The following is a 122886-nucleotide window of genomic DNA, read 5'->3' as shown; positions in this document are numbered from 1 at the left end:
GCCATCCCACCTTATTTTTTACACTAAGCAACTGAACCCACGTAAACTCTGATACCAACTAAAATGAATAGTACACAGTATCAAACATGATAAAAATCATGAAATATAAGAAATTGATAAAATACTGTAGTCACAGCCCCTATGAACATGTAATGGTAAAGGGAAGGAAAAAATGGCCTATGAAACAGTAAGTCTGTAGGGACACTCTTTGATAGCACACTGACACCTGTAAATTATAGAACAGTTGGAATCATTCTGTTTGGAACATTTGCCTAATTCAGAGATTATTTATCCAAGTCACATCCTGAGGCAAATTTTTTTCCTATTAAACAACCAGACTAAATGAGCACAAATTGTTTTGTGTCAACCATTACAGGTCTGAGTAAGAAATGCAGGATAATCTTTGGGAAATACTCTGACTTACTTAGGTCCATATATCCCTTCACTTTTTCTATGCTTTTGGTAGCTCCTGACTCATTCTTCCCTTCATTATGACTTCCAGCATGAGTGTGGGCCTGCTCTGAGTCATCAAAACATTCTCCTTTATCTCACATAAGTCATTCTGGTATAATTTAACCACGCATTGTTTCTTCCCGGTGAGACTTAATTCTGATTTGGTTCCTGGAATATGCCAAAGCTCATTAGTCTTAGAAGCCAAGGCAACACTAACATGATTCAGATCAACTCAGTGGGGTGACCAGTAGTTCCTATTCCCATCTGCCAGCACAGATTTATTTGCTGACTGCTTCTAGGCTTTGAGAAAACTGGTTCAGGTGGAGTTCAAGAAAAGCCAAGATTGAGACAGAGACTAAAGCAAAGTACAAAGACAACTGAAATTGAAGATGTTATAACACAGTGTTAAAATTGATCACTCATTAAGTTTCTACAGAGTAGCAGACTAACATCAGCAATATGAAAATGAGGGTCAAGGTGCATATGTGTTTCCTTTCAATTATGGTTGTAAAGAATATACAGTTGATGTACTTTATACTTTGTGTGTCTGTATGGGTGCAAACAGTTGAAATCTCTACTTAGTATAGAGTTGGTCTTCTGTATATAAAGTCAACTAAGTATAGAGTTGGTCTTCTGTATATAAAGTCAACTAAAAAATCTTAATGAAGAATGGAATTGGTGAGGGAGTAGGAGGTGGGAAGGGAGTAAGGGTAGGAGGGCGGGAATGGGGGGAAGAACCACTGTATTCCTAAAAGCTGTACATATGAAATTTGTATTCATTAAATAAAAACCTCTGAAAATGTAAAAAAAAAAAACTCATGAAAACGCTCTAAACCAATTTAAAAAAAGAGTATTGAGTTGAAAGGTTCGTTTGAGTTTTTCTCTTCTCTAGCCACAATAAGTAATCAACTGGAGGAAAAGGGCCCATGAACATCTCTCAACAATCAAAAGCACCAAGAATTTGTTTGTAAATCATCACTAATGCCTCTTGTTGCTTGGCCTCCATTGTGTACATCTTATCTTGGTTCATTAAAACTTCACTAATATGGGATATTTATCTTTTGAAGGCATTTAGAAGTCTCCTCTGGATGGCCCAGGTCCTTGGGCCCTGCACCCGCATGGGAGACCAGGAGAAGCACCTGGCTCCTGGCTTCAGATCAGCGCGGTGTGCCGGCCGCAGCGGCCATTGTGGGGTGAACCAACGGCAAAAGGAAGACCTTTCTCTCTTTCTCTCTCTCTCACTGTCCACTCTGCCTGTTAAAAAAAAAAAACACAACAACAAAAAAGAAGTCTCCTCTGATCTCTCTCTGCCTTCACATCTATGCCACTCTAAACACCTGCATTACTGCCCATGTTTTATCTGTAAAAACTCTCATCAGACTGTAAATAGTCCAGGATGCTTTCTTAGACAAGAAAAATGAGAACTGGATGCTCTGTTACTTCAGTTCTGCTTGTTGATTAAACTCACTCCTGTCCTCCACATCCTGCTGAATAACTAATTTATAGCCCAAACTATTTAAAATATGTTTTCTTTTTTTAAAAAAAGAAATCACACACCAAAAGTAAAATGTAAAACTGATCTCAGGAAACAATGTATTTGTCATCTTCTCTAATATACTGTATTGTGTGTATGTGAAATATATAAATATGTATATTTATAGGCAGAATATGCTGTCAGAATACCATGGTGGTAAAGAAATAGTATAGGAAGAATGCTAATGCTATTATTTATTTTTAAATGTATAATAATTTTTTCATAAATACAACTTTAGGAATATAGTGATTCTTCCCACCATATATGCCCTCCCACCCACACTCCCAATCCTTTTTCTCCTCCTTCTCCTATTCCTATTTTTTTTGCTAAGATCTACTTTCTTTTTTGTAAATATTTTCTGTGAATTTTTATTTATTTATTTATTTTTTTTTTAAAGACTTATCCTTTCATTTGAAAGTCATAGTTACACAGAGAAAGAAGGAGAGGCAGAGAGAGAAAGAGGTCTTCCATCCGCTGGCTCACTCCCCAGTTAGCCTCAATGGCCGTAGCTGCGCCAATCCGAAGCCAGGAGCCAGGAGTTTCTCTAGGTCTTTTTTAAAAAAAACCTTTTATTTAATAAATATAAATTTCAAAAGTACAACTTTTTGGATTATAGCGGTTTTTCCCCCCATAACCACCCTCCCACCCGCAAACCATCCCATCTCCTACTCCCTCTCCCATTCCATTCTGCATTAAGATTAATTTTTAATTATATTTATATACAGAAAATCAACTTAGTGTATACTAAGTAAAGATTTCAACAGATTGCACCCACACAGACACACAAAGTATAAAGTACTGTTTGAATACTAGTTTTACCATTAATTCACATAGTATAACACATTAAGGACAGAGATCCTACTTGAGGAGCAAGTGCACAGTGACTCCTGTTGGTCTTTCACACGGATGCAGGGGCCCAAGGACTTGGGCTGTCCTCCACTGCCTTCCCAGGCCACAGCAGAGAGCTGGATCAGAAGTGGAGCGGCCGAGATTCAAACCAGCGCCCATATGGGATGCCGACACCGCAGGTAGCGACTTTACCCGTCATGCCACAGCGCCGGCCCCACTAAGATTACTTTTAATTAACTTTATACACATAGTATTAACACTATACTAAGTAAAGAGTTCCACAAATTGTATTTAAAAAATGTTCCTCAACCATCAAGACAAGGACTGTTCAAAGTCATTGCATCTCAAAGTGCCAATTTCACTTCTATAGATTACCTTTTAGGTGCTCTATTAGTTACCACAGGTCAGGGAGAACATATAGTATTTGTCCTTTGGGGACTAGCTTATTTCATTAAGTATAATGTTTTCCAGTTGTATCCATTTTGTTGCAAACAACAAAGCAATTTTTTGAATTCTGTTTCTGGCATTTCTTCAAACTCTTTATCTTCACATTCTAATATTGAAGTGTTGTGTTCTGTTGGGGATGTCATGCTGTCTTCCTTATTCTTGTTTCTTGAATTGTTGCATTTATTGTTAGACATTTGTGGAGATATTTGTTGATTTTTTTCCCCTATGATGCCTTTTACCTTTGGACTACACCTCTGGGGCTTAATGGAGTGTCTGCTCTTTCAGGGAATACCCAGAGGCCTGTGCTGGGTGTGGTCAGGGAGCTCTGTTCAGTGCTCCAGGGTGAGAAGAGTGTTCAAAGTGACACGGGTCCTGCAGCATGACCTTCACTAGGGAATCAGGAAGACCTGAGCATGTGGAGCTGCCCACAGTGACTGCCCAAAGTCCCGGCCACACTGTGCACCCTCACACAGAGCCACAGTGTTTTCACAGTCCCCGCCCACAAGGCTCCCACAGTCATGAGCACCCAGCCCCCTGTGAATTCTCCCAGCCAGATTCAGATGTCTTCTCTAGGCTGGTTGCTGGGTGTACGGACATGAGCTGGTGCAGCTATTAACATGTCCAAAATGGCACCTGCTCTCTCTTGGCTAGTTACAGGACTCCAGTGTCAGGTGGTTGGGGAGAGAGAAACGTTCCCCCTTGTTTTCCCTCTAGGTTGGCAAATACACTGTCCCCCACAAGGCTCCAAGCTGGGCCCATGCCAGGCTCTTCCCAAGGTTTGTCACCAGTATCTTGGGCTGCTGCAATCTGGACTCACTGCACATGGAGTTTCCTCTGCCATTTTCTCTAACCCTTCCCTGAATTGCATTCTATCCACTATTTTTAAGCTATCCTCCCCTAGACTAGAGCAGTAAGCTCCCTCCCTATGCCGCCATCTTGAAAAACTTCTTAAGCCTTAATGTTGTATTTAGCACATATTAATTGCTCACTAAACAGTGGTTGTATAAATGAAAGAATGAATCAATGAAGCCGGCGCCGCGGCTCACTAGGCTAATCCTCCGCCTTGCGGCGCTGGCACACCGGGTTCGAGTCCCGGTCGGGGTGCCAGATTCTGTGCCGGTTGCCCCTCTTCCAGGCCAGCTCTCTGCTGTGGCCAGGGAGTGAAGTGGAGGATGGCCCAGGTGCTTGGGCCCTGCACCCCATGGGAGACCAGGAGAAGCACCTGGCTCCTGCCATTGGATCAGCGTGGCGCGCTGGCCGCAGCGCGCCGGCCACGGCGGCCATTGGAGGGTGAACCAACGGCAAAAAGAAGACCTTTCTCTCTGTCTCTCTCTCTCACTGTCCACTCTGCCTGTCAAAAAAAAAAAAAAAAAAAAAAAAAAAAAAAAAAAAAAAAAGAATGAATCAATGAACTTTACCACTTTACATGTTAGGCACCAGAAAGTAGGGTCACATACTGTACAGTCATGGCAGGAGATGATGCACACATTGGTTGTGTAAAGAACACCAAAAAATTCTGAAGAGTGCTTCTAATTAGAAAGAACTGAAAGATGATCTGCAGTTTTTATCTTGGCAGAGTTTTCAACGGTCAACACATCTAACATAAGTTTTTGTCAGAACCTCATCCAAGATAGCAGCTCTAAGTAGTGTATATGTTAATTCCTGATCTTAATTCCTCATCTATTCAGAGGAATACAGAAATACTTACTTAGTTTTGGCATGTCTTATGCCCCATGACTCTGTTAAAGCAATCTCGCAATTTATACGTAAAGTCATAACAACTTCATAACTTTTCACCCAATAATCAATTTGTAGGCATTCACTTGAAGGAAATTATCAGATTCATGTAAATGTCTACATATAAAGATGCCTATGGAGTCATAATTTATAATGTTAAAACACTAAAAAGAGTTTAAGTGTCAAATGACAAGGAAATTCAAAATTAGGTATATTCTGGGGCCAGCATTATTTCCTTCCCAATTTGTGTCCATTTGATATCTTTTTTTTTTTTTGCCTTATGGCTCTGGCTAAAACTTCCAAGACAATATTGAATAGTAACAGTGAGAGTGGGCATCCTTGTCTGGTTCCAGATCTTAATGTGAAAGCTTCTAACTTTTCCCACTAAATAAGATGCTGGCTGTGGGTTTGTCACAGAATGCCTTGATTGTCTTGAGGAATATTCCTTCTATACCCAATTTGTTTAGGCCTTCATCATGAAGGGATATTGTATTTTATCAAATGCTTTCTCTGCATTCATTGAGATAATTATATGGTTTTTGTTCTTCAGTTTTTAATGAGATGTATGACATTGATTGATTTGTGAATGTCGAAGCATCCCTGAATACCAGAGATAAATCTCACTTGGTGTAGGTGGATGATCTTTCTGATGTGTTGTTAGATTTGATTGGGCAGTCATTTGTTGAGGATTTTTGTGTCTATGTTAATCATAGAAATTGATCTGTAGTTCACTTTCTCTGTTGCATGTTTTTCAGGTTTAGGAATTAAGGTGATGTTGGCTTCACAGGAGGAGTTTGGGAGGATTCTCTCCCTTTCAGTTGTTTTGGCTAGCTTGATAAGGATTGCAATTGGTTCTTTAAATGTCTGCTCTTTCACTGTGCTGGGTGTGGCCAGGAAACTCTGGTCAGTGTTCCAGTGTTGGGAGAGTATTGAGGGTGACATCCAAGTTGGGAATGGTATATCTATTTTTTTTTTTTTATCAGAAGGGAGGGTTTTATCAGCTCTGTTGGAATAGTCACACCCTCACACCCTCTGTTCCAAGGTAATCAATGCTCAGATGTTAGCCCACATCGGGTTTAATACTCATCCCTGCTGCTGTAAGAACCACACAAAAGATCTGTGCAGTCCTCAGTATGAGCACAGATCCCCTTGCAATGACCCAATCAGGGAGCTCTGATTGCGTGGAGCCCTCACATTGATTGCCCAGAGATCCAGATATACTCTGCACCCTCTTGTGCAGTCACAGTGTTCCCATCATCTCAGCTCAAAAGGCTACCATATTCATGGGGCACCAAAGATCTGCTCCACCCTGCTAGTCTGTCCGGTCCACAGAGAGGCAGAGATGCCAGCTGTCTGTGAGTGTTCTGCCTAGGCATTTTTTTTTCAAGTGAAAATGCCTCTTTATTAACAGCGGCTGCAGGTGGGGCCACAAAGTGCAGAGCGACCCCCCCTGGGGAGGGGCCGTGACAGTGAGCACAGAGCCGACCACGGAGCCCGGGCGGGGACACAGGACGGGGGTCCTGCGGGAGATAAATAATTGGGGAGTCCTGGGCAGATGAGGGGACCGAGGGCGAGCGCCGGGGACGGGCGACCTGGCCGCGAAGGCCTCCTGACCGATTCCTGAACGGAATCCGCTTCCCCAGCATCTCGGCTCTACCTGTGTGCAGCTTGCTCGGGTCAGCTCACGTGCCGGCCACACGCGCGTCCAGGAGACGCCCAGCGCGGGGCTGGACACAGGGTGCAGGCAGCTGGACTCGGGCAGGGAGGAGGGTACACTGTTTGTCTCAAGAACGTGCATTGTTCTAGACCCGGGACCTGCATGTGTGACTTCGCTACTGTCCACCCTGGGGCGTCCGGGGGAGCCGGGGTGAGGGGTGGCCCTCGGTTCCCCACGCCTAGAGGGCCGCCCCGGCCGCGGGCAGGCGTGGGGCGCAGCACCTATGAGCCAAGAGCACCGAGGGAGGGTGGGCCGGCGTGAACCGGGTCCAAGCACCATCTTCAGACTTCACTATTGCTGAGGGAGGGGCCTGTGTGGGCGGCCCGAGGCTGTGCGGGGTCCCGGCCAGCCCGCCCACCACCACTCCCCCACAGAAACAGGCCCCGCCCCAGTGGTCCCTGCGCGGAGCGCGACAGGCCGGACAGTGGCCCTGGGCCGATGCCACAGTTGTGCACTTGAATAAATAAAGAATTTCCCCTTGCTCTGCTGTACATCTGTACACTTTCTCTTTAAATTCACTGTGCATTATACAATCTAAAAATAGATGCCGTCGCTTCCATGAACGTAGAAATCTCATGGCGCCGCGGCTCAATAGGCTAATCCTCTACCTTGCGGCGACGGCACACCGGGTTCTAGTCCCGGCGGGGCACCGGATTCTGTCCCGGTTGCCCCTCTTCCAGGCCAGCTTTCTGCTGTGGCCCGGAGGTGCAGTGGAGGATGGCCCAAGTGCTTGGGCACTGCACCCCATGGGAGACCAGGAGAAGCACCTGGCTCCTGCCGTCGGATCAGCGCGGTGCGCCAGCCGTGGCAGCTATTGGAGGGTGAACCAACGGCAAAAAGGAAGACCTTTCTCTCTGTCTCTCTTTCTCACTGTCCACTCTGCCTGTCAAAAATAATAAAAATTTAAAAAAAATTAAAAAAAAAATCTCATCCCAGCTATAAAATACTGCCACCGGCCACCAGGGGGCGCGGCCAGAGGACCCAGGACAGTAATGCACTTGTCGCACAGGCAGGCGCCCTGCAGGCCACAGGCCAAGCCCCGGGGGAGGGGAGCCCCTGAGAGGGGGGACTTTGGTACGGGGGTGGGGGCGCTGCGGCGGCGGTCAGCACGGAGAGGTGGGGCGGCCGGCGGGCGCGTCGGCACACGTCCTGTTCCCCACAGGACTCGGTGCCTAGGCGTTTTGAGTCCTAGAGCTTGTGATGTGTTGGGATCCTGGGGGTACTTCACAGTTCCAAGTGTATGCCTAGCCCCTTATCAATCCTCTCAGCCTGACTCAGGCACCTCCTCTCTTCTGGTAGCTGGGTGCACAGACCCAAGCTGTTACATATGTCTAAAATGGCACCTGTCCTCTCAACTGGTTGCTGGGTGCCAGGATAGGGAGAGAGAAATGTGCCCCTTTTATTCCTCTAGATTAGCAGGTACTCTGTCCCCTATAGGGCTCCAGGCTGGACTCATGCCAGGTTCTCCCCTCAGCTATACTGCCAGTGGCACAGGCTGCTGCAGTATAGTCTCATGTTATCTTCCAAAGCACTCACATTCTTGGCTGCTGGGGTCTTGTGTTGTGTCCGTGTTTGTGCTGTGCATTCGCACCCTCCACACAGATCCACAGTGTCCCTTTTCTTTCTGTGGAATTTCCACTGCAGTTTTCTCCCTAATTGTTCCCTGGGATTTCACTCTTTCTACTTTTTTTAAAAAAAACTATCTTGCCCTAGCCTAGAGCAGTAAAATCCCTCGTATTCTGCCATCTTGAAGTCACTGTGTGACTTCTAAGTTTATAAGTTAAGCTATCATCAGTCTCCCTCTTTCTCTCTCCACTCTCCTTTAGAACTCAGTCACCATGCTATGAGAAAGCTGAAACTATTCCATGCAGAGAGACCTAGGCAAGAATGCCCCAGTAAATGGTTTACATTAATTCGAGAATTTTAAAATTATTATAAAAATACTTGCTTCCATTAGAAATTATAATGCTATGGGGGCCGGCACTGTGGCATAACAGGTTAAGCTTGCAGTGCCAGTATCCCATATGGGCACCAGTTCAAGTCCTGGCTGTTCCACTTACAATCCACCTCCCTGGTAATGCACCTGGGAAAGCAGTGGAAGATGGCCCAAGTCTTGGGCCTCTGCACCCACGTGGGAGACCCAGATGATGTCCTCCCTCCTGGCTTCAACCTGGCCCCGATCTAGGTGTTGTGGGCATTTGGGGAGTGAACCAGCAGATGAAGAATTCTTTCTGCCTCTGCCTCTTCCTCTTTGTAACTCTTTCAAATAGATAAACCTTTTAAAAATATAATGTAAATAAATATGACAAAAGTAAAAGTTTTCACCATCTGCTATAATTTTAGTAAATTGTTATTTTTGTGTGTATAGTGCATATTTCAGAAGAAAATTACTATTTTCTATTTTTCATTGTGTTTGAAAGGCAGAAAGAAAGCTTTCAGTGGTTCATTCCCCAAATGCCCACAACACCTAGATCTGGGCCAGGTTGAAGCCAGGAGCCTGAAACTTCATTTGGATCTCCCACATAGGTGGCAGGGACTCAAGTACTTGAGACATCATCTACTGCCTCCCAGGATGTGCATTAACAGAATATTGGATCTGAAGCAGAGTAGCCAATACTCCAATCAGGTACTCCAGTATGGAATACAGGTGTCCCAAGCCACTGCACCAAATATCTGCCCAAAGAAAAATTATGAATTACACTGTATATTGTATGCCACATATTTTCATATATTCCTATATACATTCTTTGAAATTAAATCATGGTTATGTAATGGTACAATTTATGAATATACCATAATTTTTAAAAAAGATTTCTTTATTCATTTGAAAGGCAAAATTATAGACAGAGGGAGAGTCAGAGAGATAAAGAGATATCTTCCATCCTCTGGCTTACTCCCCAAATGTATGCAAGGGGATCCAAAAGACTACATACACTAAGAGATTATTGGAAATCATGAAAGAGTTTGATAAAGTGGCAGGATATAAAATTAACCCTGAAAGAGTGATCTGTACCCCCATGTTTATTGCAGCTCAATTCACAATAGCTAAAATATGGAATCAACCCAGATGTCCATCAACTGAAGACTGGATAGAGAAATTATGATATACATACACTTTAGAGTACTACACAGTGGTAAAAAAAAATGAAATCCTGTCATTTGAAATAAAATGGATGCAACTGGAAACCATTATACTTTGTGAAATAAGCCAGTCCCCAAAGGGCACATACCATATGTTCTCCTTGATCTGTGCTAACCAATAGAGTACCAAAAAGGTAGTCTATAGAAATGAAATTGACACTTTGAGATGTGATGATTTTGAAAAGCTCTTGTCTTAACTGTTGAGGAACATTGTTTTGTTTTTCTTCATACTATTTGTTGAACTCTTTAATTAGTGTAGGGTTAATCTTATGAGTATAAAGTTAACTGAAAATAGTTCCTTGTAAAAAATAAAAATGGAAATGGGAGTGGGAGTGCGGCCAGGAGGGAGAATGGAGTTGGAAGAATCACTGTGTTCCTAAACTTGTATATATGAAATGCATGAAGTTTGTATGCCTTAAATAAAAGGTTTGTAGGTTAAAAAATTCTCTCAGTCACACTTTTCATGCATCTGACCTTAATATAGGTCATATTAAACTAAAAATTGATTTAGTTCTGGTTGCAGTGTGTAAACACACTGAGTTTAGCTTATTGTTGAACTGCTTTTCCAAATATTCTTTTAGGCCAATATCAATTTAATTTGATTTATTATAGAATGAGAAAGGAAAAACAATCATTACTGCTATCTCAACTATAAAACTGAGGGTAGGTTTCATAGATTCCGAACAAGACTTATCATTTTAATATCCCTTTGGGTAATATCACCCTTGGGAGATAAATGCTGCTTTTAGGTAGCCAACCAATACTTTGTTGAAGAGATGTGAGGTAAAGGTCCAATGTTGTGGCTGAGCAGGTTAAGCTGCCGCCTGCAACCCTGTCATCCTATGAGTGCAGGTTCAAGTCCCAGATGCTCCATTTCTCATCCAGCTCCCTGTTAACGCACTTGGGAAAGCAGTCAAATACAGCCCAAGCACCTGGCCCCTGCCACCCACGTGGGACACCCAGATGGAGTTATAGGCTCCTGGATTCAATTTGGCCTAGACCTGGCTATTGTGGCCCTTTGGGGAGAGAACCAGCACATGAGATTTCTCTCTCTCCCTTCCTCTCTCTAACTCTGTCTTTTAAATAAATAAATAAATAAATATTAAAAAAGAAAAGATGTGAAATAAGATCAGTTCTAAAATAATGCATTGGCCTTTCCTGTCTGTGGCTGTGTTTCAGTAGGAGGAATCTGTGAAGCCACCATTCTATATGGAAATTTGACCAGTTTCATAAACTCCATTGATTCATCATTTCAAAGGCCCAATGATTCCAAATATACCAATATTTTAAGAATCACTTCCAGGAAATTCAATGTCAGAAGTAGATGAATCTTTACAGATTGTTTCAGGAATCTTAGAACAAGTGTCCATAATTATCAGGCTAAATCAATGAATGAAGTAGCTGGTCATATGTAAAACACTTACCTGTACAAGCATGTACAAGTATGCACATGTTCATGTGCTTGCACACAGAGTTTTTCTGCCATAAAAATCATGATAGCTACTTATATTAAAGAATACAAGAATATATGTAGCTATCATGGTATGTATTTATGTATGAGTATTTGTTCCTTAATTTTCAAAGACACAGGTATTTAAGAAATATTTTGCATTTAACTACACCATAGGAAAAACAATCTAAATATTAGGGAGACAAGAAAGAACAGTGGTGACGATGATAAAATAGAAAATAAATGCCCCATTTAAAAGGAACAGACTATTACTCAGCTCTGATTGTTGACATGTGGGAGTTCTCAAAAGAAGCCAGGAATCTGGATTTCTATACAGTCTCTCTCTCTTTTTTTTTTTTGACAGGCAGAGTTAGACAGTGTGAGAGAGAGAGACAGAGAGAAAGGTCTTCCTTCCAGTGGTTCACCCCGCAAATGGCCGCTACGGCTAGTGTGCTGTGGCCGGTGCGCTGCGCGCCGATCCGAAGTCAGGAACCAGGTGCTTCCTCCTGGTCTCCCATGTGGGTGCAGGGCCCAAGCACTTGGGCCATCTTCCACTGTACTCCTGGGCCACAGCAGAGAGCTGGACTGGAAGAGGAGCAACCAGGACAGAATCTGGCGCCACAACTGGGACTAGAACATGGGGTGCTGGCGCTGCAGGCAGAGGATTAGTCTAGTGAGCCGCGGCGCCAGTCCACAGTCTCTTAATTTTAAGTGATGGCAACTACTGCATAATTAGTGGAAAATTCTGTAGGTTAAAAAGTCATGTCTGGAAGATTTCCAAGACGGCTGAATAAGGAAAAGATGTACTGCTTTAGGTCAGGGGAGAATAGCAGAAAAAAAGTCAAGGAAGTGTATTCCCAGGGGAGAGTTGGAGAAAAATCTGCATTGGAAGTTCTGCAGAAGGAAGAGGGACACCATGGATCAACACTGAAGTTGCGGATGCATAGCAACGAGTATGGACACAACACACAATCCCTGTAGCCAAGAGCTGGAGTATATGCCAGTTTTAGAAAGTGAAGTGAGAGCAGACTGCAGCAATCTAAGCCCCTGGTGATATTGCCAGAGGGAGAGCTTTGAAAACCACACTGTCCTTGAGTCCAGCCTGGAGCCCTAACAGAGGGCAGGGTACCTGCCTAACCCAGTGGGAAAAAAAGCACATTTCTTTCTCCCCATCTCTCCACAAGGGCACCCGGCAACCAGCAGGGAAAAGGCAACATTTTCACAACAGTTGCGGTCACAGTGGCTCTTGTGTGTGTATATGTGATCTGGGGATTTTACCAGAAGGGAAAATTCACGTTCTCCACTGACTTTGAGTCTAGCTGGGAGGGATGACAGGGAGTTAGGCACATACGTAGAACTGAGAGGTGCCCCCAGTCTCTCAACATATCATAGGCTCTGGGGCTCAAACTGCCAAGGCAGAGTATCCATCCACAGGCAAATGTTTCTGGGAATGTCTCTGCTCTCTTCGTGGTCAGGACAGGCTAGTGGGGCAGAGCAAATCCTCTGCACTCTGTGACTGTGGGAGCCTTGCATGCTGAAACTGTAGAAACTCTGAATGCATGACAGGGTGCAGGGTGTATCTGGGTCTCTGGGCAATCCTTGTGTCTGGGGCCAGAGGCTCAGAGTTCCCTGATTGTCTAGGGTGGTTCATTGCACTGGAATCCATGTCCACATTGACTGCATAGATCCTTTGAGTAGTTTTTATGGTGGTGCTGGTGAGTGTTGTACCTACTGTGGGCTAACCCTGGGCTTTGATAGCCTTGGAAGATAGGAAGTGAGGGTGTGATTACGTCAACAGAGGTGATCATACCCTCTTCCCTGCTGACAATAGAAGAGATCTACCACATTTGACTTGGGTGTCACCCTGGAAACTCACTCAAATCTGGAGTACTGACTAACAACCTAGCCACATTCAGCAAAGACCTCTGGCTATTCACTTAAAGAGCAGACACTCCACTAAGCCACAGATGCATAGTTCAAAGACAAAATCCATCAGAGGAGAAATCCAACAAGTATTTCTATAAATGCCTAAAAATAAATGCAGAAATTAAAGAAACAAGAATATAGAAGGTAACATAACTCCCCAAAAGGAACATAACAACAGTTCAATATTAGAATGTGAAGATGAACAGACTGATGAAATTCCTGAGAAGGAATACAATACAAAAGATTGATAATAGGATTTCTCAGAAGAAATGAGAAGCAAATTCATGAGTTAAAAAAAATCCATAAATGACATGGCTAAAAATATTTCCCATGAAATTCAGATTATAGAGAAATCAAACTGAAATACTAGAAGTGAATAGTTCAAGATGTCAAATAAAAATACAGTGGAATGACTTGAGAACACACTTGGTAATGCAGAAGAAATAATATCTGAACTAGAAGACAAATCTTTCAAAATAGAACAAAAAAGGAAGAAATTAGAAAAATTAAAAATAATATTTGAGATTTATGGGATACTATCAATCAAAAAACATATGAGTTTTAAGAGTTCTTGAAGGTGTGGAAAGAGAATGGATTATAAAGCCTATACAGTGAAGTAATTACAGAAAACTTTAATTTGGAGAAAGAAAGTAATGTCTAAGTACACAAAGCACATAGAATTCCTAATAGACATTACCAGACAAGATCCTTACCATGATACATTGTAGTCAAACTTTCAACAGTAAAACATAAAGAAAGGATTCTAAAATGTGCTTGAGAGAAATGCTGGATTATACCTTCAGAGGCTCTCCAATTAGACTCACAGCTGACTTCTCATCAGAAACTCAACAGGCTACGAGACAATGGAGAGACATAGTCCAAATCTTAAGAGGAAAAAACTGTCAAGCCAGAATACTGTATCCTGCAAAGCTCTCATTTATGAGTGAAGGTGAAAAAAATATCTTCCATAACAAACAAAAATTGAAAGAATTTGTCACCACTCATCCAGCCTTACAAAAGATACTTAAGAATGTGTATGTGCTACACACAGAAACACAGAAAAATAGTTATCACTATGAAAAAGTGTCAAGGTAGAAAATCTCCCAATAAAAGTACAAAAGAAATCCAAAGCAAACAACAGGCATATTTGTGGGAAAATGGCAAGCCAAGTCATTACTTATCAATAATAACCTTGAATATAAATGGCCCAAATTCTCCAATTAAAAGTCCCGGTCAGGGTGCCGGATTCTGTCCTGGTTGCCCCCCTTCCAGGCCAGTTCTCTGCTGTGGCCAGGGAGTGCAGTGGAGGATGGCCCAAGTGCTTGGGCCCTGCACCGCATGGGAGACCAGGAGAAGCACCTGGCTCCTGCCTTCGGATCAGCGTGGTGTGCCGGCCGCAGCGCGCTGGCCGCGGCGGCCATTGGAGGGTGAACCAATGGCAAAAAGGAAGACCTTTCTCTCTCTCTCTCTCACTGTCCACTCTGCTTGTCAAAAAAAAAAAAAAAGATATAGGCTGGCTGAATAGATTAAAAAATAAAACCCATCTATTTGTTGCCTACAAGAAATACAGAAACACATCACCAACAAAGATACACACAGACTGAAGGTGAAAGAATGGAAAAAGATAATCTGTGCTAATGGGAAGGACAAATAAGCAGATGTAGCCATCCTAATATCAGACAAAATAGACTTTAACACATGAAAAAAAAAACCTGTTAAAAGAACCAAAGAAGGGCACTATGTATTGATTAAGGAATCAATTCAACAGGAAGATGTTACTATAATAAATGAATATGCACCTAATGCTAGGGTGCCTAGCTATTTGAAAACAAATATTAATGGATCTAAGGGGAGACAGAGACTTCAATACAATAGTAATGGGGGACTCCAACACACCGTTTCATCAATGGACAGATCAACTGGACAGAAAATCAACAAAAACCAACCAAGCTAATTGACACTATGGACCAAATGGACCCTATATCTACAGAACCTTTCATTTCACAGATGAAGAATACACATTCTTTTCATCAGTGCATTGAGGTTTCTCTATGATAGACCACATAGTAGGCCATAAAGTAAATCTCAGCAAATCCAAAAAATTGAAATCATACCATGTATCTTCTCTGACCACAATGGAATGAAGCTGGAAATTAACAACTTAAGAATCTCTAGAAATTATGGAAATATATGGACTGAGCAACATGCTCCTGAATTAACAGTGTGTCATAGAAGAAACGAAAAGGGAAATACAAAAATTCTGGAAACGAATGAAAATGAAAATGCAACATATCAAATCTTATGGGATACAGCAAAAGCAGTGTGAAGAAGGCAGTTTATAGCAATTGGTATCTACATCAACAATATGGAAAGGCATCAAATAAAGGAACTATCAATGCATCTCAAGGACCTAGAAAAACAACAACAAACCAAACCCAAAATTAGTAGGAGGAAAGAAATAATTAAAATTAGAGAAGTGGTGAACAAAATTGAAACAAAAATACAAAAGATCAGTGAAAAAGAGCTGGCTTTTTGAAAAAATAAATAAAATCAGAGATGAAAAAGGAGACATAAAAATGGATACCACAGAAATAAAAAGAATCATCAGGAATTACTACAAATAGCTTATGCCAACAAATTGGAAAATCTAGAAGAAATGGACAGATTCCTGGACACAATACAATCTATCAAAATTGAATCATGAAGATAGATAAAACCTAAATAGACTAATGGAGACTGAATCAGTAAAAAGACTCTCCCAAGAAAAAAAGCCCAGGACTAGATGGTGTCACTGCTGAATTCTACCAGACTTTTAAAGAACTAATTCCAGTCCTTGAAAGGGAGAGAATCCTCCCAAACTCCTTCTATAAGGCCAACATAACCTCTAGTCCATGACCAGAAAAAGATAAAACACAGAGAATTACAGACCAATATCCCTGATGAACACAGAGTACAAAAAATGTAACGTATAGGCGTGAAATTCACATTTTGAGATTTGACAATTTTTTACAGCCTTTTTCTCTACTGTTTATGAACAGTGTTTTTTTCTTCCTACTGTTTGTTGAACTCTACTTAGTGTAGGGTTAATCTTATGAGTCTAAAGTAAACTGAAAGTAATCTTTGTAAAAATTAACAGACTGAATGAGAGAGGAAGGAGCAGGAAGGGTGGGAGTGTAGGTTGGGAAATTTCACTGTGTTCCTAAATCTGTATATACAAATTACATAAAATTTGTTTACTTTAAATAAAAAATTCATGTCTGAGGGTTGAATATGGCTTAGCTTATAACTTTGATCTAGTCTAACTCCTTTCCTTGGGTATCATGAACAAAATCAACCTGAGTGTTCTGACTTTTGCTAGTGGTCACTTGGGTGACCAGGCATTACAAATACCTTGGTAATTTTTTAAAGATTTACTTATTTATTTATTTGAAAGTCAGAGTTACACACACACACACACACACACACAGAGAGAGAGAGAGAGAGAGATCTTCCATCTGATGGTTCACTCTCCAATTGGCCACAATGGCCGGAGCTGCGCCAATCTGAAGCCAGGAGTCAAGAGCTTCTTCTGGGTCTCCCACGCGGGTGCAGGGGCCCAAGGACTTGGACCATCTTTTACTGCTTTCCCAAGCCATTGACAGAGAGCTGGATTGGAAGTGGAGCAGTCGGGTCTCGAACTGGCACCCATATGGGATGCTGGTGCTTCAGGTCAGGGCATTAACCCACTGTGCCACAGCACCAGCCCTACCCTGGTAATTTTAACTGAAGAATTCTGGTATTGCCCAGTGAATTTTCTACATTTATGGAAGTATCCCATACAACATTATGTACTATTTAATGCAGATTTACAGTCCTATGACTTCTGCCCTCAAAGTAAAATGTAATGTAAAAGCATTTCCCACACAGCACATCCTACTTCAAAGAAGTCATCAATAAAAAGTAGAATTTTTGCCCCATCCATATAGTAAAGCTTCAAAAAATAATTTTAAAGCAAAACATTGTGAAACTTCTATGTATGGGGCCAATATTCTGGCACAGATGCTTGCTATGCCAGCATCCCAATTAGAGTGCCAGTTTGAACCCCAGCTGCTCCACTTCCAATCAAACTCCCTGCTAATGTGCCTGGGAAGGCAGCAAAAAATGATCCAGTTGTTTGAGCCCCTGCTACCTATGTGTGAGACTTGGATAGAATTATTGGCTCCTGGCTTTGGTTTGGCCCAGGCTTGGATGGTGTGGCCACCCGGGAGTGAACCAGTGGGTGGAAGGTCTCTCTGTGCATGTCTCACCCTCTCTCTGTCACACTGCCTTTCAAATAAACAAATAAAAATTTTAAAAAAGCTTCTATGTAGGTTTATCTGTGTCATCTCTGCTTTAACAGTTTGAAACTTAGAAGTCCTTTTGAAATATTCTTTACAATTAACAAAGATACCAGAAACACTAAACAGTTTTTCTTATTATATTGTATTTTTCTAGTTTTGATGAATTCACCGACTTAGGTATATTTTGAAAAAAAAAATCTATTATTCTATGTTAATCAGCTTGATTAGTAATTCAAATAGATGTTAACATTTGGATTTCTTACAGAATATGCAGGTTAGGAGAGCCAAAATTTGTCAAGTGGCTTCACATTTCTACATTCCTTGTACTTAAACATTTATGCTTGGTAAGGTGGAACTGTACTTGTACTATACTTTCAATTTTATAGTTTACATGCAGGGTGAATGCAGAGTTGCTTAGAAACCACCTTGTTATTTTAGAGAAAGAGAAAGAGTCAATGGTGGGTTTTTAGCTCTCTCTTTAAAGATGTATGTATTCAGTCTCAGTGAAGAGTTTAGGAGGAAACTCTATACAAATTAGAGGGACACAGTGGACCTACATGGAGGGCGTGGACATGCACAACTCAGGACCCCAGCATCTGAGTGCTTCTGCACCAGCATTGGAGAGTGAGATAAGACCAGACTGCAGCAGCCCAAGCCACTGGCAAAAAAGCTGCAGGGAAAGCCTAGAAAGAATCCAGCTCGGAGCCCCATAGGGAGTAGTGTACCTGCCAAACTAGAGGAGAAAAAACAAGAGGGGCACATTTCTCTCTCCCCGATCACCCTGCAATGGCGTCCTGTAATAGGCTGATGGCAAGCACCATTTTGGACATACACAATGGTTGTGCCCAGCAATGAGCTTGCCATCAGCCTGTTACAGCAAGGAAACAGCAGATTTAATTGGCACTATAGACCAAATGGATCTAACAGATATCTACAGAACTTTTCATCCTATAGTTGCGGAATTCACATTCATCTCACCAGTGCATGAAACTTTCTTTAGGATTGACCCCATACTAGGCCACAAAACAAGTCTCAGCAAATTAAAAAAAAAATCAAAACCATACCATGCATCTTCTCGGACCACTATGCATTGAAGCTGGAAATCAGCAACTCAGGAATCTCTAGAACATATGCAAACACATGGAGACTGAACAACATGCTTCTGAATGACAAGTGGGTCATAGAAGAAATCAGGTGGGTCATAAAAGAAATCAAAAGATAAATAAAAAAAATTCTGGAAACAAATGAAGACAATAAAACATATCAAAACTTATGGGATACAGCAAAAGCAGTGTTAAGAGCTAAGTTTATAGCAATAGGTGCCTACATCAAGAAATCAAAAAGGCACCAAATAAATGAGCTATCAATGCATCTCAAGGATCTAGAAAAACAACAGCAAACCAAATGCAAAACTAGTAGGATAATGGAAGTATTAGAATTAGAGAAGAAATCAACAAAATTGAAACAAAAAAATACAAAAGATCAGCAAAACAGCTGGTTTTTTGAAAAAATAAAATAAAATAGACACAGCATTGGCCCAACCAACAAAAAAAGAAGACCCAAATCAGTAAAATAATATGAAAAAGGAAATGTAACAACAGACACCACAGAAATAAAATAGCTATATGCTAACAAACTGGGAAACCTAGAAGAAATGGATACTACCTACCTAAATTGAGCCATGAAGACATAGAAAAGCTAAACAGACCAATGACCAAAATGGAGATTGAATCAGTAATAAAATCCCTCCCAAGAAAGAAAAGCCCAATACCAGATGGCTTCACTGCTGAATTTTATCAGATATTTAAAAAAGAACTAACACCAATTCTTCTCAAGTTATTCAAAACAATTGAAAGGATGTACTTTTCTTTGAAGGGAGAAGAGAACTTCCACTTTGCTTATGGATTTGTCTAAATACTAACAGAGATTATGGATTCAAAAGGCTTCCACAGCCTTGGCAGCTCATGTCAAGAGCCTTGGGTGATCATTGTTGTCATACATGAGTGTTAATTGTTAAATTTACAACAGCAGTCACTGTGCAATCAGTTCTCATGCAGGACCTCTGTCCTCAATGTATTATGAGAATTGACCGTAAACTTGTTCTCAGTTTGTGTGTGTGTGCAAATTGTTGAAATATTTACTTAGTATAGAGTTGGTCTTCTGTGCTTAAAATTAATTGAAAATGAACCTTAATAGAATGGGACTGAGAATGTGAGAGCAGTTGGGGTGGGAGAGTAGGTATGGTGGGAACAATCACTATATTCCTAAAATTGTACTATGAAATTTGTACTCCTTGAATAAAAGGTTTCCTTGGGGAAAAAATTAAAAAAAAAAAAGAATATGTATGTAATTATTTGAAATACAGAGAGAGAGAGAGAATCTTCCATCTGCTGGCTCACTCCCTAAATGGCCACAATGGTGGGGGCTGGACCAAGCCAAAGCCTGGAGCCAAGAGCTTCTTCTGGGTCTTCTATGCGGGTGCAGGGGCCCAAGGACTCAGGCCATCCTCTGCTGCTTTCCCAGGTGCATTAACAGGGAGCTGGATTGGAAGTGGAGCAGTCTGGATGTGAACTGGTGCCCAAATCGGATGCCAGCAACACAGGTAGCAGCTTAACCTGCTGTGCCATAATGCTGGCCCCTAGAAACCACTTTCTACTTAGCCAAATGTTCAACACTGGACATAAGAAAGGCTGCCATAGACAAATCAGCATGAATTACTTATAGAATCAGACACACACTAGCAATTAATTGTGGGAAGGGACAATACGGAAGATACAGTGTTAAAAGGAACCCTTTGAGAGTGCACTTAGTTGACCTAGTGGTTAAGATATGTCTTCTATCTTGGTACCTGGCTTCCATACTTGACTTCAGTTCCAGACTCCAGCTTCCTGCTAACGCGGACCCCAGGATGCAGTGTGATGGATTGTGTAATTGGGCCCCTACCATCTGTGTTGGAGACCTGCTTTAAGTTTCTAGCTCCCAGCTTCAGCACAGCCCATTCCAGCCATTATGGGCATTTGAGAAGTAAATCAGTGTATGGAAGGAGTCAGTATCTCTCTCTCGCTCTTTCTCTCCATGTCTCTCAAATAAATAAATGAATAATTTTTTAAAGGAAGCATCAAGTAACTATCTTATGATGATGCAACTATAGGGAAGGGAGAAGGAATATGCACCAAAAAAAAAAAAAAAAAGAAAACAAATCGCACACATTTCAACTCATTACATAGATTTTTACTTTATTTTAATTTTGCATCCTGAGATAATAAAATTTTATCTGACAAGTGAACAACGACAGAAGCAGCAGTGAAAGTTTCAGAGAGGCAGGTATCCTTCATTTTGGCACAGCTGTATATAGGTTGAGTTCTTCCAGGGGAGTCATTCCTGGACTCAAGGGAGAAAAATGAATTCATTCCACAGGCTATGTAACAATACAAGATGCATGAAAGTTCTTGGTTCGGATGGACATGTCCACTATTATTCTTTTCTGGTAAAGCTGTCCCAACAGGAATCCTCTCCCAAAAAGTAGAAATCCTAGGCTTTTCAACCAGGTGTTCTGGGCAAATGTCTGCTTCTAGCTATCCGGATGTCCTGTTCTTGCAGCTGAGACTCATATTTGTAGTGGTTAGTCCAAGGATGGCAAACTACCTTGTAGATTACATATTTTCAAACATTTGGAACTTGTTCCAAAGTCCAGGCATTAAAATAATTTTACACTATTTGCTTACTGAAAAAACAGAAAATTAAGAAAATTAAGCTGAGATAAAGGTGAATAAAATAGGCAGGAACCAAAGGAACATCTGAGAAATTATTGCCTTGATTCATCATGTTGAGTTTATACACAGAACTACTTTGAGAGACTCAGAAATTGATATTCAGTCCAATGCTAGAACATAACACTTTCCACATTTGCAATCCTATATGTGTGTGTTTGTATGAGTTACATTACATAACTAAATAAGTTAGCTCAGTTATATTATCCTGAAACAGAAAAAAAAATGAAGGCAAATTCTAACCTGAAGTGGTATAGCCCAATCTAGTCAGAACACACACACACACAATCTAATATCTAATTACAAGTATTTAGGGACTTAAGTAAGTCATCTGTGGAGAGGGTCAAATAACCTTATAAAAGTGGCTCCCAACATTTTCACCATAAAGATCTCTTCATTATCTCTTTCCCTTGATTTTAAGTATTTACTGAACTATATGTAATAATAGGCTTTTTCTTATTAATCAAAAGCATACTGATATTCACAGCTTCTGATCAATGTTGAGAAGCAGCATTAATAATTGAAAGAATGTAAACAAATACATGGAAATCCAAAGCCTTAGCTGGCTTATGCAGCAGAAATATTATGGGTTTCTAGCATTTTTTGAAATATTGAAAAAGGATAGACTCCATTGTAATCTTCATCTGCCCCACATTGGGAACCACTGGTTTACATCTACCTGCTTTTCCTCCCTAAATCAAGTATTAACATAGTATAATTACCCATAATTAACAAATATGGGATTAATAAAAAATTTACCACTGAAAAAATAGATCGTCTGCAACACTCATTCTGTAGAGTCTGAGAAAGAAAACATCACAACACGTATTTAAAGAAAATATACTTAGAAATTACACAATTATGATATCCAGTATATCTTTCAATCAACTTCAAAGCACATTAATATGTGAAGAAAATCCTCAATTCCCCTGTGAGGTAGGTCCAGATTTTGTCCCCACTTCAACAATGAGGACATGAGGTACAGAGGAATTAAGCAGCAGAGCTAAGAATTAAACTAGAAGTGACTTGGGTTTAAATTCACTTTCCTTTCCACTTAATTTTATCAATTTGTTCCAAAAGATCTTCTGAGGGTATGGAACTTGATAAGACACTAAAACAGATATTGGATAGGATATGAAGCTTTTCACATAAATGTTAAAGTGGGTCCTCCCATATCACCATTGTTGTCACAGCTATAATTCTTGCTTGGATTCACCCCGATAATCAGATTCCACATAGGCAAAGCACACAGACCTCAGTCCTCAGTTATTAGCAAAACTACATTCAATCTTATCATTATGGAGGGACAAAGGTCTAGCAGGCATCAGGTTCTTTCAGTCTATATGAGATTAACACCAACTGGCAGCCAGTTGGCATATCGAACTTCTACTGTGTGCAAGGCACTGAGAGAGTTTCCAACAAGGGGAGTAGATCTGAGAATACTCATTCTGAGGTTCTATGGAGTAAAAATTGCTAAGGATTCCTAGAATCACAGAATGTTAGCTGATTTCTAATTTTCTGTCCATCTCTAGGTTCAATCCTGTAATTTTACAGATGAAAAAACTTACATGCAATATAAGTGACTTGTCTGGGGCTAACATATTACACCATTTCCTTATGGAAAATGAATTTGAAAAAGTCCACAGAAAATGGAGCAGATTCTCAGGTTGCCATCATCAAAATAAAGACTGGCTTAGAATCAGGTATGAGAAATTTGGGGTAAGATAAAGTCAGATATATATCTTTCAATTATTTTTAGTCAACATATGGCATGAACAGGTGTTAATAAGAACTATTTCATTTCTATGGAAAATCTCCCAAAAGTTCATGACAATTTGACAAACAATTTGATAACTGTTGCAAAATAGATGGTTTTTAAGAAGCAGACTCTTATATACATAAGAGGACCTAATTTCAATGAATTTGAGAACTTATAATCAAATTAGCAAAAAATATTTTCATTATGTGAAACTGCTCCAATTAATTGGCTGAATACAATTTCCATACCATCCTAGGCCAATATAGAAAATTATACTGAAATAGTGTGTGTGGACTTTATGTTCAAGTTGTAAGATTTTATTTTTTAAGGGCAGCTAATTTGTAAACAAAATAAAAATGCAATGGTTTCTTAAATCTCTCATACATTTGTAAAAAAAAACCCTATTTGTTCAAAGGCTTACAAATGTTATTAAACTTTACTCAAATTGCTTAAAAATGAGAATAAATTTCACTAAAATGACAGAGTGATAAATAGTAATACAGTTTGATTATTTGCTCAGACACTAGTGTTTATAGGTCATGACAATATGAATAGCATGTGCATTAAATACCTAAAGTGGGTTTTGGTACAGCTTCCATCAAAAATTACTGTCCTTCTAGAACCATGTTAAATTACAAGCTTACCAACACTAGAATTACACTATTTTTATGTGACTGATAGTCCTTTTCTGTAGCATCTTGTCACTAATATATCACCTTATTGGGGAAAAATAAGGAGACAGGTGTTTGGATAAAAAATAAAAGAAGGACAATAGACTAGTGAAATATTTTTATACCTAGTAAAAAAGATTATTTTTAATATAATGATCTTCATTCTTCTTCCTTCAGCATCCTGTGTTATCTTTGTTCAAAAAAGACAAGGCACTTCTCCATCTACTTCTAAAGTTTAACTACAGCAGTCTTTTTCCTAAATTAACATAGGGGGTAGGAGGGAACAAAGAGTAGAGGACATGTTTGGGATGGAGTTAATAAATCTCTAAATGACACTTGTCAATATTTGTTATTAATAATTCACATGCCACTGGCTTTTTGGCAAGATTTAAAATGACCAATTGGATAAATTTATTAAGCCAGAATCTTGGACCAAATAAGAAGCATTGGAACATTAATTTTAAAGAATAGCTTTAACTTGTAACTTCAAAGCCTTATGAGATTTATAAATTTTGGCAAATACATGCAATCTTTCTCTAAAAACTACCAGGTTAGATTTCTTGAAGGAACGTTATGGTAACAAAGAAATTCAAAATTAGTTCAATCTAAAAACACCTTTTGAAAAAATATTTTACTAAACCAATGGAAAAATACAAGTGTGTTCTATCCTGAGTATAAAATAAAGGTCTGATGGGAGATGAAATAATTACTATAGTGTGCTCTGTTGTTTCAGTATTCACTGCTGCCAATTTCATTAAAAAGATTTTCCCCCACCCAACACTCTAAAATATTCAACTGTTAATCAATTCCCTGCAAAATTAAATAGTTTGAAAAAGTAGAGCAGAAGAGAGAGAGAGAGAGAGAGAGAGAGAGAAAGAAAATTGGGTGTTTTCTGGGTGGGTCAAAGAAGATAAGTCAACAAGCATAATGAATAACACAATTGTAAATTTAAGAGTAGGTTAAAATTAAGTTTATACAAGCTGGCATGTTGTTTATGATAAATACTACTGTAACTTGAATTATAGTCTGTCACTGCCAGATACACTCTACTCTTGTCTCAGTATTTGTTTCATGGAAACAATTCACCACTTTCTGCTGTTCCTTGAGCAAAATCAAGTGTGATTTATACATGGCAGAAAAAGTTAATATGACTATCATAAGACAAAATTCTAAAGTTACAGAAAAAGATAAGATTTTTAAGGGCTGACACTTAAAAGCTATCAGTAATAATTAGAAATTCTGTTATGCTGAAAATTAATTTTAGTATTAAAAGTCACAGTTTAAAGCATAAAGTTGATGACATTAGCTAGAACATATACCAAAGATACAATTTTTCCCTGACCTTAGCTGTAAAACAAGACATTTGGTATGATTTTCAGAGGTTTCCACCTTGTCTATAAAAATATACCTTCTCTTTTGGGACAGGCAGACATATGACATTTGCAGGCATACACAATATATTAAAAGTAGAGACTAGGGGTCCCTGGGTGGCATGGCGGTAATGAAGCTCTACAGAGGAAAGTGGAAAAGTGTTTGTGCAAATAATTATCATCACATACCAAAGAGTGTATCTTTTGTTACTGGTCAAGGATTGTGGATTTCAAATTAGGCATGTGTTTTAAAAGTGGCATAAAAGGCTTGCCCTTGTATGCACGAATAATGATTGTTTTCTTCACTGGGATGAATGCTTGCCGAAAAATTTACTGAAGGCATTAAGAGTAAGATGACAAATAGAGTATTATTCAGTCTTAGACACTTATTTTTAGCACTGTGCATTGTAAATAATGCCTACACACAGGCATACATTTGCAGTTGCATTAGTGTAATATGAAGCTTTTGTTATACTAAATTTCAAATTCTAATAGAATTAAGAGTGTGGTGCTCTCACTCATTTTAATGGTGAGGAGAAATAGAGAAATATGCACACAACAATGAAATGGCTACATGTTTGGTGAATTTATAAACTAAAATGCTTTTGTATTTGTATAACAGTTGTCTTTTCCGCTAGTAATATCCAAATGTTTAAAAAAGATCCTCAAAAACAGATTGAGAATATTTGATCAGTTATGAATCAGCCACTAGATATTCTTTATCTATAGCTTTTCAACAAGTTCATTCTCTTTCTCAAAGCAGAATATTGGAACTTAAGAACGGGACTACAAGTGGCTTTTATGGAGTTCTAGATACCTCCCAAGACATCTGAAATCTCAAAATACTCCTTTAAAGGTCATAGTTGTGTGTATTTGCAAAGGAGGGAAATACACATAAAGGGAAACAAATGATGAATAAGTGAGGTTGTGAAATGTGCCAGGTGTTAAGTAAATTCTGTTGGAGATTGAGGGGGAAGGCAAAATGGGAATCATTGAATTAAATGGAAAACATAAAGTTCTTGGTTTCATTTTTAATCCATTTGTTACAAAGGGCAACCCTGCCCTACACCTGAAATTTTTAACATACTTATTATGGCTTTGCCATAAAACGGCATGTTAACGGTCTCTACATTCAAAAGGATGCTTGCAAACTTCATTCCTATTAAAATCTATGCAGAATTGTTGGCAATACAGTAAGAGTAATATTACATTCTGTAAACCATGGCATATCACATTTTACATTATGCAAAGAGACAATATTTACAAGTCTTCAGGAGTTTAAATATATTTTATCCACTAACATAATTTAGCAAAGTGCAGGACGAAACCAGTGCTATTAATTGCATGTCCTTTAAAAGCGTATCCTTTAAAAGCAGAGTAAAACCATTTCTAAAAGCTACCAAAAGCTATTTAAGTGTGTCCAGTAAGGGATTACAGAGCATTAAGTAGCCTAGAAAAATGATGCATATTTAGAAACAGTGAGTATGAAAATTATAAGGCAGCATGCTGAGAACAAGTTTTTGTTTTTTTAAAACACCAGCACTGATGTTTTATCTTTAGTGGCAAATATATATATATATACAAATATATATATATGTATATGTTGATGTGTGTATTTAAAAATTGAGAGTGCAAAACACAAGCCTCATTTAACAACAAAAAAGATGTGCAAATTTCTTTCTTCAAACCAACAAAAATTAAAAAAGCAAGGAGAATATTCTACCATTATAAAGAATAAGTTGAACACAGCAAAGGAGACCATCTTCATTCCAAAATCATCTACAAGGCACTAAGGGTAGGAAATGACAGGAAACACAGAAGTGACCGAATAAAACTTCTCAGTCAGGTCGGAAAATGGGATATTTTGGTAAGAATTCTATTAGTATTACCTGTAAAATAAAACAAACAAGAACATATTGACAAAATATTTTTCATTTAATGTAACATAATACCAAGAAACTTTATAATAATTTTTCACAGGACTATAGTTTTTGATCAGGCATTAAATAAAGTAAGTAAAAAACATGAAACAGATAAAGAACATATCCCAAGTTATGATTAGACTGGCAACTTAAAAACTAAGGTGGCAAAAAAACCTACTTGCTATAGCTAAGAGTTTTTATTTATCTGATTTATAATAACTATTTGTTTTGATTCAGAGGAGCAAACCCTATTACATTATCATGTCGTTCTCCTACCTGCCTTTTTAAAAGCTAAATAGAAGGGATTAAAACTATGTTATACAGATAAGAATAAATAGTTTTATATATTTTTTCCATTAAAGCAGTTGACATTGAAGATTACCCTCTTACAATTTGTTTGTGAAAAATAATAAAGTGCCCAAATATGATAATAAAAATCTAATATATTTGTGTATGTTTAAGTATAACCGATTTTAGACTTGTGGTCATCTGTACGTTTTCCTCCAAATTATTCAAAGTATAGAGAGATGCCATAATAATCCTTATTTATGAGATGCAAATGGAATGTTTGTATTAAATATACACTATTTCAGTTAAGTTTGGATAAGTTAATAATCTCTTGAATGTTGGTGTTGAATTGATAACATTGGTTATATGCAAATTTACAAGTTGGTTTTATGACTAGAACTGCAGTGTTTTCGGGGCGGGGGGACAATAGCTTTCCTCATGAAAAGTTAAATGTCAGCTAAGGAAAAAAAAACCAAGAATATGAACCTAGAATTCAGAAATCATTTTGTATTTATGCAAGTTTTGACAAGATGACATTTAGAAATATTTTGTTTGACAGTGGCTATCCCTACCATAATATGCTATGGTTTGTGCCTATGTTAAAATAAAATTAAGAGGGTGACAAGGTGGCCCAATAGCTTAAGCTGCTGCTTGAAACACTAACATCCTATATGGAAGTATCAGTTTGAGGTACAGCTACTTCACATATGATCCAGCTTCTCGCTAATGCACCTAGGAATGCAAGTACTTGGGTTCTTGCCACCCACATGGGAGACCTGGATGGAGTTCCAGACTCCTAGTTCTGGCCTGCCCAGCCCTGATTGTTGTGGCTATTCAGGGAGTGAACCAGCAGATACACGATCTCTCTGCCTGTCTTTCCCTCTCTCTGTGTCACTTGCCTTTCAAATAAATAAATATATAAAATAAAATAAAGATTAATGTTGTACAACGTTGCCATCTGAACACACTAGCTGAGAACTTTCAAAGATCTAAATTGTTAGCTTTCAAATTACTTTGGGTTTACACATCTAAAGAAGATGGAAGGTAATCTCTACATTCCAACTAACAAAAGTTCAGGCTGAGCAGAAAAAAGAAGGCAGAAAGAAGAGCTGATAAATAATAAACCCAGTGAAATGTTACATTTAGGATGAAATCCAAAAAATGTAATTAAGAACTTCATACTTACATACTCCATCATATTGCTAGTTTCACATTTCCTTTTAGTCAACTTCCAGTGCAAAGCAAGCTAGAAAGTACAGTTTTTTTTAAAGAATGTTTATATCAATTTAAACTAATTACAATCTATACATTTGAAATCACTCAAAATCATTCGTTAATAAGTATAAGACACAAAACACAGCACTTAAACACCTTGTAAAGAATATATACTAAAAACAAAGTATTAGTTCTGTAATCCATTCCTTTGTGGCCCCAAAATTACCATTTTATACTTATTCTTTTTTCAATTTTATAATGTGAATATAAGAATGAGGCATTTATTTGCTTAAATTTCTTACCTTGTGATATAATCTGTTATTTTCCCATTCTAATAACTTCTGAATGGATCTTCTGGTCTAAGAAAAAGGACCAAGACATTTGTTACAAGATGAAATGAAGAGCCCTAAACTACATGTATCTGTATTTTTCTGCCTACTTATACGACCTAATTATTATCTCCTCTTGTTTTTCTAATAGAAAATCAGGAAAAAATAATGTAAGTGAAACTGCCAGAAGAGTAACATTTTGGGGATTATTATACAGTTATAATAAGATCTCAATCTATACATCTACTTATTAGATTCTTGTATATGATTTTCAAAATGAAATATACATTAGAAATATTTTGCACAAATTGTTCTGCATGGAAAGGCCATTCACTCGACTACTGTGAAAACCTCAACAACATCGTTACCTTGAAATCATAGTCCATTTTTGTATATAATCTAGATTTTCACACAGCTTTCACAGAGTCCCTTTTTTCTTAAATAAGCATCTAATATGTCAAGCTAGTCTGATAGAAAGTTTTCCTATCAGAGCTCCTGGCATAAAACCTCCAGTCAAGGTCTGTAGACTGAATAAAACAAATCAGCATAAATCAGAACTTCCACTGAAAAGAACATGTTAAAAAAAAAAAGCCAGTAAGGAAACTTGTATTTATAGGAAAAATAAAAATATGAGAAGCTGCAATGTAGTAAGTGGAGGCTGAGGTTTTCCATTAGTAATGCATATATTTTATGGGGAGTAAGAAAAGTTTGCAAAGCTTTTGTAAAAATAAAAATAAAAAGCCATTAAAGGCATTTCTCATTCTTACTGAAGGAAGAGCTTTATGAAATTTCTGATTTTAAAAACTGTTGGCAGGCATTCTTAACTTTGGAAACTATTCTCTAAAATTAAATGTTAACAAGCCAGACTATATCTGAAATGATTTTTAAAGTACCAACATAAGAAACTATTCTACTTGCTCAACTATGTAAGTTAACAATCAATGGCAACTGAATCAAGTGGCTGATTTATCACTGACCAGATCAGTGACAACACCAGCTACAGTATTTCTCTGGGTCATTATATTTGATAGAATATCTCTAGATAAAAATCAGATAATAATAAGCAAAAATACTGAATTAGTAATTAAAGTCTTTCCACAAAGGAAAACCTGGTACAATGGGCTTTAATTATGAGTTCTACCAAATATTTTAAGAAATAATATCAATGTTTCACAAATTCTTCCTAAAGACGGAGGGAACACTTCACAACTCATTTTGTGAGGACATTGTAACTCTGATATCAGACAAAGATGTTAAAAGAAAAGAAACCTCCAGGCCGGTGCCGTGGCTCACTAGGCTAATCCTCCGCCTTGCGGTGCCGGCACACCGGGTTCTAGTCCCGGTCGGGGCACCGGATTCTGTCCCGGTTGCCCCTCTTCCAGGCCAGCTCTCTGCTGTGGCCAGGGAGTGCAGTGGAGGATGGCCCAAGTACTTGGGCCCTGCACACCATGGGAGACCAGGATAAGTACCTGGCTCCTGCCATCAGATCAGCGCGGTGCGCAGGCCGCAGCGCGCCAGCCGCGGTGGCCATTGGAGGGTGAACCAACGGCAAAAGGAAGACCTTTCTCTCTGTCTCTCTCTCTCTCACTGTCCACTCTGCCTGTCAAAAAACAAACAAACAAACAAACAAACAAACAAACAAAAAACCTCCATATCAATCTGCCTCAGTAGTATATACACAAAATTTTCAACAATACTAGCAAACTGAATCATTATAAAGTGTTATCCATCCCAGGTACCAAAAATAAACTAATTTAAAACATTAACAGAATAAAGGACCAAAACCGCATGTTATCTTAATAGATTTAGAAAGAGCATTGGACAAAATTCAATACCAATTCAAGATCAAAACTAAAAAAACTAGGAGCAGATGGGAACTTCCTCAACTTGATAAAAGATTTCTTTTTTTTTTTTTTTTGACAGGCAGAGTGGACAGTGAGAGAGAGACAGAGAAAGGTCTTCCTTTGCCGTTGGTTCACCCTCCAATGGCCGCCGCAGCCGGCGCGCTGTGGCCGGTGCACCGTGCTGATCCGAAGGCCAGGTGCTTATCCTGGTCTCCCATGGTGTGCAGGGCCCAAGCACTTGGGCCATCCTCCACTGCACTCCTGGGCCACAGCAGAGAGCTGGCCTGGAAGAGGGGCAACCAGGACAGAATCCGGCGCCCCGACTGGGACTAGAACCCGGTGTGCTGGCACCGCAAGGTGGAGGATTAGCCTAGTGAGCCGCGGCGCCGGCCTTGATAAAAGATTTCTATGGAAAACGCTACAACTATTGTCATACTTGATGGAGACAGAGTAAATGTCTTCCTCTTAAGATTGGGAATAAGACAGAAATGTTTCTTCTCACCACATTTTTTTCCTCAACAGTGTACTGGAAGTTGCAGCTAGGGCACTTGCACAAGAATAATACATCCAGACTAGAAAGCAAAAGTGAAACTGTCTTCATTCACAGACAACATAATCTTACATCTGGAAAACCCTAAGGAAACTCTTAAAACACTAATAGAACTAATAAGTGAGTTCAGCAAGTTTGCAAGATAAGATTGTGATATGTAGAATTCTGGCTCCCATGATCTTCACTTCCTGGAATTACATTGTTAATCTGTTATGTTACACTGCAAAAGGGACACTGCAAACACAATTAAAGTTATTGATTAAATAGTCTTAAAATAGGGAGAATATAAGGGCTTTCTAGGGTAGGGTTAATTTAATCACATGAGCCCTCTTGCTGGTGGAAGGATAGAGAGATTTGAGGCATAAGAGGGACTCAATCCACTACTGTTTGCTTTATGATGGAAAGGGACACATAGAAAATTTAAGAAGAAATTGTTTTGCCAAAATGTGAATGAGATTGGAAGCAAATTCTTCTTTAGGCTCTCCAGAAAGGAATGCCATCCTGACAGCAGCTTCATTTTGGCCTTGAAAGATCCTAATAAGGGAACTATTTGGGCTATACTGTATATAGCCTGTCGAGTGAAATAATATATGAGTATTATTCTGAGTCACTGACTTTGTAGAAATTTGTTACAGCAGAATAGAAAAGTATGATGATTAAATTTAAATGAAAGAAAAAGTAAATAAACAGAAAATACCCCGTATTCATTAATCAGAAGATTTCATATTTAAGATGGTAATGGACATGGTAACATTCCCTAGAAGAAGTCATATGTTAGGCTATAATAACAATTCTTATCAAATTTAAGAAGACTGATATCAGAGCAAATATCTTTTCCAACAAAAATGGTATGAAATGAGAAATCAGTAACAGGATAAATTGGGAAAAATTCATAAATATGTGTAAAGCAAACAGTATGGTCCTGACAACCAATGGGTCAAAGAAGATAAAATATCTTGAAATAAATGAAAATGGAAAGACAAATGCACCAAAACTTACAGGATGCAGCAAAAGCAGTTCCAAAAGGAATGTTTATAGCAATAGATGTCTACATCAATAAAAGGAAAACATTTCAAATAGATAACTTGATGTTACAACTCAAAGAACTAGAGGAAAACTAAACCTAAATTTTGTAGACGAAAGGAAATAACAAAGATCACAGGAGAAATAAATTAGAGACTAGAAAAACAACAAAGGATTAACATCACTGAGAGTTGGTTTTTGGAAAATAAACATAAAATCAAGAAACCCTTACCAAGACTAAGAATAAAGAAGGATGACTCAAATAAATCATAGATGAAAGAAAACAGCATTACAACAGATATCACGGAGATATAAAGGATAATGGGACTACTATGAACACTTACACTCAAACAGACTAGTAATGAGCAAGGAGAATGAATCAGTAACAAAAAAGCCCCAATTAAAAAAAAAAACCCACAAGATGGTGGAATAGGGAGGGAGTATATTGCTCTAGTTTAGAGAAGATAGCTCAAAAAAAGTGGAGAGAGTGCAATCTCAGGGAAGAGTTAGGAAGAAAACTGCAGAGGAAACTCCATGCAAATTAGAGGGATACAGTGAACCTACGTGGAGGGTGTGGACATGGACAACTCAGGACACCAGCAGCCGAGAGCCTCAGCACCAGCTTTGGAGAGTGAAGTGAAACCAGAATGCAGCAGCCCAAGCCACTGGTGATAAAGCTGCAGGAAGAGCCAGGCGTAGTCCAGTTTGGAGCCCTATGGTGAACAGTGTACTTGCCGACCTAGAGGAAAAAAAGTAGGCCAAGTTTCTCACTCCCCAACCACCTAGCACCCACGTTCTGTAACTATTTGAGGTTGGGGGGGCGCCATTTTGGACACACGTAACAATTGAGACAGCTTTTGTCTCCCTGCCCAGCAACTAGTCAAGAGGAGATGCCTGAGTCTGGCTGGGAGAACTGACAGGGTGCTGGGTGCTTATGACTGTGGGAGCCTTGTGTCCTGGGAATGTGAAAACACTATGGCTGTGTGGGAGGACACAGCGTGTGGTTGGGTTTTTGGCATGAGAGAAATGCCAGATTACTTTCAGAGGATTTTCAATTAGACTTATCAGAACCCTGCAGGTTAGGAGAGAATGACAAGATATATTCCAAGTCTTAAGAGAAAAATATCTTTTAACCCAGAATACTGTACTCTGCAAAGCTCTCATTTATGAATGAAGGTGAAATAAAGACCTTCCATAACAAACAGAAATTGAAGGAATTTGTCACCACTTGTCCAACCTTACATAAGATGCTTAAGGATGTGCTGCACACAGAAACACGATCATCACTACAAAAGAGTGTGAAGGCAGAAAATCCCCCAGTAGAAGTACAAAAAAAAAAAAAAATTAAAAGTAAACAACAGGAACATTTATGGGAAAATAGCAGGGCCAAGTCGTAACATCAATAGTCGCCTTGAATGTAAAGGCCTCAACTCTCCAGTTAAAAGATACAACCTGGCTGAATGGATTAAAAAACAAAATCCATCTATTTGCTGCCTACAAGAAACACATCTCACCAACAAACGTACACACAGACTGAAAGTGCAATGATGGAAAAAGATATTCCATGCCAACAGAAACCAAAAAAGAGCAGGTGTTGTCATCCTAATATCAGATAAAATAGACTTTAGCACAAAAACTGTTAAAAGAGACAAAGAAGGGCACTATGCAATGATTAAGGGATCAATTCAACAGGAAGATATGACTATTATAAACGTATATACACCTAATTACAGGGCACTTGGCTACTGAGAAGAAAGGTTAATGGATCTAAAGGGAGACAGGGACTCCAATACAATAATAATGGGGGACTTCAATACCCTATTTTCAGCAATGGACAGAACGACCAGACAGAAAGTCAACAAGGAAACAACAGAGTTAACTGACACTGTAGACCAAATGGACCTAACAGGCATCTACAGAACTTTCATCCTACAGTTGCAGAATATACGTTCTTCTCACCAGTGCATGGAACTTTCTCTAGGATAGACCATAGGCTAGACCATAAAAAAATATGAAATCCTGTCATCTGCAACAAAATGGATTAAACTGGAAAACATCAAATTTAGTGAAATAAGCCATTTCCAAAAAAAGACAAATATCATATGTTCTTCCTGATTTGTGGTAACTCATAGAACATCTAAAAGGTAATCTATAGAAGTGAAATTGATACTTCGAGATGAGATGATTTTGAACAGCCTTTGTCTTGACTGTTGGGTTAATCTTATGTGTATAAGATGAAAACAGATGTTAGTAAAAAATAAGATTGGGAATAGGAGAGGGAGGAGGAAGAAGGGTGCAAGCGCGGGTGGGAGTGTGGGTATGGTGGGAAGAATTACTGTGTTCCTAAAGTTGTATTTATGAAATGCATGAAATTTGTATACATTACAGAGTTTCTGGGGACAAAACAAAACACAACACAACACTCAGGACCTGATGTCTACACAACTGAATTTTACCAAACATTAAAGCAGAACTAATATTAATAATTTTTAAACTCTCCCAGGAAACCTGAAGATAAGGGAACACTTCCAAACTCATTTCACAAGGTCGGCATCACCCTGATACTAAAGTCAGACAGGTACACTACAAGAAAAGAAAAGTATAGGCTAATATCCCTGATGAATATAGATGTATAGGGTTTCTTCAACAATATACTAAAATTCAGCAGCATGTTAAAAGTAGAATTTCCTATGTTCAAGTGGAGAATTTCCCTGGGTTGCAAAGATGGTTCAATATACACAAATAAATGTAAGAAATTCAATTAACAGAATAAAGGGCAAAAACCATATGATCATTACTACAAATGCAGAAAATGCATTTGACGAAAGTCAACACTTTTCCATGATTAAAAAAAAAAAAAACTCTGAACATACTAGGTAAGGAAGGAATGTTGTGGTGCAGTGAGTTAAGCTGCTGCCTACAATGCGGTATCCCACATGAGCACGAGTTCTAGTCCCAGCTGCTCCGCTTCCCTGTTAATGTGTTTGGGAAGGCAGCAGCAGATGGCCAAACTATTTGGGCCCCTGCTACCACGTGGAGACCTGTATGGAGTTCTGGGCTCCTGGCTTTGGTCTGGCCAGGTCCACCAAATTGAAGCCATTTAGGGAGTGAACCAATGGACAGAAGATCTTTCTCTCTCTCCCTCTTTCTGCATTTCTGCCTTTCAAGAAAGAATGTTCCTCAACAAAACTAAGGCCATAGGAAAGCTTTTCTTCTAGGATCAGGAGCAAGACAAGGATGCCCCTTTCACTTCTATTCAACATAGACCTGGAAGTACTAGAAAAGTGGTTAGGCAACAAGAGGAAATAAAGGGCAACATAATTGAAAAAGAAAGGATGAAATTGTGTGTTGATAACATGATTCTACATGAAGAAAACCGTGAAGACTACACCAAAAAAAATCTGTTAGAATGGATAAGTGAATTCAGGTGAATTACAGGCTACAAAATCAACATATGAACATCAGTTTATTTATCACTTACATCTTTTCTAGAAATATTATTTTATTTTTTTAAAGATTTATTTATTTATTTAAAGTCAGAGTTACACAGAGAGAGAAAGAGAGAGAGAGACAGACAGACAGACACACAGAGAGAGAGAGGTCTTCCATCCAATGGTTCACTCCCCAATTGGCCACAATGGCTGGAACTGCACAGATCCAAAGCCAGAAGCCAGGAGCTTCTTCTGGGTCTCCCAAGTGGGTGCAGGGGCTCAAGGTCTTAGGCCATCTTCTATTGCTTTCCCAGGCCATAGCAGAGAGCTGGATTGGAAGTGGAGCAGCCAGGACTTGAATTGGTGCCTATATGGGATGCTAGCACTGAAGGCAGTGGCTTTACCCACTACACCATAGCACTGGCCTCAAGAAATATTATTTTATTATTTTTATTTGACTGGAGAGAGAGAGAGAGAGAGAGAGAGAGAGACTGATAAAATCAGAGAGCTCCCATCTACTGGTTCACTCCCTAAATGCCCACAATGACTGGATATGGGCCCAGAGCCAGCAGCCAGGAATATAATTTAGGTCTCCCGTATAAGTGGCAGGAACCTAATTACCTGAGCCACCACTGCTGCCTCCCATGGTGTGCATTGGTGGGAAACTGGAGTCAGGATCAGGAACTTGAAATTGAATCCAGGCACTCCAATGTAGGATTTGGGGGTCTTCACTGCTAGGTTAAATGCTAACTCCCAGTTGCATCTCTATAACTCCTTTAAAAATAAAGCACTTAAGAATAAATTTAACGAAGGAAGTGAAAGACTGAAAACTTAAAGGAAATTGAAGATACAAACAGACAGATGTTCCTTGTACTTAGATTGCGAAAATTACTATTGTTGAACTTCCATGCTAACCAAAGTGATCTAGAGATTCAATGCAATCCCTATAAAAATTCCAGTGAAAATTTTCAAAGAAACAGTAAAAGGAATCCCAAAACTCATTTTGAACTACAAAAGATCCCAAACAGTCAAAGCAATCTGGAAGCAAAAGAACAAAGCTGAAAGCCTCAAAGTACCTGATTTCAAAATATATTTTAAAGTCATAATAATCAAAACAGCATGGTAGCAGCATAAAAAGAAATATATTGAACAATGGAATAGGATAGAGGGCCCATAAATAAACCTATGTATTTACACTCATTGATTTTTAGGAAAGTTACCAAGAATACACAATAGGGAAAGGAAAATTTCTTTAATAAATAGTGTTGGGAAAGCTGGATACTCACATTTAAAAGAAAGAAACTGAGCCCTTATCTCAATCATAAAATCACTCAAATGGATTAAGGACAAATACATAAGACCTGAAAGTGTAAAAGTACTAGAAGATAATGGGAGAAAAACCAACTGAAAATGGATTAAGGATTAATATGTAAGACCTGAAAGTATAGAGGTATGAGAAGATGGGGCTGGCACTGTGGTGTAGCGGGTGAAGCCACTGCCTGCAGTGCCAGCATCCCATATGGGCACCAGTTCGAGCCCCAGCTGCTCCACTTCTGATCCTGCCCTCTCCTGTGGTCTGAGAAAGCAGCAGAAGATGGCCCAAATCCTTAGGCCCCTGCACCCGTGTGGGAGACCTGGAAGAAGCTCCAGGTTCTTGGCTCCAACTGTTGTGGCCAATTGGGAAGTGAACCAGTCAGCAGATGGAAGATCTCTCTGTCTCTGCCTCTCCTTCTCTCCGTGTGTAATTCTGACTTTCAAATAAGATAAATAAATCTTAAAAAAAAAAAAAGAAGTATGAGAAGATAATGGGGAAAGTTCCTTGACATTGTTCTTGGCAGTGAGATCTTGGCAAAAATACAGCCAACAATAAGAAAAAATAGATGAATGCTATTACATCAAGTGAAAAACCTTTTGCACAGCAAATGAAATAATTAACAGAGTGAAAAGACAATCCACAGATTATGAGAAAATATTTGCAAACTATACAGCTTATAAGGTGTTAATATTCAAACTATGTTAAGTATCTCATACAACTGAATAGCAAGGGGCTGGCACTGTGGCGCAGAGGGTTGAAGCCCTGACCTGAGGCGCCGGCATTCCATGTGGGCGCCGGTTCGAGTCCCAGCTGCTCCACTTCCGATCCAGCTCTCTGCTATGGCCTGGGAGGGCAGTGGAGGATGGCCTGAGTCCTTGGGCCCCTGCACCCTCATGGGGGACCCGGAGGAAGCTCCTGGCTCCTGGCTTTGGATCAGTGCAGTTCTGGCCGTTGTGGTCAGTTGGGGAGTGAACCATCGGATGGAAGACCTCTCTCTCTGCCTCTCCTCTCTCTGTGTGGCTCTGACTTTCAAATAAATAAATAAATCCTTAAAAAAACTGAATAGCAAGAAAAGAAATAACCTTATTAAAAATGGGCAAATGAGTTAAATAGACATTTCTGAAAAGAAGACATGCAAATGGATACCAGGTATATGAAACTGTATTCAACATAATCATCAGAAAAATGTGTATTAAAACAACAATGGTTATTATCTCATACTCGTTGGAATGATTATTATCATAAGGATGAAAAATAACATGGATTGAGAAGGATATGGAGAAAAAAAGCCTACACTTTTGGTGGGAATAAAAATTAGTACAGCCATTATGGAAAACAGTATGGAAGTTACTCAGAAAACTAAAATTAGAATTATATGATCCAATAATCTCACTTCTGGGTCTATACCCAAAGAAATTGAAGTCAGTACATCAAAGAGATATCACAGTTGGCTTTATTTCTTGTTTTGCAAAAACTGACAAACTGATCTTAAATATTCATATATAAATGCAAGGGATCAAACATAGGCAAATCAATCTTGAAAAAAAATCATATTTTCTCTTGATATCGAAACTAATCACAAAGCTACTGTAATTAAGTCCTTGTGGCACTGGCATAAAAACAGAAGTATATCTCAATGGAATAGAAATGAGAACCAAGAGAAAAATCTTATTTATGTTCAACTGATCTTTGACAAAGATGTTGAGAAAATAAATGGAAGGCCAATCACATTTCTAACAAATGATGCTGGGACAAATGAATATCCACAAGAAAAATGATGAACTTGGACTACTACACTATGGACAAAAATTAACTCAAAGTGGCTTAAAGAATCAATCCTAAGAAGTTAAACTTTAAGCCACCTAGAAGCAAAACCAAGAGCAAATCTTTGCGATATATTAGGTAACATTTTCTTAGATATGATATAAAAACCATAAGCAAGAGAGTTTAAACAGTGATAAATGGGACTTAATCAAAATGAAAAGTTTTGTGTATCAAAGACACCCTAAGAAAGTGAGGGCACCTCCAAAACAGTTGTGTGGAAATCTCTTCCCTGGAGAGACAACTATTAAGCTGATCAATATTAGCAAAGACAATCATTCAAACTGTCCAGAGATTGACCAAAGAGCTTATAACAAATTGAGAAGCATTTATTCAACACAAATCTGTGGAAAATATGTAAGAACAAAGCCCTTGGTATCAGACCTAGGCAACACACCGAGATCACCACTACTAAGTCTTTGGAAGAAGTCTTTCAGTGAGTTCGGAAGCTGAGTGGCAGTTACCATATCTCTCAACTCCCTGAAGTATAACCGCTATTCTAAGTAGTTTGGACAGATGTTTACAACAGGTTGATGCCATTTTCTATAGTTTCATGCTGCAGAAGGCCTATATCAAGTGGGTGGTGGCAGTTGGGCAATACCCATTTCCCCACCCAAAACTTCAACAATGGAGGCAAGGCAATTGGTGAAAACTGCAGCACCCTTTTCTGGCACATATTTATTCTATGGAAAAGCTGCTACAGTTGTTGGCTTTACTGCTGAGTGGCTGTCCCCATCTACTCCAGCTTCTTAAGGCATATCTATTTTGGGCAGATTTGACAGATTATGGATCTTGGCATATCCTAAAGAATTGTATTGGGTAGCAGCTGCAGCCACAAGGTGGCACTAGTTCCCACCCTTCCTCCAACAGCTGCTCCATAGGGAGGATAAGGTAGGGTTAACTGGTGAAAAGAATATTTCCCATCCATGCCAACACTTGCTCTACAGCACAGAAGTTCTTCACAGAAGAGTGAAGCATAATGCAAAGCAAAACCTGTCTAAAGGACCAACTTGAATTGGATCAGACTGTGAAACAATTTATATCATAGGCACTGTCAGATACAATAGAACAACAAGATAGCAGATAGTGGAGTCTTCTTGTTGTGCCAATAGAGGCAAAGAAGCCACAAGCTTAACCTGGAGGTCCGGGAAAGTACAGTAAATGTTACAGGGCCAGTGTTGTGATGCAGCAAGTTAAGCCACAGCCTGCAACACCGGTATCCCATATGTGCGCTGATTTGAGCCCCAGCTACTATACTTCCCACCAGCTCCCTGCTAATGTGTCTGGGAAAGCAGAAGATGGTTCAAGTACTTAGGCCCCTGACATTCATGTGGAAGACCCAGATGGAGTTTCAGGCTCCTGGCTTTGGCCTGATCCAGCCCTGGCCATTGTGACCATTGAGGAGTGAACCAGCAGATGGAAGATCTCTCTCTCACTCTGTGTCTCTTCTTCTTGCTCTGTAACTCTGTCTTTCAAATAAACAAATAAATTAAAAATATTAAATGTTAGCCCAGCTAAAACCACAGTCAACCCTATTGACCAGGAAGAAAGACTACATGCATACCCAAGCCTGTGCTTTAAGCGTACCATCCAATGTTGCAGCTTGCAGAGGAAATGAACTTCATTGAACTAGGCCAACCAAGTCATTAAACAAATACACAAGCCAACAACAACTCCTGGATGGAGAGGCAGAGGACTCTACATTCAGAGTTGCTTCAAAGTATCATCTAAGACATCTAATTTTCAACAAAAACTATGAGACAGTAAAAATAAACAGGACAGTGGGCATTTAGTGCAGCAGTTAGGATACTTCTTCTAAATCAGAGAAGAAATCAACAGGATTGAATCAAAAAAAAAAATCACAAAAAATCAGCCAAATGAGGAGCTGGTTTTTTGAAAAAATAAACAAAATGCACACCCCATTGGCCCAACTAACTAAAAAAAGAAGAGAAAAGACCCAAATCAATAAAATCAGAGATGAAAAAGGAAACGTAACAACAGACACCACAGAAATAAAAAGAATCATCAGAAATTACTACAAGGACTTGTATGCCAGCAAACAGGGAAACCTATCAGAAATGGATAGATTCCTGGACACATGCAACCTACCTAAATTGAACCAGGAAGACATCGAAAACCTAAACAGACCCATAACTGAGACAGAAATGGAAACAGTAATAAAGGCCCTCCCAACAAAGAAAAGCCCAGGACCAGATGGATTCACTGCTGAATTCTACCAGACATTTAAAGAAGAACTGGCTCCAATTCTTCTCAAACTATTCAGAACAATCGAAAAAGAGGGAGTCCTCCCAAATTCTTTCTATGAAGCCAGCATCACCTTAATTCCTAAGCCGGAAAAAGATGCAGCATTGAAAGAGAATTACAGACCAATATCCCTGATGAACATAGATGTAAAAATCCTCAATAAAATTCTCGCCAATAGAATGCAACAACACATCAGAAAGATCATCCACCCAGACCAAGTGGGATTTATCCCTGGTATGCAGGGATGGTTCAACATTTGCAAATCAATCAATGTGATTCACCACATTAACAGACTGCAGAAGAAAAACCATATGATTATCTCAATAGACGCCGAGAAAGCATGTGATAAAATACAACACCCGTTCATGATGAAAACTCTAAGCAAACTGGGTTTGGAAGGAACATTCCTCAATACAATCAAAGCAATCTATGAAAAACCCACAGCCAACATCCTATTGAATGGGGAAAAGTTGGAAGCATTTCCACTGAGATCTGGCACCAGACAGGGATGCCCACTCTCACCACTGCTATTCAATATAGTCCTGGAAGTTCTAGCCAGAGCTATTAGGCAAGAAAAAGAAATTAAAGGGATACAAATTGGGAAGGAAGAACTCAAACTATCCCTCTTTGCAGATGATATGATTCTTTATTTAGGGGACCCAAAGAACTCTACTAAGAGACTATTGGAACTCATAGAAGATTTTGACAAAGTAGCAGGGTATAAAATCAATGCACAAAAATCAACAGCCTTTGTATACACAGGCAATGCCATGGCTGAGGAAGAACTTCTAAGATCAATCCCATTCACAATAGCTACAAAAACAATCAAATACCTTGGAATAAACTTAACCAAGGACGTTCAAGATCTCTATGATGAAAATTACAAAACCTTAAAGAAGGAAATAGAAGAGGATACCAAGAAATGGAAAAATCTTCCATGCTCATGGATTGGAAGAATCAATATCATCAAAATGTCCATTCTCCCAAAAGCAATTTATAGATTCAATGCAATACCAATCAAGATACTGAAGACCTTCTTCTCAGATCTGGAAAAAATGGTGCTGAAATTTATATGGAGACACAGGAGACCTTGAATAGCTAAAGCAATCTTGTACAACAAAAACAAAGCTGGAGGCATCACAATACCAGATTTCAGGACATACTACAGGGCAGTTGTAATCAAAACAGTGTGGTACTGGTACAGAAACAGATGGACAGACCAATGGAACAGAATTGAAACACCATAAATCAATCCAAACATCTACAGCCAACTCATATTTGATCAAGGATCCAAAACCAATCCCTGGAGTAAGGACAGTCTATTCAATAAATGTTGCTGGGAAAATTGGATTTCCACGTGCAGAATCATGAAGCAAGACCCCTACCTTACACCTTACACAAAAATCCACTCAACATGGATTAAAGACTTAAATCTACGACCTGACACCATCAAATTATTAGATAGCATTGGAAAAACCCTGCAAGATATAGGTACCGGCAATGACTTCTTGGAAAACACCCCAGAAGCACAGGCAGTCAAAGCCAAAATTAACATTTGGGATTGCATCAAATTGAGAAGTTTCTGTACTGCAAAAGAAACAGTGAGGAAAGTGAAGAGGCAACCGACAGAATGGGAAAATATATTTGCAAACTATGCAACAGATAAAGGGTTGATAACCAGAATCTACAAAGAAATCAAGAAACTCCACAAGATCAAACCAAACAACCCACTTAAGAGATGGGCCAAGGACCTCAATAGACATTTTTCAAAAGAGGACATCCAAATGGCCAACAGACACATGAAAAAATGTTCAAGATCACTAGCAATCAGGGAAATGCAAATCAAAACCACAATGAGGTTCCACCTCACCCCAGTTAGAATGGCTCACATTCAGAAATCTACCAACAATAGATCCTGGAGAGGATGTGGGGAAAAAGGGACACTAACCCACTGTTGGTGGGAATGCAAATTGGTTAAGCCACTATGGAAGTCAATCTGGAGATTCCTCAGAAACCTGAAGATAACCCTACCATTCAACCCAGCCATCCCACTCCTTGGAATTTACCCAAAGGAAATGAAATTGGCAAACAAAAAAGCAGTCTGCACCTTAATGTTTATTGCAGCTCAATTCACAATAGCTAAGACCTGGAACCAACCCAAATGCCCATCAACAGTAGACTGGATAAAGAAATTATGGGACATGTACTCTATAGAATACTATACAGCAGTCAAAAACAACGAAACCCAGTCATTTGCAACAAGATGGAGGAATTTGGAAAACATCATGCTGAGTGAATTAAGCCAGTCCCAAAGGGACAAATATCATATGTTCTCCCTGATTGGCGACAACTAACTGAGCACCAAAGGGGAAACTTGTTGAAGTGAAATGGACACTGTGAGAAACAGTGACTTGATCAGCTCTTGTCCTGACGGTTGATGTACAATGTAATACTTTATCCATTTTAGTATTTTGTTTTTGTTCTAGTACCATTGGTTGAACTCTGTAGTTAACACACAATTGTTCTTAGGTGTTTAAATTTTAACTGAAAAGTGATCCCTGTTAGGAATCTGGAAAACATTATGTTGAGTGAAATAAGCCAATCCCAAAGGGACAAATACCACTTGTTCTCCTTGATAGGTGACAACTAACTGAGCACCAAAAAGGAAACCTGTTAAAGTGAAATGAACACTATGAGAAACGGTGACTTGATCAGCCCTCACCCTGACTGTTGATGAGCAGCTTAATATGTTATCCCTCTTAGTATTTTTTTTGTTTGTTCTACTTAATACTTTTGGTTGAATACTGTAATCAATACACAATTCCTCTTAAGTGCTGAAACTTAACTGAAAAGTGATCGCTGTTAAATATAAGAGTGGGAATAAGAGAGGGAAGAGATGTGCAATTTGGGACATGCTCAAGCTGACTTGCCTCAAACGGTGGAGTTAGAAACATACCAGGGGATTCGAATTCAATCCCATCGAGGTGGCATGTACCAATGCCATCTCACTAGTCGCAGTGATCAATTTCTGTTCACAATTGATCGTAATGATAGGACTAAGAACCAAAGGGATCACATAAACAAGAATAGTGTCTGCAAATACTAGCTGATAGAATCAAAAAGGGAGAGAATGATCCAACATGGGAAGTGAGATACACAGCAGACCCATAGAATGGCAAATGTCCTAACAGCACTCTGGCCTCATAATCAGCCCTTAAGGCATGCGGATCCGGCTGAAATGCCCATGAGAGTATTTCAGGCATGGAAAGCCAAGACACTCTGGGGGAAAAAAAAAACCTAAATGAAAGATCCCCACGAGTGAGATCCCAGTGGAAAGAATGGGTCATCAAAGAAGGAGGTACCTTTCTCTGAAGGGAGGAGAAAACTTCCACTTTGACCATGGCCTTGTCTAAATATGATCAGAGTCAGTGAACTCAGGGGGCTTCCATAGCCTTGGAAGCTCATGACAAGAGCCTAGGGTGATTACTGATGCCATAAACAAGAGTGTCAATTTGTTAAGTCAACAATAGGAGTCACTGTGCACTTACTCCTCATGTAGGATCTCTGTCCTTAGTGTGCTGTACATTGAGATTTAATGCTATAACTAGTACTCAACCAGTATTTTTCACTTTATGTTTCTGTGTGGGAGCAAACTGTTGAAATCTTTACTTAATGTATGCTAAACTGATCTTCTGTATATAAAGAGAATCGAAAATGAATCTTGATGTGAATGGAAGGGGAGAGGGAGTGGGAAAGGGGAGGGTTGCGGGTGGGAGGGACGTTATGGGGGGGAAGCCATTGTAATCCATAAGCTGTACTTTGGAAATTTATATTCATTAAATAAAAGTTTTTTAAAAAAGGATACTTCTTCTGATACCTGCATCCTATATCAGAGTGCCAGAGTTCTAGCCTCAATTTCACTTCCAATTCCAGTTTCCTGTTAATGCATATAATGGATGCTGCAGGTGATGGCTGAAGTACTTGGGTCCTTACCACTCTAATGGGAGAGCTCGGATGAGTGCCTGGCTCCTGGCTTTGACCTGGTCCAGCCCTGGCTGTTGTGGGAACTGGGCAAGTCAATCAGTTAGTGGATGGATGATTTCTGACTCTGTCTTTCACATAAATTGTAAAAATTAAAAAAAAGAACAGTAAATTGTGACCCATACACAACTTCAGTTGAAGAGGCCCAGATCTGGCATTTGGCAGACATAAAAACAGCTATCAGGCTTAAAACATAAAATCATGTTTAGGGACTTGGAGGAAAGGTCTGAAAAATGTCACACTAGGAAGCTCCAAGCTCTAGTTTTTCCAGACACTTAAAAAAATGAATGTCAACCAGAAGCTATCTGAACCAATTTTGGAGTAACTCTGGAAAACAGGCAAAGGTTTATAGTAATCAAGTAAATGTCAAATGAAGGAAAACAAACACCTTTTAAAATGGAAGAAAAAGTTTTGTGGCACTTTTACTGGACCCTGTCCTTGACCCACTGCCACCTAGCCTATGTAGCAGCAGTCTTGTTGTGGATGAACATCACAGTTTCTACTTCTCTCTCCTGAACCAGAGAGAGAAGAAAAATCCTTATTTACAATATTTACAATCTGTTTGAAGCTGCCCAAAGGACAGATCTCTGTTTTACATAATTTGCATTTAAGTGGGTGAAGGAGCGGACATGGTTCACAGAATCTGCAGGGATACTGCAAACCCACAGGAGCCTGGGACCAGAGATTTTGAGTGAACACATACAACAGACTAAAGCCCCCAAGGGTGAAACTTTCTGGGTATTAAGGCATAGAAACATAGTCACATTTTTGGGTAACTGAAAATACCAAAAGCAGGTCCAGGTAAGATACATGCTCAGAAAAGACCTGAGAAGGCTTTAAACTTTCACCTTGGAATGATCCTTATGCAAAGATCAAACTCAGGCAATCTGTAAAGGACTGTCTCTGAGCAGATCCGGTCTGCAAAGACTGGAAGATGTGGTCGTTTTTCTCAAATGCCCAATTTTCAAAAACAACAGCAAAAACAAAATAACAAGGCATACAAAGAAACAGAAAGCATGGTCCACTCATAGGAACAAAGAAATTGACAGAAAAGGTTTATAAGGAAGCCAAGACACTAAGATTATAAGGCAAAGAATTTAAAACAACTGTCTTAAATATACTCAAAGAATTAAATAATGGATAACATGAACAAAGGAAATCAAGAATATTATATGTAAATGAAATAAGAGCATTAGCAAAGGAATAGAAAACATAAAAAGGAACCAAACAAAATTCTGGACCTGAAAAATATGAGAGGTGAAATAAAAATTCACTGGAGAGGTTTAACAGCACATCTGAGAAGGCAAAAGATTCAGTAAAGTTGAAGATAGGATAACTGAAATTACTGAGTCTGAGAAGAAAGAGAAAAGAACGAAGAACACTGAGCAGAGCCTAAGGGACTGGGGTACACAATTAAGCAGATTAATATATGTATTATGGGTTTCCAAGAATGAACAAATAGCAAGAAAGGAACAAAGATATTATTTGAGGAACTAATGGCTGAAAACATTTCCAATTTAAGGAGTGATATAAATCTACAAATCCAAGAAGTTCAATCCTTTATAAATAGGATTAACCCAAAGAAATCAACACCAAGGGGTTTCTGTTGTAGTATAGTTGCCACTTGTGATGTGAGCATACTATGCTGGAGCACCAGTTTGAGTCCTGGTTATTCTACTTGTCACACAGCTCTCTGCTAACGTGCCTGGGAAAGCAGTGGAAGGTGGCCCAACTACTGAGGCCCCTGTTACTCACATGGGAGACCAGTTCATGGCTCCTGGCTTCAGCCTGGCCCAGCTCTGGCCATTGTGCCATTTGGGGAATCAACCAGCACATAAAAGATATTTTTTTTTCTCTCCATGTCTCTCCCTCTGTTTCTGTCACTTTGCCTTTCAAATAAATATTTTCAAAAAAAGAGACCAACACCAAAACATACTGTAATCAAACTATCAAAAGACAAAGACAAAAAAGATCTTAAAAACAAGAGAGAAACAACTCCTCATCTGCAAGTTATGCTCAATAAGATGGTCAGCTAATTTCTCCTAAGAAATCTAGTAGGCAGGAAGGCAGTGAGATACTTCGTTCAAAGGAATGAAAACTGGTAACACAGAATTATGTGTTGCAAAACTGTTCTTCAAAAATTGGAAAAAATATTAAGACATTCTCAGATAATCAAAAGCAGAGACCTGCTTTCCCATTAGACTTGCCCTCAATGAAAGTGCTAATGAAAACTTCATAGGAATTCAAAGTCAGAAGAAAATAAAAACATCTCTGGTAAATACATGGACATATATAAAATCATCATAATGTTGCTGTGTAACTACATTTAACATTTCTCCACATAAAATAATTATAAATTTATGTTAGTAGGTATATAATATTTAAAGATGTTGTTTTGTTCTATCAATAGCAAAGTATCAGAGGGATAGATACGTGTGGAAACAGAGATTATGTATTTGAATCTAAACTGGATTCTTATAATTCTGGATGTCATATGTAATCTCCATAGTAACTACAGGGAAAATACCTGTAAAATAAACATAAAAGGAAATTAGAAGGTAATCAAAACATTTCACTACTTCACTATACAAAAAAAAATCAACTAGGGGGTTAGCATTGTGGCACAGCAGATTAAGCCACTGCCTGCAATGCCAGCATCCTAGATACCACCAATTCAAGTCCCAGCTGCTCCACTTCCTATCCAGCTCCCTGCTAATGGCCTGGGAAAGCAGTGAAAGATAGCCCAAGTGCTTGGGCACCTGCATCCATGTGGGAGACCTGGAAGACGTTCCTGGCTTCTGGCTTCTGGCTTCGACCTGGCCCAGCTCTGGCCATTGAGACCACTTGGAGATTGAACCAATGGATGGAAGATCTCTCTCACTCTCTCTCCCTCCCTTTCTCCCTCCCTCTCCTTCTCCCTCTCCACCTTTCCAATAAATAAATAAATCTTTTTAAAAAATCAACTAAACACAGAAGATAGTAAAGAAAGAAAACTACATGTATAAGGCATACAGAAAAAAAATTAACAAGTAGTAAAATCATGTCACTACTTATAATTAATTTAAATGTACATGGTTTAGACTCTTTAATCAAATGTGAGCAGTGAGAGAATGGATAAAAAATATGATCTAACTGTATTCTGTCTACAAGAGACTAACTTTAGATCTACAGGCACAAATACAATGAAGTGAAAGGATGGAGAAAGATATTCCATACTAATAAGTAAGCAAAGGGACCCGAGGTGGCTGCTCTAATATCAGACAAAACAGGTTTTAAGTAAAAAAACCGTTATGTGAGAAAAAGAACTGCACAATATATTAAAAAAATGATACATATTCCAAAACAAGAATATGAGTATAACAATTACAAAAATATATGCACCAAACATTAGAGTTTCAAATATATAAAGCAAATATTAACAAAATTGAAAGGAGAAATCAGACAATTTTACAATAATAATCACACACTTCCATATTCGACTTTCAATAATGGAATCAACACCAAGAGAGAAGCAAACAGAAGACTTTAACAATACCATGAGCCAATAGGACCTAGGAGATATACAGAATGTTCCATGCAACAACAGCAGAATACATATTCTTTTCAAGAGCACATGAAACATTCTCCAGAACCAACCAAAAGTTAGTTATTAAAAAGGTCAACAAAACTGACAAATCTTTAGTTTGACTAACAGAAAAGCCTCAAATTAATAAATTCAGAAATGATTTTGGGGACTCTAGAATGAGTTTTATGGGAAATAAAAAGGATTATGAGAAAATATGGCAAAAAATTGGATGAAAACAAATTGGTAGCCTAGATGAAATGGACAAAGTCTTTTTTTGGACAGTCTTAAAAACACAAGACTTGGGGCTGGTGTTGTGGCATAGTGGTTAACTGCAGCATCAGCATCCCAAATGGGCGCCAGTTCCAGTCCTGGCTGCTCCGCTTCTGATCCAGCTCCCTGATGATGTGCCTGGGAAAGCAGAGGTGGACATCCCAAGTGCTAAGGCTTCTGCACCCATGTTCCTCAGCCTGGCTCAGTCCTGGTCGTTGAGACTTTGAGGAGTTAACCAGCAGATGGAAGACCTCCCTCAGTTTCTCCCTCTCTCTCTGTAATTCTGCCTTTCAAATAAACAAAATAAATCTTTTCAAAAGTTTATTAAAAAAAACCATAAAACGTATAGAGGCCAAATCAGGAATATACAGAAAATCTGAATAGAATAAACAAAACTTTTATATTTTTTATAAAGATTTATTTTATTTATGTGAAAGGCAAAGTTACAGAGAGAAAGTGAGACAGAGACAGAGAGATATCTCTTCTGGTTCACTCCCCAAATGGCCATAATGTTCAGGGCTGGGCCAGAATAAAGCCTAGAGCCTGGAACTCCATCTGGGTTTCCCACGTGAGTGGCAGGGACTCAAGTACTTGGGCCATCTTCCACTGCATTAGCAGGCAGATTAGCAGGGAAGTGGATTAGAAGTGGAGCAGCTGGGACTCCAACCAGTGCTCATATAAGATGCCAGTATCGCAGACAGTAGCTTAACCCCCTGCACCACAAGGCTGGCCCCAACCAATAACTATTAAGGATACAACATCAGAAATCAAAACCTTCCTATCAAAGGAAAGACCTGGACTTGGACAACACTGGTGACTTCTTCCAAACTACTCCAAGCAGTGACAAGGAAAAATACTTCTTAACTCATTCTATGAGGCCAGCATTACTCATATACCAAAGCCATTCAAAACACTACAAAGAAAACTACAGTCTGTTATCTTCTGTGAATACTGATATAAAAATTCTCAACAAAATACTAGCAAATGGAATTAGTAGCATACTAATGGATTACAAACCATGACCAAGTAGGATGTATGCCTGAAATGTGATGATGGTTCAACATATAAAAGACAATCAATGGAACACACCAAATTAACAGATGATGCAGAACAAAAAAAAGTAAAAGAGTGACATCAGTAAGACTGCAGAATAGGAGGTCCAAGCTCTCATCCACTATTAAGTCCTCAGTTTTGGCAATCACCCATGGATGAGAAAATCCCTGTGGGATCCACAAACTCCAGCTAAAGTTCAACCACCCCAATGGAACAAATTTGAGAGAGGATTGACTCATTGAAGTGAGTAAAAAGAGCAGTTTCAATACACTCATGTCATCCCTCTGCTAACATGTCACAGCTCAATGCCAAATGAGCCCTGCTTCAGTCTGCAATTTCTCCCATGGAAGAAAAGTGAGAATAAAAAGAGCAACTGGCTTCTGCAGCTTTGCAGGACACTGCCCAGGAAGCCCACTTCTAACTCACCCCTACTCAACCACTGAGAAGATTGGCACAGGAGCAGGGAGGAAACTGGCATGTAGTTGAAAATAGTGGCCACAGATCCTGTTAACCTACTCACAGACTACACCAAGAGGCCTACCCAAGAAATAAATAGGATGACTTGCCTGAGGACCAGTTTCCCTAAGCAGCCAACATAGGCCCAAGTGTACATGTGCCTTTCGCAAACTTTTGGATGTTGCTCCACATATTCATGACATTGTCTGACTGAGCTCTAAGAGGCAGCACATGGATCTCAACAGCACATGTGTATCTTAGCAGCCATTATGATTTTATTGATTTGGAAGAAACTTATATGCGTCAGGGCACTGCTGTACAGAAAAAAACAGGAGGCTCTCATGCCTGGCTTCATGGGATAGACAAAAAGGAACATAATTCTGAGACTGCCCCCTAGAAGAGAACAAGAAGAGTGGAGTAGCAACATCCATAGAAAGGGTATGAGAGGGACTGGCGCTGTGGTGTAGTGGGTAAAGCTGCCGCCAGCTGTGCTAGCATCCCATATGGGCACAGGTTCGACTCCCAGCTGCTTCACTTCTCATCCAGCTCTCTGCTATGGCCTGGGAAAGCAGCAGAAGATGGCCCACGTCTTTGGGCCCCTGCACCCTTGTGGGAGACCCGGAAGAAGCTCCTGGATCCTGGCTTTGGATCAGCGCAGTCATCTGGGGAGTGAACTAGTGGATGGAGGACCTCTCTCTCTCTCTTTCTGCCTCTGCCTCTCTGTAACTCTGCCTTTCAACTAAATAAATAAATCTTTTTTTTTTGTTTGTTTAAAGAAAGGGTATGAGAGCCCAAGAATCTCTAGTTGGGCTCACCCGCAAAGGTCTTTTTCTCTCAAAGCCAGGTAGTAAAGAGTGCAGGAAGTAAATTTTCAATTGTAAAACAGTAACAGAGACTAAAAGAAAAATGCAGAATGAAGGAAATATCACCGAAAGAGCAAAATAAACCTCCAGTGAAGACCCCAAAGGATAGAGACCCATGAATTGCCTGAGAAAGAATTCAAAATAGTCATCTTAAACTCATCAAGTAACAAAGAACACTGATGGACAACTGAACAACATTAGAAAAATAAAAGAAAAAAACCTGAGGCTGGCGCTCTGGCGCAGGTTAATCCTCTACCTTCAGTGCCGGCATCCCATATGGGCACTGGTTCTAGTCTCTGCTGCTCCTCTTCCGATCTAGCTCTCTGCTAATTGCCAGGGACAGCAGTGGATGATGGCACAAGTGCTTGGGCCCCTGCACCCATATGGGAAGCCTGGAGGAGGTTCCTGATTTCTGGCTTAAGATCAGCTCAACTCTGGCCATTATGGCCATCTGGGGAGTGAACCAACGGATGGAAGACCTCTCTATCTGTCTCTCCCTCTCACTGTCTGTAACTCTACCTCTCAAATAAATAAATAAACTCTTTTTTAAAAAGAAAAAACCCAAAAAGTTTAAAAAGAGAAAGAAAAATGGTAAAAAATAAAATAAAAGCCCTGGAAATACAAGACACAATGACAGAAGTGAAAAATTCAACAAAGTTCTGCAATACCAGATTTGATCAAATGGAACACAATATCAGCAAACTTTAAGACAGATAACTTGAAATTATTCAGTTGGAGAAACAAACAAACAAAAAATGGAAAAATGGCCAAAAGAACTTACAGAACAGCATCAAATAAACCAATAAGAACATTATGGCAGTCTAAAAAGATGCAGTAGAAAAGAAAGTACAGAATGATTAAATAAACAAGGACAGAGAACTTTCCCAATCTGGAAAGGGAAGTAAATATCCAGATAAGAAAGAACTCCAAAATAGGCTGAGTTGTTTAAAGTCAAAGAGAATTTTGAAAGCATCAAGAGAAAACTCAATGCATCACATTCAAGGGAATCTCTTATCATCATTGCAATGCAACTATCAGCAAATTTCTGAACATAAACCTTACAGAGTATGAATAAGTTAAATGATATGTTCAAAGTGCTGAAAGAAGAAAACTGTCCTTACTACCTGAACGAAAGGTAAACACTTTCCTAGATAAACACTGGGGGAGTTCTTTATCAGTAAACCTGCATTGCAAGAAATGCTAAAGGATGTTCTTCAAGTTGAAATGAAAGGATGCTAATCAGCAACATGAAAATATATAATATTATAAAACTCACAGTAAAGCTGCGTAGATAGTGAAATTGAGAATACTATGGTACTGTAATGGTGGTATGCAAATTAAGTTTTAATTCTATGATATGCAAACAACAATAGCTAACATAGTTTATTAATAATACACAACGTAAAAAGTGATGAAAACTGATCTTACGGTAACCACCAAGAAAAAACCTTACAGTAGATATGCACATTTAGAAAAAACCCAAACGTGTGCTTCCCACAAAATACACATTACCTTTAAAAACACACTTAGGCTGGAAGTGAAGCATGGAAAAAATATAGTTCATGAAAACAGTTTAACAGAACCAGAGCAGGGGTGGCTATACTTTGTATCAGACAAAATAGAATTTCATTTAAAATATATCACAAGCGGCCGGCGCCGTGGCTCACTAGGCTAATCCACCACCTTGCGGCGCCGGCACACCGGGTTCTAGTCCCGGTCAGGGCGCCGGATTCTGTCCCGGCTGCCCCTCTTTCAGGCCAGCTCTCTGCTGTGGCCAGGGAGTGCAATGGAGGATGGCCCAAGTACTTGGGCCCTGCACCCCATGGGAGACCAGGATAAGTACCTGGCTCCTGCCATCAGATCAGCACGGTGCGCCGGCCGCAGCGCGCCAGCCGCGGCGGCCATTGGAGGGTGAACCAACGGCAAAGGAAGACCTTTCTCTCTGCCTCTCTCTCTCACTGTCCACTCTGCCTGTCAAAAAAAAAATGTATCACAAGCGACAATGAAGGTTTTCATCAAGTAAATATAACACTTACAAATTCATATGCACTAAGGTTAGAGGACCTAAGCAAATGCAATAATTTGCAAATAAAAAGACAGTAGCACAATAAAAGCAGGGAATTTCCATACTCTATTTTCTGTAATGACAAACCATCCAGAGAAAAATCAGTAAGCAAACGGCAGGCTTGAATAAGACTGTAGATCAAATGGACCTAACAGATATACACAAAACATTCCATTAACAGTAATATAACACACATACATCTCATTTGCAATGGAACATTATCCAGGATAGAAAATGTGGCAGGCCACAAAACAAGTCTTAACAAGTTTAAGATTGAAATAATATTAACTATATTTTCCCAGTACAATAGTATTAAATTAGAAATCAGTAATAGGATGAAAATTGGAAAACTAACAAGTATGTGAAAATTAAGCAATACACTTCTGAAAAACCAATGGGTCAAACAAGAAATCAAAGGTGAAATTAAAAAATGAAAAAAAATAAAAGCATAAAAATAATTCATTCTGAGATAATTGTATGATCGGTCTTGGTAGTAGAAAACAGGAGAGAGAAGAGAGGATACCTTAAGAAAACACTTCAGGGATTTTATTTGTTTATTTGAAAGGTAGAGTTACAGAGAGGGGGAGGCAGAGGTAGAGAGAGAGAAGTCTTCCATCTAATAGTTCATTCCCTAAATAGCTGCAACAGCCAGGGCTGGGTCAGACCAAAGCCAGGAGCCAGGAGCTTCATCTGGGTCTCCCATGTGGGTGCAGGGGCCCAAGCACTTTCCCAGGTGCATTAGCAGGGAGCTGGATCAGAAGTGGAGCAGCCAGGACTTGAACCAGCGCCCACATGGGATGCTGGCACTATAGGCAGTGGCTAAACCCACTACACCACAGTACGGGCCCCATGGGATTTTTTTAAAAAATATTTATTTATTTGAGAGAGAGAGTTACAGACAGTGAGAGAGAGAGACAGAGAAAGGTCTTCCTTCCGTTGGTTCACTCCCCAAATGGCTGCAACGGCCAGAGCTGCACCAATTCGAAGCCAGGAGCCAGGTGCTTCTTCCTGGTCTCCCATGCAGGTGCAGAGGCCCAAGTAGTTGGGCCATCTTCTATTGCTTTTCCAGGCCATAGCAGAGAGCTGGACTGAAAGAGGAGCAGCCGGGACTAGAACTGGCACTCATATGGGATGCCGGCGCCACAGGTGGAAGATTAACCTACTACGCCATGGTGCTGGCCCCCTCATGGGATTTTAACTTAACAGGCCACCCTGCTAGACCAGCTCTAGTTGACCAAGGTGCAGGGTAGGGACGGAGTAAGTTATTTTTCCCCATTAGCACAAAGAAGGCAATAAACACTACAAGCTTCGAAAAAAAAAATTAACAGAACAAAAATGTGTAAGGGTATTGGTAGCAGACAATCAGGTATCGAGGATTCCAAGATGGCTGAATAAGGAAAAGACACACTGCCTTAGACGAGGGTAAAATAGCAGAAGAAAATCGGAGGAAGTGCATTTCAAGGAGGAGAGTTGGAGAGAAGTTTGCAGGAAAAATTCTACAGAAGGAACAGTGATGCTGTGGAGCAGTGTAGAAGGTGTGGACATGTAGCAACTAGAGGAGAAACCACATACAAACCATGCAGCCAGGAGCTGAAGGAGACGACAGCTTTGGAGAGCAAGGTGAGAGTAGACAGTGGCAGCCTGTGCCAGTGGTGATATTTCCTGAAGGAGACCCTTGTGGACCACACTTCCACACTGTCTTTTAAGTCTAGACTAGAGCTCTAACGGAGGCAAGGTACCTACCTAATCCAGAGAAAGAAAAGCACATTTCTTTCTCCCTATCTCCCTACATGGGTGCCCGGCAACCAGCTAGGAGAACACGCCATTTTGACATACGTAGAGGCTACACTGGCTCTTGTGCATGCGTGTGATCAGGGGATTTTACCAATGGGAAAAATCTGCATTGCCCATGGACTTTGAGTCTGGCTGGGAGGGTTGACAGGGGCTAGGCACTCATGTATGACTGGAAGGTACCCCCAGCCTCTCAACATATCACAGGCTCTGGGGATCGAACTGCCAAGGAAAAGCACCCACAGGAAGCTGGCCCTGAGAATGTCTCTGCTCTTTCTACAGATGGGACAGGCTAGCAGGAAAGACTGCATCTTCTGACTCTGGGAGCCTTATAGGTTGTTGACTTTGGGAACACTGTGATTACAGGAGAGGGTGCAGGGTGTAGCTGGGTTTCTGGGCAATCACTGTGTTTGATGCCAGAGGCTCAGAGCTCCCTGACTGCCTGGGGTGGGTCATTGTAGAGGAATCTGTGCTCACACTGAAGACCACAAAAATCCTTTGTGCAGCAGCGCTGTTGAGTGTTGCACACACAATGCCTGGCTAGCCCCAGGCATTGATCACCTTGGAAGAGAGGAAGTGAGGGTGTGACTATACCAACAGAGATGGTTTTAGCCTATACCCTGCTTACAATAGAGATCTACCATGCCCAACATAGGTGTCACCTGGCTACTCACCCCACCCTGGAGCACTGGCCAGAGCTCCATAGTCACACCCAGCATGTGCCTCTGTGTATTCACTGAAACAGCAGACACTCCACTAGGCCACAGAGGAATAGTTCAAAGATAAAATCCATAAGAGAAGAAAACCAACAAATGCCTAAAAATGAATGCACAAATTTAAGGCGCAAGGATAAGGAAGACAACATGACCACCTAAAGGAACACAGAAACACTTTAATATTAGAATGGGAAGACGAAGAGACTGAAGAAATGCCTGAAAAGCAATTCAAAAGAATGATCATAGGATCACTCAGAGGCAATGAGAAGCAAATTCACGAGTTAAAGAAATCCATACATGACATGGAGGAAAAATTTTCCCATGAGATTAAGATTCTGAAGAGAAATCAAACTGAAATATTAGAAATGAAGGTTTGATATGTGAAATAAAAAATACAATGTAAAGCCTTAACAATAGACTTGGTGAGGCAGAAGAAATAATATCTGAGCTAGAAGACAAATCTTTGGAAATATCTCAGGCCAAAAGAGGAAGGAGGAAGGAGAAGAAGAAGCAGAAGCAGAAGAAATTAGAACAATTGAAAACAATATTCGAGATCTATGGAATAGAATCAAATGACCCCCAAAAAATGGAGAAGACTAAAATTAAGAAAATCAGAGGTAAAAAAGGAGACAAAACAATGGACAACAGAGAAATAAGAAGAATCATCAGTAATTACTATAGCTATATGACAACAAATTGGAAAATCTAGAAGAAATGGATACATTACTGGACACATACAATCTACAAAAATTGAGTCATGAAGAGCTGGAAAACCTAAACAGAGCAATAACCAATACAGAGATTGAATCAGTAATAAAGTTCCTCCCAACAAGGAAAAGCCCAGGATGGGACAGCTTCACTGCTGAATTCTACCAGACATTCAAAGAAGAACTAATTCCAATTCACCTCAAGCTATTAAAAACAATTAAAAGGGATGGAGTCTTCCCACAATCCTACGAGGCCAGCACTACCTGAATTCCAAAACCAGAAAAAGATACAGCAAAGAAAGAGAACTATAGACCAATATCACCAATGAACACAGATGCAAAAATCCTCAACAAAATACTTACTAATTGAATCCAACAACAGATCGGGAAGATCATTCAACCAGACCAAGTGGGATTTATCCCTGTTATTTAGGGATGGCTTAATATATGCAAATCAATAAATGTAATACATCAAATTAACAAACTGAAGAATAAAAGCCATAGATTATCTCAATAGATGCAGAGAAAGCACTTGATAAAATACAACATCCTTTCATGAAAAAACCTTAAGAAAACTCGGTATAGAAGGAACTTTCCTCAACACAATCAAAGCAAACCCACAGCCAGCATCTTATTGAATGGGGAAAAATTGGAAGCATTTCCACTGAGATCCACAACCAGACAAAAATGCCCACTTCCACTATATTGTTAATCAATATAGTCCTGGAGGTTTTAGCCAGAGCTATTAGGCAAGAAAAATAAATCAGAAGGATACAAATAGGAAAGGAGGAAGTCAAATTATCCCGCTTTGCAGATGACATGATTCTATATATAGGGGAACCAAAAGACTCCACTTAGAGACTATCGGAATTCCTAAAAGAGTTTGGTAAAATGGCAAGATATAAAATTAACATACAAAAATCAATAGTCTTTGTATACAGACTGAGAAAGAACTTGTAAAACCAAACCCATTGAGAATAGCATAAAAATTTAGATATCTTGGAATAAATTTAACCAAGAATGTGAAATAACTCTACAATGAAAATTACTAAACATTAAAGAAAGAAATAGAAGACACAAAAAAATGGAAGAATCTTCCATGTTCATGGATTGAAAAAAATTAATTTCATCAAAATGTCCATACTACCAAAAGAAATTTAAAGATTCAATGTGATCCCAATCAAAATACCAATGACATTCTTCTCAGATCTAGAAAAAACGATGCTAAAATTCATATGGAAACACAAGAGACTCCGAATAGCTAAAGCAATTTAAACAACAAAAACAAAGCTGGAGCTATCACAATACCAGATTTCAAGACAGTTGTAATCAAAATAGCCTGGTACTGGCACAAAATAGACATGTAGACCCATGGAACAGAATATAAACTCCAGAAACCATCCACACATTCATAATGAACTAATTTTTGAGAAAGGAGCTAAAACCAATCCCTGGAGAACAGATACTCTCTTCAACAAATGATGTTGGGAAAACTATTTCCATGTGCACAAGAATGAAGATTTTTTTGGAAAAGATACCAGAAGCACAGGCAATGAAGGCAAAAATAGACAAATGGGATTACATCCAGCTGAGAAGTTTCTTTACTAAAAAGGAAACACTCAGTAAAGAAGAAGCAACTGACATAATGGGAAAAAATATTTGCAAACTATGAAATTGATAAAGGATTAATATCCAGAATCTACAAATAGCTCTAGAAAATCAACAACAAAACAAATGATCCCATTAACAAATGGGAAAAAGACTGGAACAGGCACTTTTCAAAAGAGGAAATTCAACGGAAGGAAGATCTTTCTCTCTGTCTCTCCCTCTCACTGTCTGTAAATCTAACTCCCACATAAAAATAAATAAAATCTGAAAAAGGGGCAAGTGCTTTGGCATAGTGAGTAAAGCTGCCACCGGCAATGCTGCCATCCAACATGGGCACCACCAGTTCAAGTCCCAGCTGCTCCACTTTTGATCCAACTCTCTGCTAATGGACCTGGAAAGCAGTGGAAGATGGTTCAAGTCTTGGGTCCCTGCACCCTTGTGGGAGACCCAGAAGAAGCTCTTGGATCCTGGCTTCGGACTGAACCAGCTCCAGCTGTTTCAGCCATTTAGGGAGTGAACCAGTGGATGGAAGATATCATGCTCGCACTTGTGTGCTCTCTGTCTCTCCCTCTCTCTGCCTTTGCCTCTATGTAACTCTGCCTTTTAAATAAATAAATCTTTAAAAAAAAGAAGAAATTCAACTCACCATGAAACACATGAAAAAATGCTCAGGGGATCACTAGCCATCAGGGAAATGCAAATCAAAACCTCAAAACCACAATGAGGTTTCACCTCACCCCAGTTAGAATGGCGCTCTCTCCTCTCTCTCTCTCTCTCTCTCTCTCTCGACAGGCAGAGTTAGACAGTTAGAGAGAGAGAGAAAGACAGACAGACAGACAGAGAGAAAGGTCTTCCTTTTTCCGTTGGTTCACCTCCCAAGTGGCCACTATGGCTAGCACGCTGCAGCCGGCGCGCTGCGCTGATCCGAAGCCAGGAGCCAGGTGCTTCCTCCTGGTCTCCCATGCGGGTGCAGGGGCCAAGGACCTGGGCCATCCTCCACTGCACTTCCGGGTCACAGCAGAGAGCTGGACTAGAAGAGGAGCAACCAGGACAGAATCCGGCGCCCCGACCCGGACTAGAACCCAGGGTGCCGGCACCGCAGGCGGAAGATTAGTCTAGTGAGCTGTGGTGCTGGCCATAGAATGGCTCTCACACAGAAATCAATAAGTAAGAGCTGGCCATGATTTGGGGGGAAAAGGTACCCTATTCCACTGTTGGTAGAAATGTAAACTAGTATAGCCATTGTGGAAGACAGTATGGAGACACCTCACAAATCTGAAAACAGATATACCATATGACCCAGTCATCAGGCTCCTGGGACTTTACTCAAAGAAAATAAAATCAGCACATGAAAGAGTTTTCTGTACCCCATGTTTATTGCAGCTCAATTCACAATAGCTAAGATACGGACTCAAACTAGATGTCTAGATGTCCATCAGCCAATGAGTGGATAAAGAAATTGTGGTATAGATAGGTAGGTAGGTAGGTAGGTAGACAGATATAGATAGAGATATAGATATGTATATATATTATGGGATACTACTCAGCAAATAAAAAAAATGAAATCCTGTCATTTGCAACAAAATGGATGCACCTGGAAACCACTATACTTAGTGAAATAAGCCAGTCCCAAAAAGACAAGTATCATAAGTATTCTGGGATCTGTGATAATTGACAGAGTACCAAAAAATGCAGTATATAGGGATGAAATTCACATTTTGAGATTCGATGATTATTTATAGCCCTTGTTATGGAAGTGTTTTTTCTTCTCACTATTTGTTGAACTCTTTACTTAGTGTAGGGTTAATCTGGTAAGTATAAAATAAACTGAAAGTAGATAACTGTAAGAATTAAGAGAGGGAATAACAAGGAAGAAGGAAGTGTGGGAGCATGGGCAGGAGGGAGAGTAGGGTGGGAAGTGTCACTATATTCCTAAATCTGTATATATGAAATTTGTTCACATTAAATATTTTGTAAAAATCTCATAAAAGATCTAATCAATTATCTTCTCACAAGGAAAAGTTCAGAAACAAAGAGCTTCATGTATGAATGCTACCAAGCATCGAAGGAAGAATTCATATCAATCCATCTCAAACTCTTTCAAACAACTGAAGAGGAGGGAACACTTCCAGTCTCATTTTACAAGGCTAGCATTACTTCAATACCAAAGCCAGACAAAGATATAGACAATTACAAGTTCAATATCCTATATATATATATATATATATATATGCAGAAGTCCTGTTCACAATATAAGCAAATCAAATTCAATGACAGATTAAAAGCATTACAAACCATGTAGGATTTATTCCTGGTAAGCAAGGATGGATCAATATATTCAAGTCAATAAATGTGATATATTATATGAACAGAAAGAAGGATAAAAATTATATGATCATCTCAATAGATACAGAAATCATATTAAGAAAAGTGAACATTCTTGAATGATTAAAAAAACTCAATAAATTAGGTGAAGAAGGAATGTTCATCAACCAAATAAAAGGCTACATGTGACAAACCCACAACTGACATTACATACAATAGCATAAAGCTGAAGAATAAGGTAAGGATGCAACTTCTACTCAACCTAGTACAGGAAATCCTAACCAGTACAATTAGACAAGAAAAAAAGTAAAAACGTCACAATTCATAAAGCAGGAAGTAAATTGTCTGCTTACTGATGGCATGAGCTTTTCTCTAGTAAACCCTATAAGACTCCACCAAAACACTGCTAGAATTAATAAGCAAATTCAATATATATTAAGGATAAACACAATAACCATACAAAACTCATTTGCATTCCTATACAATACAAATAAACTATTCGTATTAGTCAGTTTTTTTGCTACGATGAAATACCCAAGGCAGATTACCTTTATAAAGAAAAAAGGTTTATTTAGCTCGTAGTTTTAGAGGTTTAAGTGCATGGTGCTCTTATTGCCTCAGTTGTAGTGAGTGCCCTCTAGGCTGTATCACATCATAGCAGATTATAGTTAATGGCAGGAGTGCAAGCGGGAGGAAGCAATCAAATTGCCAGTAAGGAAGCAAGGGAACACTGGGTAGGGCCAGCTCAGGCTTTTATAACAGACAGCCCTTTATAAAAAGACTTGTCAAGGGATCACAGAACTACCTTAATCCCTTTCAAGGGCACCCCCTCAATGGACCTAAGGATGTCCCACTAGGTACAACCCTTAACTCCTATATCTTTCAACACTGCTACACTGAAGACCAAGCTTCCAAATATGAACCTTTGGGAGGACAAGCATCATCCAAGCCATAGTATAATTTCCAAAAAATAAATTAAGAAAATAACCCAATTTACAACAGTTAAAAAATATTTTAGAATAGATTTAACCAAGGAGGTGAAAGATTTGTATACCAAAAAGTGTAATACACTGATGAAATATACTGAAAATATATAAAATATGAAGATAACTAATTTTTTAATATGTCCATACTACCCAAAACATTCTACAGATTCAACACAATCCTTATGCAAATTCCTTTGGATTTTCCAACAGAAATAGAAAACACAACTCCAAAATGGAATCATTTAAGACTCTAAATATCCAGAGGAATCTTGAGAAAGCAGAACAGAGCTGAAGGCCTCAAGCCGTCTGATTTCAAAACATATTTCAAATCAAACTACTATGGTACTGGCATACAAACAGACATTCAGACCAATAAAATGGAATAGAGAGTCCAGAAACTAACCAGTGAATACACGGGTAACTAATTTTTGACAAGGATTCCAGAAAAAACAATGGGGAAAGGATAATCTCTTCAATCAATTGTGTTAGGAAACTAACAGAAGAATGAAAATGGACCCTTAGCACACAAAAATAACTCTAAGTGGACTAAAGACTTAAATGTAAAATTTGAAACTATGAAATTCCTAGAAGAAAACAGGTAATACTCATAAGCTCCTGGATATTGCAATGATATTTTTTAGATGTGACAGTAAAAGCACAGGCAACAAAAGCAGTCAGATAACATACCTCAAAAACTTCTGCAAAAGAGACAATCAACACAATGAAAAGGCAATCTACAGAAAGTGAGAACACATGAGGGTACTTTGAAAAATGGAATTGAAAAATAATTTTAGGAGCCACTGTTGTGGCACAATGAATAAGTTGCAGCTTGAAGTGCCAGCATCCCATATCAGAGTGCGGGTTCAAGTTCTGGCTGCTCCACTTCCGATATAGCTGCCTGCTAGTGTGCCTGGGAGAGGGAGGATGAGCAGTAGAAGATGGCTCAAGTGCTTGGCCCCAGCCATCCATGTGGGAGACCCAAATGAAACTCTGGGGTCCTGGTTTCAGCCTGCACGAGCCTTGGCCATTGCAGCCACTTAGGGAGTGAACCAGGGTTTGAAGATCTCCCTCTCCCTCTCTTTATCACTCTGCCTTTCAAATAAATAAATCTTTAAAAAGATAAGTTTATTTCAGTGGTGTGAAAAGTTTGAAATCAATGCATATTTCTGAACTATCTATTAAATAAATCAACAATGAATAACCTTCAAAACAGAAAGTATCTGGCCCATATAAATTAACTAATGAACTCTACCAAAAACCTAAAAAGGAAATTACACTAATTTTTGACAATATTATTCAGAAACCAGCAACAAAAGGAATACTTTCTAACTCATTCTATGAGGATGGTGTTTCCCTAATTACCAAAACCAGACAGATACTGTACAAAATCTTAAGTATAGACAAGTATCTCTTATGAACATAGATTCAATAATCTTGTACAAAGTATTAGTAAATCAAGTACAAGAATGTATTTAAAACAATCAAGTGAAGATTTATTCTCTGTATCTAAGGCTAGTTCAACATCTGAAACACAATTAATATAATCCATCAAATTGACAGGCTTTACAAAGGGAACTCACATGATCAGGTTGATACTCATAAATGCAGGAAAATCATCTGACAAAAGGCAACAGCCATTCATGATTAAAAATAAACATTTTAGCAAATCAGAAGTAGGAATTTCCTCAACTTGGTAAATAACATCCACAAAAATCTACCGGCAACATCATATCTAATGGTGAGAAACCAGATGCTTCTCTGCTAAGATCAGTTATCACTACTTCTGTTCAAATTCATAGTGGTTGTCATAGATAATGCAGTGAGACTAGAAAGGAGATAAAGACTATACAGACTGGGATATGTCTTACTCCATTTAGGCTGTTATACCATGATACCATACATTGGGTGGCTTATAAAGAACAGAAATTTATTTCTCACAGTTGTGAAGGTTGGGAAGTCTAAGACTGTCTTACCAGCACATTCAGTGTCATGTGAGGACCTGCTTCTTGGTTCAAAGATAGCTGTTTTCTGGCAATGTCTTTACAAAGCAGAAGGGCAAGGGAGCTCTCTAGGATCTCGTGTTGATAAAGGCACTAATCCCATTCATGAGGACTCTTCATGACCTAATCACCTCCTCAAAGTTCCACCTCCTAATATCATCACATTGGGAAATAGTTTTCAACACTTAAATTTTAGGGAGGCATAAATATTCAATCTATAGCACAGCCCTTAGCCACCTAACAAACATGTCCTTCTCACATGCAGAATGCATTCATTCCATCTCAATAACCCTCAAAAACTTAATTTATTCCAGCATTAACTCAAATGGAATTTAAAATTAATATAATACCATTTATATAACCACACCAAAGTGGAAATACTAGGGTATAGATCTAACAAAACAGATACAAAATCTATATGAAGAAAGCTACCAAACTCTGATGAAAGAAATAAAAAGTATAAATATTGGAGATAGTCTATGAAAATGTATAGGAAGTCTAATTATTGTCAAAATATCTGTCCATCCCAACTAAATCTACAGATTCAATGCAATCCCAGTCGAAATCCCAGCATCTTGTCAATACTGACAAACTGGCTGTTGAGTTTATATTGAAATTCAAAAGTTCCAGAACAACCAACACAATATTTCAAGGGAACAAAGTTAGAAGACTAATAATACCTGACCTCAAGACATATAAACCTACAGTAATCAAGACAGTGTGGTACTGGCCAAAGAATCAACTAATTGATCAACAGAAAAAAAATGGAGAGACAGATATGGATCCATACAAATGTAATTATCTGGTATCTAACAAATTACCAAAGGCCATTCAATGGAGTACAGACGGTCTTTTCAACAAATGGTGTTGAGCACAACTGGATTTCAACATGTAAAAAACAAACCTATTCACAGGTCTTATATCTTTCACAAAAAATTACTCAATATGAATCACAGATCTAAATGTAAAACTATAAAACTTCAGGTTTGGCAATGAATTCTAAAATGCAACACCAAAAAGCATGTTGCAAAAACGTAAAAAAAATGATATATTGGAATCTTCTGATCTACTACAAAAGACAGTTTTAGGAGAATAAAAAGATAATCCACAGACTGAAAATATTTGCAAAATATATATCTTATAGAGGACTAGTATAAAAATATATGAATTAATATTTTAAAATAATAAACCAAGCAACCTGAATAAAAAGTGGGCATAGGATAACCTATAATCACCCATCTCTCTGTGCCATAATAAAATAGGGCATAGATTTGAACATAAACTTCTTAAAAGAATATATATATAGTTGATAATGATAATTAAGCATATTAAAAAGCTACTGAATATCATATGACTGCAGAATTGAAAAATGAAACAACAGTGAGATACCACTACACCACAAATTTCTTAGAATGACCAAAATTCAAAAGATTGACATCAAATGTTGCTAAGGCTATGGAACAACAGGAAATCTTCTTCATTGCTGGATGTAGGCAAAGTGGTGCTGCCACTTTGGAAGACAGTTTGTCAGTTTCTTACAAAACTAAATACGCTCTTACCATACGATCCAACAACCATATTTGTTAGCATTTTCCCAAATGAGTTGAAAACTTGTACTGACTGAAAAACCTATACTTGAGTGTTTGTAATAGTCTTATTTGTGATTGGCAAATGCTGAATGCAGCCAAGGTGCCCTTGAATAGGTGAATGAATAAACAAACTGTGGTACTCCCAAAGAATGGAATATTATTCAGTGATAAAAAGAAATGAGCTAACATGTCAGGAAAACACACTGATGAACCTTAAATGCATATTGGCAAGTAACAGAAGCAAATATGAAAAGATTATATTCTGCATAATTCCAATTATACGATATTCCTTAAAAAGCAAAACTGAAGAGGCAATAAGATTTTCAGTGATTGCTCAGATTTAGGGATGGGAGGAAGGGATGAATAGGTATGAATAGGCATAGTACAGTGGACTTTTAGTGCAGTGAAACTACTACTGTTGTCTATGACACTATGATGATAGATACACATCATTATACATTTGTAAAAACCCACAGAATGGGAGGATTCCAAGATGGTGGATTAGGGAATGACATATTGCACTAGGCTAGAGATGAACAGTAAAAAAAAAAAAAAAAAGGTGCAGGAAGTGCACTCTCAGGGGAAAATTGGAGAATACCACACTGGAAATCCTACTAGAGGAAGAGGAATGCCATGGACGTGTGTGGAAGGTGCAGTTGAGTAACACAAACACAATCACAAGCAGAACTGAAGCAGCCAAGGCCCGGTGCAGGCAGCAGCTTGGATATGGAGGTGAGACTGGACTGCAGCAACCCGTGGTGATATAGCCAGAGGGAGAGCATGGCGTGAGCCCAGGCTGGAGCTCTGGGGACTAGTGATTGCTAGTGGTTGCCCGTGGAAGTAGAGGGGGCATGTTTCTTTCACCCCAATTTCCCCACAGCAGTATCTGTTTTCTAACTGAGAAATGGCAGGCGCCATTTTAAGTTAGGGCAGGAGCTGTGGGAGACTTTGTGAACACAACAACTGGCTGAGACAGGACACCATCTTCTCAGGATTACTTGTGGTAGTGGTGTGGAGACAGCAATATTAGGCCAGTAGCTCTTGTGTACATGTGTGATCCAGTGATTCTAGGGGAGGGAACAGTGTGTAGTCCCCACTGATTCTGAGCCTGGCTGGGAAGAGGTTGGTCAACTATGTAGGATGGTGAGGCACCCGCAGCCTCCCAGCAGCAAGACACTTAGGCGGAGCTGTCTCAGGGAACATCTGCCTCTCTATTGACTGGACAGGCTGGCAGGGCATAGAGAAACCTGTGAACCCAGTGACTGTGGGAATCTTCTGTGCTGAGGGTCTCAGTGGTTACATGAGAAAGTGCAGGGTATAGCAGGGTCTCTCGTCAATACTGGGTGCAGCTCCACACACTTGGAGCTCCTTGGTTGCCTATAAAAGGTCATTGAAGGCCGGCGTCACAGCTCACTAGGCTAATCCTCTGCCTGCGGTGCCGGCACATGGGGTTCTAGTCCTGGTTGGGGCACCGGATTCTGTCCCGGTTGCTCCTCTTCCAGTCCAGCTCTCTGCTGTGGCCCGGGAGTGCAGTGGAAGATGGCCCAGGTCCGTGGGCCCTGCACCCGCATGGGAGACCAGGAGGAAGCACCTGGCTTCTGGCTTCTGGCTTCAGATCAGCGCAGCGCGCCGGACACAACGCACCAGCCGTGGCGGCCACTTGGGGGGGTGAACCAATAGAAAAAGGAAGACCTTTATCTCTGTCTCTCTCTCACTGTCTAACTCTGCCTGTCAAAAAAATAAAATCAAAAAAAAAAAGGTCATTGAAGCGGGAATTGTGCTCACAGTGAAGACTGCACAGATCAGTTGTGCAGTTTATGCAGTGGTGTAGAACACACTGGGGCTAACATCTGGGCATTGAGATCTACCACGCCCAACTTGGGTGTTACCCTGGCTACTCGTCTCACCCCAGAGTACTTTACAGAGTTCCCTGGCTACACCCATTACACACCTACTAGTATTCATTGAAAGTGCAGATATTCCATTAAGCCACAGAGGCATAGTGCAAAGATAAATGCCATCAGAGGAAAAAACAAAAATCAACTCCATAAATGCCTAAAAGCAAATGCAGGAATTCCAGAAACTAGAATAAGGAAGACACCATGACCCTACCCCCACAAAGAAACACAACATTTCTAATACTAGAATGTGAAGATCAAGAGATTGAGGAAATGCTGGAAACAGAATTCAAAAAATTAATCATAGGATTACTCTAAAGCAATCACATGCAAATCCTGAACTAAAGAAAATTGTACATGACATGAATGAATTTTTTCTCATGAAATTTGAGATTTTAAAGACATCAAAATGAAATATTAGAAATGATGGATTCAATAGATATAGATCAAATAAAAAATGTGATGTAAAACTTATGGGATACAGAAAAAGCAGTGTTGAGAGAATTTTATAGCAATCTGTGTCTACATAAAGAAATTGGAAATGTACCAAATAAACAAGCTATTATTGCACCTCAAGGACCTAGAAAAACAACAACAAACCAAACCCAAAATTAGAAGGAAGAGAGAAATAATTAAAATTAGAGAAAAAGTAAATAACATTGAAACAAAAAATACAAAAGATCAATGAACTGAAGAGCTAGTTTTTTGAAAAAAATGAACAAAACTGATACACCACTGGCTCAACTAACCAAAAAAAGAAGGAAGACCCAAATCAATAAAATCAGAGATGAAAAGGATATATAACAACAGATACCACAGATGTATCAAGAATCATCAGGTGTTACTACAAAGAGTTGTGTGCCAACAAACTGGGAAACCTAGAAGAGATGGCTAGATTCCAAGACACACACAACCTACCAAAATTGAGTTATGAAGACATAGAAAACCTAAACAAATCAATAACCAAGATAGAGATTGAATCAGTAATAAAGACCCTCCCAACAAACAAAAGCCCAGGACCAGATGGCTTCACTGCTGAATTCTACCACACATTTAAAGGCTAATTTCAATTCTTCTCAGGCTATTCAAACACAGTTGAAAGGGAGAGAATCCTCCCAAACTCATTCTATAAAGCCTGCATCACCTTAATTCCTAAATTCCTAAGCCATAAAAAGGTACAACAGAGAAAGAAAACTATGGACCAATATCCCTGATGAACATAGATGCAAAAATCCTCAATAAAATACTAGCTAATCAAATTCAACAACACATTAGAAAAATCACTCAACCAGACCAAGTGGAATTTATCCCTGGTATGCAGAGATGCTTCAACATCTGAAAATCAATGTGATAAATCATATTAACACACTGAGGAACAAAAACTATATAGTTATCTCAATAGATGCAGAGAAAGCACTTGATAAAATACAACACTCTTTCATGACAAAAACCATAAGCAAATTGGATATAAAAGGAACATTCCTCAACATAATTAAAGCAATTTATGACAAACCCATGGCCAGCATCCTACTGAGTGGGGAAAAGCTGGAAGCATTCTCCCTAAGATCCGGAGCTAGACAATGATGCCCACTCTCACCATATCTATTCAATGTAGCCTTGGAACTTTTAGTCAGAGCCATTAGGCAAGAGAAAGAAATCAAAGGGATACAAACTGGAAATGAGGAAATCAAACTATCCCTATTTTCAGATGACATGATCCTATATATGGGGGATCCAAAAGACTCTACTAAGATACTATTGGAACTCATAAAAGAGTTTTGTAAGGTGACGCGATATAAAATCAACACAGAAAAATCAACAGCCTTTGTATACCCAGACAATGTCATGGCTGAAAAAGAACTTTCATGATCAGTCCCATTCGCAGTAGCTCCAAAAATGATTATACATCTTGGAATAAATTTAACAAAGGATGTTAAAAATTTCTATGATGGAAATTACAAAACACTAAAGAAAGAAATGGAAGAAAATATTAAAAATTGGAAAAATCTTCAATGTTCATGGTTGGAAGAATCAATATCATCAAAACGGTCATACTACTATAGGCAATTTACAGATTCAATGTGATCTCAAAGTACCAATGACATTCTTCTCAGATCTAAAAAAAAAAAAAAACGATGCTTAAATTCATATGGAAACACAGGAAACCCTGAATAGCTAAAACCATTTTAAAGAACAAATACAAAGCCTTCATTACATGACATTACATTACATTTCATGTCATGACTCTTCATTACAATACCTGATTTTAAGACATACTACAGGGCAGTTATAATCAAAACAGCCTGGTACTAGCACAAAAACAGACTTGTGGACCAATGGAATAGAATAGAAACTCCAGAAATCAATCCATGAATGTACAACCAACTTATCTTTGACAAAGGAGCTAAAATCAATCCTTGGAGCAAGGACAGTTTCTTCAACAAATGGTACTGGTGAAACTGGATCTCCACATGCAGACGTATGAAACTAGAGCAATACCTTATACCTTTCACAAAAATCCACTCAAAATGGGTTGAGCACCTAAATCTATGTCCGATACCCTCAAGTTACTAGAGAACATTGGAGAAACTCTGAAAGAGATTGGCAAAGGCAGATTCTTGGAAAAGACGCGAGAAGCACAGGCAATCAAAGCCAAAATTAATAAATGGGATTATATCAAGATGAGAAGTTTCTGCACTGCAAAAGCAACAGTCAGCAAAGTGAAGAGGCAACTGACAGATTGAGAGAAAATATTTGCAAACTACAAAACTGATATAGGCTTGACATCCAGAATCTATAAAGAGCTTAAGAAATTCAACAGTATCAAAACAAACAACCCAGTTAAGAAATGGGCAAAGGACTTGAACAGATATTTTCAAGAGTGGAAATTCAAATGACCAAGAGACACTTGAGAAAATACTTAGGATCACTAGCCATTAGGGAAATGCAAATCAAAATCATGGTGAGGTTTCACTTCAATCCAGTTAGAATGATTCACATGTAGAAATCAACAAATGACAAATGCTAGTGAGGATGTAGGGAAAACAGTACCCTGGTCCACTGTTTGTGGGAATATAAACTGGTGCAGCCACTGTGGAAGACAGTATAGAGATATCTCAGAAATCTGAATATAGCTCTACCATGATCCAGCCATCCCTCTCTTGGAAATTATTCAAACCAAAAGAAATCAGGATATGAAAGAATTATCTGTACTCCCATGTTCATTGCAGAACAATTCACAATAGCCAAGATATGGAATCAACCCAGATGTCCATCAACTGTTGACTGGATAAAGAAATTATGGTATATATACACTATGGAGTACTACTCAACTATAAATAAAGTTAAATCCTTTCTTTTGCAACAAGATGGATGCCATTGGAAACCATTATACTTAGTGAAATAAGCTTGTCCCCAAAAGACAGATATCTTATGTTTTCCCTGATTCGAGGTAACTAATAGAGCATCTGAAATGTAATGTATTAGAGTGAAAGACATTTTGAGATTTGATGACTGTACAGTGTTTTTGCTTGTTTGTGTTTTTCTTCATACTATTTGTTGAACTCTTTTACTAATTTTAGGGTTAACTATACAAGCATTAAGTAAACTGAAAACAGATTTTTGTTAAAATTAAGAGTGGGACTGTGAGAGGGAGGAGGAAGAAGGGATGGACTGTAGGCAGGAGGGAGGGTAGTGGGGGAAGTGTCACTATGTTCCTAAATCTGTATATATGAAATACATGAAACTTTTATGAACTTAAATAAAATTTTTAAAAAAGAAAAAAAAAACATGGAATGCAGAACACAGTGAATCTTAATGAGTACCATGGACTTTAATTAATCATAATGTATCAATACTGGCTTATGAATTTTAACAATTGTATGATACTAATGCAAGATGTTAATAGGGAAAATTTGTGTTGGAAGAGTTATGGAAAGTCTGTACTTTTTGCTATTTTTCTGTAAATCTAAATATTTTCAAAAAATCTACTAATCAAAAAATTAGGGGTGGGCTTTTGGCACAGCAATTGTTTTGCCATTTGGCATGCCAGCATCACATATCAGAGTGCCAAGTTGGAATCTTGGCTTCTCTATTTCTGATTCAGCTTCCTGTTAATGTATACCCCGGGAGACAGCATGTGATGGCTCAAGTGTTTGTGTCCCTGTCACCCAGGTGGAAGACACAGACCAAGTTATGGACTCCTGGCTTTGGACTGGTCCAGCCTTGGCTGTTGTGAACATTTAGAAAGTAAACCATAAGACAGAATATCTCTGTTTTTCTGCCCTTCAAATAAAATAAATTTAAAAAAAAAATTTAAATTAAGTCTTAAAAACTGAATATGAAATGAAGAATTTCCTAGATAATAACTGAGAACAGACCCATCTTGTGATAAATACTAAAGAAAGTTCATCAGGCTGAAACCAAGTAATAGTAGGTACTAATTTGGATTCACACACAGAGAAATATGAAAAACCCAAGAAGGTAAATAAACCTTAAAAGCAGTAAATAAGAAGTGCCTTTAAGGGATCCTCAATAAGATTAACAGCTAATTTCACATTAGAAACCATGAAAGTCAGACATAGTGTGAATAATATATTTAAAGTGTTGAAAAAACCCGTCAACTAATAATTTTACATATTACAAAACCACTCTTCAAAACCAGGAGACATTAAGAAGCTCCCAGACACAGAAGTGCTGAGGAAATTCATTGCTATTAGAACTTTGGTGCAAGAAATTCTATAGAGACCTTCGGGCTGATATGAAAGGACACCACACTATAACTCTAGTCATATGCCAAAATAAAGAATATTGGAAAATTACATATATATTAATACTGTTGTATTTTTGGTTTGGAACTCCTCTTTACATCCAATACAATTTAAAAGATACATGCACAAAATAATAATGCTAAGCTTAGATTAAGGGCCACAATACAGAAGATGTTATTTGTGATAAAATAAATTGGGAGGTATAGAGATATAGAGAAGCAGAATTTATGTACTATTGAAGCTAATTAATTCAAACTAGCATGTTATAAAGTTTAGACATTAATTATAACAACTAAGAAAACAATTTAAAAATACAGATAAAGATATGAGAAGGTACATAATACATCATTAATAGGAGAAGGTGGGTATGTTTTATAGATTATTACAAATATATTAATATAAGAATCTATGTGAGGGATATATGAGAACTCTGTACATCTTCACAATTTGTATTTCGTAAATTTAAAAATATTTTGAAATACAAAGTTAAATATAAAAAGATTGGAAGATGTAAAAAAAAAAAAACAAAATAAAGCAAGGAAGTAATGGAGGAATTGAGGAGAAAAAAAAATGAAATATGGAAAACAAACACAAAACAGCAGTCTTTCTTTATGTGTTACAGACTGAATTACATTTGATCAAAATTCATATGCTGACAGCTGGTCTTGTGGTGCAGAGGATTTAGCTACCACTTGTGACACTGGTATCCCATATGAGCACCAGTTCAAATCCTGGTTGCTTCACTTCTGATCCAGCTCCCTGCGAATTTACCTGGGAAAGTAGCAGAAGATAGCCAAAGTACTTGGACCCCTGTCACCCATCTGGGAGACTTGGATGGAGTTCCAGGTTCCTGGATTCAGCCTTGGCCAGCCCTAGACCTTGTGGCCACTGGAGAGTAGACCAGAAGGTGGAGGATCTATAATCTTTCCCTCTCTCTGTAATTCTGCCTTTTCAGCAAATAAATAATTCTTTAACATATTATGCTGAAGTTATAACCCCAGTACCTTGGAATGTGTCTATATGAGGATGCTAAAAAAAGTTCATGGAAAATAAAATTGAAATGTAAATTTATTGTGGTATAAAAGATTTGAAATCCATTCATAGTCTTCATAACATGTATTTTCATGAACTTTTTAAAGACCTTGTGTATGCAAGATCCCCCAAAATTTTTTGTACCAAAATAAACCTATTTTTAATTCACTTTTTCCATGAACTTTTGGAGTACTTTCATATTTCACAACAAGCTATTTAAATAAGTAATTAAGTCGGGGGCCAGCATCGTGGCACAGTGGGTTAAGCCATTACCTATGATGCTGGCATTCTATATGAGCATTAATTTGAATCCCGGTTGCCCTACTTCCAATTCGGATCCATGCTAACACACCTAGGAAAGAAGTAGAGGATGGCCCCAGTGCTTGGGTCCCTGACACTCATGTGGGAGAACTAGATGGAGTTCCAGGCTCCTGGTTTTGGCCATCTGGAGAGTGAACCAGCTGGTGGAAGATCTTTCTCTCTCTCTCTTTCTGTAACTCTGTCTTTCAAATAAACGAAATAATTCTCTTTGAAAAGCAAGTTAAAATGATTGTTCGGGGTTTGCCTTAATTGGATATGACTAGCATCCTTATAAGAAGAGGAGATTAAGAAACAGGAATTTATGGAGGGGAGTTGATGTGAAGACACAAGGAAGAAAATGATTATCTATAAGGCAGGGAAACATGATGCCATAAAAAAAATCAACTCCTGCAACATCTTGATCCTAGACATCTAGCCACCATAATTGTGAGAAAATATATTCTTGGTGTTTAAGCCACATAGTCTGTGGTACTTTGTTATAGCAGCCCTAGTGAACTCCTATGTTATCATTAATAACCATAAATGTAAATAGATTAAGCTCTCAAATAAAATGTAGAAATCTGTAGAATAAGTTTAAAAACATGATCCATCTACATGTCTACATGAGACTCAACATAAAAATTGACACAAATTTATTGAAAGGGAAAGGATGGAAAAAGATATAGCATGTAAACAGTAGCCAAAATTGAACTGGGGTGGTGAATGAGGGTGGCAAGAAGGGAGGATAGAGAGGGAGAGGGAGGAAGGAGGATGCAGAGGGATGAAGGTGAGTGCAAATGAGCAAGGCAAAGGAAAAGGGGGCAGGAAGGAGAGCTTTCTGATCTCTTTTCATGTGGGCTAATCCTATTATAAGGACCCCTACCCTCATGATTTCATCTGAACCTAATTACCTTCCAAAGGTCCCATCTCAATACCATCACACTGGGGATTAGGGATTCAACATAACGAACTTTTGAAGGTCACAAACATTCAGTCCACAACAGCATATATTTATAAAAGAGTACAGTAATCAAGAAGAAACAACTATAAACATATATGCAATAAAAACAGAAACATAAAATATGTGAAACAAAAACTGACAAAACTGAAGGGAAAAGTAGATAGCTCCACAATAATAGTGACATTAAGAATAAACACTATTTAGGGGCCAGCATTCGTGACATGGCATTCAATATGGAAGCACCAGTCCAAGTCCTGATGCTCCCCTTCCAATCCAGCTCCCTGTTAATGTGCCTGGGAGGCCACCCAAGTCATTGGGTCCCTGCACCCACATGGGAGATCTGAATGGGGTACCAGGCTGCTGGCTTCGGCTGGCCCAGCCCCAGCCACTGTAGCCGTTTGGGGAGTGAAGCAGGGATGGAAGATATCTCTTTCTCCCCCCCCCCCTTTATCACTTTGCTGTTCAAATAAATAAAAATAACTCTTTAAAAAATAATCACTACTCAGAAGACCAATAAATAAATACAGAACTTGAACATTATCAACTAACTAAACCTAACAGAAATGCAGAACACCCCGCCCAAAACAATGTAGTACAAATTCTTCTTAAGTATAGATGTAGGCCGGCGCCATGGCTCACTTAGCTAATCCTCCGCCTGCGGCGCCGTCACCCCGGGTTCTAGTCCTGGTTGGGGCGCTGGGTACTAGTCCTGGTTGCTCCTCTTCCAGTCCAGCTCTCTGCTGTGGCCTGGGAGGGCAGTGGAGGATGGCCCAAGTGCTTGGGTCCCTGCACCCGCATGGGAGACAGGAGGAAGCACCTGGCTCCTGGCTTCGGATAGGCGCAGCGCCGGCCGTAGCGGCCATTAGGGGAGTGAACCAATGGAAGGAAGACCTTTCTCTCTGTCTGTCTTTCACTGTCTACAACTCTCTCTCTGTCTCTCTCTCTCACTGTCTAACTCTGCCTGGCAAAAAATAAAAATAAAAAAAGTATAGATGGAACATCCTTGAGGACATTCTATATGCTACATCACAAAGCAAGCCTAAATAAGTTAAAAACAAAGATTAAAATAATACAAGGTCATTTCCCCCAATAGTAAGAGAATGAAACTGCAAATCATGAGAGAAGAAACCTGGAAAATTCACAAATGTATGTATAAAACACCACATTTTGAAATGAACAATGGGCCAAAGAAGAACTCACGAAAGAAACTAGAAAGTGAATGAAAACAAAAACACAACATAACTAAAGCCGTATTTGAAAGGAAATTGAGAGCTCTCAATGCCTTCATTAAGAAAGAATTAAGATGAGGGGGTGTATTTCCTTTTGTTTGGGACATGGGCGTTCCATATGGGACAGCCTTCACAGGACTCCACACTTCACTCCAGCTTCCTGATAATATGTACCGGGGAAGAGGGGCAGCAAGCGATGTCTCAAGTAGTGGGGTCCTTATCACCCATGTGGAGACCCAGATTGAGCTCCAGGCTTCTGGCTTCAGCCTGGCCCCTCCGTGGCTGCTATGGGCATTTGGGGAGTAAGCCAGCATATAGGAGATCTCTCTCTCTCTTTCTCTCTTTCTCTCTCTCTAATTAAAAAAAATGAAAGAAGAAAGACCTCAAATCACTAACATAATTTTATTTCTAAAGGAGATATATGAAAGAGAGCAAACTAAACACAAACATAGCAGAAGAAAATACAAAGAGTGGAGATAAATGACATAGAGAATAGGAAGATAACAGAAAAAATAAACAACACCAGAAGTTTTGAAAAGATTGACAAATTTGACAAACCTTCAGGTGTATGGATTAAGGGGAAAAAAGAAAAATATAGAAGACTCAAATTACTAAAGTCTGAAAGTCAGAAATGAAACTACAGACATTACTATCAATCTTATAGAAATAAAAAAGATTACAGGAGAATACTAAGAACAACTGCAGGTCAATAAATTAGAATATCTAAATGAAATAGGCAAACTCCTATTACTGATTCAAGTAGAAAGAGAAAATAGGAATAAATATGTTACAAGAGACTTAATTAGTAATCAAAATCTACCATGAAAAATCTACAAAAAGATGTTTTCACTAGCAAATTATCCCAATTACCATTAAATTGCCCCAAATATTAGCAAATTGTCCCAAATATTTAAATAATTAATAGCAGTCTTTCTTAAACTCTTCTGAAAAACAGAAGACGTAATTGCAGTTCTTAATTTCCTAAGTAAGGGAAAGGGTCATGAGGAGTGGCTGCTTAATAGATTTGGGGTGATGAGTAAGTTTTGGAACTAGATAGTGGCGATGGTTGCACAGCACTGCCAATGTACTTACTGCCACTGAATTATACACCTGAAAGTGTTAAAATGGCAAATTTTATGTGTATTTGCCATAATATAAACCATTCTGCTCAGTTTCAAAATATAGCCATGAAAGAATACGTATTATATGGATGCAATATCTGAAATGCCAAAAAAAAATATATAAGAGAAAAAGTAGACTAGTGGTCACTTAGAACTGAGAGAATTCTGGGGAAATGGGGATTGACTAAAAATGGCCACAAGTTCAAGTTTTCCCTTCAGGATGATGGAAATGTTCTAAAATCAGATTACAGTGATGGTTGTACAACTCTGTAAGCATATTAAAATTCAACAAATTGTCTCTTAAGATGTGAGTAAACATTATGGAATGTAAGTCATTTCCTAATAAAGTGTTTTATTTTATGCATGCTGTCTTTGTCTAGCAACACAGAATGTCTTTTGTGGAAGGCATATATAATAGGTATAAATTATATAGAGATTATAAGTAGTTTGCTTAACTTCGGCTGAACTATTTATCTCTTGTAACAAAGACTGGTTTTGTTTGCCATATGGCTCAATGGATGGCTGAGGATTTTGTTTCTATCATATGCTTTCTTTCTTTTTATGACTATATACAAAAATATGGGCACAAATAAGACAATTAATTATAACATCTATCTCCTAAAACATGATATTCGGCCAGCGCCGCAGCTCACTAGGCTAATCCTCCCCCTTGCGGCGCCAGGACACTGGGTTCTAGTCCCGGTCGGGGCGCCGGATTCTGTCCCGGCTGCCCCTCTTCCAGGCTAGCTCTCTGCTGTGGCCAGGGAGTGCAGTGGAGGATGGCCCAAGTCCTTGGGCCCTGCACCCCATGGGAGACCAGGAGAAGCACCTGGCTCCTGCCATTGGATCAGCACGGTGCGCCGGCTGCAGCGCACCGGCCACGGCGGCCATTGGAGGGTGAACCAGAGGCAAAGGAAGACCTTTCTCTCTGTCTCTCTCTCTCACTGTCCACTCTGCCTGTCAAAAAATAAAAAAAAAAACATGATATTCATGTTGTGAGACCTTCTGAATACCCCTCTCAATTCAGGAAGCATTAAGACAATACATGGAAAAGTCAAAGTAATTTCAAATTTAAGGGCGGTAGTGTGACTAGGCCAGAAAACTGACTACACTATCACAGTTAAGTGGTAGATTCAAGAATGAGTAAGTGGTGCTACCATGTAGCTATGAAATCCCCCCCCCCCCGAAACCATGATAGACCAGCTCAACGCACCCAAATTTAGATTTCTTTTCTCTATTACCTGCTATGTTAGAGAAAATGATCACGAATTAAACTGTCTAAAAAAAGAACTCATAAGGTAGACTAACACAGAAATTTTTTCCTGGAGATATTTTAGTCATTGATTCACATAGCAGCTTTGTGATATAGGCCACAGTAATCACATTATTCCTGTTTCATTTTTGTGGATAAACAAAGACACAACTTCAATAGAGCTTGATACCCAAATAGAGATGGCTAGAGCAGGATGGCAAACCGTAGCCCACAGATCAAACCTGACCTGCTGCCTGTTTTTGTAAACCAACTTTTATGGGAACACAGCAATGCAATCCATTTATATGCTGTTTATGGTTATTTACATGCTACAATGGCAGACCTGAGTAGCTGCAAAACACCTCTGGGCCACAAAACCTGAAATTTTTACTTTCTAGTTCTTCAAGAAAAAGTTTTCCAACCACTGCAAGAGAATTAAAATCCAGTGGGCTGCTGATTATGCCACTTATTCTAATGTTTCTTGTCTCAGGAATAGGGAATAGGACATAAGAAACATGAGTTGGGATGGGCGCTGTGGCACAGCATGCTACACTGCCGCTTGGAATACCCGCTTCCCACATTTGGAGTGCCAGTTTCAGTCTTGACTCCTCTGCTTCCAATGTAGCTTCTTAATGCACCTGGGGAGGCACTGGATGATGGCCCAAGTTCTTGGGTCCCTGCTACTCATTTGGGAAACCTGGATGGAGATCCTGGCTCCTGGCTTCAACTTGGCCCAGCCCTGGCTGTTGTAGGCATTTGGGGAATAAAGCAGCAGATAGACGCTCTCTCCCTCTCTCTGTCATTCCGTCTTTCAAATAAATAAATACAAAAATAGCTAATTGTTAAAAAGATTTATTTATTTATTTATTTGAAAGTTGGAGTGACAGAGAAAGGGGGGGAGGAGAAAGAGAGAGAGAGAGAGAGAGAGAGAGAGAAATATCTTCCATCTGCTGCTTCACTCCCCAGATGGCTGCAAAGGCTAGGGATGGTCCAGGCTGAAGCCAGGAACCAGGATCCAGGAGTCAGAAGCTTCCTCCAGGTCTCCCATATGGGTGCATGCGCAGAAGGACTTGGGCCATCCTCCATTTCTTAGCCAGGCACATTAGCAGGGAACTGAAAAGGAAGTGGAGCTAGGACTCGAACCAGTACCCATATGGGATGCCAGTGATGCAGATGGCAGCTTAACCCATTGTGCCACAGCACCAGTCCCAATAAATATTTTTTGTTGTTTTTTAAAGATTTATTTATTTATTTGAGAGGTAGAGTTATAGGAAGAGAGAGGGAGAGATAAGGAGTGGACTTTCATCTGCTGGCTCACTCTCCAAATGGCCACAACGGCTGGAGCTGAGCCGATCCGAAGCCAGGAGTCAGGAGCTTCCTTAGGGTTTCCCATACGGGTGCAGGGGTCCATGCACCCGGGCCATCCTCCACAGCTTTTCAAGGCCACTATTAGTGAGCTGGATTGGAAGTGGATATGGGACGTTGGCACCGCAGGCGGAGGCCCAACCTACTACACTGCAGCGCCAGCCCCCATTAAATAAATTTTTAGGAAGAAAAAATAAACATGATTTAGTCAAGAGAATAGAGTGAGGCAAGGGGAAAAAACAAAGTAAGGATTATTTTTCTGGTTGTACCATTTGCTGTGTGATACTGGGAAAGTCACTTCAGCTCTCTGGCTGTCAGTTTCCACATTTGTAAAATAAGGGACTTAGGCTATTTGAATGCTAAGGATCATTTCAACTAAACTAGTATAATATATATAACTTATTTTATAGATTGGAAAGCTGAAGTAAGGGTATAAAAATCCTTAAAATTTTCCATTTTAGTTTTTATTCCTCCATGTACACAAAAACACTCTGAGATGTCTTAAATCTCTTTATCATCACATACACCTTAAAAGTAAGTAGTACACATACTGCCCTAATTCTATAGGTGAGGAAACAGGCAGTAACTTGCACAAGGTCATCAGCATGTACTTAATGTTTATGAACTGACAACATGGTATTGTACAAAATCAGGGGCCATGAACAATACTGCCTGTCATTCATGTAAGGCAGATCATATAAATGGTGGGTAGTTCTATGGTGAACAGGAGACTGAATGTCCTGTTTAAAGGGAGCAGCCTCCATCTAGCTAGAGCCAACTGCTGACACATAGGCATGTGGGTTTAATAAACCAGACTTTTAGATTTTATGAGAGGCTGGATATCTCAAATTTTACCATAAATATCCTAATTTTTAAGTATTGGCATCTGATTGATTTATTGAGAAACAGAGTGGGCTGGATTTGTTTTATGGGACTGCAGTTTGCCAATCTATGTGATGTAACTTTTGAATTGCCAGCTTGGTGAAGTAGACACATTGATGTCTCAATTTCAGCATGAACTCTAAATTAACCAAAGTAATGGTGAACAGGGAGAAATCACAACATGAGTATTACCTGATTTTCCATTGAAAATTCAACAGACAGATGAACAAATGAATGAACAAATAAAAACCGCTTTTCCCGGTCCTCTGGGTGGAGGTATTAACAAATAGATAAATAAGGAAGGCTTAAATAGGTGAGAGAGAGAGAGAGACAGAGACAGAGAGAAATTGACAGTGAGCAAGCCACTGATTCTATAACATTAAAACCAAAAATCTGTTTTTAAGTAATTGAGATAGGTTGTACTTATATGATGGGAAATCCAAATCATGATTAATTCACATAGAGGTTTTTAAAACGATGAGGATGGGTAAGAGTTATTGATTATAACTTTTAAAAGGAAGATATGACAATTATGAGGAGAAATTTATACTGTCAGCTTTTTAACTTATAGAAAGCCATTTGAGAATATTGTACATGCTTTGACAAAGAATAAATTAAGCTCCATTTAAAGGAAAGCTCTGACCTACTGGTGGTTACCAAGAGAATCAATAAAATGCCTAACTTTTCCATTCAAAAATAAAATGCCTAACTTTTCCACACAAAAAGGTGTTTGTGATGATAAATGTCAGTATTTTATTTTTTTTGAAGTAGGCATTAAAGAGGGTTGAGTAAAGATGGAGAGGAAAAAATAACCAGCATGTCCTAGGAATATTTTTAGCCTTAATGAAACAACTGCACCACTAATTGTTCCTCCACAAGGTGCTATAATTTTGAAGCTGATTTAGTGGACTAATTATTATTTCAAAGTTTAAATAAAATGATTAATGTTGTACTGGGAAAAGAACTTTAAGTAAAACAAATTAATTTTCCTCCTTGGCTTCAATTAAAAGTTCTAAAGCTATTTTTTCTCCCACTCACTGGGGGATAATCATTCTAAAGACTAAAATGAAATTTTAAAGAAGACAAGTTTAAGACAGTAATCTTAAATCCATGATGTAACTAGTAATGTTATGTTAGAAGACTATTGTGACATGTTCAAAACTAAGAATTTCCCACTGGTTACTCTCACTTCTGCCTTTCTTCAGCTAGAAGAAGCCCTCCCATACACCTGTAACTCAGATATACAGTACCTTGAGGCATAGCTTCAGGTTTTGTAAAAAGAATAAGTAGCCTACTCATATTTATATTTACTTAAGTTCTTCACTTACACTGTATTTATTTAAAATGATAAGAATCCGCATCTCTAAATAAGGATAGTATTATTGTGAGAATTAAATAAATTATATAAAGTACTTGATAACAGTTCTGAGCACACAGTAAGCACTCAACAAATATTAGCTCTTATTATTATACAACAAAAAGGTTACTCACTCTTTTGTTGAGACAAATAACAGGCCACAGGCTGCAACCCAGTGTGCAACAACAGCAGAGACAACCACACAGCAGCCATTTCACATTGACTGGGAGAGCCTTTTTCAAACATGAATTCACACGGCCAATGCTGGTCTTAAATTCTTCTGGGGCCACCTACAACAAGGGCACTACCTTTAAAAGTTTGTGGGCAGCTTTTTCATTATTTATCTCTAAACCTAAAGAAAATGTTTGTCTTATCACAAATGCCTCCTGGAATTACAAATGTCTAAATATATTTTCTTCCCATTTCACGCCATAAATATGTATCACATACTCTCTGATGACATTGGAAAGCAAAATAATGTGATATCATATTCACAGAACTTCCCCCCCAATGTTCAAAAACAATCCTCTGAGATAACCAATAATAAAATGACAGTGATAAAACTGATGGTAATGTATACCCTTCAAGCAATTGTGTGACCAAATATTCTCACTGTTAAGACAATATTATTTGTAGTCTGCAGTCACTCTGAGTTGAGTAAGATTAGAAGCACAATAAAACAAAAATCCAAATAATACTACAGGAAATGTAATTAAAATTAGACCTTGGCACTATTCCTGGATTACATTTTAAAAGGCATCTTTGCAATCTTTTCTCTCTGGCAAATTTTGCAACATATCAATTTTAATTAACACTTGCCATTGTTTGCAGAACAAAGTTACACCAACTAAACACAATACCTTGTGGTTACATTCAAAATGATGTGTTAAGATCAACATAATATGGACTCATAACTACTGTGAATTTTTCAAAGTTGAAATGTCTTTATATATATAAATTTAACATGTTGAATTACTACTTCCATTCCTGGAAGTGGTTGCTTCTGCCTCTGTAAACAATGACAAAGTCAGTTCAAAGTCATGAGCATGACAGGGATAATTAGATTTATACCAAAAATTCTATTTTAAGGTTACAAAATTGAAAGGTATGCTAAAAATAGTTTTTTCAGTGAAATCACATTTCTGAATGACAAAAATGATTCCCTTCCATTTAGAAAACTATCAAACTGTAAAATTTATGGGAAAAAATTTGCGCATCTGGCTGTGAAACCAAAAGTTAAAAAAACTGTTAGGAAAATAACCTGCTGGAAAGTAAAAACCCCATGATCATGGTAGGTTATCAAAAACTTAGAGCTTTACTACTCTTCCCAATAAAAATTTCACTAGCGGAATCAATGTATTACATTTTTTGTCTTTTAATAGATATACCTTAGAATCAACACTACAAAACATATACCTATATGTATTATAAAGCTGTGTGACCACAGAATTCAGCACAGTCATGATTAAAACATTAACTAAATGAGCTTCTTTAGAACTGCTCATATCATCCAATAAAGTTAATTGCTTAGCCCAGGAGTCTTATTTTCTTCCTAATGTGTTAACACTCAGTAGTTGTGAAATCATAAGGCTCAAAAATTTATCTGGGACAAAGAAACTAATTTTATTATCCATTAAGACAGACAGCAACAGGATGTAAACACAATCAGTGCATACAAAGAATTCCAATTAAATGATAAAATTTATCGTGTAAATATGGAAATAGATTGAGGATCATGCCTTATAGTTGAAAATTGAAGATGAGCTACATACATTAGACATAAATCAAGAGATCTGGACTCTAATAACTTATTGGCTATGAAAAATGCAAGGCAAAATCACTTAATTTTCCTGAATTTCAGTTTCCCATCTATAACCTGTTTTAGATACATCACGGAGAATGGAAATTAAACCTTAGAACGTTCTGATTAGAATGCTTTGAAAAAGGACATCTGAATCACATCTTGAGTAGATCTGAAGCAAAGCTCTCTTTTGTATGGAGTCTCACACAAAGGCAAGAGGATTGATCAAGTAACTGTTGATACTCCACAGTTCTGATACACAATTCATCATAAAAAGAATAATAATTTGCTGCATTTTGAATGTAAATTTAATGCTCTTCATGTCTTTAATTCCGCAGAGAAAAAAAGATGTCCTTTTTACAAAAAAGGTACCAAGTTCCTATCTTAAGATTCACCTCTCCAAACAGCAATAGTCAACTTCTTTTTTCCTGTGGAACCACACAGAAGTTAAAATAAGGAAAAATACATTTATATATTTAGCTCTAATTTGCAATGTAACATTATCAACTCTCTTTAAGTTGTATAACCAAAATCACTAACATATTTTTAAATACAGCCATTTTGATATAAATTTGTGTAAATTATAAAATAACTGTCCATTTACAAATTTAAGTGCCTGTAAGTCAAATTAGAATTTTTATTTAAAAGTAAGTATAAGCACACATGAAAAAGCTCAAAGTACAGCGAAGCATGAGGCTATGTGCAGAAAGAAGTCAGGGTAAAAGAATAGAAAATACGTTTATAAAAGCCTCAGAAAAGAAAGCTGTATTTCTGCAAGGGGTGACAAGTGTTAGAATTTTGAGGGAGACTAAACCTACAGAATAAAAGGGAAAAGGAAAATGAAAACTGGCTGCTTATTTCAAACATTGTGAAAGAAATAAATTATATTCAAAGGGATATAAAATTTATTTAGAAATGTCTTTTGTTACATGCTTCTGAAAGTAAAAACAAAAACATTCCTAAAGCATGACAATTTTCCTGTTTCTCCACCAACACTTTCCACTTTTAACATATGAATAGTCTCAAATTGTATTTTTTATGATAGACCAATTAAGACAAACTAAGCAAGTTAATAAAAATGAGAACTGAAATTCCTTAAAGTCACAATACAAATATATTGAAAAGAAAAACTTCTACTAGTATTTCAAACAAAAAATAAAATCTGCATTTTGGCTTTCAGAGGAAGCCAGAATTGTCTTTGAAAAAACAAATCTGTATTTGAATAACAGTAAAAGTCATAAAACAGAAAAAGGCATAGGAAATGAGAATTGGCTAACACCGGATTTGATTTTAAACAATGTGGAAGAAATGTTTAGTTAACTGCATAGAATCAGTGTTAATAACATTTGACTCATTTACTTCCGTATAATTGAGTATCTCCAGTAATGAAAGTTAGATGGAAGCTCCTGACTTTCTGGTTGAACGGTAGGTTGTAAAGAAACGTTTCATTCCTTTTGACTCTCTTGGAAAGAAAACCACATCATAAAGGCCGGGAGAAGGGTCATAATATTTTATAACAGGATGCAGGAGACTGCAAACAGAAGAAAATCTAAGCAAACCCCAGCAGGACTGATTTGCCTCCTTCAGTTGTGGAGGACACAACCCTATCAATCACTTGTCATATTGGATCACAATAGTAAAAGTTGATTTTTATGGCTCAAGATTACCAAAACTACACACTAATTTCCCCATAACACCATGCAATTGTTTCAAGTTAAGGGTCGGAAGCTGGAAGCTTTCATTTCTTTTCTAAAGTTCTACAGTTCTTTCATTTTCTGGCCACCACAATCTGTGTATCTACACCTGCTTGATATGTCCTATCATGACAGGAGGACTTAAAGTGAAATAGGGAAAATTATCTTTTGTGTGTTTAATATAAAAGATGATCTCTTTCTCCACATTAAAAGCATTAACACACAGGAGGCACAAAAGTAATACTGAGCCACGGAGCTTGTCAAAATGGCTTTATTTTTGCATTTAAGAATTCATTTTGCTTAGCCCAGAAAGGCATAAAAGCTATACAGAATCTCATCCATGCTGGAAAACTGATTTTGTAACAGGTGGATTTTTAAAAAAAAATTTAGCTATTGCATTTATTTATTTATTTATTTATTTTTTTTTTTTTTGACAGGCAGAGTGGACAGTGAGAGAGAGAGACAGAGAGAAAGGTCTTCCTTTTGCCGTTGGTTCACCCTCCAATGGCCGCCGCGGCCGGCGCGCTGCGGCCGGCGCACCGCGCTGATCCGATGGCAGGAGCCAGGAGCCAGGTGCTTTTCCTGGTCTCCCATGGGGTGCAGGGCCCAAGCACCTGGGCCATCCTCCACTGCACTCCCGGGCCACAGCAGAGGGCTGGCCTGGAAGAGGGGCAACCGGGACAGAATCCGGCGCCCCGACCGGGACTAGAACCCGGTGTGCCGGCGCCGCAAGGCGGAGGATTAGCCTAGTGAGCCGCGGCGCCGGCGCATTTATTTATTTTAAAAAATATTTTAACCTGAAGGCTAGTAAATTCAGAATTTGATTTTTTCTTAAATTATTTTTCAGATTCATGCAAATTCTCTTTGCTTTTTCACCCAGTCAATAAGGAAGAATTTTGATAATCCAAAGTAACCTATACAAATGAAACAGTGCCTACTAGGAAAAAAAATTACCTTGTTAAAGAGAAAATTAATAAAGTTAATGTTACCACCCTGTGACCCTTACAAATCAGACACTGAGAATTCCTTTTGTGTTTTCTCATCACCAAACACACATGAGAAAAACACCATAGTATCATTCATGCCTTACAAATATATGAGAAATTTTACATACTATAAATAATGCACACTTCAATAAACATGCATGCATCATCATAGTATATGTTACAAAAGCAGTCATCTGAAAAGAATGGATGACTTTTAAGAGTGGCTCATAGTCAGATCATTTAGGTTATGTTAACACACAACAAAAGCCTACTTACCATTTTTACTCCTCTAATTAAAAAGCAATACTATCTTTTGGGTCACTAGAATTTTAAGTTTCAGAAGGCTTGGAAAGAAATATGTAGGTGTGAAAAGATATTTCGAAGATTTCTTGAGCACATAAGACTAGTTAATTTTTTAAAAATGGGTAACTCTTAAGTCTGGGAACTTTATTCACTGACATTTCTTAGGTTATTCATTTTCTAAAATTTCTTGGACCTAGAATTCAAACCTTTTTTTTTTTTTTTAAAGTAAGTCAATACTAAAGCTGGATGTAACAATCCAAAAAAAAACACATGTAATAGCATCAAGGAGAACAAAAAAAAAAAATAAGTTTTCCGCTGGAGATATTTTAATTCATGTTCTCTGTCATTTTAATATTGAACTTACCACTTTCTACCAATATGTTATTATTCAAGAGATATTCCCACATCTGTTTTTATTCATTTGGAAAAAACATTTATAGTTAACTCATATATAAAATCTAAGTATAAACTGCTGCTGCAATTCGTGAATTATTCTACTATTATTATTCTACTATAATGGTGGAGAACCTTATTTTTGCTAAGGGTCATTTGGATATTTATAATATAATTCACAGGCCATACAAAATTATCAACTTGCAAATTAGCCTGTTACAGATTTATAGAATTTTGAGTCCTTCCTGAGGTTGCCTTGGCAGGGAGGGCCAGACCAAACAATTTTGCAGGCCTTATATGGCCTATGGGTTGGACCTTCCCCCACGACTGTATCTAAATGATTAGAGTAGGAAGATAGAACATACAACACATCTAAGGGTTCTTTGGGTCCTAAAGAGTTAAAGGACCACGTATCTTCTAATGTTAACCAGGGACTATGATCTCATGCTTATTCTATGGAAGGATTTGATATTATATCTTAGGAAAGACAAAAATGGTCAACAGGCAATAGGACAGATTAGTTGGGACTAAAGAATAAATTATTACTTAGATTAAGAAAAGAGTAGCAAACACAATTAAAAATTCAAAGTTAGTGAACTAGCAAAATAATCAGGCTGAAACTTGGATACACTGATGGAAGCATGGTCAACAGCAATCACAAAGTAACACTGGGAAGCTACTAAGCACCTGACAATACAATAGGAATTTCATATATGTTCTCTCAATTAAACCCTTAAAACAGGAAGTGAGAGCACTATCAGCATCATCTCTATTTTTCATGCCAGAACTGATTCCAAATAAATAAATAAATCTTAAAAAAAAAAAAAAGACCTAAGGCACAGAGAAGTGATTTGCCCAAGGCCATATAGCCAGGAAGCAACAGAATTTGGAGACAAATGCAGATCTGACAACAAGGTTTATTTATTTTACTCTTTCTCAAAACAGATTCCATTTTTCAGGGGGAAAATGAAGTAGATAAAGTGTAAAATACCTACCAGGGTTAAATTATAATTTCTCACAATAATTAGAGACACATTATCAAAGAAAGAAAGAAAGAAAGAAAGAAAGAAGCTGCCTTTTTCTCTCCCTCTTCCTCTAAAGTGGCTGGGGAGAGGGAGGGCCAAGAGGTTTCTGGATTTAGGCCAAAAGCAAATAGAGTAAGCAGATAGAAAATGCATCATGAAAAAAAGAAAATACTCATAGAAGCATCTCAAACTATTCTCAAAAGAGTTTAGCATGAGAGGACAAAGTAAAAGTAGAGTTTGAAATGTAATCTAGTCACATGGTTAAAAAAAATCAAAACAGTCTTAAAAGATATTCAGAAAACAGGCTCATCCTCATGCCTCTTCTCCCAGCGAGGGGAATGACTTTTCTCAGTTTCATGTATATATTTCTACATTCTCTTTATGTGCAAATACAATTATTAATATGCTGATTTTCCCCATCCATTTCCTATATACACTATACACACTGAATTGTACCTCATTTTTCTAACAGTATGAGAAAAATGAACATTATCCTTTAGAGAATGGAATGATTTTAAAATATGACCAAAATCTATTCTAACATCACTATGCCAGTACTAAAATTAAACAAAATTAAATTAAATTATAGGTTCCAAAATATAAAACGTCAATTTCTTTTAACCTCAAATCATAATTTAAGCTACCTAAGCATTCAGCTATTAACCATTTAGGAATTACTGAGTATTTTGCAGTCCAAGGTCTTTTCATCTTCCTTGTCTTAAATAACACACAGGTGTAAATAAGGTTTTGCCTTAGTCAGACTTCTTCTTTGAGCCTAGATAGCTACCATTACTACTGTAAGAGGATTCTCCAAATATAATTTTTTTTCAAAAAATTGTGTATATTTAAGATGAACAACATGATGTTTTGATATATATGGTAAAATTATTATTACAGTTAACCAAATTAACATACCCATCTCTTCACATAGTTACCTTTTTTTGTAGTAAGAGCACCTGAAATCTATTCTCTTAGAAATTTCTGTCATATAATATTTACAACTAGAGTCATCATGCTGTACATTAGGTCTCTAGATTTATACTTTTGAATTTAGGGAGTCTTTAATTTCAAGCTTCAATGATAAAAGATACTACTAAATGTAAAGGAACCAGAGAACAGAGAGGTTATATTTTTTGCAGTGAGTCCAATTTTAGAAACTTAAACTATGGAAAAGGCAGAAAATTGTGTAGCCAGAAATTTTATTCTATTCGCATATAACAAATCCTACTACAGGGTACTTTAAAAATAATGTAGTTAAAATACAGTTAAAAAATAACATTGCTAGCTCTAAAAACATTGGTAATTACTGACTTAAATGAAAACAACTGTAGATATCTTTGCTGAGAAAAAAGGCAAAACTGGAAAAGATGAACAGATAAACAACACTGGTATTAATGAATAATGGACAACATAAGTAGTCATAGCTGGTAGTCATGGAGACAGCTTTTAGTCACTACCAATCCAGTTTCCAAGCACGGAAGCCTCTTGTTATTGACTTCATTACTAATGAGTAAGAGCATCTGTCATAACACTGAATAAGCCATAAAATAAAGCTTTCATATTGAAAAGTTCAAAGCAAACTCTCACTTACCTTCCCTGTTAGAACTGAAGGAAATTCAGTATCAAACTTGTTGCTCAAGCCAAACCTTAAAAACAAAGACAGAACAAAATATATTCTATCCAGCATATAAAATTCTTCCCTTGTTTTAAAACTGTTACTAACCTGTACATTTTTTGTCTTTTGATTTATAAATGTGTCCTCAAACAATTTTTATGGAATACTTACAGAACATAAATCCAAATTAATAGTAAATGAAGCTTAACAAGGAGCAAATGTTAAAGTGGGATTCTAACTATACACCTGGTATGGAAATGTCATAACTTTTGGCTAAATGTTTCTGTTTAAAACCCACTTTAATAAATAATCTTTGGAGTTGGATGATAGATAGTATATGGAAATGCATTATGCTATTCTTTCTATGTTTCTGTATGTATGAAAATATTCCTAATAAAAAGTAGCCCTTGCCCCATTAATATAGCCTTTGGAACTATAATTTTTGTGACCAGTTACTATTCAGATACTCAAAGTCTGATCCTTACAAATGGCTTTCATGTATTTGTTCAACCAATTTGGAGAAAAAAGACCTAGTCTTTACAGTTCTTTCTTCCAGCAGGCCAACTGAAATATGTAATAAGTATAAGAAGTCAAAACGAATTTTAAAAGCCTTTGATAACCTACTTATTGATTTTAGCAGGAATAACATAGGTGACATCCTAAATGTTAAATGGTACTGTAACACCATGACTACCATTTTCTGTTAGTCAATGATAGGCTGAAAGTATAAAGGAGGGGCTGGTGCTGTGGCATAGCAGGTAAAGCTGCCACCTGCAGTGCCAGCACTGGACACTGGTTCAAGTCCTGGCTGCTCCACTTCCGATCCAGCTCTCTGCTATGGCCTGGGAAAGCAGTATAAGATGGCCCAAGTCCTTGGGCCCTTGCACCCACGTGGGAGACCCGCAAGAAGCTCCTGGCTCAGGATTGGCACAGCTCCAGTCATTGCAGCCAATTGGGGAGTGAACCAACAGATGGAAGACCTTCTCTCTCTCTCTCTCTCTCTCTCTCTCTCTCTCTCTCTCTCTCCACCTCTCCTGCTCTCTCTGTGTAACTCTTTCAAATAAATGAAATCTTTAAAAAAGAAAGTAAAAAGGAAAAGACACTCATTTTTATTAAAAACTCCATGTCAGGCAAGCAATAATCAGTGACCAGTAACTATGTATTTACCATGGGCTGGATATTGTACTAAGTAAAAAGCCTTCAAAAAAGTATTGTCATTCTCATTTTACAGACAAGAAAGCAGACTCTCCAAAAAATCCAAGTTAATGAATTAAATGATTTTCCCAAAATCATGTATCTAGTGGGTGGGAAAAAATCAAAATTCAAATACTGATCCCCAAGTCCTTTTTGTCTTGTATTAAACTCCTTTAATTTCACTAGTTTCCATCATGCCTAGTAGCATAACAGAATCTAGTAGGTTTTTACTAAAGGTTTGTTGAATAATAAGCTACTGTATTTTTTGGTTCAAATGATTTATAACACTTTAGTCTTAGCGACATTTTAAAAAATGTTAGGAATCCAATTAAAACTGTACAAGAATATCATATTCTTTCATCATTTATGATAATAGTTCAATTTCAAGGACACAAACCAGTTTTAAGCAGAAAGGCTCTCTTCTTAGCCATATATATATAGTGCATACTATACTTTATGTTTAAAATTTATTTTAAAACAAGCACTATTGTTAAAAAAGATTCATTTACTTGAAAGGTAGAGTTACAGAAAGAGAGGGAGAGATGGGGGAGAGGGAGGGAGAGAGAGAGAGAGGGAGGGAGGGAGGGAGGGAGAGAGAGAGAAATCTTCCAACACTGGTTCACTCCCCAAATGGCCACGATGGCTGGGGTTAGGACAGGATGAAGCCAGGAGCAAGGAGCTTCTTTCAGGTCTCCCATGTCAGTTCCAGGGCCCAAGCACTTGAGTCATCCTCTGCTGATTTTCTCAGGGACTTAAGTGGGGAGCTGGATCAGAAGTGGAGCAGCTGGGACTTGAATTGGCGGTGCCCATGTGGAATGCTATCATTACAGGCAGAGGCTTAACCTGCTACGCCACAACACTGGCTCCAAAACAAGTATTGTATTTCTAAATGGCTGTAAAATTTAATTAGCAGTTGTAAAAAGAACTTAAGTACATTGAAAAATCCTTCATTCCTTTCGTTCATGTGTCAGAACACGTAATGAGAAAGTAATATGCAAAAGCACATTCCCTTTCAACCTGTACATAGACACAGGAGTATTGCCAAACTTAAAACAAGATGGGACATTCTTATGCTGCCTGAGAAATTAACACTCTAGCATTAAACATATATTTGCAATTATGTGCTAATTCAACAATCAAAAACATTACCAATATTTAATAGACCAAGGAACATATTTCAGTTAACTCATTATTTAACTAGTTACATAGTGACTTTGGGTTGGGCATTTGGTGCTATCGATAAGATTCTACTTGGGACATGTTGTAGTGCCTGAGTTCCAGTCCTGGATCTGCTCCTTATTCCAGCTTCCTGCTACTGTGCACCCCGGGAGGTTGCAGGAGCTACACATGCGGAAGACCTGGATTGAGTCCTCAGCTCCTGGGCACTGGGGAGTGAACTAGCAGATAGGAGGTCTCACTGTCTCTCAAATAAAATTAATCAGTTAAAAACTAGTGAATTTATCATTAGTAAAAAAGATGTAATTTTAATAATTTGTTTTGACAGGCAGAGTTAGACAGTGGGATAGAGAGATAGAGAGAAAGGTCTTCCTTCTGTTGGTTCACCTCCCAAATGGCTGCCTCGGCTGGCGCACTGCGCCGATATTCCTCCTGGTCTCCCATGCGGGTGCAAGTGCCCAAGCCCTTGGGCCATCCTCTACTGCCCTCCCGGGCTACAGAAGAGAGCTGGACTGGAAGAGGAGCACCTGGACTAGAACCCAGCGCCCATATGGGATGCTGGCGCCGCAGGTGGAGGATTAACCAAGTGAGCCAGGGCGCCAGCCCCCGCAGTTTTCAGTTTTAAAAAGTACATGTGGGCCGCGCCGCGGCTCACTAGGCTAATCCTCCGCCTAGCGGCGCCGGCAAACCAGGTTCTAGTCCCGGTAGGGGCGCCGGATTCTGTCCCGGTTGCCCCTCTTCCAGGCCAGCTCTCTGCTGTGGCCAGGGAGTGCAGTGGAGGGTGGCCCAAGTGCTTGGGCCCTGCACCCCATGGAGACCAGGATAAGTACCTGGCTCCTGCCTTTGGATCAGCACGGTGCGCCGGCCGCGGTGGCCATTGGAGGGTGAACCAATGGCAAAGGAAGACCTTTCTCTCTGTCTCTCTCTCTCTCTGTCCACTTTTTAAAGTAGAGCTCTATTTCCATATCATTTCCGCATTTTAGATATAATGGCAACATGTTCCTTTTTTTTTGGACAGGCAGAGTTAGACAGAGAGAGAGAGAGAGACAGAGAGAAAGGTCTTCCTTTTTCCGTTGGTTCACCCCCCAAGTGGCCACTATGGCCAGCACGTTGCAGCCGGCGCGCTGCGCCGATCCGAAGCCAGGAGCCAGGTGCTTCCTCCTGGTCTCCCATGCGGGTGCAAGGCCCAAGGACCTGGCCATCCTCCACTGCGCTCCCGGGCCACAGCAGAGAGCTGGACTGGAAGAGGAGCAACCGGGACAGAATCCGGCGCCCCAACCGGGACTAGAACCTGGGATGCTGGTGCCGCAGGCGGAGGATTAGCCTAGTGAGCTGCGTCGCCAGCCAAGCAACATGTTCCTAACTCAATCACAGACTGCCTCTATTTTAACTTCTGCCATCTGCTATTTCTTTACTAGATATCAAACAAAGAGTGGACACAGATCAATGTATTCTGTGAAATGTAAAATGTAAAGAATATGCTTATTTAAAAATTTCTCAGCTTTGTTACTTTCTCTTTGCACTTATCACCAAAGAACTTTCCATTATTTTCATCTCACTAATGTCCCCTACTTTCTTAACCTTTGAAAATTTGACTTTTGATGATGCTTTTTGAAAAATAAAGTTTTATTCAGTAAAACTATTCAGAAACAGAAGTTTATCTTTTCTAATTTATTGCCAGATTCAGTGTCCTCTTCACAGAGCTTTTTCCCTTGACTTTGAAGCTGTGATATTTGTTGCTCATTCCCTTCCTAACATGCCCTTTCTTTCACTTTGCCTTAACTCTTTTGGCTTTTCCCAAAATTAAGCTTTTATACATATGCATCTATTTCTTTTTTCTGCATCTATTTTTAAAGGAATTGTAACAGTTCATCTGTATGAGTATTTAATAGCTTTGACAATCACTTTTATACCTCTAGCAACACAGGTTTTCAAGCATAGACTTTCATCTCTAATTGTATATTGAAAATTTCTATTTGGATATCTTGCCACAAAATAACACCTCAAGAGAAACATGTTTAAAAATAAATGTTAACTTTTCTTGGAAACTGGTTGCCCTTTTCCAAATTCTTCATCTTTGTCAATAATATATCACTCTCATTAATCTAGATCTTGATCTCATTTCTGCATCTCCATCTATTTATTTGCACCTTCCTTATTATTTGTTCCACTGTAATCATTCTCATAATGAATCCTTCCTTTCCAATGCCACGTTGGCTCTTCTCTTTGCTTATGTGGTTGCTTCACTTCCCTAGTTTAAGTCCTACACAGCCTTCAAAGCTCAAGTCAAGTTCCAATCCCTGGTGTAATACCTTGAATATTCAAACCCTCATGGATTACCCCCTTCTCTGATCATTCACAGCCACTTCATATCTGCACTATGCAATTCAACAGTTAATAAAATATTGTCTTTTATTCTTTGCTGATCCATATAATATCTTAAAGGAAAATTCTGTTAGCTTTATAAAGCAAGGCCTGTACTTTGTTTTCTCTGTATTCTTCACAGTGATTAAGCTCTCAAGAAATACTTGCTATATTGCAAATATTTACATTTTCTTGTTTAATATAAAAAGAGATTATCTTTTCTAAAATGAGAATTATATTAGAAATGGTAAAGTGTCATTTTACATTTTAAAATATTCCCCTATGACCTACGTACAGTGGTTCCTCAGTATTCATAGGAGACTGGTTCCAGGACTCCCTGCAGATAAAAAAACCCATTGATGCTTAAGTCCTTATATAAAAGGGTATGGTATTTGCATATAACCTACACATATTCTCCTGTATATTTTAAAGCATCTCTAGATTCCTTTTTATACTCAATATCATGTAAATGCCATATAAACAGTTATTATCCTGCACTGTTTGGGGAATGACAAGACAAAAGGTCCATAGATGTTTAGAATAGACCCAAACTTTTATGAATACAGATGAAGAACCCAAGGATATAGAAGGCTGACTGTACAGCCACATCAAAAGGTATGAAGAAAGGCAAATTGGACCCAATACTCTCGTAATTTTAACTAATACACAATAGCAATTCTGTTCTTACCTATCAGAGACTTCTTTCCTTAACCTTCCCCTTTAGAGACTACACACAACACACACACACACACACACACACACAAATAATATTTAACTCAAATCACCTTAGGCCCAGTATTTCAGTTAGTAGCTATCTGGATAATGTCGAAATAGCTAGTTGTTACATAACTATATTGATAATCATTGTATTTAGTGTAGTGGAAAATTTCTAAACAGAATGTGTTAATGATATATCAAGATTTTTTCCCCCAAAATTTAGTGATATTTCATGAAGTTGAAGCCTCCTCTACTAGAGAGTTAAAATATGAAGAATTAAAAAAAAAGAAATAGCTGCTTTTGAATAAACACCTAAGCTCTGTTTTATAAACAAACTGTTAAGAACAGTGGGGGGTGGGCTTTGAAGTGCAGACCCCCATAACAGAATGCTGGTTTGAGTTCCAGCTACTCCACTTCTGATCCAGTTTCCTGATAATTCACCTGGAAGCAGAGGATGATGGCCTGCATATACTGGAGTTCCTGCCACTCGCGTGCAAAACCCAGATGGAGTTCCTGTCTTCAACCTGGCCCAGCCCTGGCTGTAGCAGCTATCTGGGGAGTGAGCCAGAGGGCCACTCTGCTTTTCAAATAAACAAGCATATCTTAAAAAAGAGAACAAATCCACAAAGGTTAGACAAGTTCATTTACTCATTACTGATCAGTGATAGACATTAACCAAGATGTGGGGCTCTCCAGTATTAGATAAACAGGCATTTGGGAATTGCTCACATTGTTATTTTATTGTAGAATCAATTATGTATTGGAAGCTGACCCAGACAGTGGTTCTCAATGATTGTATTTTCTTTGTCAAGTGTCTTCAATACCTATATTTTTAATTTGTGGGAACAATTCTTTGGAGTAAAAGAAACTGAGGCAAAGGATGGGTCCTTTTAGTTGTTCATACCGTTTTCTCCCTCTCTATACCCTTGTTGTTTTACATATTTTTGGAAATGGCTATACATCAGTCTTTCAAAACCTTACACAAATTAAAGCTCATATGCTCAGGTTGCTTAGAAATTAGTGTGGTAAAATTCAGCCAATAAGGAAAATAATTTCTTATACAACTATGAACTTATAGAAAAACAGATTCTGAAGCATATGCACCAAACTTTTTACGATACAAGGAAAAAGAAAGGTCATGCCACAATTCTAGTTAAATCTCATTAATCCTTCATATGGGAATAATCATATCTTGCCATACTATACAATGCCACGTTAGCATAGCTTCAATAGTCTCAAGGCCTAAAATCTTATATAATATTCACCTTATACAGGGAGATTTAAAAAGGTCATGGAAAATGGAATTAAAAGGCAAGTTCATTTTGTTGCAAAAAAATATCAAAATCCATGCATAACTTTTTATAATATGCATTTTCTGTGAACTTTTGAAGACTCCTCATCTAACACAAATTAAGAGTGCATCACTGGGGCTGGTATTGTGGCAGAGTGAGTTAAGCCACCACCTGAATTGCCAGTATCTCCTATGAATGCTGGTTCAAGTCCTGGCTGGGCTGCTCCACTTCCAATCCACCTCCCTGGTAATGCGCCTGGGAAAGCAGTGGAAGAGAGCCCAAGTGATTGGGTCCCTGCTGCCCATCTGAGAGACTCAAACAGAGTTTTAGGTTCCTGGCTTTGGCCTAGTCTAGCCCCCGGCTGTTGGGGCCATTTTAAGAGTTACCAGCAAACAGAAGATATTAGATCTCTCTCTCATATCTCTGTAACTCTGACTTTCAAATAAATAAATAAATGTTTTAAAAAACAGAGTGCATCACTGCAATTTTTCAAAGAGAGCTGATAGGAATGGCACTCCATTCCCTGATTATAGTAGTATCAGTATTTGGAAGCCTCTCTAAATTTTTACAGACATGTACTGTTTGGAAAATTTGGCCACCTTTTTCAATTCATATAAAATTGATAACTTCAGCTTTCTTACATTAATTTTAATGAGAAAATTTTATGAATCTGTGAATATTGGTAATCTGTCATTCCTATTTAATTCAGTTATACTACATGTGTTCCGTCAAGAGTAAATATCTACACATATTAAATATGTGTATTTAATATATATGTGTATAGTATATATATGTATACATGTATATATGTATGTGTATATAATATATATGTATGTATATAAAATTTATGTATATAATATGTACTGTAGTGTGGTAATGTCTATAAATGAGAAAAACCTTGTAAGAAATAATTTTCTATATTCTAATACATTAGATCCAAATATTGATTCTAAAGAATATCAGGAAGAAAAGTGACTGAAACTAAGCTATACCACTCAGATGTAGAATATTTCTGAAACACTTCATATTTCCAAGGGATTTCATTATTTCTGCTTCTACCATCTCAAATCTATGAGAGTTAATTGAGTCATATTATTTGAAACCTGGAAAAAGATCTTCAAATAACTGTTTATGATCATTCTCTCAGAACTGGAATTATAATTGGTGTGGTTAGGTCATTCTCCCTGAGAAATAATAATTAACTGCATGTTGAAGTAATTAGAAAGCTAAAAAGTTAAGATGATAAATGTAGGTAGGAGCACTCTGATACATAGGAGCTAGCTTAATCAAGCTTTCAGAGGTAAGGCTATGCAATAAGCCTCATCACTGGGACTAATAATATTATTGTATCCATATACATCCATGCTCAGAAACAAGAACTCTACAGTGTGATTCAACTAATTAGTACTTATTAAGACCTTTTACAGTTTTCACTATAATGAGCATATTAAATGCCACTAATATGAATCAATATTTATTCAATTCGCTTTATGTCAGGCACTGTACTAGGCATTGCAGATTCAGAGGGAACCAGAAACTGGTCTTGTTATTACGATTTACAATTTAGTGGAGACAGAGAAGCTTTGAAGGAAGGAAGTGGTGACATACAGACAGCTACGGTGAGTGGAAGTATATATTGACATTCCAGCTTGAGCAGAGGCAATGAGGCAAGAAATAGTATTCTCTGAATAGGAAGGTACAATGAAGGAAGGAAAATGGCAGATAAGGTTCATACAAAGGATCCAGTTTTGCATGCCATATTAGAGAGCTTAGAGTGCATCCTCAAAGTGTGAGAGGAAAATCATAGAATAATCTTAAGCAGAAAAGTAGTTCGGTTAGATCTGAATTTTGGTATCTTAATCTAGCAGCAGGCTACAGAAGGAATGTGAATGTGACAAGCACAAAAGCAAAATGATTAGTTGGAGTGGTGAAAGGGGCCTGAATCAATGGAAGTGGTGGTAGGAAAGAGAATATGAAATGTTTAAATAATATAGTATTAACACTGCTGATTGCTCAGCTGTAGGAAGTGTGAATGGAAGAAAAACAAGGATGGGTAATGGAAGAAGCAGAGAAACATTCAATGGAAATAGAGAATAAAAAAAGAGGGATTTTTGTGAAAGTCCGGGGATGTGAGGTGTTAAGTTCTGTTTGAACGTGTTGAATGTAAGGTGACAGTAGTCCATCAAGTGAAGAAGCCCAGGTAAGATCCTGAGCACAGTCTAGTTACATAAATACATATATGAAAGCCATCATTGAAACCCTAAGGGGTTAAAGATGAGGCTATCTAGGAAAAGCAGAGAATAAGAAGAGTAGTGAGGTGGGGACAAAACTCTGGAGATCACTGGCATGTAAGAGGAAACAGAGGAAGAGCAGTCCATGAATGAGACAGTTAACACTAGCCTGAAAAGTACAAGGAGAAACAGAGGGTGAAGTAGTCAAGGAGATAAGAGATTTCTTTGGCTAGTAATTTTTTAAAACTCAGAATTTGAACACTTTAGACAAGACACACACCTTCCATCACCACTTAAGCTGCACTATTTCTGTATGTGATCCCTGGAGGAGAAGTCTCCAAGAAAGAGGGCCTCATCGTGTCAATGCAGCAGAGATGACTAGAAAGGGAATGAAAGCTGTCTGCTGATTTAGCAACAAGAAGGTCATGGTGATTTTAGTGACTGTGGTAACAGAATCCACATCACAAAGGGGGAAAAGGAAAAAGATTTCTTATGATATTTGGAGGAGAAGCAAAGAAGAAGGATTAGAGAGCTAAAAGGATCATGGGTGTTGGAAGGCTTTTGCCTTAATTGCTTTTTTAAAAAATCAGAGACTGAACTTGTTAACAGGGTATGCTAGTAGAGAGGCAAAGAGAGGTAATATTGGAGCAAGATTTGGCAGGAGACTGGAAGAGAAGGTTATGGAAGGATCAAGTAGAGGGGTGAGCTGTGGACAAGAAGAGGTTGGAGGAACAAGGCACAGGAATTCAGATTTAATTAAGATCCAGTGCAGGTTTGTAGCAAGAAAGTGACCTGATTAAACTGTGTTTTAAGAAAATTACTTTGGCACAAGCATGCAGGGTGGATTGGAGCTAGGAGAGGCATCAGACTGTGGCAATATTTCAAGCAGGAGATGATGGCAACCCAAACTTGAATGGTGCCAAGTAGGAACAGAGAAAATGAAAAATCTGATGAGATAGTTCAAAAGGTATGATGACATAATTCTGGGAGAGATCAGCATAGGGCAATTCAAGGGGAAGGAAGAGTCAAAACGACTCAAATATTTTCCACATTATCCTGGAAGATTAGAATGGGGCTATTGGGGTCAGAAATGGGACAAGTGGAAAGCACAGACAATGTGGGAAGGGAAAATTATTGACTTTAAGATATACTGAGTTGGAGATGATGGCTCTTAAATTTTAAACACTGAAAAAGAAACAACATGCTCTATAGAATAGAGGACTAATCAAGGTTGAGTGAAAATAAGAAATATTTCATCCTAAATATTTTATCTGTTTTTCAAATCCCAGACATTGGGCATCAAATTAGCTTTCTAGGTATATTATAAAACTTAATAAGTTTCTAAACTACACACACTGGTTAATGATACAAGTACCAGTTTGCTGCTTTCAGGTTTTGGCTTCAATCAACACCAACATTTGTTACTAGTACTCCTAATTCCTAATCCCATTTTTTTTAAGCTGGGAGGGACATTATACCTAATACAAGAGCCTGGGGATGGCAAGCATCAGTGCTCTGCTTTTCATGAAGAATATAGGTTTATAAAGTACTTTACCATGGTTATGTGGAGAGGAGATGAACCACCAGTAAGTTTTAGGGAACTTAAATACTATTTCCTTGCTCCTTCTCCATTGTTTGAATTTCAGAAAATAATGCAGAAGGAATGAAGTTTTATAATATAAAATTATGAAATGGAAGAAGATAGTTTTTCACTGCTCAGTTATGTTAAATAATCTTCAAGAAAGTAGCCAGAATCATAATTAGTTTGACTAATAAATTTTCTTCCTAGTGAATAAGGAATGGAAGTAAAACAGTGCAGCAAGCTGGCATCTAACCATTGTAAACTATTTGCAAAATTTTTGGACCAACAAAAACTGTCTTAAAATTGACTAATCAAAAAGCAAGCCCAAAAGCCTCCCAGACCTTTCCACAATTTCATAGTCTTTGTTAATACATTCCATGCAAGGACTACCAAAGTATATTACAATCAAAATACTCAACATGTTAAAATTAAAAGTTAACATGATGGAGGAGGTTTGTAACATATGATTTCATTTAATATGAACTCAAGTGAAAGTTAAAGGGGCCAGGTGAGCCAATAATCAAAATTAGAGGCAGCATGTTTTGAAAATGCAGTAAAAGGGAGTATAGTTAAGAGAATGCACATGACAAAACAGTTCAACTTCAAGTATTTACAGTCCAAGCAAATATAAATGAGGAATCACTCTTCAAAGTACAGAGAGTCATCTTTTTTGTCTTTATAACTACTATGTCCTGAAGTTCCTCTCCATTTTATTTTCTCAAATATGATCCAAGATTTAAAAGTTTAAAAAAAGCCACCCTGGTAAGTTTTTAAGAAATCATCCTCAGCTCTCAGAAGACAAATTTCCACAGACACTTAACGTTTGTATACTTAGTATTCAGGAATACAAAAGCCCCTGGAGGTCTCTTAGATTATCTCAGAACTCTATGCTTTAGAAACCGTCTACTTCAAACGTTTCATTTTACAGATGGAGATATCAAGGCCCAGAAATGGGAAGCAATCTGACCAAGGTCATAGCATCAGTAAGAAGCAAAATTGAAATGTGCATCCAAGAGCCTTGACTCTCAATTCATTGCTCTTTCTACTTTCCACAGCTGTCTTTCAACCTGAACCTCTACTGGTGTGCTATTTCAGGAATGTTCAGTGCAGCACTGTTCAAAACAGGGGATTATTGTATTCATTCACATAAGGATTCGACGGAAAGAAGGGATGGATTGATATTTTATAATATTTTCACAAAATGTATCATGTTTCTGTTTGGAAGAATCCAAACCTAGTTCTGATCACATGTCACAGCAGTTGCACCGTTTTCCACTAGACACCAATCTTGGCAGCAAAGAACCCTCTGGTACATCCTGCAGTTTAGTGACTATTCGCTCACCAGGATACACACAAGAAAGGAAATTCACCCCTACTCCAATCGCTCTGGCTCCTAAACCCCTAACTTCCCTGTGCTATACTCAGTCTTTGCCTGCGTTGCTGCATCACACATGCTCTTCACTTTCTTTACACCGTTTCTCCTAAAATGTAAACCAGGTGTCCTTTCCTAACTGTATGTCTCAGTCAGCCCTCCCCCACCTCACAGGCCCCTCGATCACGTTTCTTTTTTCTCTGTCGCCAAATCTCGGCTTTTTCAAACCCCATAGCCCCCTCTCGCTTACACAGTGATGTGGCCGGCGCCCCGCACCAATACAGGGTCGGGGGCATATCTCCGCAGATGCTCCTCGCTCACTACCCGGGGCGGGGGCGGCGCCTCTTCCTCCTCCTCCTCTTCCTCCTCCTCCTCCTCTTCCTCCTCCTCCTCCTCCTCATCTTCCTCGTCATCGTCGGGTCCAGAGACCGACGACGACGGCGACGACGACGACGACGACGTTGCCGCTTCTTCTTCCTCCTCCTCCTCCAGTTCCGAGATGGTGTCGAACTCCGCCATGTTGGGCAGCAGGATGCTCATCACGTGACGTCGCGAGCACCGCCACTCTCACCGAGAAGAGTTTGAACCTGCCGAGGTGCTGGAAGAGGAGGGGGAACGAAATGAAGAGAAAGAGGAGGGGGAGGGACAGGCTTTGAGGAGACGCGCCTGCGTATTAGGCAGACCGGGGGTGGGGGGGGGGGTGTTGGAGGCGGGGGCATGAGGAAGAGAGGCGCAAATTCAGTGTACGCTTGCGCGGCTCCAAGGGGAGGGGGCCGTTAGAGGTGAACTCCAAGGAATTACCGAGGTGCGGTCTTCGGGGGCTGATCTGAATTCTGCTCTTTGGGAGTCAGCTGCTTGTATCCGAGGGACATACCTTCTGATTTTATTCCGTAATGATTAAAGTTGCACCCACAGTGCAGGCAGCCGAGAGAAAGCATATTCTATAAAAGTGAATTGAGGACTTTGCCCCAAATAACTCAAGGTGCAGTATACCCTTCTGTTTGTTCAAAATTAAAATTTAAAAGACTTTTGCGTCAGAACCTTGCCACAACAGTGGAAAGCAGAGTAAGCATTTTATTAGCATTTTACTGAAGAGGAAATTGCTATACCTACTTCTGGAGGACTTAGTGTCAGAGGCTGTGCTAAGCGTTTTTTGTATCTATCTCATTTAGTCCTCCGCAACTCTATGAGATATGTACCATATTGATCTCGTTTTACGGACAGGAAATCTAGATGCAGAGAGAATAAGTAACTTGTCCAAGGTCATGCAGCTACTAAATTTAGGGGTCTCTTCTGATTACCAAAGCCCAGAACTCATAACCAAGGGGCTATTACTTCCTAAAGGAAGTTGTTTGAAAAAGTTTTGTAGAGTGGTGTCTTATGGACTCTTTCTGAAAAGTTAAATCAGAATTTACAAGTTTGGATTTTGGAGGACTTTTTTTGGGCTGTGGTTCAGTTGGTGGTTGTGGTGGGGTGTGTGTGTGTGTTGGGGGCAGGGAATAGAGATAAGAGGGGAGGTTGGAGAATGCATTCCAACCCAAGGAAGCATTAATTAACATTGTCCATTTTTCCAGACATTGAGCTAGGCTTTTTCACATACAATATCTCAGTTAATATTTAAACAGTCCTGAAGTTAGGCACCTGTTTTATAGATGAGAAAACTGAGTCTCAAGAAGCTTAAGTAATTTGTCCAGGTCTATGATGACCTTTTCTCCAAAATTTTCCATTTGAAATATTCTATCCTATATTCTCCACACTCACTGAAATGTTGTAGAGATCACATATTTTGAGTTTCCAAGGAATGTGCCAAACTAGTTTGTCCTTGGCAGCAGCACAAAATCCATGTCATTAAAACAATAGTCTTAGAGCTGCTAAGTAACAGAACAAATACTGTATTCAGATATTCTAATACCAACTTCACTGTTCATTCTACTACACTGCATCTGCATCCCATTCAGGTGGTGAGACTAGAGAAACAGACATAGCCATGCTCTAATTTAGGATGAGTATTACATTAGCAGCATAACAGTATAAACTAAGTACTTCAGGTGTATGAGAGAGAAAGAAATTAATTCTATAAGAGCAATGGATCAGACCATTATCATTATCAAGGGGTTTGTGTTATTAAAGTGAGAAGTTTCCCATTGCATTCAAAAGTCAATTATTTAAGAACTTTAAAAATAAGTTTTAACACTATCAGTAAGCAACAAAATCTAAGTTTTTATACTAGAGAGAACTTTATCTGCTAGCCAGAGATTATAGTAAAAGATGGGACCTTAAAATATCTAATAATAGCCTTCTGGCAAAACATGTATATCATTGTTTTTCTGGGTGTTAATAGATATGTCATATATCAACATGGGAGTAAAATACCTTAGACTTAAGATAAAATTCAATATGTTGCCCCAGTACTTGTCATTGAAGAAGCAAAAAAGCCAAAGATGAGACTAAAAATTTCCAAACACTTTACATTATCCATAAAACCACACTGAGTCAGTGTCTAAAGGGAACAATATTTCCATAATTTAAAGGAGAGAAATGAAAAAGGAAAGGAATAAGAAGTGGACTTTGTAATAAATACAAATAAGGTACTGGAACTATGGCAAAGTGAAGACGCAAGAGTGGTAGGGGATGGGAGTTAAGGAGGGAAGGCTAAGGAGGAGAAAATTCCACTGTCAAAATGCAAAGAGCCCTCTGATGTTTAGTCAGTCAAAAGAAAAAAAGCAGCTCAGGGAAGTGCTATATTTGCTTAAACTCACAAGTGTTGTCAATTTTGCTCATCTGGTTTCTTTCATACACGTGATGCTGAAAAGGCAAATGTGATTCCAAAGGCAATTTGTTTTGCTGAGCGACAGGAAAATTTGGAACTGGGCAAACCAAGGAAATTTTGTTTATCCATTGTCAGTAAACACAATAAATGCTAGGGTTTTCAAATGATACTTTAGCATTGAGGATAATAAATTGAGGAGTGGAGGACAAGAAAGGAGGCCATGTAACGTAACTTTCTGATGTGCTAAGCTAAGGCATGGGGTAATTTTCCCATCTAATAGATGGAGACCAGAGGAACACAGTCACAGGTTTAACCATTTGAGAGTGTGTCAACCTTAAAACAGTGGAAAAGAATTGTAACCTCTTAATTTTATTTATTAAAACATATAATTCAGTGATTTTAGTACATTTACAGAGTTGTGCAACTATCACTACAAACTAATTTTAGAACATTTTCATCACCATGAAAAGAAATATGTGTCACTTTCAGTCACTCCCAATTCTCATCCCCAGGCCTAAGCAACCTTTAAAATACTTTTTATGTTTCTTTAGTACTTTAACGGACATTTCAAATAAGTTGAATCATGCACTATGTCATCTTTTGCGCCTAGCTTCTTTCTCTTAGTATAATGTTTTTCAGGTTCATCCATTTTTGTAAATGTGGAAGTACTTGATGACTTTTAACTGATGATAAATAAGTATTCTGTTGTGATTTTGTTTATTCAACTATTGATGATATTTGCATTTCCTTCTAACTTTTCTACACTGTGAACATGCTGCTATGAATATTCACATGCACATTTCTGTGTGAATATTTTTAATTTCTCCTGGGTAGATAACTATGATTTGAGTAATTTGATATGATCATGTTTGATCTGATAAGAAACTGCCAAACTGTTTTCCAGCTCCATCAGTTTACATACCCTCAACTATGTGTGGGGGTTTTACCTTTTTTTTTAAATATTTATTTTATTTATTTGAAAGTCAGAGTTACAGAGAGAGGTAGAAACAGAGAGAGAGGTCCTCCATCCACTGGTTCATGCCCCAGATGACCGCAATGGCTGGAGCTGTGCCAATCCTAATCCAGGAGCCAAGAACCTCCTCCGGGTCTCCCACACGGGTTCAGGGGCCCAAGGACTTGGGCCATCTTCCACCGCTATCCCAGGCCATAGCAGAGAGCTGGATTGGAAGAGGAGCAGCCAGGACCAGAACTGGTGCCCATATGGGATGCCGGCGCTTCAAGCCAGGGCTCTAACCCACTGTGCCTCAGCGCCGGCCCCGGGTTCTACTTTTTTTTTTAAAAAGATTGATTGATTTGAAAATCAGAGTTACAGAGAGGGAAGGAGAGACAGAGAAAGAGAGAGAGAGAGAGAGAGAGAGATATCTTCCATCTGCTGTTTTACTCTTTAGATGGCTGCAGTGGCCAAGGCTGGGCCAAGCTGAAGCCAGGAGCCAGGAGCCAGGAGCACCATCCGGATCTTCCATGTGGGTAGCAGGGCCCAAATACTTGGACCATCATCGACTGCTTTTCCCAGGCTATCAGCAGGGAGCTGGATTATAAGTAGAGCAACTGGGATACAAATAGGGACCCATATGTGATGCTGGCGGCAGCTTTACCAGCTGTGCCACAATGCCAGCCCCAAGGGTTCAATTTTCCTCACCTCACATCCTTTCCAATATTTGGTATTATCTGTCTTTTTTTATTATAAATATTCTTGTGGGTGTGTATTGTGGTTTTGTTTTTCATTTCCCTAATGACTAATTATGTTGAGAATCATTTTATATGCCTGTTTTCTATTCATGTATCTTTGATGAAATGTCTGCTTAAGTCTTTTACCCCATTTTTTAAAATTAAACTTTTTTTGCGATTATTGTAGATTCATTTGTAGTTGTAAAAATAATACAGAGAGGTCCTGCTTACCCTCTCCTTTATTCATTATCTCCCAATAGCAACATCTTGCCTAACTACAGTACATTATCATAACCATGAAATTGACATTGGTACAATCCACCTATTTTATTCAGATTTCCAGTAACACATGTACTTTTTTGTGTATGTGGTTGTGTGTGTGTCTGAATTTAGTTCTATGTAATTTTCAACACAAGTAAAGGTTTTTATGACCGCTACACCTAAGACATAGAACAATTACATCACCACAAGATTCCCTCCAGTTACACTTTCATAATCATTGTAAATCCCCTTTCTTTGCACTGACAACCATTTTAATCTATTTACCATGTATAATGTTGTCATTTTAAGAAGGTTATATAAATTGTATCATACTATATATAACCTTTATGGATTGGCTTTTTTCATCCTGCATAGATATCCTGATAATCATACAAGTTATTGGATGTATCAATGATTCATTCCTTTTTGTTTCTGTGTAGCATTCAACAGTATAGATGCATCATCATAGCTTGTCTAGCTGTTTGCCCACTAAAGGACATCTGGGTTGTTTCCAGATTTTGGTTGTTATAAAGAAAACTACTATACACAGGTGTACACAGTTTTTATGCACTTTTAAAATCAGTATGTCTTATTGTTTAGTTATAAATATCCATTGTATATCCTGAACAGAACTCTTTTATCGGATATATGAGGTGCAAATGTTTTGTTCCAGTCTTTGGTTTGCCTTTTTATATTGTATGATGTCTTAAAATGAAAAATATTTTAATTGATGACACATTTAAGAAGAATTTTCCTAATCCAATATAGTCTTAACTCTTAAATTTAGGTCAGTGATCTATTTTAAGTTATTTTTATGGATAGTACTAGGTAAGAGATTAAATTCCTAGTTTTTCATGGTGACTAACAGATTATCCAAGAGTCATTTGTTGAAAACTGCCATTTTTCTGTTGAATTGCTTTGGTACTTCTGTTGAAAACCAATTGACCATAAATGTATGGGTTTATGTTGGGACTCTTACTCGTAATTTCAATCAGTCACTCTTTCTATATGTCTATCTTCACACCAATACCACACCATCTTGAATATTGTAGCTTTGCAGTAAGTTTTTAATCAGAAACAAAATTTGTTCTTTTCAATATTGTTTTGTCTATCTTGAGTCTTTTGCATTTCAATGCAAATTTTAGGATATTCTCATCAGTTTAGTTCTAAAAAGCCACCTGGAATTTTGATGGGAACCAATTGAATGTGTAGATCAATTTGGAGAATGTTGTCAACATGTTAAGTTTTCTGATACAGAAACATGAGATGTCACTCCAGTTATGTGGGAATTTAAAAAAAATCCCTTCACTTATGTTTTATAGTTTTCAGTGTACAAAACTTGGAATTCTGGGGCTGGTGTTGCGGTGCAGTGGTTAAGCTACTGCCTGCAACATTGGCATCCTATCTGGGTACCAGTCCAAATCCTGTCTGGTCCACCTCTAATCCAGCTCCTGGATAATGGCCTAGGAAAAGCAGCAAAGATGGCTCAAGTGTTTTTGACACCTGCCACATACTTGGGAGACACAGATGAAGCTCCTGGCTCCTGGCTTAGGCCTGGCCCAGCACTGGCCATTGTGACCATTTGGAGAATGAACCAGCATATGGAAGATCGCTCTCTCTTTCTCTGCTTCTCCCTGTAACTCTTTCAAAATAAATAAATAAATCTTTAAAAATATTTCAATTATTTGTTAAATATATTCATAAATATTTTTATTCTTTTTTATGTTCTTGTGAATAAAATTGTTTTCTTAATTTCATATATTGTATTGCACATTATTAATACATGGGGATACCATTTATTTCTTTATGTTGATGGAGTGGTATACTGCTTTACTGTACACTTTACTAGTTATTAGTGGATTTGTGTATGAGTGTGTGTTTTTGAATTCCTTAGGATTTTCCACATATAGACCATGTAGTTTGCGAATGAATAGAATTTTACCTATTCCTTCTCCCTCCATGTCTTTCTCTCTCTCTCTCTCTCTCTCTCTCTCTCCCTGCCTGATTTCATTGGCTTGAATTTTAAAAAGAAATCAGGAATGGATGTTTAGTCAAATGCCTTTTCCATGCCAATAGAGTTGATCATGGAATTTTTGTCCTTTACTCTCTTACATTTTATTATGCAAATTGATTTTCAATTGTTAAACCAAACTTTCAGCCCTGGGATGAATTATACTTAGTCTCTGTGTATAATTACTTTTATATGTTGGTAGATTCAGTTTTTTAGTATTTAAGAGTCTTACATTTATATTCATGAAGGATATTGGTCTGTATTTTTTTTTCCCTTGTGATATTGGTCTGGCATTGGTATCATGAAAATAGAATATATTGGGATTTGCTCCATTTCCTCTGTTTTCTGTGGGAATTTGTGAAGAATTTTATTTTTAGTCTTTAAATATTTGGTAGAATTCACAGAATGGGATCTCTTGTGTATATGAGTAGTTATTATTATTACTCTTGTAATATGTCTATTCAGACATTCTATTTCTACTTACATAAAGCTTTAGTACTTTTTGTCTTTTAGGAATTTGCTTCACATAAGGTGCCAAATTTGTTGGTCTAAAATTGTTTCTTTTATTCCCTTATAATCTTTTCAATTTCTGTCACGTTACTAGTAATATCCCCTCATTCACATGACTCTGGAAATTTTGTCTTCTCTAGGTTTTTTTCCTCATCAATCTAGCTACCTATTAGAGAGTGAACCAGCAGGTGGAAGACCTCTCTCTCTGCCTCTCCTTCTCTCTCTGTGTAACTCTTTCAAGTAAAATAAATAAATCTTCAGAAAAAAAAAGATGTGAGGCTCACATACATCCTTGGCATCTGGCATGCAGCATGTGGCATATTCAATGGTTTGTAATAAAGTCAGAAATCATAAGCTATTAACTGTCTGCAACGGCTGGAGCTGCGCCAATTGGAAGCCAGAAGCAGGAGCTTCCTCCAGGTCTTCCTGGAGGAACAAGGGCACAAGGAGTTGGGCCATCTTCTACTGCTTTCCCAGGCCATAGCAGAGAGCTGGATCAGGAGTGGAGAGGCCGGAACTCAAACTGGCGCCCATATGGGACGCTGGCACTGCAGGTGGCAGCTTTATCTGCTACGCCACAGCACCAGCCCCATATATTTCTTTAAGTTCTAGATATTTACATATTTTCCTTCTGTTGTGGATTTCTCGTTTAATTCCACTGTGATTTGAGAACATAAATTGTGTGATGATCATTTTATATTTACTGAGACTTGTCTTATGGCTTATTGCATAATATATTTTTATAAGGTGCCATATATATTGTATATTCTGCTTTTATTGATTGGAGTGTCCTCAAAATGTTGTTTATATCTACTTTATAGTGCTGTACAAAGCCAATTTATTTTCTGTCTCATTTTTCTGTTCATAGAGATTGGAACATTGAAGTCTCTATTATTTTTTAAATCCTACATTTCTTTTTCATTTTATTAGTCTCTACTGCACATGGTATTAGGCTTTCTTATTAGGTGAGGATATGCTTATAATTACATTTTCCTGATCCTTTATTCCTTTCCTGATCCTTTAATCAGGTTAATATAAACTTTTTATGTCTAGTAATAATTTGGGTCTTGTAGTCTCTTCCAACATGGGAAGCAGTCCCCACAGCAGACTCATAAGAATGACAGTTGCTTTACTTTTTTATTTATTTTTTTGTCAGGTAGAGTGGACAGTGCGAGAGAGAGACAGAGAGAAAGGTCTTCCTTTTCCATTGGTTCACCCCCCGATGACCGCTGCGGCCAGCATGCTGCGGCTGGCACACCGCGCTGATCCGAAGCTGGGAGCCAGGTGCTTCTCCTGGTCTCCCATGTGGGTGCAGGACCCAAGGACTTGGGCCATCCTCCACTGCACTCCTGCGCCACAGCAGAGAACTGGACTGGAGGAGGGGCAACCGGGATAGAATCCGGCACCCCGACCGGGACTAGAACCCAGAGTGCCGGCACTGCAGGTGGAGGATTAGCCTATTGAGCCACGGTGCCAGCCCGACAATTGCTTTAAGTAACACTCTGACCTCAGGATCAGCCCTTAAGGCTTCCTGGTCTGGCTTAAAAGCCCATGAGAGTATTTCAGGCATGAAAATCCAAGACACTGTGGCAAAAAAAAAATATTCTACATGAAGGATCTCTGTGATTGATACTCCAATGGAAAGAAGTGGCCATCATAGAAGGATGTACTTTTTCTAAAGGGAGGAGAGAACTTCCACTTTGCTTATGGCCTTGTTTAAGTACTGACAAGAGTTTGTGGATTCAAAAGGCTTCCATAGCCTAGGCAGCTCATGTCAAGAGCCTCAGATGGTCATACATACGAGTGTTAATTGTTAAATTAACAACCGGAGTCACTGTGCACTAACTCCCCATGCAAGATCTCTGTCCTCAATGAGTTGTATTATGAGCGTCTACTGTGATACTTGTTCTCAATTTTTTTGTGTGTGCGTACATGTGTATGCAAATTGTTGAAATCTTTACTTAGTATAGAGTTGGTCTTCTGTGTACAAAGTTAATTGAAAATGAATCTTAATGGAGAATGACACTGGAAAGGGGAGAGGGAGGAGGAGGGGTGGGAGGGTGGGTAGGGTTGGAAGAATAACTATATTCCTAAAGTTGTACATATGAAATTTATATTCCTTAAAAGATAAATTAATTAAAAAAGAAAACAGACAAAAATACTGTCTTATAGTACTATTTTGTGGTAAGCTAAATTACTTTCCATTAAAATACTCAATTTTTTTTTAAAAAATCAATAGCATTGTTATATATCAATAGCTACCGAAAATAGAATAAAATACCTGGGAATAAATCTAACCAAAAAAGTGATAGATCTCTAAAATGAAAACTACAAATCATTGATGACAGAAATCGAAGAGGACATAAAGAAATGGAAAGGCATTCCATGTCCATGTGTTGGAAGAATCAATATCATTAAAATGTGCATACTACTGAAAATAACTTACTGATAAATGCAATTGCTAGCAAAAGCCTGGTGATGTTTTTTACAGAACTGGAAAAAACACCGCTACAATTTTATGGAACCACAGAAAATGCCAAATATCCAAAGAGATCATAAGCAAAATGAACAGGAGACATTACATTACCTAACTTTAAAGTATATTACAAAACTACTCTACTTTAAAAAAATATTACAATGGCTGGGGCTGAGGTAGGCTGAACCTAGGAGCCTGGTGCTTCCTCTGGGTCTCTCACACGGTTATAGGGATCCAAGTACTTGGGCCAGCTGCCGCTGCTCTCCCAGGAGCATTAGCAAGGATCTGGATTGGAAGTGAAGCAGCTGGGTTTCTAACAAGTACTCATATGAGGTGCTGGTGTCACAGGCAGAGGCTTAAAGTGCTAAACCACTACAGCCCCAAAGATACTGTATTGAAACATGATATTGGCATAAAAACAGATCTATAGACTACTGGAATGCAGTAAAGACCCTAGGCATAAGCCCACACATCTACAGCCAACTGATCTTTGATAATGATGCTGAGAACATGTATTGGAAAAGGATAGACTTTTTAATAAATGATACTGGAAAATGATATGCACATTCAAAAGAATGAAACTAGACCCCTATCTCCCATGATTTGCAAAAAAAACAGCTCAAAATGGATTAAAGACCTAAATGTGAGACCTGAGACTGAAATGATCTGAAGAAAATGGGGAAAACATTTCAGGATATTGGAATGGCGATGATTTTCTGGCTCAGACTCCAAAAGCACAGGAAATAAAAGCAAAAACAGACAAGTTGGATTTCCTCAAACTAAAGAACTTCTGCACAGCAAAAAAAAAAAAAAAAAAATCAACAGAGTAAATACACAACCTACAGATGGGATAAAATATATACAAGCTGTATATTTAACAAGGGGTTACTATCAAGAGTATTTAAGGAATTCCAACAATTCAATTAGCAAACAAAGTAAAAATTAGAAATGGACAATAGATCTAAACAGACATTTCTCAAAGGAAGACATACAAATGGCAAACAGGTACATGAAAAAGTGTTCAACATCACTAACCATCAGGGAAATGCAAGTCAAAACCACAATGAGATACAACTTCACTCTAGTATAGCTGTTATCAAAAAGACAAAAGATAACAAGGATCCCTTGTTTATGTTGGTAGGACTGTAAATTACTACAACCACTATGGAAAACAGTATGGATGTTGCTCACAAAACTAAAATTAAAACTACCATATTATCCAAATCCTACATCTGGGTATATATTCAAGGGAAATGAAATCCTTATCTGTTGAAGAGAAATCTGCACACCCATGTTTATTGCAGCAGTATTCACAATTTCCAGGAAATGGAAATAACCTAAATGTCTATCAGCTGATGAATGGATAAAGAAAATGTGGTACATATATACAATGGAATATTACCCAGCCACAAAAAGGGTGAAATATTGTCATTTTCAACAACATGGATGGAACTGGAGAGCAGTATGTTAAGTGAAAGAAGCCAAGGACAGAAAGACAAATGTCACATTGTCTCACTCATATGCAGAAACTAAATAAATAAGTGGTATCATAGAAGTGAAAAAATGTAATTATAGTTACCAGTAGCTGGGCAGAAAAATGACAAGGAAAGATGGGGAAAGGTTGAGTGATGAGTACTATGTTATAGCTAGGTATGAGCAAGAATTTCTGGGGTTTATTGCGCAGTAGACAAAGATAGATAATCTTACTTTATTGTATGTTTTTCTCTACAGAAGTTAGAAGCTAGTATTTTTAGATGTTTTCACTGTAAAGAAATGTTAACTGCTTGAAAGTATAAATATCTTCACCCTTATTGGACATTGCTTAATGTATACATGTAGTGAAACATCATGTAGTGTGCCATATATATGTACCATTTTTATATGTCAATTTTTTAGAAGATAAAATTTTAAAAAGAAAAAATGCGGTACATATACCCAGTGGACTACAAGTCATGTCATTTTCAACAACTTGAATGTAACTGGAGATCATTATGTTAAGTTAAATAAGCCAAACACAGAAAGCCAATAACACAATATCTCTCTTGTATGGAGTGTAAACTAGAGGTGCTCTCATAGAAGTTGTAAGCATAATGGTGGTTACCAGAGGTTGAAGAGAGGATGGGGGAGGGATGAGGACAGGGATAGATGTATGTTCTCTATAAAAACAAACAAGAAGGTAGCATATGGCATGCTCTCCCCATGAAAAATTGTTAAAGGTTTGAAGTGATAAATACACTTACCTTGATTGGACACTACTCAATGTATACATGAACTAAAACATCTCATAGTACCCCATAAACATGTATACTTCGTATTTCTGTTAATTTTTTAAATTTAAAAATAAATTAAGAAAATTAAAAGTATACAATTCAATGATTTTAGTATATATGTGCAGTATCAGCAGATCATCACCACACTCAATTTCGTAACATTTCATCATCCCCAAAGAAAACAATGCAATTCACTTTCAACCTTTAATCTTCTTCCCTTCACAAGCCCTAAGCAACTACTAATCATTTGTCTGTCTGAAGGTTTTTCTATTCTGGACATTTCATATAATTGGAATCATACAGAATGTCCAGCAAAGCTAATATTCAACAATGAACACAAAATAAAGGCATTCCCAGATAAAAAAATTGAGTGAATTATTTGCTAGTACACACCTCTTAGAAAAGAAACTAAAACTTTTTTCAAGATGAAAGAATGTGACCTTAGACAGTAATTTGAATCCACAAGAAGAAACAAAGAAAATTGGTAAAAGTAACCGTGTAATTATAAAAAATTATTCAAATGTGTATTTCTTCTTTCTTAGCTGATTGAAAAAATAATTGTGTAAAACAATGTAACTTAATTGTATTGTAGGACCTATACCATTTAAAAATGTAATGTATTTGTTCATAAAAAGCATAAAAGAAGTGGATAGGAGTAAAGCTATATTGCACTAAGAAAGTGGATCTTATTTAAATCCACTCTTTCAAATGACTTACTCTGACTACAACTACAGAGGAGAGGAGGAGGAAGCATCATTTTTGCCACACATGAGCAGGGAAGCTCCTTCATGACTGCTGGGCACATGTAGTTTCTGGTTCCCCATTATGCTTCTACTGGTACTCCTTCACTGAGGTAGGAGAACCTCTCTCCTTACATGTACTCCACTGACACAACAGGAGATAAGAGATGTTTTTACTGCCTAGCAATTGTGAAAGTCAGCCTCTCCCAAGCATATTTGCTGCTACCACCCCAGTAGGAACAAACTTCAGTAGGAATGAAAGTCCATGCTCCCCTTAGGTCTACACTGACACCGTGTGGAAGGGGAATTCATTACTTCTTGGAGGGTATAAAAGTTCCAGCTTCCTATTTGCCCTTCTTTTACAACCCCTGTCCTCCATCGCCCATCTTGTTAAAACTTTGCAAGTGTTCAAATCTACGCTCTTGGTCATTGCTGGCATAGAAGAGAGTGGGGGCACAATGTTTTAAGTACTATTTAGTTGAAGTAGTGAAATTATTGTTTCAAAGTTTTGTATATTGTTAGCCTGCCCTATCTTGATTATTTGATTAGAGTATTAACTTTTGTTAGGGTTTTTTTTTTTCCTATTTTGTCTGCGTGAGTTGGGAATTTTATGTCCCCAGAGTTTTCAGCTGTAACTTAGGAATATCTGAGGCAAAAAGAAAACCCTAGGAAACAACCATTCTGTTGCTATCCACTCTGCCTTTTTCTCTCCACCTGTCTGAGTTGTCTTATATTTGTTTTACATATAATGTTTGGCATATTTCATTGTTAATTGGAAGACAGAAGAAAAGCATGTCCACTCAAATTTCCCAGTAATGGAAGTCATATAGATTCCTTTTTGAATGTTATTGAGAAGTTTAAGTCAAAAACTTATTTCAATAATGTTTTATAGTTTTCCTTGCAATATTACAAATAAGAAACTGGTTGTCAGCCGGCGCCATGGCTCAATAGGCTAATCCTCCGCCTTGCGGCGCCGGCACACCGGGTTCTAGTCCCTGTCGGGGCACCGGATTCTGTCCTGTTTGCCCCTCTTCCAGGCCAGCTCTCTGCTGTGGCCAGGGAGTGCAGTGGAGGATGGCCCAAGTGCTTGGGCCCTGCACCTGCATGGGAGACCAGGAGAAGCACCTGGCTCCTGGCTTCGGATCAGTGTGGTGCACCGGCCACGGCCATTAGAGGGTGAACCAACGGCAAAAAAGGAAGACCTTTCTCTCTGTCTCTCTCTCTCTCTCACTGTCCACTCTGCCTGTCAAAAAAAAAAAAAAAAGAAAGAAAGAAAGAAACTGGTTGTCATCCTTGTCTTTATTCCACTGGATGTAAAATGTCTGCTACCTCTGGATGATTTTAAGATTTTACTACTGTTTCTGTGAAATTGGATTATGATGTGCCTTGCTTTTATTTTCTTCACATTTCTTGTTTGAAGTTTGTTTAGCATCTTGGATTTCTGGATTTATACATTTCATTATATCTGGAACAGTTTTTAATTCTGCTTTTTCATTTTTACTGAGATATAAAACATCACAAAATTCATCTCTTTGAAGTATGTCATTTAGTAGGTTTTAGTATATGCACAGTTATATAGCTATCACCACTGTCTAATTTTATAACATTTTTATCACCTTGAAAAGAAATCTCATGCCAATTAGCAGTCACTTACTTTTGTTCCCTATCCCAGTCCCTGGAAATTATTAATTTATTTTATGTCCTACAGATTTGTCTATCCTGGATATGTTGTATAAGTGGAATAATAGACTATGTGATGTTTGTGCACTGGCATTTTAAACTTGCATAATTTTTTCAAGGTTCATCCATTTTGTGGCATGTATGAATACACCATTCCTTTTTTATGGCTGAATAGTATTCCATTATATGAATCTACCATATCTGTTTACTCAATTGATGGATGTGTAGATTGATTCCATATTTTTGGCTTTTTGAGTAATACTGTTATGGACATTTGTGTACAATTTTAGTGTGGATATATGTTTTTACTTCTGTTGGATATATATCTAGGAATGACATTAATGGGTTATATTTTCACTCTACCTTTAACATTTTGGGGTGCTACCCAAATATTTTCCAGAGTGGTTTCATCATTTTTTTGTCTTTAAATAAAATCTTTATTTCTTGACTGACAATCAGCAACTTGCATGGGAACAGTTATCAAGTTCGATGCTGGTACAAATTCCAAGAGTGTTTTCCCTTGAGTGGATTTTGCACTTGTTTTAACCAGATTAGTTTCAGATTGGATGGGATCAGATTTCAATGATTTTTTGCACTATAGAAACACTTCCCTGTATCATGTATTTTATAACCTCTCTATTTGGACATTATCAACGGCTCTAGTCACAGACTGGGGAAAAGAGCAGCCCAGAAGAGCATTCACATTTGCTGAGATTCACATTTATTGACCTCTGAACAATGTACCCAGTGTGGCGCCCTGGGTTTAAAATTATAGCATCTAGGAGACAGGAGAAATAAGAATGGAACTGGTAAATATGTATAATGAAACTTAAGAGTTTTGGGAATCTATAATGTGATAATCTTGTAGCCCTATTCTCTTACCTCTCCATTTGTGTGCTCACCCATGCCAGGGCACTGTGGGATAGGTGTGTCGTCAACCAGCACTTCAGGGCGCTTGAGATGACAAAGTTCGTCTTTATGTTCCTAGCAGTTTGTATTTGAAAACAGTACAAGTTCACCAATAGTATGAATGGTAATTGGTTAGGAAAGTCTGGTGTTCACAAAGCAGTCACAGAAAGCAGAGGACCCAGGAGCCTGATGAAAGACTGGGCAAAGCTGAGATCCCACAGAGTATGATTTATCAGGGCTAGGGGACTTACACACAGAAGTAGAATTTTGAGCAGCCCCAAGAAAGATGCATTCCCCATACCCTAAACTGGTAGGAAGAGTTTATATGCTGAACTACAAATAAAGATGACTCATGGCCAACTAGAAAGAATCGCTGCTCAGCTTTCTTTAAGAAACATTCTGAAGATTTGTTAGTTCAGATGTTAATCCCCAGTACAAAATCCTTGGCTTGCCACCTTAACTGCATTTTTAATTTTTAATTTTATTTTTTATTTATTATTTATTTGACAGATCGAGTTAGACAGTGAGAGAGAGACAGAGAGAAAGGTCTTCTTTCCGTTGGTTCACTCCTCAAATGGCCACTACAGCCGGAACTACACCAATCCGAAGCCAGGAGCCAGGTGCTTCCTCCTGATCTCCCATGTGTGTGCAGGAGCCCAAGCACTTGGGCCATCCTCCACTGCCCTCCCGGGCCACAGCAGAGAGCTGGACTGGAAGAGGAGCAACCGGGACTAGAACCCAGTGCCCATATGGGATGCCGGCACTGCAAGGTGGAGGATTAACCAAGTGAACCACGGTGCTGGCTCCCTTAACTGCATTTTTAAAAAGGGTTTATTTATTTGCAATGCAGAGTGACAGACAGATGATAAAGATATTGCTCTTCTTGCAATCCAGCTTTCTGTTATGGCCTGGGAAAGCAGTAGAATATGGCCCAAGTCCTTGGGCTCTTGCACCCATGTGGGAGACCCAGAGGAAGCTCATGGCTCCTGCCATCAAATCAGCTCAGCCCTGGCTGTTGTGGCCATTTGGGGAATGAACCAGCAGATAAAAGACCTTTCTCTCTGTTTCTCTCTCTCACTGTCTGTAACTCTACTTCTCAAATAAATAATAAAATAAAAAAACTTTAAAAGAAAAGAAATTAGGTCTAATTGCATAAGTTATGCATGGCACTTGCTACCTCAATACATCTATTATGAAAAATAACCTAAAAATAAATGAAAGTCCTTGTTTATATTACTGAATATATAGCAGGAAATAATATAGAGATCTGGTTTTTTAAAAAACATTTTCCAGATTACCTAAAATTAAATTCATCATCCAAAATCATAAATCTTATTAATTTTACTCTATAAGCTTGCTCAAGGCTTACCAAAGAGACAAAAAAATCCATTATTCCCAAAAACTACAGCTATGTAATCTCAAAGTTAGAAGGCAGAAAAATATTAACTCCAAAGAGTTCATTTTACTTATGAATTCTCCTTCCTTTTCTAGAGACACTGAGGACACTGAAACAACAAAGCACAGATACGACTAATCTGTAAATATGTGATGATCCTGGCACAATGTGGATCTTGCTGGTGAAGCAGAAATATTTGTTGTAACATATGTTTTGAGGAACAATGCCGAAAATTATACAAAAGTTGAAAATATAATTTTAACAAAGTTTACATGTAAAAAGGAACATCAAACAAGGTAAAAATCTTTTGGCTTTCTTAAAAATGGTATCCTATGGGCCGGCGCTGTGGCACAGCGCCCGTATCCCCTTTGGGCACTGGTTCGAGTCCCAGCTGCTCCTCTTCCAATCCAACTCTCTGCTATGGCCTGGGAAAGCAGTAGAAGATGGCCCAAGCACCAGCGTGGGAGACCTGGAAGAAGCTCCTGGCTCCTGGCTTCGGATCGGAGCAGCTCCAGCCATTGCTCCAATTGGGGAGTGAACCAACAGAAGGAAGACCTTTCTCTCTGTCTCTCCCTCTCACTGTCTGTAACTCAAATAAATAAATAAAATCTTTAAAAAATGGTATCCTTATAATTCCCCAACTGCCAGAGGATGAAGTATTTTTGTAAGAAAAATAAACTGACTGCAAACCACATTTATTCTGTTGCTTTATGAATCACTCACTTGCGTAATCTGGTCTGCTGTTATCTGGCGCATCACTTTCCTTGTTCCAGTCTTTCAAAGATGCTCCCATCATGAAATCATGAAGGATCGTCAAACTTGGGCCAATGCCACCACTGTTGTCTTTTTCCTTTTAAAAATGTATTTATTTATTTGAAAGTCAGAGTCACAGAGAGAGATGGAAAGATTTTCCATCTACTGGTTCACTCCCCAGATGGCCGCAACAAAGCCAGGAGCTTCATCTAGATCTCCCACCTGGATGTAGTGGTCCAAACACAAACTGGCACCCATATGAGATGCTGGCTTCACAGGTGACAGCTTCACCCACTACACCACAATACTGGCATCCTGGGATGTATTCTGATTTCACTTCACTCTGTTTGGCTTTTTTTTTTTTTTTTTAAGATTTATTTGAAAGGCAGAGGGGGAGAGGAAGAGGGAGAGAGAGAAAGTCTTCCAACTGCTGGTTCACTCCCCAGATGGCCGCAACGGCCAGAGCTGCGCCGATCCAAAGCCAGGAGCCTCTTCCAGGTCTCCAACACGGGTGCAGAGACCCAAGGACTTAGGCCATCTTCTACTGCTTTCCCAGGCCACAGCAGAGAGCTGGATCGGAAGTGGAGCAGCTGGGACTCGAACCAGTGCCCATATGGGATGCTGGCACTGCAGGCGGCAGCTTCACTAGCTATGCTACAGCGCCAGTCCCCAACTCCTGCTTCTTATCAAGTTGTTTTCTTCTTTCTAGTCTTTCTTGGTTTAACTTTCATTTTTCTCTTTTCACCTCTTTATTTTTGACAAGAACAGTAAGTTTATATTTAGTTTTCTTGTTAAGGATTTTAGTCATGGCATCTGTCCGACCCATATTAGTCCCAACACTTGACTCTGCAGCATTTTTATTTTCTCTGTCACAGGTTCACCATCACCCTCATTGTCAGCTTCTATTGCTTCATTATCAGAAAAGTGATCCTTTTCTGATCCACAGCTTCCTATAGAACTTCTACTATCAGAAGCATCTTTGACCTCATTCTCCATCCCTGATTCTATGAACTTGACCACTATTTTCACCTTATTCTTCAGGGAAATTTTCAGCTTTCCCCCTGCTCTCACAGATGAGTCCTGAATGTCTGTAGTCATTTTCCACCACTGGAAATGCATGCATAGTATTTTCATAATACGCAGTTCCATAAACTTTTTGAAGACCTCTAATATTGGTACACCTCATATTGATATCTCATAAGTTCCTTATACACAGTTCATTTTTCATCATTCATTATTCCCTTTTGCCTTTTCACACTCATTAATTTCAAGTGTCCTGCCTTCAAATTTACTGATTCTTTTATCTGCCTGTTTGAGTCTGCTGTTGAATCATCTAATGAAAAAAATTTCAACTCCATTATTTATTTTATTCTTTTTTATAATTTCTACCTCTTTGCTGATTTTCCCATCTTGTTTATATATCATTTTCCTGATTTACTTTATTTCTTTATCTGTGATAGCCCTTAGTTCTTTGGGAATGTTTAAGACAGCTTTAAAATATTTACTTGTGATTCTTCAGTGATTATTTCTGTCACCTAACTTTTTTTCTTTGCATGAGCTATGTTTTCTTTGTATGCTTTGTGTTTTTTTTTTAATTGAAAATTGGGAATTTGAAAAAAGGAGCCACTTCTTCCAGCCTCGTACATCTATCTGTGCTACTACTGATACACTTCACTAATGAACAGCATATATCTGAACCTTGGGATCAGTGCAGAGAAAGCTCAGGTTCTTCTCATGTATTTTTTTAAGATTTATTTTATTCATTTGAAAGGCAGAGTTACAGAGAGAGAGAGACAGAGAGAAATCTTCCATCTTCTGGCTCACTCTCCAAATGGCTATAATGGCCAAGGCTGGGCCAGATGGAAGCCAGGAGCTTCCTCCAGAGCTCCCATCTGGGTGCAGGGGCTCAAGGACTTGCGTCATCTTCTGCTGCTTTCCCAGGAGCATTAGCAGGGAACTGGACTGGAAGTGGGGCAGCTGGTACTCAAAGGCACCCATATAGTGCTATACCAGAGTTGGCCACACTTCTCATGTCTTTTTTTTTCTTTTTCTTTTTTTAAGAAAATTTTTATTTAATAACTATAAATTTCGAAAGTACAATTTTTGGATTATAGCTGCACTTCTCATGTCTAATCTAACTACTCATTCATGGTATTTTAGGTATTCCATTTTTTCATGATTCAGTCTCAATAAGTTGTACATATACAAGAATTTGTCCATTTCTTCTAGGTTATCAGTAGTGTTACCATATAGTTGTTCACTGTAATCTCTAATATTCCTATGTATTTCTGTGGTATCAGTGATAATGTCTCCATTTTCCTTTCCAGGTCTATATGTTTGAAACTTCTCTCTTTTTTTCTTGGTTAGCCTAGTTAAGGGTTTTTCAATTTTGTTTACCTTTTCAAAAGACCAGTTCTTCATTTCATTGATTTTTTTTTCATATTTTTTAGTGTCTATGTCATTTATTCTCTGTTTTATTGCTTTCCTTCTATCAATTTTGGATTTATCTGTGCTTATTTTTCTAGTTCATTGAGGTGCAGCAATAAATTATTTTGAGTTATTTGTTTCTTTAAAATATAGCATTGATACTACAAACCTTCCATTTCATACTGCTTTTGCCATATCTCATAGGTTTTGGTATGTTGTGCTTCAATTTTAATTCATTTAAAGAAATTTTTAGGCCAGCGCCGAGGCTCACTTGGCTAATCCTTTGCCTGCGGCGCCGGCACCCCGGGTTCTAGTCCCAATTGGGGTGCTGGATTCTGTCCCGGTTGCCCCTCTTCCAGTCCAGCTCTCTGCTGTGGCCCGGGAGGGCAGTGGAGGATGGCCCAAGTGCTTGGGCTCCTGCACCCACATGGGAGACCAGGAGGAAGCACCTGGCTCCTTGCTTCGGATAGGCGCAGTGCTGCGGCCGGCATGGCCATTTAGGGGGTGAACCAACGGCAAAGGAAGACCTTTCTCTCTGTCTCTCTCTCTCTGTCTAACTCTGCCTGTCAAAAAAAAAAAAGAAAGAAATTTTTAAATTTCTTGCATGACTCATTGGTTGTTCAGGAGTAATTTGTTTAATTTCCATACTTTTTTTGTACTTTACAAAGGTCTTGTTGATTTCTAGTTTTCTTGCATTGTAGTGAAAAAATACTCGATATGATTTATATTCTTTTTAATTTCTGAGACTTGTTTTTGACCCATCATATTATCCATCCTGGAGAATGTTACACGTGCTGTTGAGAAGAATATGTATTTTACAGCTGTTGGATGGAAAGTTCTGTAGATGTCTGTTAAGTTCAGATGATCTAAGGTACAATTTAACTGTGCTGTTTCTTTGTTGATTTTATGTGTGCATGATCTGTCCATTTCTGAAAGTGAAGTACTAAAATTCCTTGCTATTATTGGAGTACATCTCTCCCTTTAAGTTTATTTACATTTGTTTTATTTATTTGTGTGCTCCAATATTGGGTGCATATATATTTAAAAGTATTATTTCCAATTGCGTGTTTGAACACTTTATCATCTATTTATACTCTTTTTACTGCTTTTGATAAAATTTATTTTTATGGTATGCATATCATACTCCTGCTGTTTTTGTGGGAGGACCTTCCACTTGCATGAGATAGCTTCCTGTATCTTTTTACTTTCAGTCTGTGTGTGTCCTTACAGGTTAGTGAGATTCTTGTAAGCAACAATAGTTGGGTCTCATTTTTAATTCAATCACTCTATTTTTAATTAGAAAATTTAGTACATTGATATTTAAGGTAACTTGACAGGTAGAAGTTTCATACTTGTTTTTTGATTTATAGCTTATTTCTTTATTTTTCCTTGTCTTAAAATCTTCATTTGTGGTTAAGTGATTTACTTTGGTGGTGTATTTTGATTCCTTACTTATTATTTTAGGGAAATCTACACATAGATTCTGGTTTGTGGTTATACTAAGAATTACACAGGATTTATTTTGGCTATAATAAGATCTATTTAAATGATAACATTGATTATATAAAATAAGAAAAGAGACACAAAAAACACAGATATGACATACTAATAAAGCACATGACATTTGTGGCCCATTCCTCCCCACATTTTCAATTTTTATTTTTTAAATATTTATATATTATACCTACAGAGGGAGGGAGGGAGGGAAGAAGGGAGGGAGGGAGGGAGAGAGAAAGAGAGAGAGAGAGAGAGTCCTTCCATATACTGGTTCACTCCCCAAATGGGCACAACAGCCAGGATTAGACCAGGATGAAGCCAGGAACCAGGAATTCCACTGCTCTCCCACATGAGTGACAAGAACCCAACTGGTTGGACCATCCTCTACTGCCAGGCATATTAGCA

At 38.4% G+C, this 122886-nt stretch overlaps 1 protein-coding gene and 1 long non-coding RNA gene across 4 annotated transcripts; one reads left to right on the top strand and one right to left on the bottom strand.

The window, feature by feature from the left end:
* Nucleotides 1-20782: 20782 nt before the first annotated feature.
* CHIC1 (cysteine rich hydrophobic domain 1) lies at nt 20783-101632 on the bottom strand. Of its 3 annotated transcripts, XM_008272813.5 has the most exons (7): nt 101343-101632; nt 94194-94235; nt 89141-89195; nt 81482-81637; nt 28871-28927; nt 28540-28599; nt 20783-27032 (listed from the first exon to the last, which is right to left on the bottom strand). In XM_008272813.5, the coding sequence occupies exons 1-7, from the start codon at nt 101630-101632 to the stop codon at nt 26982-26984; spliced, it is 711 nt and encodes a 236-aa protein (XP_008271035.1). In that variant the 3' UTR covers nt 20783-26981. The 3 variants fall into 3 exon arrangements, with proteins under 3 accessions (XP_008271035.1, XP_002720161.1, XP_069923238.1); XM_002720115.6 differs by lacking the exon at nt 94194-94235; XM_070067137.2 differs by lacking the exons at nt 20783-27032; nt 28540-28599; nt 28871-28927 and adding an exon at nt 78700-78856.
* Nucleotides 101549-118498, top strand: LOC149119642 (uncharacterized). The gene is made up of 2 exons (XR_016228079.1): nt 101549-101687; nt 117900-118498. It is a non-coding gene; the product is annotated as an uncharacterized LOC149119642 (long non-coding RNA).
* Nucleotides 118499-122886: the final 4388 nt, after the last annotated feature.

This window comes from Oryctolagus cuniculus, chromosome X (assembly GCF_051225735.1).
Source record: "Oryctolagus cuniculus isolate XC-2025 breed Fujian yellow rabbit chromosome X, ASM5122573v1, whole genome shotgun sequence".
NCBI lineage: Eukaryota > Metazoa > Chordata > Mammalia > Lagomorpha > Leporidae > Oryctolagus > Oryctolagus cuniculus.
This window is presented reverse-complemented; position numbering and strand designations above follow the sequence as displayed.

Coding starts and splice junctions, on each gene's coding strand:
- CHIC1 (XM_008272813.5), bottom strand. CDS start 101,632: ATGAGCATCCTGCTGCCCAACATGGCGGAGTTCGACACCATCTCGGAA. Junction 94,236..101,342: donor GGCGCCGGCCACATCACTGT/GTAAGCGAGAGG, acceptor TTTTATCTGCAG/GGAGTCCTGGAACCAGTCTC. Junction 28,928..81,481: donor TTATTTGTCTCAACAAAAGA/GTGAGTAACCTT, acceptor CCTTTTTCTTAG/ACCAGAAGATCCATTCAGAA.